At 41.2% G+C, this 121,896-nt stretch overlaps 7 protein-coding genes across 11 annotated transcripts in view; 3 read left to right on the top strand and 4 right to left on the bottom strand.

Moving 5' to 3' along the window:
* Positions 1–2,705: 2,705 nt before the first annotated feature.
* Positions 2,706–24,442, bottom strand: LOC139635188 (basic helix-loop-helix ARNT-like protein 2). 4 transcript variants are annotated; one of them, XM_071502263.1, is made up of 17 exons: positions 24,182–24,442; positions 16,177–16,291; positions 16,023–16,061; positions 15,896–15,937; positions 15,480–15,637; positions 15,322–15,401; positions 15,135–15,227; positions 13,349–13,466; positions 13,082–13,231; positions 10,126–10,360; positions 9,558–9,664; positions 9,186–9,336; positions 8,823–8,878; positions 8,614–8,725; positions 7,995–8,085; positions 7,233–7,323; positions 2,706–6,703 (listed from the first exon to the last, which is right to left on the bottom strand). In XM_071502263.1, exons 1-17 carry the CDS (start codon positions 24,222–24,224, stop codon positions 6,546–6,548), a joined length of 1,839 nt encoding a protein of 612 aa, XP_071358364.1. In that variant the 5' UTR covers positions 24,225–24,442; the 3' UTR covers positions 2,706–6,545. The 4 variants fall into 4 exon arrangements, with proteins under 4 accessions (XP_071358364.1, XP_071358363.1, XP_071358361.1 ...); XM_071502262.1 differs by having other exon boundaries at positions 8,823–8,881; positions 24,182–24,441; XM_071502260.1 differs by having other exon boundaries at positions 8,823–8,881; positions 15,322–15,404; positions 24,182–24,439.
* Positions 24,443–31,858: 7,416 nt separating this feature from the next.
* Positions 31,859–45,246, bottom strand: LOC139635467 (serine/threonine-protein kinase 38-like). Its single transcript, XM_071502834.1, has 14 exons — positions 44,894–45,246; positions 38,941–39,080; positions 38,254–38,305; positions 38,035–38,157; positions 37,679–37,762; positions 37,476–37,599; positions 36,824–36,978; positions 36,380–36,482; positions 35,558–35,619; positions 35,029–35,146; positions 34,648–34,771; positions 34,353–34,448; positions 34,153–34,244; positions 31,859–33,916 (listed from the first exon to the last, which is right to left on the bottom strand). The coding sequence occupies exons 2-14, from the start codon at positions 39,072–39,074 to the stop codon at positions 33,792–33,794; spliced, it is 1,392 nt and encodes a 463-aa protein (XP_071358935.1). The 5' UTR covers positions 39,075–39,080; positions 44,894–45,246; the 3' UTR covers positions 31,859–33,791.
* A 2,344-nt stretch (positions 45,247–47,590) lies between these two features.
* On the bottom strand, positions 47,591–52,536 carry med21 (mediator complex subunit 21). The gene is made up of 4 exons (XM_071502837.1): positions 52,381–52,536; positions 51,935–52,049; positions 51,387–51,487; positions 47,591–48,276 (listed from the first exon to the last, which is right to left on the bottom strand). Exons 1-4 carry the CDS (start codon positions 52,420–52,422, stop codon positions 48,097–48,099), a joined length of 438 nt encoding a protein of 145 aa, XP_071358938.1. The 5' UTR covers positions 52,423–52,536; the 3' UTR covers positions 47,591–48,096.
* On the top strand, positions 52,497–57,045 carry fgfr1op2 (FGFR1 oncogene partner 2). The gene is made up of 6 exons (XM_071502836.1): positions 52,497–52,770; positions 53,784–53,920; positions 54,252–54,369; positions 54,732–54,874; positions 55,076–55,189; positions 56,564–57,045. The coding sequence occupies exons 1-6, from the start codon at positions 52,746–52,748 to the stop codon at positions 56,699–56,701; spliced, it is 675 nt and encodes a 224-aa protein (XP_071358937.1). The 5' UTR covers positions 52,497–52,745; the 3' UTR covers positions 56,702–57,045.
* Positions 57,046–57,656: 611 nt separating this feature from the next.
* On the top strand, positions 57,657–74,356 carry tm7sf3 (transmembrane 7 superfamily member 3). Its single transcript, XM_071502835.1, has 12 exons — positions 57,657–57,997; positions 60,865–61,019; positions 65,949–66,099; positions 66,451–66,571; positions 69,763–69,934; positions 70,105–70,282; positions 70,657–70,743; positions 71,387–71,467; positions 71,604–71,756; positions 71,845–71,945; positions 72,760–72,922; positions 73,042–74,356. Exons 1-12 carry the CDS (start codon positions 57,910–57,912, stop codon positions 73,293–73,295), a joined length of 1,704 nt encoding a protein of 567 aa, XP_071358936.1. The 5' UTR covers positions 57,657–57,909; the 3' UTR covers positions 73,296–74,356.
* A 2,232-nt stretch (positions 74,357–76,588) lies between these two features.
* gas2l3 (growth arrest-specific 2 like 3) lies at positions 76,589–104,894 on the bottom strand. 2 transcript variants are annotated; one of them, XM_071502004.1, is made up of 9 exons: positions 104,760–104,894; positions 92,120–92,172; positions 85,496–85,682; positions 84,328–84,446; positions 83,337–83,478; positions 81,700–81,763; positions 81,469–81,610; positions 80,282–80,386; positions 76,589–79,566 (listed from the first exon to the last, which is right to left on the bottom strand). In XM_071502004.1, exons 2-9 carry the CDS (start codon positions 92,141–92,143, stop codon positions 78,205–78,207), a joined length of 2,145 nt encoding a protein of 714 aa, XP_071358105.1. In that variant the 5' UTR covers positions 92,144–92,172; positions 104,760–104,894; the 3' UTR covers positions 76,589–78,204. The 2 variants fall into 2 exon arrangements, with proteins under 2 accessions (XP_071358105.1, XP_071358106.1); XM_071502005.1 differs by lacking the exon at positions 104,760–104,894 and adding an exon at positions 94,273–94,412.
* Positions 104,895–113,981: 9,087 nt separating this feature from the next.
* arid2 (AT-rich interactive domain 2) overlaps positions 113,982–121,896 on the top strand; it is a 37,679-nt gene continuing 29,764 nt past the window's right edge. The window contains exons 1-4 of the mRNA XM_071502444.1: positions 113,982–114,420; positions 116,465–116,650; positions 116,774–116,867; positions 117,785–117,882. Coding sequence (XP_071358545.1) covers positions 116,559–116,650; positions 116,774–116,867; positions 117,785–117,882 — 284 coding nt within the window. The 5' untranslated portion in view covers positions 113,982–114,420; positions 116,465–116,558. The remainder of the gene's footprint in view (positions 114,421–116,464; positions 116,651–116,773; positions 116,868–117,784; positions 117,883–121,896) is intronic.

The raw sequence follows: 121,896 nt of genomic DNA, 5'->3' as shown, positions 1-121,896 counted from the left end.
ATCTGATCATTTCTGTGTATTTGTGGATTCGATGAAGATCTTAGAAAGTGAACTTATAAATCTGTGCCTTTGATCTACTGCAATCGCTCATGTCAGAGGTGACCTTCATACAGGAATTTTTCAATTTTATGAGCTGAATTTTGCAAAGTCCACTTAAATTCAACCCTGCTCTGCCAGAATATAAACCACAACAAAAGACAAGTGGTTTGCAGCGGGTTGTGAGACGGAGTGGTAAAATATGTCACTTTCAAGGAGCTATTTCGAAGTTTTGCGAGCTGATAGCTGTCCAGCTGTTTACTTACCAGTCTAGAAGAAATGTTGCGAGTTCAGCATCAACTTCATTCCTTTACCAACCAAGAGTGATCACCTTCCAGCTTTTTGCAGAATCACTTGCTTGTCTAATGGGCACCAACACATCGAGTAAGATGCCTGGCACATTTTTCTGGTCTTTCTTTGTTAATTCATGTTAGTTTATCCTTATTTTGGTTTAAGGTTTATAATATTTTCCAGGAGGCAACTATCAGCGCCTAAAATTTACATCTTACAATGTTCAAATTCCACTAAAACTAACCCTGTAATTGTTTATTTCCCAAACTTTTCATCCATGTCTCGAGGTCTCAACACAACACATCCAATCTACATGGTACAAGACATCTTCAGTATGTTCAACATGGTAGGCTGCCCCCTGCTGCTAACCAGCATGTGTATGGAGCGCTACCTGGCAGTGATGAGACCTGTGCTGTACCTGAGAGTGAGGAGGTGGGAGTACCGAACAGCTGTTTCTGCTGTGGTGTGGGCCATCACCTTGTCCTTCTGTGTGGCCGCAGGTAAGAGCTGTTCAGAACAGAAACTACGTAGCTAACATGGCATCGTCGTGGGAGCCAAGGTATAGCCTTTATGTATAAAATGGCCCACTCTTTCTGAGGATAAAACAGGATGCTGTACTTCTAACACACTGATTTCAGAATAAAAGCTCACAACAGAATGCTATATAATCAATAAATACAACCAAACAAAATACAAAAAAGTATTAAGGACATTTTCAAATTAACTTCTACGTGATTACAAATACTTACATGTAATAAAGCAACTTCTTTCCAAAGTTGAATTCAGTGTTTTGATATTACCTTTTCTTTGTTTTTACAGTTTTAGTGGATGACATAACTCTCCTTATGGTGGTTGTTTCCATCATCATCTCCTGCCTCTTCATCATAATGCTTGCCTGCCTTGGGGGTGTGGTCTGGTCACTGTGGCAGCAAAGCCCTGCCCACACCACACACAGAAACCAGCGACGCTCTGACTCACCACTAAAGAGACAGGCAATGTCTAATGTGTTGATTGTGGTGGTGCCTTCAGTGATATCTTACCTCCCAGTCCTGGTGTTGTTTCCTATGGTCTTATACATATACTATAGGCATAATTTTTTGACTACGGTTATGTGTAATATTTTTGAAACATCTCTTTTATTCCCGATGATGGGTGTGCTCATAGGTCCTCTGTTCTATTTCTCGAGGGCAAGACAAATGTGCTGCTTTAGTGGAACAGGAAAGACGTTTAATAAATAGAGACATAGTGCTAATATCAGAATTTCAGTTTCAGCGCCACTGTTAGTAAACAGTGAATAACTTTCTTTGTTTGTTTTATTCCCCTTTAAGCTGTTATATTGTAAAATAAGTTGAATTTTGAAATCAGTGTTACTGTGCTCCCCTGTCAATGCAGTTTTATGTTTTTACACTTAAGGATATATGTGGATAAAATAATGTAATGATATTAAAGGTCATAACAAATAAGGAAAACAGACAGAAACTGATTGCTGAAAGCTGTATTTTCTTTTCATGGCTATGTGAGTAGGTGGAATCCAAATTTTTGTGTGTAGTACTTTGCGTACATATGTAAGCTTTCTAAAACATTTATTCAAATTAAATATTGTTATTGATATTAGTGCATTCAACCTCAAGAAAAAGGATAGGACGTTTGGATTAATAATTTCATTTATTTATTTTTTTATAATATTTATCAGGCGTGGAGTCTTTTAATTCTGAGGAACATTGTACAGTATCATCAGCATAGTGTCAAATTTAACTCTCAAAACCTGTATCTTGATGCCTACCAGATTTCGATTAATCCTATTTGTTGTGGCCAAGTTTTCTATTGTTAAAGCAAATATTTGGCCTTTTGAGGAGACAGGTTTAGATACTGTTTTGTTTGCAATGAATTCAAAGTCAATGTGTGCTTGCGTTGAAGCTTTCACTTACATGTTCAGATCTAGTTTTGTTGCCTTCATGTTTTATAAGTTTGTATTAGAAGAGGTTTATGAATAAAGTTCATATTTATTCCAGGATGTAACCTTCATGTGATATCAGTATCGATGGACATATTTTCCCTAAAGATAAAGACACTTTGTTAGTACCCAACAGTTTGTAAGTGATAATGACAATCATTCTTATTTCCTGTATGTTTGGCCGCATTTTGTAAAGACCAGTAACTCTCTTAAACTTTCGATTGCTTACTTTGAACATTGCACAAATTAAGCTACGATTAGGTTGAACTTACAAATCCACCTATTTTTAAAATATGACACTGAAGTATATCATTGATTATTAAATTAGTAAGTTATGCATGAGAGTCCTGCCTCTTGAAAAAAATAACAAAATTTAAATAATTAAGATATTAAGATTATTATTACGAAAACAGAATTCAGACCATTTATGAAAAACTGTTTTACTGTCAAAGACTTCAACCTCCATTCCTTGTTACAGCAGATACATCGACAACAATTTGCACATACAGATATCAGACATTCTGTCTTATGATAGCATGGCATATTCATTATGCTTTAGTGTCCATTTTAAATGGCACTGTCAACAGCAAATATTGTCCAGTACCAACACTTTTGCTTTTAAAGCCAAAGAGAGAGCATAATAGCTGATTTACAATTGAACTTTGTGCTGAAACATGTGTTCAAGGCAACAAAATCACATTATGCTTTCAAGACTAGAGGAACCAGTGATAAAACCAGAGTTTACATGTGCTGTATGAAGGCCAGTCACTGGGTTTAAAAGTGAAATACACTCTCCCACCCTTACACTGTTAATATCTGTATACATTTCAGGTTCAGGCGTGGTTTTATGATAAAATATAATTTCCTTTTTTTGTGAACTCACTTTCCTCAGCCTGTCAGCCCCAGACAGACATATAATTAATCATGTTTGTGCCCATAGCCCTTGCTCAGGCCATCAACCTGCTCCATGGCTGCATTGTTGGTGTTAAAATTGGTCTCTCTGCTTCTCCACTCATGACCTCCAGAATAGCTGCTTTTTTTAAAAAACTAGTTGAGATGCTTCAAGGTGGAGTTTTCTTTTACAAGAGGCTGTTGTGGTAATGGGACATTCAAAAATATAGAAACTGCTACATTACTGTCTCCCCAGAAACACAAATACTGGGGCTAATTTCTGTGCAGTGGACGGCTGTTCAAATACAACTTTGGGGCAACAGGAGGGTTAACACAACAGTATTAAAATCTGTCTAAAAATATTGGCTTGTCCCTTGTTAACACTGGAAAACATTCTCCCATCCACGTTGGACCTTCTACATTTTACCAGTAGTTCAGTGTACAGTAGATTACCTTCACAGAACTGTCTGGAGTACAGTAAATATGTGATATGTGAACACACAGTATAGGCGTAGTAGGGCTCAGTCCTTTAGTGCACATTCAATATGAAAACAGACACTTCACAAACATTATGGAGAAATACTCCATTTCTCTATAGATCCTTAAATCCTGGACTTTTGACAGATGTGGTTTTCACCTAGCAGGCGCTTATCACATTCCTCTGCAAAAGGGGTTAGATTTCTAGTTTTTCTAAAAAAAAAAAAAAGTTGAATGAATGGGACCAAAAATGTAAACAGGAGTTAGTATTCAAGTATTTAAAACAGCCCCAACATAAAGCTTCCTACATGAAAGACGTTTCCTAAGTGGCTTTTGATAGTGTTAGTACTAGCTGGTGAAATCAAACAGTGTGCATTGGTGTTACCAGATGTTGGTCTCCTGTAATTAAGGTGTAAATACTTTTGGCCACAGTTGTTTTCTAATGGTTCAAAGTCTAATAATCCTTCAGTGAAGAGGTTTAACTGTGACTCACACACTCCCTGTGCCAGTCAAAGTGTATGAGAGTTGCTTGCCCAGCTCAGTAAAAGTGTGCTAATAAAAATCTGACATTTCTGAACATAAAAACATGTTTGGAATCAGCCTGACATGGTGAAATGTTGTTTGTGTGTAAACTAAAAACCTTCCAAGTGGAGTGTAACTGGACTAGTAGCAGTCGTAGGTGGGGAACAAGGAATTAAAGACGTATTCATATTTGCATATTCAATAGTCTGGAATTCTCAACTAGGGAGGAGTAGATGTTCCTTTTAGCCTTAATCAGTATTTACTGAACACATTAGCGGACAAAACATACCTCAGCAGAGTATTTTGTTACACGACGGAGAATGTGGTGGGATCTTTAAAAAACAGTAAAAAAGAAAGAAAAAAAAAAATTTTTTAAAAATCTAACAATCAGACCATCCTATGAAAAACATGTAAGTCATACTGGGTACCAATGCTTTCGCAAATGCCAGAGGTTTGAGGAGTTCCTCTAGCAAAGCTGCATATGGTAGGAGTCTGATTTGACACCAGACCTTGGTTACTTATTGGGGGCAGCAGAGATAGATGGTTCTGCTGTGGAAAGGCTGGGTTCAAGCCCCTTTGAGGATGCTGAAGTGTCACTGAAGAAGACACTAAATCACCACAGGCCTCAGGAACACACTTAACCTCACTTTTCTTCAGGCGAGAGCCAACAAGGTCATCACAGTTACAATATTTCCTCTTAAACTTTAATCCAGCTGTCTGACTTCCTCAAGTATGACGTATTGCAGCCTTTGGTACAAGTCCAGTGAGGGTGGCCAGGTTGCAGACACAAGATGGCGGCCCTTAACCAGGAGAGACACAGGACCTTCACGGCAGATGTATTCAGCGTTGATGGAAGAAGTACTTTGTGTTTTTCCATGCATGTGTCGAGCTCCTATTTTAACAGGTTTGTATTATTCTAGAGTTTAATTTTGTTATTTATTAATAAAAATATTTAGGATTTTGAGTTCATAAATTTACATTAGCGATGGTATTTTGCCAGTTCTTTCACATCTGATGCTATAAATGATGTTTTGTGTGGCATTACTTTTAGTATAATTACTATTATTTTTTTACAAATTTGTAATTTTACAATTTGAAATGGCAAATTACCCAATTTATTATCATATTTATATGATACTTTACTGTCAAGTTCCACATTTAGCTCACAAAAGCATTGTTTTTTTCGTTCAAACTGAACGGAATCTAACAAAATTATAAAACGGTGAACATGAAAAATCACATTCATTAAGAACATATTCAAGTAATAACAAAAAATACATTTGTAAAAAAATACGTACGTATAAAATGCCTCAATAAAATTATATTACTTATAAGATATAAAATCTCTGTCCTCCACAATTATTCCATAATAAATACTCTTAAATATGAAATTTTCCACATTGATTTCTTTAGACCACATTTTCTTAATAAATCTACAGCTTCAGTTCACATATTTCAATATTAGATTCACAGAAATGGCAGTTATTTCAATGTTAGTTAAATCTGAGTCTAAAGTATTCTTTGGATAGATATGGATCTATCACTGTCTATCATTAAGGTAGTTATTTTAAGATGAGAAATAAGATAAAATAAATACTTTATTTATCCCAATATGGAAATTCACAATTATCCAGTAGCTTATTCATGCATTTAGTTAAGTTAAGACTGAGTCTGTGTCATTATCCACTGCCTTAGAGTTGTTAAAAAGTCTAACGGTAGTGGGATGAAAGGATTTCCTAAACCGCTCAGTCCTGCAGATCTAAGTTATTTTGTTTACCAGGTTGAAGCTGAATATATAGTTATAGATCTTTACAAGCACCGGGATCCACTAACTTAGATGTTCAAACAAGGAGCAAGGACAGGTAACATACTAAGTGATGTCCCATCCTATCCATAAGATTACAACAGGCTACACTTGCTTTACTTACAAATACATTGCTAATGTACTAGTGAGCTACATTCTCACACAAGTCAAAAAATTTAAATAGAAAAAGACGGCGCTTTTCCTCAATTTTCTTTCAACACTTGATATATTACCTCTGCTAGTTTGTTGTTTGAACACCTAGGTCAGTGGATGTTTGTGCATCAAGTCTTTAGATTCTTCTTTTCCAACAACAGGCCTATGGTGCACTAATCTGCTCAGGTTGCTATTGTCTCATGAAAAAGAACAAACTCCGCACTGGAGTCACTTATTCCTCCACGTTTGAGGTCCGACATCTTGTGTCTGTAGCCAGCATCTCTTGGGTCCAGTGGGTTCAGTTGTGCAAGGCCATATCAGTCGGTCACACAATGCACAAGCGAACGCCCAAGTTCTCGACAAACAGCAAGAAAACGGCACAAGAGAGCGTAGAGGGGCTGAAAGTCTGTGCGCCCCCTAGAAAGGCCAGTGTAAGTCCTCAAAGTCCCCCGATTGCCCCATGTTCACATCTGTCTCCAGCAAGCTCATGATGACTGCCATGGCTGCCTCATCATTGCTAAAGCTGCTCAGGCCTGGCACCACCATGTTGTCCAGGTCGAGCTGGGACGGTTCACCTGGGCGAAACAGACCAAAGAGAACAAGATTTTAGGGTAAAAACAAACCCTTTAGAACAGGGCTTGGCAAGTAAGTTTGGCTTTGGGCCAATTTTTTTCTAACCCCTTACATGGCAGGTCAGAACATAATTGAAGGCTAATTTAAGAAATTAATTGAAAAAAAAAATGCAACTTAGATTTACTTTATTGCTGTTCACATGTGGCGCTGTGGCCCACAGTCACATATTATATGTCTGCCTGATGTGACTGTTTGTCATTCACTCCCAACATGGATAAAAGTATGATAAGCATCTTCAGGTGGGAGGAGAGTCTCTATTTCTACAATAGCTACAGCTTAATGTGAGACTGTCAGTTAAATATTTTAAGATATAAAAAAAAAAGAAAAAAAAAAAAAAGTGATCAAAATAATCTGGCGGGCCAGATAGTATTGCTGGCTTCTTCATCTTCTTTACAGAGATGTAAGTGAAACTGGATTGGATTTGTGATTATTTTTATTTTTATCGTATATGATTATTTATGTTGACAGCACCTGTACTTCCAGAAGCTGCACCGCCCGCTGTCGTCTTCGAGTCAGACTGGGACTGTGATGAACTGCCTGCTGTGTCCTCTCTGCTGGATGCCTGGAAAAAGCCATTTTACACTGAAACACTGCACAAGACCCCATGTTTCGCCTTCCTCCACTGAAGGGTGTAACTAAACTAAAGGGAATGGGTTGTAGAAGTAGACACTGTCTTAATTTCATTTACACATTTTCACCTACATTTGAATAAACCTTTCAGGCTTACACATGTGAGCACGAAGTGGTGGAAATATAACACAGATGGAATGATGGAACAATTCAATCCTTAATTTCATTCAGAATTAATAAAGTCTTATATGAATACTTCATATTATTGTAACATGAGGTTGTCAACTCAATGGTCAGACCATGAGCAAGCTGTTTCTAAATGACATGCCTACATCACTGGCACTCCCCTCGTCACCAATTTGTTTGTAGATGAACAATGTATGACAGATAGTTTTCATTTCCATGCAAATACCACACAGAACTCAAGTTTGCATAAAATTTCATGACATATGCATTTGAACTAAACCTCCTTATGTACAGTAAAATAAGAAAAGCAAGAAAACACATAGCCTTTTCAGTGTACTGATGTAAAAGTTCACAAAAAGGCAGAAAAACTAAATATCTGAGTAAAAGTATTCATTTAGTTTCTACCTTGATCTGAATGTCAGCAACCACAAATGCCAACCAAAAGAGTGTAAATGTGCTGTAATTTGAGTCACTCACACTCCTGCTGGTTTTTGGGGACACCAGTGGACATTTCTCCTGGGCCGTGCCAAACGGACTGGAAGATCCACTCGATGGAGACGAGTTCATCCTGCTCAAAAATACAGGAGAAAATAAAATATCTTATATATATTATATATAGTGAACAAATATTTAATATAATTATACTGAACATCTCAAGTACACATTTTAGAGTGAGTTTTTTATTGTGACCAGCCCAGGTCACACCTCTGCAACAATCATGCTGTGTAATCAGCATCTTGATGTACCACACCTGTCAGGGGGGTGGATGATCACTAACACAGATTTAAACACATCTATAAAGAAAATTTAAGAGTATGTCTCTTAAATTTTCATTTTCTTTTCCTCTGTGTTCAAAAATCATAGATAGTTTATTTTAACTCGTAAAAACTGGGAGTAAAAACAAAAGTGTTTTAATATAAACCCTGACTGTACTTGCTGTTTTTACCCCATGTCCACACCAACTTTTAACCAATTTCAACCCATCTAATACAAATAATGATGGAATACAACTATTTCTATTGAATTTACACACACACACACACACACACACACACACACACACACACACACACACACACACACACACACAGTGCACCTGTATGAGTCGATGAGCTCGTTTGCGATTTGGGTCCCTATACTGCCTGCGTAGATCATTGGGCCCAAACCACTGGAAAGGCCAGGGATTACAGGTATCTGCTTTATGTCTTCTGTGGAATAGGAAGACAGTAAAATCAACATTTACATTTAAAATAATCACACACAGGAGATAAATGCCTATAAGAACATACGCTCTTTATTTCTTACCCTGAAGGGCTTTTGAGCCGCCTGCCTCCTCCTCATCCTTTGTGTGACCAGGCCCCCTGCTGGTGTAAAGGAGTATATGCTGCTTTATGCATGAATAAACTGTATTTTATGGTAATATGACAAACAGTATGGGGATATTACAGGAAATCAACATTAAAAACAAATGTTTTGGACAATCGGTGTAAAGTAGACTTCATGAGTGTTATTCCAAAAAGCTAAAACATGTTTTTTATGTGATGTTAAATGTTTTATGTTAAGTATGTAACACTGCCTTCCTATAACATTGACACTGTATCTGAGGTGTTGTGAGATTTAAAAAAAGGTACAACTTAATTACATCCTCATAAATGAATCCATACTTACGAGATAACCCTGTTTAAAGACACGATAAACTCAACTTCTTTGGTCCATGGATTTGTGAAACTAAACCACTGACTTTGCAGTGAAACATAGGAGCCATATTTTGTTTTGAACTTGTAGCACTGTGTCTCAATCTTCTCTTTGTTTCGAAGAACTGCCAAGAGATTGGACACGGGTGTCATCACAAAGCACAGTGGAAAATTACAACGTTTGGCCAGTACTTTAAAATTACAGATGTGCTCATTAGAAAAGCTGACGTCCTTTAAACGTCTACATAAGGCGTTTTCAAACACAATGGACATCTTGTGTTGAGCTGCAGTTATCTGAGCTCAGTGGTAAATTTTGGGATTAAATTTGTCAGCTTTGCTCCATCACCTTGCCTGTGTTTCTCTGCGAGGTGCTGCAGGTCGTCCTGGTGGAAGTACTCATAACACGATGTGCCGAGAACTTCCTGTGGCAAAAAACCAATGACTGTCGTGGCTCTGGGAAAAAGGAGAGGATGAAAAGGTAGTTCAGTTATTCCTACACCTTCTGTCTCTCTCGCCGTCTCCCAGGTTTGTGCGGAAAAGAAACAGTGAACATGGGATGAAGAGTGGACAGAGTATAAATGAGCCTCTCCACATGTAAACACTCATCAGTCACACATATGGGAAATTCTGATAAAATGATTCACTATACTTGTGGTGTGAAATTACTTCCCAAAACTGAGAAGAGATTTTCATGTGATGCCATCAAGATGCACACCTCCTTCTGAGAAACAACGGCAAAGACAGAAAGGATTATCTCCACTGCCAAAACTCATGCTGTACACTCAGAGGCCTCCTCCTCACAACACGCCTCAGCCATTTCTTTCTCAGCAGAACTGTGTCTTTGGAACAACTCTCCGCATGGCGACAGAGAGGTACATGGTGCAGGTGCAGGTGGATAGAATCAGGGAACTCACTGTTGATCCACATAAATGAACTTTCCGTCGATCGCACAGCGGGTGACGAACTCTGTGGGCTTGACGTTGATGTCTTTGGAAGGGTGGTGGGAAACGTGAGGGTGGAGGCGGCACACCATCACCAGGCAGGTCAGGTTTGAGGGTTCTTTCTCGGCGTCGCCCTCTGAGTCCAGCTGGCTGCTCGGCCAGCTCCGCATGTATCCAGTGCAGTGGAGGGTACAGTATCTGTAAGTGTCTGCGGGGAGGAAAACAAGTGGGCTGCAAACATTTGTAAATAAAGTTATTATTAATTATTCTCTAAAAAACTGCACAGATTGCTGCGCGCAGGATCACAAAGGGCACACATATATGTGCCTATATCAAGAGTGATGTTGGCATATATGTCACTTATATTATGATCACATACATACCTCCTCTGGATATATGAGTAAATACATCCATAATGGCTATATGAAATATCCATAGTAAACTTTGTAAATGTACATATATTAAAAATAATGATGATGAATTTCATATGGTATAACATGTTGCAACCATGTATGTTAATTACATACATTTAATTCATATGTCAGTTTATGAAAACAACATACATATAAAAATTGAATATGTTTATATGTTTTTCTTATTTCTTAATACATTTATTAATTTCTCATTAATCTTAAACATGTCTATGTAAAGTGGTCTAAACATATTTGTCTATAGATGGAATTGTTAAATTTCATATATAATTTTTATATAATATTTTACATATTTGTTTTCATCTTATATGCACATATATTTCATATATGGACAAAAAATCAAGATTTTTCAAATTTTACAAAAATATAATAAGCTTATGAAATAAGCTTATGACAATGTATTGTTTAAGATTAAGTGAATTGTTTCCTGACTTTTATGCTTGTGGCCCCTAACAGACAAGCACAAATTGGCTGGGGCCCCTCCTCATGTTTCAAATGTCTATTCATTAGAACTAGAAAACTGTACCAATAATTAGATGAAAATAATTTCACCTCAACCAGCCACAGCAGTCAAACTCTACATGTGTAGTGATACACCTGCACCTCTAATAATGCAGTATATAATCAATGCTACACAGGGGACTTTTTTCTGCAGAGACAGTACTTTTACTTTTGATACTTATTCAAATTTTGCTGACAGCAGTATTTTTACTTTGTTTAATGTGTATATATTTTTGGTAGATTTGTTCTTTAATTTCTACCTATTAACAAAGAAAGATTGCTTTTCTGGGATCTGCAAAAAATCTAAATAAAAGGTTTTGTATTTTTTAATAATATTAGAGTCATTTTTATCCTTCTATAGTGTGTAATAGAAAATAACTGAACATTATGGGACGTAGCAGTTTAAAGGTCATTGCTGCCCTCCCTCCTGCGCTGCGGTGCAGTTGCTGAGTTTTGCCACTGAGTGGTCCCAAACCTCCTGTTTCTGCTAACACAGTTCAGTCTACAGTAAGTGGAGCTTGCACCATCTTCTTACTTTGTGGTTATACAATGCTGTAACACTGACCTACTTCCTGTGCCAAACAACATGTTTTAAATTGTGGCATCTCTTTAGAGTAAAAAAAAAAAGACAAAAAACTCTGAATTCTTCCTATGAAGACACCGCTCAGTAAAACTGACCCACATTGAGAAAAGTTAGGAAAAGACAAATAACACTGTTTTAATGTCATCACATATTTGTTTCTTTAGAACATTTAAACAACTTTCAATGTGAGTGTGAAATGTGGAGTGGGAAAACAAATCTCAGTCCTCACTGTAGTTAATACAGTGAGGCAACTACAGAGATAAGGACGTAGTTTTTGTTTGGTCTTTCCATGGAAATCGAGGTCAGATCTTGCCACAGGTATAGAGGTTTAGGCTCACCTACTTAGATTCAACCCCAGGAAACCATTGCCAACAGATGGAGCGAGGGGAAGAGGAGAAGAAGGGGAGAGGTGGTCACGACTCAACCACATCCTCATCCACCAGATCCTAATCAGATCGTTTCTTTATTTCCTCCTAGGCAATCTAAGCAGGGTAGAAATCTTCCACCCCATTTGTTTGTTTTCCACTAGCTGCCTGGTGAGTGACCTCATTGGCAAGAAACACGTTTACATATCTTTTTTTTTTAATTATTTTTTTGGGCTTTTTATGCCTTTATTATAGCTTAGTGGAGACTGACAGGAAAGGGGGGAGAGAGAGAGGAATGACATGCAGGAAAGAGTCGGACCGGTGACTGCCTGCTAAGAGCGTCTTGCGCTCACACATGGTACGTGCCCTAACCACGCGACTACCGGGCCGCCCACGTTTACATATCTTAATAATCTTTTCATACACACTCTCAGTCTTCCTTCTCCTTATCGGCGTTCCCTGCAGGTCCACGACTGAACGTGACCACATAAACAGAGCTGAATGCTTCCAGTGTTTTCACCAAAGAGCTCATTCAGGCTGTTTGTCTCAGCTGAAGCACCTCACGCACTCTCAAGAGAACAGAAATGAAATGATCCAAAATTAGCACAGTTTCCTGGCACTTATTGTCTTGGCCTCAGCAGCACATCCCACCCATCTGGTACTCCCTGTAGATCAGTAAAACTATTCATCATTTGGAAGTGTGTACTTGGAAATGGGGCACTGCAGGGTGTGCACTGTCTGTGTGTATTTATCTGGAATGGAGCTTCATTCTCTGATTAAGTGGCTTCATAAGTTTATTAGGAGTCCTACAACCTCTTCGAGTAGCATTGTGCTTGTATTAGCTCATAAGCATCAGCAGCTGTTTCATTCGCCCAGTCATATTCACGCAGGTGTGAGCGTGGCCATTATAACCTGATGCTCCTCAGCCTGCTCATGTGCTATATTTGTGGTATTGATTATTGGTTCTTGTATGTGATTGTTAAGGAGTTGAATGAGATAAAAACCAAAGTTTCCCCGGTGACACTGCTGCTGTTGTTGTGTGACCCCACCTTTCTTTTTGGAAGTACTGGGCAGCGAGCGTTTGTCCTCGTGCTTCCCTGTCACCCGGCTGTGCTTCATGCGGCAGAAGAAGGATCGCCGGGCCCCAGTTGACAAGTGGGACACCCTGACGGGGGTGTCAGCCGGGACCTGAGCTCCAGCTGTACGCAGACAGACAGACAGTATAATTCATTCTCACTTGATCTTCCACACCTGTTTACAGCGTCTATGTCTGTTCTGTTTTTTCTCAAAGAGGAAAGGCTGGTGAGGAGACTTACTTGCTGCATCAATGAGGCGTTGGCGTGGGAACAGCTCTGAGGACGACAGCTGTTCCTTCACCTTGTTGATGTCTTTGGGGTGGATGAAATCGAACAGGCTCTGCCCAGTCAGCTCCAACTGTGAATCCCAATGACACATCTATTTACTCACTGTCTGTTTCACTTGTCTTATATATAGATACTCTCAGATTTACTTTGCAAATACAACAAAAATATTACGCCACCATTTGCTTACATGATTTGTTGTTTACTCGGTTTAATATTTATTCTGATTGTATCAAAACCTAATGTGAAAGCTCTGGAGACACCTCACACATGAGCTCTGCACACAGTAAATGTATGTGGACTGTAACTGAGCGCTCTGCTGCAGCATGTATCCCATCGTTAGACAGTTACTGTAAGCCCCCAATAACACGTGCTGCCCTGCAGACATGGAGGTAGATTTCTTTGGGAGCTTTTCTCTTGTATCCCTCCTAATCTCTGCTCCTCCCTGCTTGACTACAGTGCATCTCAAAGCTGGAAAATGTGGTCGAGAATGTAGAGCAGGTGTGGTTATGATTCTGGCTGCCAATAACTTTGAACTGACTTTCTAAAAATGTATAAAAGCTTAGCAAATGCCAGCAATGCAGAAAAAAACAAAACAAAAAAACAAGATGTGACCTTGATTGTGAGGTTTTACTTATAGTGCTAACAGTCCTTCATCAGAGCTTCAGGAAAATATTTAACGTCTTTGTTTTCTCATTAAATCTACAGGCTCCACAACAGCAATTAATGTGAGGACTGAGTTGTAAAGATCTGGTTTTCCAGCCATAAAAGGATTATGTGGGAACAGCACAAACTAATGCACACACTGAGAGCAGATGAAGACTTTCATCTGGAGCCCCGAAAACTGGAGAAATGTAATAAGAAAAAAACATTAAACATGTATAACTATAACTATAAATATAACTGAATATAACAGATAATAGTGTCATAAAAAATAATAAGGCTTCATGTTTCCTTTAACCCCTGACTGTTTTTTTTTGTTTGTTTTTTTTTTTTTTTGTTTATGTTTTTTATGTCCCTTTTAGTTATTGAACTAATTTTGTTAACTAATTCTGTCTCATCTGATAACCTTTTGTTACATTTGGTCAGTTTGGGGCTACGTACTTTTATTGCTTTTGGTAACGTTCAAAGGAGAAAAACAAAAAAAGACCAATTACACTTTAAAAGTCCAATATTTTACACTTTTCCATTGTTTTATAAGAAGATATATTTGTGGTTTTAAGAACCAAAAACCACCTCATTGTAGTTTTACATCTCCTCTCTCAGGCTTCTCTCTGGAGCTCTAGTAATAACAGACCAGTGAGCCAATCAGAAGAGAGGATTTGAGCCTCTCTTCTGATTGGTTGACTGTTTTCTGAGTGATTGAATAAAAATATAGCAGATTTCAGGTTAACACTCAGAGAAACCAAATCCTGCAAGGTTGGATGGTGGGTCCAAGTGGGTAGGGCTTGGAGCTTGGCTGGGGTGGTGACTGCTTTGTTGTGACATCACAAAGTTCCAGAAGTCCTGACAGCTGGTTTTAAGGCTCAGTTTCTGAATACAGGCTGTGTGCATTTCTCTGTGGACTGAGGCTTTGATACTTTCACAGTATTAATATAGAACTTAGACCTGCTTTATAATCAGAAAAGTTATGGACATCTACCTTTATACAATATGGGACCTTTAAAGTAAATGTTCTGAAACTTAGTGATGACAACAGCAAAATGAGCGTGTGATGTAGCGTAGCATCAGTGCAACACACCCGGCTAAAGTTGAGGATCTTGGAGACGGATTCTGAGATGAATAGGATTTTCGCCCGGTCACAACTTACAACTAACAGGAAACTGTCCGCAGCCTAGGAGATAGATAGGAAGATAGATAAATATACATGTTAATAGAAAGATAGATAACTGTATAATGAATAATTGTGGTCGCACATAGGAACCCACCCTGAGCAGAAGGTGCCTGAGGTCATCATGAGGCAGGATGGAAGGCTTGTAGGTGGTGTCACTAAAGGCGCCGCTGGTCCCTGCTGAATTCAAAGCAGACATGAGCTTTTAGACTGACGCCACTGATATTTTAAATTACCAGGTGGGCTGAGAGCTACCTTTGAGGGCTTTCAGGTGTTGGACAGCCTTCCGCAGCACAGTGAGTTTGTCGAGTTTTCGAGCCATGGGCTGACAGGCAGGGATCATGGCAGACAGCTCGTCAATGAGGTTGTTCATTTTATCCCTCCGCCGCTTCTCAATCTGGCGGTGAGGCTCCCTGTAGATAATACCCAATAAATATAATAAATGGTTTACAGATGAGAGAGTCTGTAGTGTGTAACTTGAAATGGAGATATTCAAAAACTATCAAGGGGAAAAACAATAATCTGAAGTTCATAATGCAGTTATTTTAAAATTGTGGAGGTCACTGTGGTTTTAACACAGCTGTTCACTTCACCTAATAAACCAGAGCCACCAAGGTTTTTTAAGACACAGACAGCAGATTAATTTGATATAAAAACTACAGTATACTCACCTGAAGCATTTCATTTTGACTTGCTGATCCTCTGCTTCAGATCTGAAAATAAAAAGATGAAAATCTAATTCTTTGTCAGCATTCGCTCAGAACACAGGGTGTGAAGAAAGACAAGAAGGCAGTGTACCTGCTGAGCTCATCTTCCATTTGGAAGTCAATGCTTTGCCTGTAATGTAATGTGTAAGAAGAAGAATGATCAAACTGTATTTACTCGAAAGAAAATAAAGTAAAATGACACCATATTTGTTTTCCCTTCATAAACAACATAGCACTCCTCTTACTGTACATGGGTGTCTGACTTCTCCTCCACAACTCCCTTTCGTTTCCTTGGCAGCTCGACAGCTGGCAGCGAGGGGCCGGCTTGGCTCGCTTGGCCTTTCTCCTCTGCAGCAGGATCTGATACATGAAAACAGCCGTCACAGGGATGAGAGAGTGGAAAGAAATCCACGAGCCTTGTGGTTTCCATATAGCCAGCTTGTCAAATGATCTATTAATAATTCACCATGAAGGAATTAATAAGACTTGGTGCACCGCTCAGGTTTGACAGGTTTCTTGCACATATTGAGCAGCAAATTCAAGAAGCATGATGCTGACGAGACTGGTTCTTATTAAGAGCACATGCCTACCAAACCAAATATAGAAAACAGGTGAGTTTCCATCTAATCTTAATTGGTTTCATTGGTGGGCAACAAAATCATTGCATTTTTAGTTAGTTACAATATCTTGGGCAAATTGCAGGCAGTGACTGAAGCTGTGCCTCTGTGCAACCTGTAATTATCCTGTGATGTACAATGGGCATGGTTACAGATTACTGCAGCAGGCACAGCTGTGGCAATTGTTACACCCTGTTTGTTTTAAAATGGAATATTCATTCATATCATTAACATATTCATTAATATTTATAAGTTATCATCATAGCACTGTTGCATCTCATGAGTTTGACGAAATCATAGTAGCTTTGTCTGTGTTAACATACAGAACTCTAAAGTCTATGGAAGCAAAAAAAGGCCAAGAATTATTGTCAATATGATTACAAACTTAAAAAACTTACGTGGGTTGAATTATCCTCTCTGAAATTTATTTTCAAATTTTCATCTTATATATTAATATTGATGACAGAACTGTGTTTATACATAAAAATGACAAGTTCAATTTGAGAAGATTTTTGAGAAGATTGTTTTGTTCATATTGGACATTTGAATTTAGAAAATTGTGAATCATAAAAAAGTACTTAAAACTGCACAAATTGAGAATACCTACCTACCTACTGCAAATTTCAAAAAGCAGAACTCAATTCACATAAATTCAGATCAAATATATTTCCATGCATTAAATCCAAGTCATTATCCAGTCAGGTCACATTTCACAATGAAATATTTAATTGCTTATAAGACTAATATGACCTCTCCTTGCTTCCACAGACTATGGATCTCTTCCTGTTGGCCCCTTTATAAAATAGCCCAATAGGATTGTTTATTAATTTATTTTACTATTAACAATTAGCTCATTTAATGTTACTACTAATCATGATGGGCTTTTTTTGCTTTTAGATGTGCATAGAGCTTTATTTATCGATCATAAAATAGCCCATATTGTTTTTAGGTTACTGTTTTTTGAGGTTACTGTTTTTAGGTCATAGCTATGAAACCTTTTATTTTGAAACTATTTGGCACAGCTTTGTTACAACCGGAATAGAATCCATAATATTTGAAACCACTTTTGTCCTCAAAAGCCAGACTTTTTGTATGTGTGTGTGCAAACAGTCAGGGTGTCTCATACATGTGTTTGCAGGAGTGGGCGGCGATTATTTTGAAAAGCCTGATATCTCACACAGGAATGTTCATCATGGGCCGCTGTAAAAGCTAACCCCTGCCTGCCAAACACATTTCTGAGTGCAGGAGCGCCTGAATTCCTCTCTCTTGTCCTCTCATTTCTACCCCGTCTCTCGCCAAACCAACACCACCCCCTCCCTCGCACACACTTAAAATGCCTTGGCTCGGTCCTGCTCTCTAGTCATCTGTTTCTAGGCAAACTCTCAGTGCACTGTCTCAGGGTTGCCATTGAATGGCGCCAAACCTCCAGCTATGTTTGCCCTTTGTCGGTTTAAAAGGCACGTGAGAGTAAATGGGGTTTGGGCTATCATCTTACCTAATGCTTATATAATGCTGTAACATTGACCTACTTCTCTCTCAGGACTCCCATACTTTAAATTGTGTCATTCATTTGGGGGGAAAAGTGTTGATAGAAGTGAACGTGACTGGTGAACATGACTGACCCATTTTCTCCTACTTTTTTCACTAGGGTAGGAAAAGTAATTGTTATGAAAGACAAACTTTTAGTAATTAACCCATATTTTTTCTGCTTTTTTTCTGGTTTTATAATATCAGCTGAGACACTTAAAATACCACTGCATTTTTTTAAGCTTTAAATTTGATTTTAATGTTTATCCTTAACCTTTGCACAATATATAAATAAGAAATAACATTTTATTTTAAGATACCCAGAACAAGACTCTCTCCAGTGACTCTCTCCATAGGTGCTAAAGTCAAACTTCACAGACAAACACATTAAGCTTTTACAACCAGGTTAACTTTTACCACTCAGTCAGCAGTGGAGTGAACTTCAATGATATCGACACCATTTTCTTTAATCCCTCCAGAGGAGTTTAGTGGGTCATCACTGACGCAAAAGTGGAATGTGGGAGTGAGTGCTCGCCGGCTCTCCCTTCCACCCACCGCAGCTCTGCAGCGCTGATGCTGCACAGCACACCGCCTCCAAGGTCACACGGTTTTTTTCCCTTTTCCCTTTTTAGTCAGGGCCTTTGCGTCAGGTACCTGTGCCAGCTGACTGGCTGAAATGTGCCACTTCGGAAGCAACAGTGCCTGCTTTGTGTGGTCACTATTTCGGAGTCACAGCAAGGCTAAAAGCCTGTGGGGCAGCAGATGACATACCATAACCACTGAAACACAGAAACATAGACCACCACCCGTGGAGGAAAGACATGGGAGTGTGACAAACTCGGCACGCACGCTATGACCTACATGCACTTCTTTATAGCTGTACCTTTTATAAGCCTACATTTAATCCCCTTTGACTAACTTCATGGTATTTGTAATGGAACATGAAGTGCATATGGCCTGATCTGGAATATAGATGTGACAGGTAGCCAGGAAAAATCTATGAGTTCACCAGTAATCACAATGCAGTTAGCTCATTTCATTCCATTCAGACAGAGCCAAAAGATAGTCCCGAAGCAAATCACATGTTCAACAAATGGAGCCACAAATGTGCAAATGACAAACTTTACAGCAGAAAGCAACAAAGATTTTTCTAAGAGCTGAACAATAATCTGAGCAGCTTCTGACACACTGTTAAACTCAGTTCAAGCCTGCACTCAAGATGAACATGTCTGGCTTTAAAGTTCCACGAAAGCAGAGCAGGCGCAGCTATTCAGATGTCTCCTGATTCTATCTCCAACACACACACACACACACACACACACAATAAGAGGTCATGTGAGGTAAGCAGGGGACATTAAGCAGAGTGTCCAAACAGCATAAATTACACTGACAGTTTGGGTTAAACAACCACAGCAAAGATCTGGATACAAGATGGGATTAAAATTTCAGTGTGCAAAAATATCACAACTTTTACTTTAAAAACAAAACACAATTTAATAGTTACATCTGTATTTCATTTATTCTGCAACGAAACATCAGAGCAGAGATCTCGAATCATTTTTGTTCACTTTGAATTGTAAATTTTGTTATTACAGGGCTGCGGTCATAATACTGAAAATATTCCTGCAGCTCACCAACTGAAACATAGCAGACAGTCAAAAATAAGTCTACCAAAATTTACATTTATATTTAATGATGTTTTGTTAATATGGTGTCAAGCTTATGTGAATATACGCACTTACACTGACACTTTACAAAGTACAAACAAATGCAAACATTAATTACCATGTGGCTTCTAAAATAATTTATTCATCATTGTAAAAACAAAATGAGCAGTCGACCAAAACTGAGTCAGTATAAATATAATAATAATTATGGTACTTTTTAGACTGGCAGGTAACTTCTGCTTTACAGGCATAAATTCAACATAATGAATTTATTTTGTATAGTTTAGCAGGAGGTATGTCATTCTGGATATAAACTCCTACACAATATATACACACACACAGACATATATATATATATATATATATATATATATATATATATATATATACAAGGTCACATCTCAGCTAGTTTATACCAAGTGTTTACTGAGTATTTACTGTTAACCTAAAATGCCACAATATAGAGTTTTGGAAAACAGGTTTTGGTGGATGACTTTAATCACAGGGAGCAACCCTAAGCATTCACTGCAGCATTGTATAGGCTACCCTGGAGCGTTTAACTGGTGTCTTTATTTGTTTTCACTTGCGTATCATTCTACACTACACTGTAATTTTCTATGTTTAACATGCAGGAATTCAGCAGCTTCTAATGTGAAGCTGACGGCCATTTATCTACACAACACATAGATGAGCTGTATGTTGCATTTTACTCTGTGTCTCTTTTAGCTAGTTTGTTAGCAAGTGTTTGGATTGCTTCCACGCTTTTTGCATTGCAAGGGGAAAGTCATATTAAAAACAGTTAAAATGAATCCTGTGCAAATCTAAAATTGGCAACTTTTACAGTTTAAACTGAAGAGATTTTTAACAGTTAACTTAGCGAAATTGAAAATAATACTAAAACACAGTCCACCTACACATCTCTGAGTAAGGTCTGTTGTTACTTTCCCAAAGCTGGCCACATTGCAGATTATAAAGAAAGCTGTCCTCCATTTCTCCACCACTATGAGCAGAGAGGAGCTGTCTACAGCAGGATGCCATTCATTTGATTGAAAGTATAAAATGTGTAAAATGTGATCATCTTCACCCCCGAAACATCCTCACCTTTCAAATTACAACTATGAAGTGCTCATCACATCTGATTCAAACTGCCCTCACACAGATATTTTGTATAACACTCAGACTCAGGCATATGAGAGCACTTCCTTCTGTTCATATTGAACATGGACGTCGGTTTTAAGGCCACAGTTTGAACCTCCATCTACAGCACCGGTGTCCGTACCCTTAGCAATTTTTATGAATCCATTAGTGCTCCGTGGTCAGACCATTAATGTGCACCTATGACTGTAAACACTGACTTGCTTGCTCTGTAGTCACTGCACCTTCATTTGTAACTCTTCCTAAATGCAACGCCATTTTATTAGTAATAGTGTAGTTAGAGCTAACACTAACAGTTATCTTTATTTTTGATTCATTTGGTATTGTTGATTAAATGTGTTTGTTATTTTTTTGAATGCACATCACATTTAAAAAGCTGGGATCACAGACACAAAAAAACTACAAAGAGACCAAAAGAAGCTTAAAGAGACACGATATGGCCAAAAAGACACAAAATAACTAGAAGGAAACACAAAACAACCACAAAACGACACAAAATAACTGTGAAGAGACACAACATGGCTCCAAAAAAGAGACAAAAATACTAAAAAGAGACATAAATACACCACAAAGACATAAGTTCAGCATCAGGTTTTTCAGCCAACAGCAGCACCTCAGAGAGTTCAGCCTGGGCGTCTTGCTCCTATGTGTGAGGGGTGGGTGGGCTTTTACATGTCTGCGTTCAGGGTCCTGTTGTCCCATAATGTGTCCACAGCTGCAGGCTATTTGGAGCTACTAACAGCAGCTATTGGCTGATATTATTTGATATTAGCAGATTTAAAGTTATTTATTTGGCATTCACAATAAAAATAACTCACAGTCAGTGATACTGAATGATTTCATGATATGATAGGTGAGCAGACAGGAACAGGAACAGTGCTCTGGGGCTTTGGTGTAACTGGGCCACATTATCAAGCGAAATGTTGTTTTGTTCTCCCTCAGTTTTCAGTGTTTTTAGTGTTATCTGAGGACATGTGAGACATTCATATCGTCACTTTATGCCAGAGTCCAATGTCTATACTTGCTTCTTGGAACATAACCACAATGTTGTGGTTCTGCGTTGATGCAGAGAAGGCGGTCTCAAATCCTACAGTTCTAGTACAGTATGTTCTAGGTTATTTATGGTTGACTGACCTACAGTTCCTGCTGCTCCTCAAACCAGTATGTGCACGCAGGCAGGATGTTTTGCAATATGAGACAATTTTTTCACAAGAAGCATATTCTGTTACAAAGCACATGCATTTTTAAATGATTTCTTCAGGCAGGGACATGTATACACAGTACATGCAGCAATATTGGGATCTGTATGAAACATGAAAGTTACAGGCAATAATAGCAGAGTTTATGCCTCTTCTACAGTTAGCCAGGCGTTTTTGAAACATGATTACACAATACTAAAGCACTTCTGTATTTGTTGAGTCCCATTTAAATACTTAATTACCGACAACAGCAAGCGGCTTTAGGTTAAATGTTGTATTCAGAAGTCTGTTATCTCTTCTCATGGAGATGTGGGGCTAGACATAATGCCACTTAAATGTTTCCACTTAGTGAGAGCTCACTGGCAGCCACAGATTTGTAGCCTAAACTTGAAAAGCAGAATAAAAAACAAACAAACACTTGAAACTTGACTCTAATATCAGTAGCTTGGGAATTCAAGCCTAAGTCTGGACATAAAGAACTCATGCTGTTAGAAATGAACATAAAAACTGTCTGTTTTCCTACACAATATTCTGGGCGAACTATTACATGTTGAGGCATTTTAAACATATGGATAATCTGTTTTTAAATTATTTTTCACACACACACACACACACACACACATATATATAATAAAAAGAAAGGAGACAAGAGAATTGACTAATTGTAGACACTGTGTGTTCATAGTTAATTAACGGGATTTTACATGCAGACCATTCTTTAAGCTCATAAATCAACAAACAGCTATATCATTGATATATTACACATTTAAACATAAATAATTTAATAATTTCAAATGGGATTTTTTTTTTAAAGGACACACACACATATATATACACATAATTTATGCTTTAACTTATTAACTTAATTATACTGTATTGACAAGGTGCTAATTACGCTTGTGCGAACTGTAGAAAGCAACTGAACATGCTCCATTAGGAGTTTACAGTAAATAACCCAATGAAATCTTACTTTGTGTTTCTGTATGAAGCGGTGTGCTCCAGTGCTTCATGAAACATTTACGGTGGGTCCACTGCACTTGATCATCTATTTTAATAAGGTTTCTAAGGAAATTATTAGTGGCTATTAGTTTTAAAGTTTGTCGCTGGATCTGATGAAATATTTTAATAACACTGTAGTATCAAAATAACTGACTCCCTGGTCTTTTTACTGAATGTCCTCCAGTCTTTGACGGAGCTCGGCTCGGCTCTGCAGCTGCGGCGGCGCTGGCTTCCCGCGGTCGGACAGCCGCTCTGGTTTGGAGGCGGCGGGGAGCGACTGCCTCCCCCTGCTGCACAGCGACGGCAGCGCTGCTCCACTGATCTACTGACCCAGTTTCAGAAGAAGCCGAACGGGAACTAGAAAGAGTCCACGGACAAACCCCGCGGAAACACGTGACTAGCTAAGCCCCCGGGGAGCAGCGAAGGTCCGGGTGAGTGAAAACACTCTGCTCGGTTACAGAAACATGGCGGCAAGTTGACAGCCGAGGTTAGCGACGCAAAAGCAATAATTTGTTACAATTTGGAAAAGCCGTCGTCATGGTTACAGTCACGTGATTCCGCGAGATTTGAACAGAACAAAGCCCCCCCCCCCCCCCCCCCAGCTGGCGTCCCGCCGGAGACGAGCACGTCGGACAGAAGAATGAATGGACAGGTCTCCGCCGCTGCGGGTACGCGCACCGCACGCACGTTCACAGGTGGTTTCGCGGGCAGGTGCCCCGGCCGCCGCTCACCGGTGCCGTCAGCAGTAACGCGTTACTCTGCCCGGTAGGCTGGCGTCTTCCGCACGGCAATGTGGTGTCATTACAGCCTCTAATGTCACCATAAAGTTGAACAATGAGAAGAAACAGCAGTAACCTACCACCTGGGCCGCTGTCCACAGGTAAACTATGCTCTAACTAGTCGTATAAAGGGACCGCAGAAGTTCAGAAGGACTTTCTGGAAGTGTAACCCTTGGTTTCATCTCCAGCCAAATGATGACAAAGACGGAAAAAAAAAAAAACTGGACGCACCGGTCACTGATAATAAAAAGTAGCAAACTGATTTACACACAATAGTTACTGCCCGTCATCACTGCGGTCTACCTACCTGCTGTCCTGTCCGCCGTCCCCTCGGAGCCACCGGCCGACATGCCTGCAGACTGGAGCCGGTGTGCCCGGTGGAGGCTGCGCAGCGCCGCGGCGCCTGTGGAGCCACCAGCTGTAGTAGGAGCACAGGAGGAGAGGGAGAGGAGGGCGCTGCGGAGAGCCGGGCTGTTGTATAATTGACTTCATTTTTTTCCTCACCCTCCTCCCCCCGTATTTTTTTCTTCTTTCTTTTCTTTCGTACAAGAGAGGCGGAGTGGCCGGGGGGAGGGAGGGGCCGGGGGGGGGGGGGGGGGGGGGGTGTCCTTTAGGACACAAGGAAAAGAGGGAACAGTTCACACTTTCCTCCCCCATCGCCTTCATTCATGTCCGTGTTTACATTCACTCCCGCCCATGAATCAGCATCTCGTCCCAGAGTACAGGCGCGAAGCGTGGGGCTGGAGCACGCGGACAGGAAACTGCACAAAATGTCAAATTTAAAAATGATCATCAACCATTAAAATGCCTTTTTTTTATTTATTTTAATATTCCGCAGTCGGTGTATTTGTGCGAGTTCATTTGATGCAAAGCAAGATATGAGCATTTGCGTGTGTCTCATTTCGGCAGAGCTGAACAAAACGTCCCCCCCCCCCCCCCCCCCACTGCCTGTCAATCCTGACGGCGGCGTTAATTGTGTTTCAGAGGAGGGGATGACGGGAAACAGGCCATGAGGTTACGTCAGTGCTGATAAAAGCATTTCTGAATCATATCACGGAGCCGGTCCGGCCCTGACGGGACCCGGGAGAGCCGATTCCTCCGGTGGCACGCACGTTTTGGTGACCTGAAAAAGTGCAGCGTGCGCGTCACCGATCCGACTCCGTTACTCTGAAGGTTTCCTCCAAACAGAGCGGGAGCGGACGAAAGACGTCTCACTCTGCCCTCATTTCCTGGTACAGAACCACCGCACTCACACACTGGGGGATGAACCAGGGCAAAAAGGGACCACATGGAAAATTACCACTATGTGTGATTGTCAGTATTTAAAAGATCCGTAATATGGCACTATTATTATATTGTCTGAATAGCTACAATTTAAAGATCCCATACTGATATGTTTAAAGACGTGAATTTGCTCTGCTTTAAATGATATTTGGGGCCTAATATTTTTTTTTTTTTTTTTGGGGGGGGGGGGGGGGGGAGTTATTACTTAGTAGAAAAAAAATCCTCTCCATCTCCCCATATACTGTCTATCAGACCATGGCTTCCTACTCATGATGACACTAAATCATGTTCAGGCATCAACACCTTGAACTCAACATTAAGGTTGGCAAAGCACTGAGGAGCGTCCTCTTCAGCAGTTAAATGTGAAAACAGCCGGGTTGTGTCGAACTGCACGGGGAAGGCTAAGCATCACAGTGAGCCAACAGAAAGCAACATGTTTTGTAGAGAAGGGAGACTTTAAGCTACTGCACCGTATTCAAAACCAGTTCTTCAGACGCAGTCAGCAGTTTACTGCAGTTATTCAAAGAGGGAACATTATGACTTTTTCAGTTAAAGTTTGGCCAATAAGGGGATAGAAGTTTGTGTTTTACATAAAAACACTTTAAACATAGTGACGACAAATAACTTTGACTTTGTCGTTATGAGAACATCAGTGTAGGGCAAAAATGTGACATGTCACATGTCATGGCTGATGGTGGGAGCACGGGCAGGCTGCTGCAGTGAATGAACTTTAACAGAGTGAGGGATGAGGACCAGGCTTAAAGACAGATGGACAGGCAGACAAAGGGCAACTACACAGGGTTACAGGTAGCAGACATGTGAGTCCCCGGCACGAGCCGCACATTAGGAAACACACCAGCACGCTAGTTCAGTATCCAGACACCGACTGGGGGGGGGGGGGGGGGGGCTGGTATAAAAACTGGGGTGCAGATGAGGGAAATAAGGAATAAGTCAGTGAGTTCCAGGTCCAGTGACTGGAAACAGAAAACAGGTGAGCAGGTGGATTTGGCAACAGGTGGAAAGTCCAGGGACATCTGGCAACACGGACCTGGTTCTGTGAGAAAACACTAAATGTTCGGTTTTCATCTCTTCCCAAAAACGACGACAATCCCTGTGATAAATGTCAAAACAAAGGTACACCACATGTAGTCGGTGACAATCCTGTCTCCTTTCCTTCGTTAAAAAAAAAAAAATCAGAGTGACACATCAGCTTTAGCGTTGACGATCTTCGGCCCTCACCTACATAGTGTAATTCGAGACCTTTGCACGAGACTTTATGTAAGAGAGACGCCTGCACGTGCCTCTCTGGCACGTGTTGACCTATATATTATATAACCGGGCGGTCACGCGGCGGCGGCGGGCTCGTGAACCCGTTTAAACCCCGTCTGCGGAGAAAGTCCGCGTGCGCCTCGGCAACTCGGAAACGTTGGAAGTGACCAGGAAACACAGTGACACAGATGTGAGACAGATGTGAGACAGATGTGACACAGATGTGACACAGATGCGAGACACTTCAGGTTTTACCGGCGGTGACCGTGGATCCAGTCAGCTGGGGATCGAGTCTGTTACACTCAATACTAACACACTTGTTTTCAGACTGAATCTATTTACACATCACATCATTAGAGTTAAAGTCTGTGGAGTAAAATAAAAGCTTCTCTGCTTTTCCCACATTGGAAACAACAGAGGGATGAACAGGGTCGATTCTGCGCCGTGGTTCAGGTCTGACTTATCGGAGGCTCTGGATCTGGGCTGCTCGGCCTGTTCCCGACCCTCTGTCGGTGCGCTCCACCCCGGCTCTCCTGAGGGAACACCCCGGGGTTTTCTTAGTCCTCACAGGAGGATATCTTTCCCTTCAACACTCAGTGTTCCTGCTCGGAGCTGGTTCTGCATAGCCAGCAAATAGATGTCTTCATTCAAAGTCCTAAAAATGGAAATGAACCTTGTGTGCAATGTAGCCTACAACCAGTGAAAAATATATTCATTAAAAAAAATAAGAAAATCAAATAACCACTCAATGAAATATAGTAGGTTTGCTAATAATGGGGCCATGACACGGAAGAGGTGCGTTTACAAACACTTGAGTAACTCGGCTGTTGTGGCTTTCTGCACTAACCTGATTTCTTCATGGAAACCAGAAACCCGGTTTCCTTCATCGGGGTAAGGGATTAAGAGAAACCCGGTCAACACAACCAGATTTCTGCTGAAAATGAAACAAAAAACGTGAAACCTCGGCACGTGTGCACAGGTGAAAAGGTGGGGGGGGGGGGGGGGGCATCACACGAGACAAAATCACGCAGGAGCGGATCGTGTCTGTAATCATTTAAATGAGAGGCAGGTACTTTCATCTTTTTGTCCCCGGCTGCTCCTCAGAAACACGCCACGCTTCGGGAGACGACTCGAAACGAGCCGCGCCTATGAAACACACACCGGCGCTCAATCGTTCAATGAAACCACAGGCTTGTCATTGCACATGGCAAAGCGGGAAGTTGTGAACACGCAGCCCATTCACAAGAAGCTGAGCAGCTGAAACATGCACGGATGTGCACTGAGATCGCCCCCCAGCGGCAAACGACGGCAGCGAGCCGTGCAGCTCCCGCCTCGGTGAGACCCGCTGGAGGGTCTTTATGTCCAGTTCTGTCCGGTTTGAGCTCAGGTAAAGATGGAGCCTGTTCTCCTTCACTTCCTTTTTAATGACAGCCCCGTTATAGACATTTGGTCCAGTTTCTTCATGGCTCCTGCCACTTGGGTTCAGACCACTTGTATTAAAGTGGTAAACATCACTTACTGCCTTGGACTCGTTTGGTTAACCCTCTACTGCACATTATATTATATATATCATCCTAAGACAACTCAATGTCTTGACCATCACACTCTCCCATTTATGCTTATTTAGTTTTTGACATAATGAAATTACTAATGACACGTCTCACATGAATCAGATGAGGAACTGAAGCAGACTTAATGCTCACTTTTAAGAAGCAGAGCCAGTGTCAGAGGGTGAGAGAAATACGATTCAAAAACCTTTATTGATATGTGACAGCATTAACAGTGTTTTGCATAAGGTGCTTTAAGGTGGAATTTAAGGAAAAGGAGATAATAACACTTACCACACAGGCCACATGTAGAAAATACTGATAGAAAAAACTGTAGATAAGTTAGAAGACAAAACAGGTGGAGGAAAAAAAGTGTAGTTCATGTAACAGAGGCTTAACGAAAAGGAAAAATACCACTGTTGAAAACGATTAGATTAACAAATAAAAGGTAAATTCACTATTTTATAGGTGTATATTTGACTAAAGACTGACAGAAGTCACTGTGAAATCACTCCACCTGCTCCATTAGTGTGATTTTGAATAACACCATCACAACCAAGATAAAGAACCTCATTCAGCTCCTAGATGGTTCTGGTTAAATAAAACTGCTTTTAAATGCCCCCAACAGCTTCAGGGTATATTTCATATTCACAGTAAATTGCATTGCAAATTACATTGTTGTCCAAGTCTGGGACTAAATAGATATTGCTAATTATCAGTGCTAATAATAGTAATAATATACCGAGATTGTTGAATTAAAATTCTCAAAGACTTAACGTTCCCATATTTTACACCCTGTGTTTTATTTGAAGTGTTGATCTCCATCAGAAGATATATTTGTGGTTTTAAGAACCAAAAACCATCTCAGTGTAGTTTTACATCTCCTCTCTCAGGTCAGGTCAGTCAGCCAATCAGAAGAGAGGATCTGAATCTTTGGTCTTAATTTAGAGAATCACTCAGCCATGTCTAAGACCCTCCTGTCTCCCATCACCAATTTAAGAAAAAAAAAGAAACCTTAAAAGTTTAAGTGTTTAATTTTATTATTTTAAGCATTTTATCAACATAAAAACTCATCAGTGTGAATGAATATATTAATGAGCAGTTCCTCCTTCACTCCACAGACAGTTTCCTTCAAGTGTCTACAACAATATGTACACATCATTACACAAAACACCTCACAACATAGTCCTGGCCTGTGGAGGGGTTTTAAACCTTTAACAAGTTTATGGGAAGACTGAATTTGCGCTTTTACAAGGGGGGAAATTACATATTATTAGCTGAGTCACGAGGCTTTGAGGTTTCTGAGGCAGAAGTTGAATATTTACATCTAAAACTAGATACTAGATGTGAATACGCCTTTAATCTGCTTCCATCTTTTTTTTTGTGTCAGTGGCTTTTTCTCAAAATGATAAATATATTTTTCTTGTTCTCCAAGTTGGAGAAACGTGTTCTCTAAACATCTGGATTATGTGATGTTATTACGACTAACAACACACAGGGGGAGTCAGAAAGCTGGTTTGGTCCTTAAGAAATGAATTGTCTGGCTGAACTCAACGTGTAAGTGGCATTAACGTAGTCCTAGAGATCCTGAACTCTTCTCAACCTTGTGGAAAAGTGAAGTCACAATAATTTAGCTCTTCTTCAATAAAGTGACACAGTCATGGATTTCAAGTCATCTTGTATACACATATATAGAATTGTACGCATCCCAAATACAGTATTTACCCTCCTGTCACTCTCTGTGCATTTACTTTTGATGAAAATAAAAGTGTAATAATTCCTCTATTACAACACAGAACATGAGTTTGACATTGAACAAGGTGAAACATCACCTCACAAAAAAAGCACTGAGCGTCTACTCCATGAAAAGGTTATTTCTGTCATCACAGTCAGTCACACACACACACACACACACACACACACACACACACACACACACACACACACACACACACACACACACACACACACACACACACACACACACACACACACACACACACACACACACACTTCATGAACAATCTTAACTGTTTGGCTGTGAAACAAGATGCTCTGGATACAGCAGTTTGGCTTTTCCAGGTTATGTCAGTGTGTTCCAGTGATTTAGACACAACCAGGAATCTGCAGCGGTAGCCATCAGCAAAATCCCCCATCATGCATCTGTCCTGCTCCTGTATTCTCCTCCAATAAGGAGCCTGGTTATAGCTTTAATGTTAATCTGAGATCTCCAGGATTTTTAATATGGCAAAAAATACTGGCCAATCAGGGTTGTCTATCTGAAATGATGCAGATGGTTTGAATAATATTTTTCCAGACATTTTTTTTTAAAATGAGGGTAATTAAAGTGGCACTCCACCAATTTCTTTCACTTGATTTTTCTCCACTGCTCTGAAGGGAGTCTGAAAAGTAACCCTGCTGATGTCATAGTGATGTCATCAGGGTTATCTCAACTAGTGTTTAGAGATTGTACATTTCTAACAGAAAGCCTGTGGAGTTTAAAAGACATAGGCATTTACTAGACAATAAAGGTCAAATGCTAGTCAAAGCTAGGGTATACTGGCCTCTGCTGCACTAATTTTTTTAAATCTCTTTTTTGCACTTACAAAAGTGCAGTTGTCAATTGCTGGAGTACCCCTTTAAATCCTAGGGAAGCCAAATGATATGAAAATTATCCAATTCAAATACACCGAATATTAGCACATAATCTAATTTATCAACACCTTCAAAAAAACATGAAAAATAATAAATAATGCAAAAAAATATACATGTATCTGCCTTCAGAATCCCGTATCAGTCAACCATAATTTGTACGTTATTGGTTCTTAATAGTGCGTTCTTGGAGAACAGATTTTCAGCAGGACTCTCTGGATGAACTTAAACAGATAAAATGTAAAAAGACAGATCTTGGTGTAGGTGTATTAAAATATAACAATAATTTCTCAAACTGCCAGAGGATTTACATTCTCCATCAATTCCTCAGAAATAGCACCACAGACAGTTTAGTATTGGATTCCTGTGATGGCTACAGCTGAGCTTAGTTCAGTATGGTAAAGTCCTCAGTATGTTTCCTGTCCCTGTTTGTACGTTTATAGCTTTTCTTGCACTTTAACAATTAACAATAGTGCTAACTGGGAAGCGACTGTCTCGACACACTCACTTTCTGACAAGTGAAGAAACAGAAATGGCAAATTATTCCATAACCAAGCTTAGCTCTCTTGGAAAAGGTTTCTCTAAAGGTAGTTTGAAGTTAAGTGCAGTAAGCGACAGCTACATCTGAATCTGTGTCCAGATCACGACGTGTGACGATCACAGTTCTTTGGTAACTATTTTTAGCTCTGCGTCTGGTGACAACTCTGAGGGGGCGTGATGGTTAAATTACTTCTTTCACCGAGAAAGAGAGGCGCTGCATTTGATGTTTTTCTTTGTTTTTGTTTTGTTTGTTTTTTTTGAAAAAAAAAAAAAAAGTTTCATACTTATAATCCAATGAAAACTTAATTTTATGCAGAGAAATTTAGGAGGAAAAAACAAACATGTCTAAAATATCCATCACACTGATCTATTATTTAATTTCTCTTATCTATTTCAGTTCAATCTTTACTTGCCAAACAAAGACGCTTTGTTCACTGTGTTTGCTTTGAAGCTATAGATTTTTATGAGCCTCTTGTTTTACTATCTAAACTATAAAAAACTGCTTTTCTGTACTTCCTTGTTTCATCACCGTTTTATCAGTTTTATTACTTCACATATGTTTTATCACTCTGCAGACACAATAAATTTGACTGACACATTAGACCTTTATGTGTCCTTACAGAGTCAGTCAATGGTTTCTCACGAGTTATAGAGCCAAACTAGTCAGAATCATTTTTCCCTTTCTTGTTCAGTTTTTTTTTAACATTCTCCCTCAAAGAACTTTATTATTATTATTTCTAATTGTATTTTATAACCTTCTGATTAATCTCTGATAACATCTCTGGTTTAATATTTATCAGCTGTTTAAAGGCACTTTGCATGTTTTGTCCATCTAAGAAGGAAGTGATAGGCCTGTTGGACTGATCAGAATTAAAATCAGGGGAAATATCAACTACTGTAGCACTGATCTGAATAAAACGACTGGCTCAAAAGGGAAGTGACACACTGAGCAGCCTGTCGGGGAATGTAAATGGGCAACACTCCGCAGTAACGGATGTCGAGCACAGGGTAAACTGCATTCAGATGTTTCTTGGCAACAAGTTGTTCTTCTGTGTGAGAAACAGAGCTGAAGCAGGCGAGTTGACACAAAGTCGCTCTGTGTGTCACCACCATGAGGTTTAAAGGAAGATTCCAGCATGATTGGACTTTTTACTCATTTGTTTTACATTTTATATCCTTTCAATGGGAACTGTCTCTGTTTCTGATATTTTCTAACCACCTGTGTAAAAGCCTTTAGGTTCAGTCAGTTCAAAACACTTTAAAACCAACCTCATCCATCACTATGAATAAAACAATTAACGACTATCTGGATAAATATTTTCACATTTTGAAAATATTCTCAGTCCTTTTTTATATAAATGTACTATTACACCTTTACCAGAGCCTAGCAAGTCTACAGCCATGCTAGCAGCTCCGTGAGGCTGCACCTACACAGTGGTGCTTTGAGCTAAATGCTAACATGCTAATGTTTAGCAGGTATAATGTTTACCAAGTTCATCGCCTTAGTTTAGAATAATAGCATGATAACATTTGCTAATTAGTACATTAGCAAAGTAGCCAGATGAATGCTATTAGTTTTCAAGGTATTTGGTGCTAAATGAAAAGTCTAGGTATCAAATTTCATAATAATTCCTCCAGTAGCTGTTGAGATATTTCAGTCTGGACCGACACTGCCAACCACACTGCTAACATGTCTAAGAATGTGTCTACAAGCCTGTTCTTTAATACTAACACATACACCAACAGCTGTCACCCTACACACTCCTACCACTGTCTCAGACCTTTCTGATACCTGCTGAGTTATCACTAGGCTCCATTAGCATTTTGCTAACTAGCATTTTCCAAACAAAGGAAGAAGTTGCACTTGCAGCATCTCCAGAATTTGTCTCTTCTGACACAAAGAACAGCTGATGTTGATGTGATGCCAATCAAAACCCAATCAAACCAACAGATAAACCAAAACACAATGCTTCTGCCAGTTAAAAAGAAACTGAGATTTGAGATCAAATTTTTACACTTTACACTTTTGTGAATGGAGGTGGAGGAAAAAAATAAAACACTGGAAATCATGCTGGAACTTTCCTTTAAATCCACTACCAGAGTCTGGGTGAGAACAAGTGAGGGGCTCCTCTTCTGCCCAGTGATCCAGAGTTTGACTACAGTGTATAGAGAACATCTACAGTATCAAGAATTCTTTGCATCAGAGATAATTTAGCCACCAGTGCTGAAACTTACTGATGCAAAGGTGTCAAAGCAGTGATTTGTATTCAAGCCTCACTCCCACAGTCACCTTTAGGCCGTGAAAAAAAAAAAATCCTCTCCAGAAGCAATACGCCGCTGAACATGCAGATATGCTGATTTAGTGTCCTAGTTAGTGAGCTGGCCTGAGAGCTATGGCTAAAGACAGCACATGTATACAATATAAACAACCGAGGTAATGCGGTAATGCTCCTTAATTTCCGAGCTCTTGGCGTTCTTGCGGCGGCTGAGCAGACCTAAATAAATTGTGATGAGGGTTAAATTTAGACTGAGAGGCTGAAAGCTCAGCCTTCAGCACCAGCGGGGCTCCAGGGCCCGACCCTGTGTCCGTAAACGTCTGTTTTTATTCTTTTCTCCACAACGCTGTCAGGCCTTCCCCGCCTTCATGTATGTGGGGATGGTGCCTCGCTGAGTCAGACCCTCAAAGCGTTTGTATGTGTAGTTGAGGAACACCCAGTCCTTCGACTTGAAGTCTGGCTCTGTCGCGTTGGCTGTTCACAAACACAAAAACAAACACGCAATATAAATCAGAAGTCCCTGCAAGCCATGATAACATTAAGAAGCCGGGACAACAACAGCAGCGTTGTTTCTCACACATTACATTAATAAAAACATGTTGAAATTAGTTTGTCTGTGGCTCAGTGAGTTCACTTTTCTACCCCAGGCTTGTGTTCCCAATAAAGGATTTTCCTGCAGTGCAGCTGGGAGAGTATCCCATAACACAAACCTGGCTGAAGGATGTCGGATTCAGGGAAGTCATCAAAGTTGGAGGTGTCGTCAATACTCTTGATTTCAATGGAGATGGCTGCTGGCCGCTCCCTGTGGAGGAGACACAGAGGAAACCACGGAGGGAATGAGGAGGAAGGAGGAACACAGAGCTGTGATTTTCAAAAGAAGGTAAAAAAAAAACCAAACTGCTTCTTGTACCTGATGTGTTCCCAGTCCACTGACTCGAAGAACGCATGACTCTTGATCTCCTCCACGCTCACAGCTCCAATCCTGTTCTCAGCATCAGTGCAATACCTGAAACACACACACACACACACACACACACACACACACACACACACACACACACACACACACACACACACACACAGCAGACTGATGATACCACAGTAAACCCTCACATACACATTATTGTGACAAACTCAAATATTGAATAGACCAGATTTGTTATATGGCCTTCGTGTGAGTTCATCTTAAAACATTTTTTCCATACCTTAATATCAAGTCTTTGGCCCTCTCTGAGATGGGGACTTCAGGTGGGAAGACGAGGGTTTCCTTCCAGTTCATCACCTTCCTGTACGTCTCCTGCGGCGTCTCTGAGCAGAACGGTGGATAACCTGAACGGAGCAGACGAGGATTTTAGAAAAGGCTCCTGCTACTTTAAAACTAAGACTTTCTTATCTACGATAATTTGTATGTATCTTGTATTCCTGTTTACAGAAAACATTAAGTCCATAAGGTTTGAATGTCATTTTTGATTATTTGTAATTGCATTAACTTATTCAAACAATGATGCCAAATTTTTACAACTGAAAAATTCACACTGCACGCGGCTCTCGCTCTGAGTCTCACATACAGACAGATGAATACTTACCGATGAGCATTTCATACATGATGACGCCCAGAGACCACCAGTCACACAGCTTATTGTAGCCCGTCTGCATGAAGACTTCAGGGGCGATGTAGTCGGGCGTTCCCACAGTGGAATAAGCCTGAAAGTCACACAGACAACTGGAAGTTGAGGGCTCGGGCTCCAGGTAGGTAGTTAATTATAAATAGGCTAATAATGTACTAATTTTCATTTTGTAATGAAAATAATAAATAATTATAAGATAAAACTACATAGTATAATTGCATTATATATTATAAAAATCATAAAAATTAATAAACAATTGAAAAATAATGTACAACTCAGGTACAAATGTAACAGTAACCCAACCCTAAATGCTTTAAAAATCTTTACCATTACAGATGAGGTTTACTGGGATTACAGCAGTAACATGTTTATTAATGTCCACACAGTCATCATGGCTGTTCTTGAGCAAACACTGAACCTTTCTCTGTCTGCTAAGTTGGCCCAAGTTTCTCTGGAAAGCAGTACCAGTAAAATGTCAAAGTCTTACCAGCTGCCTCCGGTTCTTCTTCCAGGTTTCTGCTTTCCTCTTGGAGTTCATATTTTGAAAAGCTGCAGCATGAAGAAAAGGACAGACAGAAAAGCAAATGATCACTTCAGTAGTTACAGTACAGTTTTACAGAGATCAAATCAGCATCTCTCTGAAAACTTTTATTATAATGCACATGAACAGAGTGCTGTAGGGATGACATATATTTGGCCGATCCAGGTGTTAGCCTCATCCCGGCTCCCTCGACAAAAAATCTATGGGAGTTCAAGTTTATGACACTGACACGTTTTGTTCAGCAGGACAATCTTCATGAATAAACACCACTTTATGATTTTTGAAGCCTAAATACAATCACCAGAAGTAAAAAGCTAATGTTAGGCTATAAACAAACCACAGTCACATGCTTTCCACATCACCACCACTAAGTGCAAGTAGAAACACAACAAAGCTGTAAAGGTGGACTGGTGAGTAGATCAGTTTTCTTGTTTGACGTGATGACGTTTAACCTCCCCGACAACCTCTGTGTCTCATTTAGCAACCGCCTTTTTTAAGAGACGTAAAAATAAAGACTGGCGTATTTACTGACATATTTTATTTCACAGAATCAAACGTGAAAATGTCTTGAGCTTGTTTTAACCACAGACTTAATTTCAGTCATCTAATCAAAAACCCAGAGACTTCAGGAGGAGGGAACTGGAAGTGCTAACATGCTAACTAACATCTGGGTTTTAAGACTTGTTCCAGCAGCACTCATACATCTGCATTTAGATCTGGTTACATTTCTGCTTGACTTTTATTGTGGATATTAGGTATTTAACTCACAGAAATCACTGGGTGGGTTGTGTGTCAGGTTCCTGTAAAATTCTGTGCGATGAGCTTTCTTCAGTCCCGTACACAGGCCAAAATCTGACAGCTTCACATGTCCCTGTGAAAAAAGAGATGTTTGATAAATCATCTGCAGAAAGTTACCACACACTGTATGCTTCACCCAGAGTCTGGACACTTCTGAGTGTCTGTCCATCAGTGTATAATATTTTTGTGTTTTTTGAATAAAATCTTTACAAGAATGGTAGACAGTGAAGGTCACAGCTTCAAAGGGCTGTCTGAGGGTTAAAACCTGACTTCAGGTTAGATTTACGTTTAGGTTTGGGTTAGGGGCTAGCAAATGCATTATGTCAATAAGTGTCCTCAAAACTAACGTAAGACAAGTAAGCGTGTGTGTGTGTGTGTGTGTGTGTGTGTGTGTGTGTGTGTGTGTGGTCTGACCCTGGAGTCCAGCAGCAGGTTGTCAGGTTTGATGTCTCTGTGGATGAAGCCCAGCTGGTGGATGGAGTCGATGGCCAAAACTGTCTCTGCGATGTAGAACTGCGTGGCCTCTTCAGACAGAGTGTCCTTCTTCATCAGCAAGGTCATCATGTCGCCTGGCAACAAGCTCAGAGGTCAGAACTTTTGAAAATTGATAATCCACTACATTTTCATACCCATGCATGTCTTGCTCATGTTGGACAATGATTTATGACTCAGAACATGAATTCATCCTGTTTCCAGATCAGTACATCTTCTGTTCTAAACACTCTGATATCTGGTAGCTGATGTGAATAAAAAGAACAATCAACTACTCAATCCTACACTCATCATGGCTAAAACATTTTTCTTTGTTTTGTGTGTCTGTGATCGTTCTGCTCTTCTTTGTAATAATAATAATAATAATATAATAATAGCACCTGTACTACAAGAAATGCAGCACATAAATTACATGCAACAAGTGCATCACATGAAAAGTACATAAAAAGGAAGATGAACATGTTAAAAACAATGTAGAATGAAAAGCATTAATGTAAAATGAGATTGAATAAAGATAAAATAACTAAATAAATAATAAATAAAATTAATGAATGTACAAAGTATCAGTGCAAACCTCCAGGTAGGAACTCCATGATCAAGTAGAGGTTCCTCTTGTCCTGAAAGCTGTAGAACATCTTGACCACCCAGGCGCCGTCTGCCTCCACCAGAATATCCCTCTCTGCCCGGATATGAGCAACCTGCAGGGAGAGGGTGGACCACCTCAGACACTTTAACACAAACACCAGTGACATCCTTGAGAACTGACAAAAGCTTTACCTGTTCCTTTTCCAGCATGTCTGCTTTTCTCAAAATCTTCATGGCGTAAATGTGCCCCGTGTCTTTTTTCTGCACCAAACGCACCTGAGAGAGAAAACATCACAGTCAGTCATAAGGAAGGTGAAAACAAATGTCAGTGCTTTAGCTGGAGACTGCAATGTATGCAGATTTACACAGGAAATGAAATTAACACTGTGGTAACACTGTGGACAAAGTGGTGTTATGGTAGAGGTAAGAACTCAAACCCCACACACACACACACCACACACACACACACAACACACACACTCCTAATGACCTTCAATTGACTTGTCAACCCCTACTGCAACATTTCTATCAATCAAAACTTCAGTTACCTCTCCAAATGCGCCTCGTCCAATAACTTTAAGGGACTCAAAGTCATCCAAGCCCAGCCGTGTCCTCTTCAGTCGCAAAAACTCTGTCTCCTTACGGGCATGCTGGGAGCGTCGCATCACTTTCTGCAAAACACAGAGAGAAGCTCAGAGATTTGAAGAAGGAAGAGAAAGACTATTTTCTGTAACATGTAAAGAGTGAGAAAACAAAGCATACTGTACCTCCTCGTCTGGTAAACCCTCTTCTTCCATTGCCTTCTCCAACTTCTTCTGCCTACATAATGTACAAGGTATAAGAGTCAGAATAACGCTTGCAAAAACAGTTCATTTTCAATATATGAGAGGGACATTTTGATAAGGTGGCCTAAAGTGTGTCACATCTTTACAATGATTCCACTCTCAGTTTATACAAGGAAGTAAACAGTGAGTCAGCAGAAGCACCAAACTGTGCCACCTGGACTAGAGATCAATTCTCAGGTAATGTGAGAACACAACAGGTACAAAGGGCAGATTACAAGTTGTTCACTGTTGTGTTCACACCTGAGATGAAACGGCTCAACGTTGGTACCTTTTCCAGTGATGGATGGAGCGACATTTGATGTTTTAAACAGCTACATCTACATAGAGTACCTGAGGTAACTGACAGCACTATGGTAAAGGTCTTGAACAACATGTGCAGCATGAGGTAACAACTAAAAGGTGCAATGTCCAGGAGGCAAAAAGTAAAGTAAAATAAATGTATTTTTGTACACATACAACACAGCCTGAAATATCCCTCACAAAGAGCAATAGACGCACTGGGTTAAATTTGTGTTTCTATATATTGTGTGAGCAGAGCACTTGTGGTTTTAAATCAGCAGGGACGTCAGGCTGTGAAGAAACATTTCAGAACTGCTCGGGCAGTTCTACCTCATCTCGCGCTCCTCGTGCTGGGTGAGCAAAGTGCTGTAGAAGTTTTCAAGTGTCAGCTTGGCCACAGTCACCCTCTCTCGGGTGTGGTTGCTCATGGGAAGGGCAGCTGCAGTCCCTCCCGTCATGGCCATACTATCCTGTAAAAAAAACAAAAACAAAACAAAAACACATACACATTTAAAAAAAGTAAATTCGGTCAGTCAGTCCAGTCACTGCTTCTACTAGTGTGATGTGTATAGTGGATATGTATATTACTCTATCACTTCTAAAAGATTTAAGGATTTAGTCTTGTACAATATTCTTTTATGCAGGCAGTGAGGAGTTTTACTGGTTCAATTCATTACCAATAAAACACATCCTCACTCAATTCATTACACTCAGAGTTTTGTTGCTGCAGCCTCACTTGGTGTGAGAGGACCAGTAGCTTATGGTGGCTAGCGTTATCTAATGTTCACAAACTTTAGATATTAATATAACATTACTGAGCCAGTTAACTGACTTTCACTCTTCTCTGCCAGTGCTACTGTTGTGCTACATCTTAACATTTACCATTAAGGCTAGGTCACACCAGCATTTCAAACAGCAAATTGAATTAACTTAAAGCTCATAAAGTTTTTGTCCCTTCTCGCTCTTTTATTGAATGAAACGATGTACAACCTTGAGAAAAAATTGACGGGGCAGTAAACCTCAGCACAGAGAAAAGAAAGAGGCTCACAGAGATATAGTGACTGACTACCACTGGCCATTTCACAAGAATCTGCTGATAAACATCGCTATGCCACTTTCTGGTGTGACTGGTCCTTTATCCTGTAATCGTCACTTTTTGCTGAACAGCAGTTGCTTTACATAAATTTGCTTTAAATGCTTTTAAATGTGCCCTCTGGTCTGGCCTCTCAGCAGAGCAACGACAATGACAAGAACCCTTGCTGGCTTCCCACCCACCAACGCAGACAGCTGTGGGCCTAATGTGGTGGCTGATAAGTTTACCCCTGCCCCACCTGTTTGTCTGTGCGCTACAGTATCTACACTATTCTACTTGTTGATTACGGTGTTGGGTCAAAATTCAGAACTCTGATGATATCAGCAAGGTTATTTACCTTTAGAAAGTGCCCTCGAGACACATTATTATACAACTGTTTTTTCAGTTACTTAGGGCGGAGTGAACCTTTAAATATAATATCACTTAACAGATGTATTACTACTGTCTATTACTACAGCACTACAGCTTTAAAACACATTTAATGTTAAAATTATTACAACAGCGTGACTAAAACTCTTCTTTTTAGGACTGCTCTAGACAAACTAAAGTGTTGATATCCATAAGAAGATGTATTTGTGGCTTTAAGAACAAAAAAACATCTAAATGTCATAATGAACAACAGGTCAGTGAGCCAATCAGAAGAGAGGCCGTGACTGTTTTCTGAGTGATCTAATAAAAATATAGCAGATTTAACTTAAACATTCAGAGAGAACCAAATCCTGCAAAGTTGGATGGTGGGTCCAGGTGGGCAGGGCTTGGGGCGTGGCTGAGAGCAGTCACAGTTTTGTTGTGACATCACAAAGTTCCAGAAATCCTGACGGCTGGTTTTAAAGCTCAGTTTCTGAATACAGGCTGTGTGCATTTCTCTGTGGACTGAGGCTTTGATACTTTCACAGTATTAATAAAGAACCTAGACCTGCTTTATAATCAAAAAAACACATGGACATCTACTTTTATGTAATGTGGGACCTTTAAGATCAAAAATGACACTACTAGTCAAGATGCTGCAGACTGATAAATTCATGAAGCAATGCACTCAAATCAAAGACCAAAATACAATATGACTCCTAAACAGCAGTGAGCAGTGTTCCTTCCAGAGGAAGCAGGAGTCACCAACACTGATCAAATTGCCTTGAGTTGACCTGGATGAAGACATGTTGTGCTGGGAGGTGCACATCTTACTTCATGCTGGAGGTTTTCTGGGTAGTAATACTTAAAATAATACTTAAATTTGTGCTTCTGATGAGCTACGTTACCAAGTATAAATTAATGATGTGAATGTCTGCTTTTAAATTTCGATTCTGACTGAGGGGCCAAGTAGGGTAAAGGTCAATGATCAGGAGGTATCCATTTTTACATTTCAGCGAGTGCAGCTCTGGAACAGATCCCTTAACCACAGGCTAAGAGGAGGTGCCCAAGTCAGATCCTTGGTACAAAAATATTCTTGTGACCCCAGAACAGGGACAGGGAATCATGTGCTATGGATGGCTCATGGTCTGCAGGGTTTCATTACAGGAACTTATCAGTGAAGTCTCCACAGATCTTTGTCAGTATGCATTCCTGTGAATTTTTATAGTCTTGGATAAAATCAAACTTAAAGAACAATCATATAATTTGACAACACAAAGATGAAGGACAGAAAAAGGTGGCAATGGTGGGCAAACCAGAACCCATCCCTCATTTGTAAAAACAATGCATCACATCAGAGCAGCATGACAGTCCTTAGTAGACAGAGATGCATATGTAACAACTGTAAATTGATCTGTTTTTCTGTGCTCATACTTATGAAACGATTGCTCTCTCCCTGGAAAAACTATTTTCTCTGCAGGGACACAAACTGACATCTTGGATTTGATGTGTAGCGCTCATGTGGGTGGAAAGACCACCACAAGGCCACAAGCGGTAGTAGGCCGATTTGGAAAAAAAAATGAATGATGTAAAAGTGTGAAACGAAAAAACTAAGCACAGTGAAGAAAGCTTTAGTTTTCTTCTTACATTAATTGAAAAGTAACATGATTAGATTGTGAGCATATTATGTAATAGAGGGAAAGAGGAAGAGGGTGGATATGTACAGTATCAAAACAATTCGGCGTTAGAAAGGTATGAATGGGCTTGATTAGCCCACACAGAGATAAAACAGCCCTGCAGCCCAGAGATAGGACCCATGTTTCGTCTAGTCACCAGCCCTTCTTCCCGTCCCAGCCCCAACAATCTCACAACAACGAGTCACTTCCTGACTTCTGAGAAAATCCCTGAATCACTGCAGCAGACCGCTCGGTTATGGAGGTTTCTGTCGGGTGGAAAACAGGGACGCTTACAAACGAGGGTGTTGAGTTACTGAGATCTGTACAGATTTACCTGAACACAACACTCCAAGGAAGCTCAGCTTAAAGGGAAACACCACTGATGGTCACTGATTAAATGTGAGCTTGAACAAACACAAAGGCAAAAATCCTGATTATTTTGATTTGAAAAAAACATAATTAAAAACAGATTTAAAAACAAAAAGGGTTGTATCTGTGTAGTTTTATGCACGGTTATATGCGATATAAATTAAAGATATCTGAGCATGGGATAGCAGCCAAACAGGGCACGGTCTCTCCCAACTATATACAGAAAGTCTCCGGCAAACTGCTCAAGTTGACAAACTCCTACATACATTGCGTAACGTACGCCGAAATGTAAACCACAAGTGGATGAGTAGATGGTTTTTGTAGGGGGGATGAAATCTGTTGCATAAACAGAAACAGCATAATGATTGTTTTATCTCCATTATCTTGTTTTCATAATCGTTGAAAGCCAAAATTGTAATTGAAAATAAAATTAATTGCCCAGCCCTAATGGGGAGCCTCTGTGTGCTGTACCAACGAAGCCAACTCACACGGATCGGACAGGTAGGCAGGAAGACGTTCTTGTCTCTAACATATGTACAGTACATACTCCCACATAACAAATCCAGTTACAGCACTACATCCAATTATCCACTATATCCTGTATCAGCAATTAACAAGTGATGGTTCTGTTGTTGAGATCTGAGAGGTTGGAGGTTTAGAGACCAGTGATTTTGGAGGCAGTGTGTGTAATCCAGGACAACTTGTTCCAGCTGGAGACTAACAGGTGGAGCAGTAGTGTAACATGGACTGAATTATGCTTTTGTAGAGCAGTAACTGATGAGGCTGTATTATTATTCAGACTAAAAAAATGTTGTGAATATCAAGTTCTTATTCTTTTCTTCTAGTTTGCTGTGGGGAGCTGAGAGGTGAGGAATGGAAGAGTGCCAACATTCATTTTCAGGTGCTAGTAATAACATTAATGATGGCTCCAGTGCGGCAGCATGGACAGTTGACTTTCTCTGCAGCAGAGATTTTTACTTGACATAATGAGCACAGGTGAAACAAATTAAGCTAAAGATGGCTCAGTTCCATTCAGTTTCTCAGTAAGCCATGGCAGTGAGTCCACATGCTCAATACCAAGACCCAGGAACCTGCTCACCTAAATGGAAAGCAGGTGTTTTGAATATTACATATTACATCTGAGCGTTTCCTGCTGACAAGCAAACATGTTTGCTGTGGCAGTGGCCTGTACCAGAACACTGAATCTGAGGCAGCTAAGGGGAATTCATTAACAGGTGGAACATTAATTTCATTAGTTCCACCCGTGCTTTTCCTACGATGACAACATGTCTTCAGTGTAAAAGACCAATTGATGTACACACTTGTGACATCAGCCTGAACAAGTTTTGAGTATGTTTTTCCACCAAAGTGGAAAACGAAGCATCATTCAGTCAGAAACTGTTGCATCACAGCTGAGCCAGCCAGACTTTAGCTCAGACTGAAGGCCAGTTTGGCTTGAAGTTAACCAGATCCACCCCATAGCTAAACAAACAAGGGTACACCACTCAGGCACTTATAAGGAAGGCATTTTGAAAGCAAGCTTAATATTTGGAGACTAAAGCATGCAGCCATAAAAAAACAGGGGTCAAATCTAACAATCAAAACAATAATCTAAAAACGGTTACACGAATAAAACTTTTAATCTCTTTAATGCCATACATGTGTAGTGGATACTATTATCTATGAAGTCTGGATAAATACATTCAAAAATGAAATAAAATAAAGGCAGAAGACTCAGAGTGTAACTTTTTCCCCGCATGGTGGGTTTCTTGGTGTGGTGTAAAATTCCTCAGTTTGTATGTGTGAGTGGAAACACACAGACACCCTCCACCCTGTAAGTACTGTAAGTGACTGGACAGGAAAGTCATTCCGGCCTGAATGAAAGGACTCAGTCATGACACCAGAGAGCGGAATGGGACACGGACACACACACAAACACACACACACACACACGTTCTTACACACATATACAAACAGACAAAAACTGGCAGCATAAAAGCATAAAAATTACATTAAAAAAATAATATATATTGGCTAAACCCTGTTTATTTCAAGCTAAATGGCCTCTTTTGGATTGAGAAGTCACAGATGGGAACTGTATGGAAACAGTGTGCATCAATAATTCAATAACATTCCTATCATTATGCTGATTTTCCAATGGCAGTATATTCATAATATATCCTTATTTATTGTTATACAGATTTTTTTTCCAGTCGTAATATATCATTAAAAAAATATGCTTCAAAAATGGAAAGAAGTTACAAAAAAGACATTAAATTCATATATATTCTGTCAAGACCAATGCCACAGGAAATAAACATATTTCAAATTAAGTGGCCAAAAAAAATAAACGTAAAATGTAAAACATGTATAGCTTTTTTTTTATGTGTAACCTGGCTGTCATGCTTTTGAATTCCTCACCTGCTGAGATGGTGTGTGCCTCCATAGCTACAGTTTGTTCTCACCTTAATGTTGAGCCCTCAGACTGTATATAAGCTGCCCAGTGTTTCCCAGCTAAGCTACACTGACACTTCTCTGTCACCCTGTCAAACCTCTACCAGGTGCCACTCTCGGTCCGCTGCCTCGGGCGTGCTGACTGACGCTAGACTGTGCTCACTGTTGAGACACCTACATATTATATTTTGTATTTCACACAGATATTAGGTCAGTTTGGTGCTGTGTTGTGTTAGCTAGCTGTCTCTTTGCTAAATTGCCTTTGCGTCTGTCTGGCAGGTTCCATTACAGCAATAAATAAAAACCCGACGACAGCATTTTGAAAGAAATACTTTTCACCTACCTCCGTGTCCTGCTCCAGAGTCAATTATTGGCTTGCCGCCAGCCACGACCCAGGTGAAGAAATAAAATGTTATTTCGTATTTTTCTGCCCAATATTTAGGCAGCTGAAGTCCACACGCTCCAGTTACTGGTCACCCTTAGAGAAACCTATCAGGCAGTAAACATCGCCGATATCAGCGCCAAATCATAACAAAAGTCCTCTGACGTTCACAACAAGATAACCTCTAAAAAAATGAAAAATATTTTAGCGTCTTCATTTGTAACACCTGACCTCAAAACACAACGCCTCCTCCGCCTTTATCGCCATAAAATATGAAATAAGCAGCGCTGCTTCCTGGGACCGTTGGGCTCATCAGACGTTCTGGCAACGCAACGTCGTAGAAGTTGAACGACGTTAGCGCCGACCAATCATCGATCAAGAAAGGGACTCGTGGTTTCCGCTGGCCAATTGTATGTGGAAAATAAATATGATTGACAGGTGTATCAGCCAATGACAAGCTGTAAATCTCAAGGGGTTGTGTTTCAGGGCGCAGGTTCATTTGGTTAGCAAGCACATGCAGCTATGAAAGAATACAGTGGCCACAGTAGTTTTTAAGTCTTGTTACATAATTTTATTGATTATGCTTGGTGCAAACCCCTACTAAAAGATTCAATATTATTGTGATGCTTTTTAGAATTATATTAGATAAACATTACTGTAAAATAATCAGTTCCTTCAGCCATAAATAGAAAATGCCACATGAAGCACAAGAGGGTATCAAAGGTCAATAAAAGGTCACATTGTGATGAAAATTCAGTAGGATGTTAATTGATATAGCTGATCAAGAAACATTTACCAAAATAAAATAAAACTACATGAGTTATTTTGTATATCATCATTATACTGTATAAATGTGAAAGTAAAGCTGTAATCTATACCCCATGGACGTGTTATTGGATTACTTCAGCCCGGTGGAGATAAAAGCACCATAAAATGTGATAAAGACAACAATAAAATCTTCACAGAGTGCGACAGACAGACCACAACTATGCTCTAAGGATATCCTAAGAGACATTTCTATTAAAGCAAGATCTGAAACCTTTTTGGTGTAACAGTTCAAGATGGCTGTGGCTTTGGTCAAAAATACAGAAAGTAAAACTAGACACTGCAGATCATGTTTTCACATTTTAACACTATTTTGATGTAAAGATTCCTAAGGATAATGACTTCTGTCCTTCAATCATCCCAGCAAGGGTTCTTAGAAATGTACTTGCCTTATCTTAAGGCTTTTCCTTATAGACTTGTCTACGTGAAAATAATGCAGTAACACATTACCTTGATTACTACTACTGCTGCTGCTGCACAGGTTGGTGGGTGAACTTTCTCAGCCATAAATCTCCTTATTTGGACAGGCTGAGTGCTTTTATTGTTAGAGCCATGATGTCAACATGAGGGTGGGTGTACCCTGCTAACACATCTGGGTGTGGTGTCTAGTAGACAAGGTTGTTTTTATATTTCTCACATTTCTCACATCAATGGGCCCTACTGAGCTGTGACACAGCACCTATTTTTAGTTTTGGGCTATAAACTCTCTGGCCTGCAGCCTGCGCTTCGCAAAGTTCAGTCTGAAACACTTAGACCCCCGAGCCACATGAGTGATGTTGATTTTGAGATGTTAACAGTTAAAATTATGATTTTTTTTCTTCAGCTTTTTTTTTTTTTAAATTTTGTTATGGCTTTTTTCTTTTTTTTTTTTTTACAAGATTCAAATAAGTAAATACATAAATAAACAAACAATGAATTAGTCAAGTGTTTAGTGTTTTTTTAATTCAACACATGAATCATCTTATGTCGTTTTGCTTTAAAAAATGTGCACATACAAAAATTATTTCTCTTATCTTCATCTTTCTCTTCAAAGAAACACTTTTGATGTCATAAAAATACATTTTTGGTAGATTATGCAATTTTAGTGCAGTGTTTTTTTTTTTTAATCCAGGACATCTTGAAAAAAAAAAGAAACAGAACAAAGAACAAAGTTGTCTTTTTGCATTCTGGGAATTTTCTGATTTCTTATACTGACACTTGAATTTCTTTAAGTTCCCATGAAGTTCATCTTTAAGTCGTCAGCAGCTCTCTTCCCCATTTCAACCCCCCTTCCTCTACACTATTTTTATCGTGGTTATAAAATCCTCTCAAATGTGATGAAATATTCTATAACCAGAGTTTTGTTCCTTAAAACAGTGGTTCTCAAAGTCAGGTCCCCAGCAAAAAGGGCAATGAATTATTTTCACTATAATTACATCCATAAGTAACACAATGACAGAATATTTGACTATTTTGGTCATGAGTTACTCTAATAAAACAACAAATAGCAAAAACCTTTTTAATTTGTTTAATTTCTATCAGTTTAGGGCTCCTGGATGTGAAAACGTTTTCAGAACCACTGCTTTAAGTGGTTCTGAAGATAAAACATTTCCATCGGGCACCTGTGGTGTTTACATGTTAATTGTAGGGGTCATACTTTTGTTTTATCTACATGTTATATTTCAGTTGTTTAACAGATGGTCATGCGTACAGTGACCGTCCTTCCCTGAAAAGCAGAAGTGTGGTCATGGTGAAAAAGTGAGGTCATTTCAACAACTATTTAGAGAAAAGCTGACATGAAGATAACAACCACACTGGTGTACTTTGTGTTTCAACAAACGAAATGGCCAAAGATTTTGTTGAAGCTTTATTTCAAAAAAAAAAAAAAAAAAAAGGAAAAATGACTGTTACATTTACCGAAAACTGATCGAACTTTTAAAAGCAACCAAAATGAGAATTATGATCATTTCATTCATAAATATCTACAAAAACAGATTGAGATACAAACCAATATACAACATATACTGTACAGAGAACATACAAAACCTGACAGACTCTTTTAGACCTCAGGGCAGAATTTTTGCAAACTTTTTGTGTCAAGACAGAAGCAAAAAAACTGTGTATGTGAGGATTCCTTCTTTTTTTTTTTTTATTCCTCTCCAGCTGGGTTTCAGGCCAGTACTTTTTCTGTAAATATCCAGACTTGTAAAAGATTCCTGTCAACACAAATCTGGTCAGCGTGTATTTCTCCACATACATGTAAGGACACACATTCAGACACATTCAGCCTGTGTCTGAGTGTAATAAAGAGTCAAAACATGAATGGAATTGTCCAAAATTGTATGATGTGCACTGTGGGGTCAGGATTCGGCTGGTGAAGGCTGGCTTGGTGCTCCGTTGCGGGTGCGGAGCTGAGACTGGGCTATGTCAGCCAGAGCGCTCTGGATCTTCTCCAGCAGCATATCGCCGCGGTAAACCACCTCCTCCAGACGAGCTGCTGCCTCGTGGTTCTCCTCTTCCAGCTGCCGCAGACTGGCCGCCTGACGAGAAGGCACAGGAGGTCAGATTTGTTGTATCTGTATTACTTCAGTTTTCTGGGCATTTATTCAGATCAAGTTGTGGTGCAAACAGCCCTTGCACTAACCCACCACGGCTGCACGCTGTGTCCTGAGGCCTCATTATTAATGTCAGGAGGTTACTAACCTCTAACTTGCCTGATGACGATGTGACAATAACTGCATCCCACAGCAATGACAACATACACTATGAACACCCTAACAATGTAGTCGTTCAATCACAAAATACCTAATTTAATGGGAAAAACACATAAACCAAAAGTAAGTGAGAAAAACACAAACTCTTTGAGACACTCCCCTCTGGCAGGAGGCTGCGGTCCTTCAGGACCAAAACCTCTCGCCACAAAAATAGCTTCTTCCCATCTGCTATTAGCCTCATCAACAAGGCTAGAGAGCCCCACTGTTGCTGATCAATTGCACCAATCACCAGAAAAATTCCTTGTATGTGAAAACATACTTGGCAATAAAACTGATTCTGATTCTGATTCTGAAATGTTATGTATTATTATCATTACATTATTTCATGAACCTCAATTTTTATTTCTATAGGACCAAATCACAACAGAATTTATTTCAAGGCACTTTTCAAATAGAGCAGGTCTAGACCGTACTATTTACCCAACAATTCCCACCATGAAAGAGAGAAAAAACATTAAACATTAACTTGTGTCACGTGCAAAAGTTTTGGCACTGTGCTAAGTCACCACTTGGTAACAAAGAGCTCAGTTTTAACTTCATCTGTCCTCACAGCACTCGTTTCCAGAGCAACACCTGGCTTATCCAGATGTTGCTTTGCAGACTTCAGTTGTGACTTTTGTAGTGAAGTTTCCTTCTGATGGATCCTCCATGTAGACCCGGTTTGTGCAGCAGTCAAACAGAGCACCACGACTCCTGTGCCAGCTGCACCTTCCTGCAGCTTCTCAGTAGACAGGCAGAGGTTTGTTTTGCCTCCCTGTCCAGCAGACCTGCACTTTCATCTCAACGTTTTCTCAGTCTGCCAGATCTTGTCTTGACTTCCACAGTCCCCTTAACTCTTAGTGACATTTCAGACAGTGGAAATCTGAAGCTGGAAGCACTTTAAAGCATCAATTAGCTTCATTAGCTTCATCCTTCACAGAGGAGCTTATGTTGTCGAGCGTCACCACAAGGTTTGAAGAGTCAGAGAGTTTATCATCAGCTGACGGTTGCTAACACAATTCATGACCTGCCTCACAAGTCCTAATGAGTCAGTTAAGGCCTAATGAGTTAATGACGTTAGGACTTTAAAAGGAGAAGGCTGAGCAAACTTTTTGCACATGACAGAATTACTGTTTTATTTTATCATGAAATAAAAAGTAACAGCATTTACATTTGAAGAAAGACTCATTTTAATGCCTGCTTGCTGCAGAGGGTGTATTAACTTCTTTTCACTTTAAAAACCAACAAAATCTGTTGTTTGCCCCGTGGTTCCCAAACATTTAGATACTGTAAATAAGAGAAAGTTTGTGATTCCTCATGGTAACATTTTCTGTTGCTGTATGTTTATGTCTGGATTTTATGCTGCTTTTTACTGATCAGCAGCTGCATATCAGGCTGTGAAGAAATTCACAGAGCTGCTGGTCGGTTATAGTTAAGGTTTGAGATGACAGACATCCCTTTGTTATGATTTTACAGAGAAAAAAAAAATTAACAGATGTAAAGGAAGTGATTCACAGGTGTGCACAGAGTCCGGTGAGGTGTGACCGTGCAGCCGACACTTTCACTTATTAAATGCTTCACAAGTTGAAATGTCTGCGGTGAGACAGATCTATTGAGCTAAATTAGTTGTGCTGACATCATTCATTTACTGAACGCCATATGAAGACCCATCTGTTGTCAAGAAGTTCACACACCAAGTGCTTCTTTGGTAAAGTGAGGATATCCATGGGCAGTATCCTCATGTGAACTTGTAATTTCAAGAGAGGAACTAGAATAACAGCAACAGTGTTGATCTTTCCTCTCATATTCTGCAAATCATCAATTAACAGAAATAATGTCTTTTAAAGTCACTTTTATCTAAACTAATACAGGTGGTGATATGAGCACAGCAAAGATTAAAGAAGCCTTCTTTTTGAGTGAAATTTCAAAGCTCAAAATCTAACATAGAAAGCTGCAGTTTTAGTGCTGGAAACGGCCTTTTGCAGCATTGCAAGTTGTACTTTTTGCTGTTCTGGGAAACTTTCAATTCCTAACATTCGGGTGACGCAAACTACAACTTAGCTTATGAGGAAACATAAGAATCAGTATCATCCTCATCACTGTGTACTGATATTTAAAGTTACATGTTTTGGAGTGTGTAGATTTGCATTGATGATGACTTGTTGATGTGTATGTGAACCCAGTGACAAAAAGGCAGTAAAGAAAAACATGGGAAGCCAAACTCAGCTGTTAAATCAGCTATACTAATAGTTATTCCAGATATACATCAGTCCCTCACTCATATCATTTGCCTTTTTTGTCACCCAGTTACTGCATCTGGATCATTTGAGTTTGACCTAATTTCAGGAGAGGAATCACTTACTGACCCTGACAAATTTAGCAACAGCAGAGTCTTTATCAGACCATTAAATACAGTACAAACAATTATTTTGTTAGAGGATAAGTAGGATTTAGGAAAGGTAATATAAATATACAGAAGAAATTAAACACATTAATATGTATGTTGCAGTGAAAAAAAACAGTGTGAAAGTAGACTACAGTCATTTGGTTGTTTATTTTATATCCATGATCAGACATCTCTCTCTCTGTTTTCAGAGTCAGCAGCTGTTAGTGTTGATGACAGCTGCCCATTCTTTCACCTGGCTCCCTCTACTGGCTGAAAGCTAGAAGTACTAACTGGGCTTTGGTGTGTTCATCTGTTTAAACGCTTCTGGGCATTTAAACCTGGCTCTCCAAGAGAGAAACGTTTCCTAGAGACTTTAGCTCAAACATAACAGGACAATCCTGAGTCATAATTGTAGGATTAATAGATCCCACTGAGTCAGACTGCTGTTGATTTTTCAGGAAAAACTGAGAAGAGAAATAAAAGTCAGAGAAGTGCTTGTGTGTGTGCTGACCTGCAGAGCTGCTGTTGACTCCTCACTGGGCAGAGAGTCAATTAGTACATCCACGTCTTTGGCTGTTCTGGCTATCAGGGCTGCAAACAGCTGGGCATATTCTGGACAGAGAGAAAAAAAGAGTTGAACCAAAATACAAGGTAAACTTGTACCATGCCATAATTTTCTGGATTTTTCTCCAAGGCACAGTCAATACAGTCTATACAAACTTCTGACCCACTGAAATTGTGGATTGAAAGTGAAACAATCTGTCTGTAGACAAATGTTGGAAAAAGTACTTGTGTCATCTACAAACGGATGCCCTACTGGACTCGCCAAAACTATAGTTTGATAGCATGATATCTGTGGAGTGGTTAGAAAAATACTTTCAATTACTTCAATGTAAACTTCTGACTTCAACTGTATAACTTTTTTAATGCATTGTGGACTGATTATTTCTGTCAACTGCCCATCAGTTAAGTGAGATGGAGAGGCAAGATACATTAAACGAGAAGACAGAAAGTAAATAAAAAATGAAAACGGCTATAAAAGAGGTAAAAATAAAGCACCTTCGGTTGGGTTTGCGGGCTGATCCTTGTTGATAGCCGTCTGGATGTTACTGAAGGAGGCAGGAGGCGCACATTGTTGCAGGACGCCGATGGCATTACAAAACTGATCTGCAAGCTGGACACAAAACAATACCATAAATGGATTACAGTTTAACTCAGGGAAGCTAATTGTTGACTCAGAGTCAGCCACCCGTTTGTTGTTTTGTAATTTTGCCTGACAAATGTTTGAGTGTCCAATACAACCTGAAGCTGAAGTTGTTTCGTGATGCAGGCCCCTAGTCGTTAGCTACCTTGCTACATGTAGCAATGTTATCAGGTTGCTGACATATTAGGGACACTGCTTCAGAGTATCTGCTATTTTCATATGATATAACTAGTCAAGTTTGTTATGTATGTAGCTGACTATTATCTACGCTATCATTGTCAAAACTCTAAATTTGCCTTACCGAATTGACAGCGTCTTGTAGCTGTGTTAGCCTATCCGCCATGTTTTCTGTAATTGAACGAAATTCCACTCATTCTCGCGAGAATGTCATGATATCTTAAAATCTCGCAGAATTTGACGGTATTTGGAAGCCTTGGTTGGCTTATGGTCGTTTTGATTAGCTGTATACAGTTCAGACTCTCTACAGAGGGAGTGTTCGACTCAATTAGTCCTTATCTGCTATTATCTCATTGTGTTTTAAAAGAGAATAGAGCTGCGTCAGAGCTTTTACTTCAACTTGTTGCTCCTTGATGGGGACTAATGTTAGCCTGTAGCTAATGTTAGCTACCAAACATCAACAGGAAGCAACGGACTTGCTAAATTCCAATGTCTTGCACTTTGAGCTCTCCAGGTACAGCAGTTTATTCTTTAATTAATTAACTAACGTCAATTATATGTATTTTGAATGGCAGTCGATCATTCCGACCAACATGCTTGTAATATAGGCCTTAAGTGGATTTGCACAACAGCTTTATTGTGGTTAGTAAGTCAGCTAATAAGTTAGCAAAGACTGAGGTTTGTGCGGCTGGTAACATAATGTTACTCCTAGTCGGTTAACTGAACTAGAAATACTAGAGTCTGTAATTGTCTTAAATTTGCTACAGTTAATACAAATACGGCGCACCAGAAACTAAATATATCAATGTAATGTTAGCTTGTGCGAATTAGCTGACACCAGCAGCTGTCATCCAAGGTGTGACAAGGTTAGCAACGAGCTAAGTAGCATACACTGTATTTTTGGTTGGCACTCTGTTAAATCATTTTTCATCATCATCTTTTTACTTCATTTTTGCGATTGTTGTTGCAATTTAAGTTAGTTTCATTGACTTTACTGACTAACTGGACACGACCTAGAGATGTACTCATGGGGAGCTTCAGTTTCTTTAAGTGGTGGAAGGAGTAGATTGACGAGGCACACTCTGCGTTATCAAGACGAGTTTATTACGAGATATCGAGAGATAAAAGCCGGATTAAAATGCAAAGTACAGGGTTATAAATAGTGAGGGCAGGGCAGGCCAGCTGGGACTAAATATCACTGTGTTTGATCATATTCAGGCTGCTATTACTTTCACAAGATACTGTGTATGTAATATGTAAGGAACCAGTCATTAGAGGTGTTCAGTGAAACAGAAGAAAACCCCAGCCTTTATGACACAATTTAATATTTTATTGATGATTTATATTGCAGTGAATTGATTGGTCTATGGGTGAACTTGGTATTTGTTACACTGACATACCTCCCATCTCTAAATGGCAACATTATCCAGTTACACAGTGAGGAACCTGCTCCTCTCTATTACAACTAGAAAGCTGTTGTCATTAAACTTTCATAGTTCCTTGTAATAATGACTTGTATTTTCTCAGGCATGAACTGTACCTTAGAGAAGGTCTTGGCAGATGCCAAGTCATTAGTGGAAAGACTTCGTAACCATGACAACGCTGCCGAGATGTTAATCGAACAGACAACATCCCTCAACAAGCGAGTGGAGGCCATGAAACAGGTAGGGTGCCACATGAGGACACACGGTGCTGATTAGATATGAATGTTCATTATATAGATGCTTTAATACAAAATTATAAGAAACTGACAATAAATAGATGAAAATAAGTATAAGGCAGTGAGGTTAATCACCTGTTAAGAGGCCTTTTTTCATCTGTTAAATATATTTTTTATTTGAAACTCCAATGACAAAACTATTCAAAACTAATTTTAACAATGAGTCTGGTTCAGCACTGTTTTTCAATTATGATGTATTATGATGTCTTAATATTTTTATACTTAAACCTTTCAGTTGTTAATTGAGAGCTGGTTTGGTTATTTCTTGTTTGCAGTACCAGGAGGAGATTGATGCACTGAACCAGGTTGCACGACATCGGCCTCGCTCCAGTCTGGTCCTCGGGATTCAGCAGGAAAACCGTCAGATCAGAGAGCTCCAGCAGGAAAACAAAGGTCGGTGTATTGAATTTTGTGTTCATGTGGCTGAATACTATCTATTTAGATTCAAAACTTTGATGTTCAATGTTTAGTCTGTCATAAAGCCACATGTTGTTCACTTGAATGACACAGTTAATTTGTTATGTTTTTGTTGGATGATTGGCCCGTATAGTGGTCCAGTTCTAATGGAAACACTCACATTTGTTTAATCGATCGAGCAGGCTTTGGAGCTGAGTCACACTGGTCACTACTGTTCACAATACACGCTGTATTTTTAGCAAAATAAAAGAGGTGTGGTTGCTAATCACAAGGGAACAAGAAGCTTTTTGCAGTGTGGTCTCCTACACAAACCATATTTCTGTTTCTTCTTCCTGCAGAACTCCGGACATCGCTGGAGGAACACCAGTCTGCGTTAGAGCTCATCATGACCAAATACAGGGAGCAGGTGTTCAGGCTCCTCATGGCCAGCAAGAGGGACGACCCTGCCATCGTGACCCAGCTGAAGGAGCAGCACACCTCGGTTAGTAATGACCACCTGTTGCTTTAGTGACTGGTAATTTTGGATACCTGGGTTATCCCATAAGATGTTCTCTCAGTTTTCTCTAACAGATTGTGAACTGAACAAAATCTTTTCAGCTACATGTACTCTCAATTCAGAAACACCCCTGGTCTCTCATTAAGGTTTTCATTTTTATCTTTCTTTTTTTTTTTTTTTTTACAGGAAATGCAGGCGCACATAGACAAGATCAATGAGATGGCCACAGTAATGAGGAAGGCAATAGAGGTGGACGAGGGGAGGATATGTGAGGATGAGGAGAGGATTAAACAGCTAGAGGTAAAAGCAAATGTTCTCCTCTGTTGCACAGTTACATCCAACAATTCCAAATACACAAGACCCTAGTCAACTACATAAAACTGGTGTGGGGTGCAGACCTTTGTCTGTGCACAGAGGTGTCCAATCGAAACTTATGAACAGATCCAACTTCATGTCAGTCCCGTGCTATTGCGTAAGTGAATAATCAAAAATCAAGTTCTTTGGATAACGAAAATGTGTTTCCATCTGGTCCATTGTTTTCTGCAACTGTATCAAAGCCAAGGAAATTGTTGTATTTTCAACATGCTCAATACTTGGACACATAATGTGCACGCTTGTCATAGCCTGACTTGTACTACTGTAGCTTACACTTCAAATAACACCTGGAGTATTCAATCATTTGTTGAAAGAATGGATGACCGATATTTTCTGATGCTGTTAAAGGTTTGTTGCATCTGTAATGTGTAAACAGACCAATATTAAGCTTTTTCACTAATTTGAGATGCATTCAAAGTGCAAAAATGCTGATTCTTAGGCTGTTAGTTAAATTGTTAAATTAGTAATTATTTTTGGCTGCTCTGGGGAAGTGGAACAAGCTGTCAAAAGATATACATTTATCAGCTGGACAGAGCTTCGGAGAGTTGAACCATTGCGTATGCAGTTTGTCATCCAATCAGTCTATGATGTTCTCCCAAACCTGATCGAGCTGCATAGCTGGGGCATGGCAAACACTCCAGTGTGCCAGCTGTTCCAGAAGAGGGCCACCTTGGAGCAGTTCCTCAGTTGTTGCCAGAAGGCATTAGGGGAAGGGAGATACCTCCGCCACCGTGACCAAGTCCGTGGCTAGGAGCACACAGTAGGTTTATCAGAGAAACCTCAAAACCACTACTGTGAGCTGAAAGATGCTAAAAAGCTCCATAGAGTTGAGTGATAATTCTCTGTGGGTCGATCATGATGAGCCAAACATTTTCAATTTCACTGTTGTTTGCTCCATTGTTAATATTAAATATTAATCAGTGCAGCTTTAAATGAAGTATATGCACATCATTACATCATATCAGAAAATGTGCATTCAGTCATTACATATATCATCTGCTGTTGGTAGATGCTGCAATTTGGAAATAGTTGAGAGAAAGGTGATTAGAGAGACAACAAAACACACAAGTCCAAAATAGTCCCAGTTTGAAAAGCCAATAATAAATGCAGATGCTGACAGACATTTAATGTGAAAGCAGCTCCAAACATTTTCCCATACAGACGAGTCTCGTTGTGCAAAGCTGGTGGTGTATTTGGTAATGCGACTTATTTGGATGCACAATTGTGCAGCATGAGCTGTAATAGATTTTGCAGTAGTGGTGGTAGTGTTTCATCTAAAGTTCTGTGTGTGTCTTTCAGCTGGAGAACAGTGGACTTCGAGAGCTGCTGGGAATCAGTCGCGAGGCCTTCCTCGTTCTAAAGAGAGAAGACGCATCAGAGAGCACGTCACTGTCGCCGTTGCTGACCAGTGCTGACGTCAGCTTACGAAAAAGTTAGAGCCCAGGTCTCTGCCCAACCCCCCCCTCCCCCAACTGCTGCCACTACTGTGTACAGTATGTACAGTCTGTTGCCACATACCACTTCACCTTTCACCCTAAAGACTCTTCCAGTGAACTTCCCCCTTGTCCAGGTGCATTTACAGCATGATGCTACAGAGTTGCATCCTCGTCCGGTGATTCAGACACAAGCAGTGTGTACTCATCTTTTTATGTTTTTTTTTTGTGGTACTTCTGTTATCTTGTGTATTTGCCAGCATGCATGAACCTGTGGTGCCTGCAAGGTTTTAAAGTGTGAATGAGTAAAAGAAGGGCTTGAGTTTAAATAAATCTGTAAACATGAAATTGTCTCTGCTGAGTTCATATGGATGTAATTTAGCTCTCTCAGACAACATAGACTTCCATGTTTCTGGTTCTGTTTGGGTGGCTTGTGCAAGTAACCAACTTCTCACTTTCATCACTCTTGTTGTTGTTACACATTGTCAGCCGCAGCTTAAAAGAAGGAATAGAAACAGTATCCAACACACAGGATGTGCTGTAACACCCAACTATCCCTTCTGCTGCAGAGCTGCAGCAAGCCAGAAGAGTTGTAAAAACATATTTCCACATTATGGTGTTTATTTTAATATCTCAAGAAGAACATTTCTGTAAATGCAACAGATTGAGTCCAGCAGCCTTTTCAAGGCTTTAAAATAATTATGTCTTGATAAAATAAATGGCTTTGAGGTTATGATTGGTTATGGTTTGAGAGCTCCCACTTTGCCACTATTTCCAACATCCACAAATATCATTTTGAATCCTGTGTCGAGTTTATAATGGAGTTTTTTATATGTGGCATGTAATCACAAAAGACGACCCTCCAGTTATAAATACTAAATCAAAGATCTGAACAAAGCAAGAGTTTGAAAACGTCTAACTTGTTCAAACATATTCAGGTAAGGGAGTCATCTTCAACACGAACGATCTTGGAATGTGTTCGGAGAGGGCAGGGGGAGCTATCGCGGGACCAAGCGGCGAGATTCTCGCCGAAACATCGTACTCCCGTCTGAGCGGCAGCGAGAGCGAAGGCAGTCCCGCTGGTCCTCCCAGCTCAGTCCAGCATGTCGCCGCGGTGTTTGCAGGGACCTCTGCCCAAACACAGGAGATGATGGTTCCACCGAGCTGCAGACTGAAGGGTTTTGTCGTCAAATAAACGAAGCAGAGGGGAAAATGTCTCGTAGGATTTGCTCTCCGCTGCTGCCGCCGCTTCTGCTGCTTCTTCTGCCCTCGATGCGTGAAGTTCAAGCTCAAGTGGAAAGTGAGTCGCTCGAGCTAGCTATTTTATATGCTGTCACTTTTCAGGGTTGTAACTTAATTTGTCCTTTTCAGGCTTTAAATCACATAAGTGGGGTTTTATACGAGGTAATTGTTTAGGAAACGGAGGTTGAAGGTCGCGTTTGGATTCATACATACTGCATGTAAATCACAGAGGAGTCACTCGCCTTATTATTGTGTAGCCGCAGTTAGCTTCATATGTTGATTCCTTACATTTAGACTGTGCTGTTTATATAACTTTACACATGTCAAAGCCTCGTACCTCAGCTACAGTGAAGTGGGGTTATCATTCACACACATTTTAACAGGATATATGGTAGTGAAAGGCGGCGGCGGTCATCACAGCTTCTACCCCCTTTAATATTCACAAAGGCGTATTAATGTCATAGTGTTGAGTTCATATCAAGTCACTGTTCATATTTGTTACAGTATCAAGAGAGAAGCAGTTCATTAAAATCAAATGTGACCAATCTGGTAAAAGTCAAATAGAAAAATCAACGCTCTTCCAAGTGAGTCATGCGGAGGAAACAAGTGGGGGGTGTTTTAAGTAAGTGTGATTGTGAAAGAAAGCACAGATGTCTCTGACAGGACAAATGAAAATCAATAGAGATCGATACAGACCAGATAAGTGAACACCAACAATAGCCAGGGTAGAGATGATGAAACAGGCGGGCTTGCTGCTCCACCATGTCTGCTGCAGTTTCACAGCTTTCAGGCACAAGTAACCAATGATTTCTGACAGTGTAAAATTATGTAGAATCTGATCACAAGAATTCAGTGTTTCCGCCTCTGTTTTTCTTCCTGTCAGGCTGGAAAAGCCTCTGAAATAGCATCATGAGACACTGACCTCTCAAACTGGAGCTGAAGAAATTCTGCTAGAGTTAGAAACGACCATTGAAGAGGGAAATTCACCCTGACATGTTGGATTACTGTACAGTTCAACAAATGAGTGAAATTTGTCTGCTTTCCTGTAGTCGTGGTCACAGAGGAGAACCCCTTCTCACCATCTTACTTGGTTGATATTTATTTAATATTCTGCCCTCTGTTTTTTCCACTTGTTCACGTGTCAGGGAAATGAAGGCAGCGGGTCACTCCTGAGCTGGAGTCTGACCAGCAAACACAGTGTCTGGATAAGGCAGCACGAGGAACCGGCAGTAAATCTAGTGCATTAGCGCATTAGCTGTAATTCTTGACATTCTTGCTCTTTGTGAGGGAGACAAATGTGTGTCTGAAATACAATAAGACCAAGCAGTACAGCACTTATTATAACATTACTGAATAATATGTAGGTTTGTTCAATGGTCTTCAAACAAATACTAAAAAAACAGTGCAAGTGATGTGATAAAACTATAGAAGTCAGTCAGAGAGATAACAGACTTTATTGATCCTAAATTGGGAAATTCTTGTGTTATTGCAGCGGGGAAGACAATAGAAATACCAGCAATGGATAACAAAACAAAATAAAATAGCTCAATAACCATTATACAAGGATAAACACAATAAATAACAAAATAAACAAGTTGGTATAATGGCTTCCAGGTATTTCAAAAAGGTTCTAGGTCATGTTTTGCAAGGTCTGTGCTGCACGCTTCACTACTGAGGACAACAAACAGTGAAATAAACCACTGATCAGAGAGAGATAAACAGCGAGGAAAGTTCAGTCTCACAGTGATAAAACCTGAACTGAAGAATAGGACACAGATAGACTGGGACAAGGACCAAATGATATGTGCTGCATTATAGTGTGGAAAAACAACTCCCAGTTTACTGTTTAAGTCTCAGCAATTTGTGAACCATTTGCCTCCATGAAATGCAAAGTATTAGCTCATAATTTAATTATCATTGTAAAACTACTTTTCCACAGAGCTGCACATTCTCCTCAGATCTAAGTGCTGGATCACTGCTGCTGCTGCGTAATAATGGCGTTACACATCAGATTGTTCCACTGAGACAGACAAGAGCCAGTTCATCAATAGTTAAATGATTATATCTGTTTTAATTGTAATAGACAAGAAGATAAGAAAAAGAAATCAGCTCTGATGTAAGCAGATGATCAGATTAAGATGTGCTTTACTATTCTACAGGTCCACAGGTCGTCAGGTAAAAGGTGAAGATGGTGTTGAAAAATTATTTTACTGAATATAACATGAACTTTAAAACTATGCACAGGTTTCAAAGCGCTTTAGACTTTTTAACAAACATCTTAAATGAGCATCTGGCATGTTGCAAAAAGGCCAGAAATGATTCTTATTACTTGCCTGAGATCCGTCTGTGACGAGCTGCCGACCTGGTTGGAGGTCGCCCACTTGGCTCAACACCAACTGTGAAAGCTGCTGAATTTACCGCACATGTCGCTTTGTGTCTGTCAGCTGTGACTCACTAAAACACCAAAACAAACCTGATGGCTTTAATTTAATATCATGAGCATCCACAGGCTGAGTGACGGGTGGACAGTGCTCAGTATATTCATTATATTTGTCTTGATCCTTTACGTTCCTGCTCTGCAACTTTCAGAGAGCAGCTCTTCCCAGACTCATCTGAACTTATTTCGTATGTTTGTATAAACTACTGATGAACTGATCTCGCCGTAAAGAGCTTATGTTGCACAATTTGTTGCAGCGTTGTAGTGTGCTGTCATGTCTAAAGGTTACAGAGGCTTCTCCATTGTTGAGACGGGTCTGCAGGAATGTTTGCGTAGCAACAATCATTAAATGACAAACATTATACAGCATAAACAGCCCAGGTTATATGGGGACAGTGTTGGGGCGTAGTTTGTACACCACACTTTATCAATCTACTGCAGTAATGTGATTTATACAAATAAATCTGACTTTTCCCTCTCTGTCACAGACCGGGTGATTTTCTTGCCGGGTACTTTCCAGAACGTGAACGTGTCTCAGAATGAGACGGTGCAGGCCGTGGTGTCCAGGATCGCCCCGGAGGTCGCCTTCATCACTCTGCAGTTTCACACGCAGCACCGCAATGCCACCCTCTCCTACACCAGGGTGAGAAAGTGTTATCTCACTAGTTTCACAGCTTTGAACTCAGAGTAACAGTCAGTAACAGGCCTGATGTGGTCAGCCTGAGCAGATGTGTTAGGAAGTATTATCTGGAGAGTCTCTGGACAGGAGGCACAGACAGGCAGTCACAATGATATTATACTGAGCTAAGAGAGATATATAAACTCAGTATTGAGCAGCTGCTATAGATAGATAGATGAAATACTTTATTAATCTCTTGGTAAAATTCAAAGAACGTATAGATAGAAATGAAAAAGTTGGATAAAGTGAATCTAACCAGCTGCTGGTTGTTTGCCTCATATCTGATGTACAGACATCAGAGTGGTATCAATGTAACTCTGGACAAAAAAACACATTTGTGAAAATGCAGAATTATTCCTTTAAGTTCACTTTAAAATCTAAACCCTACCTGACATGAATATTACAGCAGTATAATACAGGGATAAGACGATAAAATCAGGAAACAGATGCTGTTTTTTAAAAAAAAATATGTCGTACTTGTTGATGCTGCTCATGTTTTGCTTAAAAAATATCACATTTGCAGCTGCTGTGGGAGGGAAGTCTTCACTTGGGCCTGATGGGTTCAGATCCTCCACCACACAATTTGTAGTCTGAGTTAAAACAATAGCAGTCGTCTGAGTTCAAAGTGATGCAGGATTTAATGCAAAAAAAAAAATCAAAATACAGCAACAAGACCTGGTCTGGCCCTGGAAGCGACCTGAACTGTCTCCCCTCGCCCTCCTGTCACTATGCCGGTCTGCCTGACCTTCGTACCATGACACTATTGTTTCTTAATTTTTGGTACTTTCCATCTTCAGTCGAACATAATGGTGACTGATGCTCCCAGATACAAAAACAGGTTCCAGTCCCACTCTGTTCTATATTTTTTTGAGCGCACTTAAGGTTTCAAAAAATTAAATTGTATCAAACTTTATTCTGCTTTTGATGTAATAAAATAAATGATAAAATTTTTATAAAATTAATTATAGACACTAATCGTGATTATTTGCTAAAACATAACCATTCATGAGTAATTAATGGTCCCAATATTTTACACTTTTCCTATATTTTATTTGAACTCAATCATCTCAGTGTAGTTTTACATCTCCTCGCTCAGGCTCTGAGCCTCTCTTCTGATTGGCTGACTGTTGATATATGAGTGATGATATAAAAATATAGCAGATTTCAGGTAAACACTCAGAGAAACCAAATCCTGCAAGATTGGATGGTGGGTCCAGGTGGGCGGAGCTTGGGGCGTGGCTGAGAGCAGTGACTGCTTTGTTGTGACATCACAAAGTCCTGACGGCTGGTTTTAAGGCTCAGTTTCTGAATACAGGCTGTGTGCATTTCTCTGTGGACTGAGGCTTTGATACTTTCACAGTATTAATAAAGAACCTAGACCTGCTTTATAATCAAAAAACACATGAACGTCTATCTTTATACAATATGGGACCTTTAAACCTGATGAGCAAAAAATATTTCGCACATTTGCTTCATGAATATATTTGATATAAGCATTGAAAATGATTATTTTTGTTGCATTAAATAGGCCACTTGATGAAATAAGATACTGTTGCCATTTCTTAAGATGAAGGACCAAATGTTTTTCTCCAGATGTCTGTGAGTTGCTGTGGGTAAATATTTGTTTGTCGGGGGGGTGGGGGGGATGTTGCCATGGTGAACTGAAAGGCTACAGATAAACTTCTGTTAAAGTGGGATGAGACTGATGATATCAGGAGATGTCTACATTTCTTCATGTTTGTTTAGCTGCTGACATGCTTGTCGTGGTTTAAGGAAGGCACTGAGCGTGACATTACAGCATAAATGACTGGAACATGTAGAGATGAGGAGATGAAGAAGAAAGGTCAGGGATGGTAAGAGTTTAAGACGTTTCATTTTCTAAAAGTTGAATTTTCTAATCACTTTCTTGAGTGTTTCCGGACTTAAATGGAGTAACTCTATTTGTGGCTGCATGAAACAGTAAAAATGTGAGCTCAACTGTGAAATTGAAAGTACGCTTCAGAGTTTATGACCGGGGAGTTAGTTCTACCTCTGATTAATGAATGAGGCTTTGTGTGCAAGGTCGTCTGACCCACGGAGAGAAGGGGCAGTCAGCTGATGTACAGTCCCCTGGTCATGAGCAGCAGACAGGGCGGCCCTGAGGGAAAACCTCCTGGCCTCGGTCCCAGAAGTCTCGGGGGACAGCTCGGCGTGGGTCAGAGCAGCACAGACGGGCACGGAGCCTAATTTAGTTTAGCTCTGTTTTTCCTTGTGATGGAATCAGCAGAAAACAAGAGAAAGGAAAACACATCCATCTGATTGAAGACTTCCTCGCTGTCTCTCCCTGAAAAAGAAGAGGCTGTGACGCAAACGAGCATCAGATTGGGACATGGAGCAGATCAGTGTCAGCAAATCACCCAAATCTAAAAAGGAAATCCACTGTGAAAAAGAGGAAATGTTTCTAGGTTAATAAAAAGTTAAGATGCACACTGCAGACTTTAGTTTCCTTTATCTTGTTATCTTTCTTTAACTAATTTCCTTTTGCTTTTATTTTGATCACACGCGCTCATTCAAAGTAGCTGACCACTAGATCCTTTTTTATGTTTGTTATTTATTTTACCAGACATCATGTTATTGCTGCGGATTCTCTGGTTATTTCATCAAACTCTTCTATAGGATGTTTAAAGAAAAATCTGTCAGATAAACTACAGCGTGTAGTCTGCTGAATCACTCCTTCCTGTCGTACTAAGCTGTAAACCCTTCACACACTTGTGATTATAATATTTTGAAGCGGCTCTACCTCCGTGACATATTAGATAAATTCAGCGGAAACCACATCGAACAGCATGTCACTACCCACTTCAGCACTCGGAACAAGATTAGTGTCGTACAATGAAGTTATTGTATGAGCAGAGGGGCTGAGAGTCACTGGGCGAAGGGTTTCGACGCTGCCAGGCTCGTCGCAACAGCAAGTCAGCGTTTTGTTCACCGACATTATGCAGCAGCGTAGAATGGACCCTGAGGACGACATCTTGCCGTCTGTTGTCTGTCAGGACGTCGCCGTTCTGACTTTGATACCATGTCTAAGTTCAGTGTAGCAGCTGTTGCATGGTACACATATTTTAGCAGTGTCTCTCTTTGGTTTGAAGTCTTACCCAGGAAATAGCCCTGTAACATGATATCATGAAAACCTATAAAACCTTGTGTGGTCAACCAACTTTTTATCTCTTGCACACAGCTTTTGATGTTTTAGGTTACATCTTCATGTCAGTTAAATATTTCCCATGTTCTGTTCCTTTTGATGTTACATTTGGCACAACAGTGCAACTTGTAATGCAGCTTTTTATTTGACATTTTTGTGTTGTAGAAAATCCAGTAAAGAAATTTGGGAAAGTAAAATATTTCCATGAAAAACAAAATGCACAACAAATTATTGAAATCCAACAAGGTAACAAACACATGAGATATAATTTTAAAAAAAAACAAAAAAAAAAAACATATGAAAATATGCTTGTGTAATGTGAGCCCTTGGTCTTCATCAGGGTTTTTTGACTTTGCCTTGACACACGTTTGCCAGATTTTAGCAGAAAAACTTTTATTTTGGAATTCTCCATGGCCAGTTTGATATCCTCATGTAACAGTTAACATAAAAGAAAAGGCAGGAATTTTTCTTATTGTTAACAAATCCTATGAAAAGACCAAAACCAACAATGCGTTCGTCTGTCTCTCAATACTTTACAACCCCAATAATCAGTCAACACCATGACTGAGTGTTTCCACCTTGAACTGCAGTGAACCAATGACTCTCATAAAAACAGATTCAGACAGTCAGGGATTCATATGTCACAAAGCAAAGGAACCAATCCTGTCGATTTGTGGGGATGGGGGGGCTAAATAAACCCGAAACCTTGTCAGTACAGAGAGCCAGAGTTTGCATGAGCACAACCACTAACACTGTGTCAGCCACTGCCAGTTACAAGCTAACAAACAACATAAACAAACAAAAGATGCTAACTACAACTGTTCTGATCCGTCTGCTAGTCTCTGATTCTGGTCTCCACAGACTCCTCATCTGAGTCTGGGTCTGACTGAGGCTCAAACATGTGGCTGAGTCTCTCTGATGTTTCCTCCTCGAACCATCCTGATGCTCTCTGCTCTTTCACCTGGTGACCTGGAGAAACAGGTGGTGGGTGGGGCACAAGGCCTTTGTCAGCTGATGAATGCCACAATGATTTTACATAATGTTAAAAGAATCCATGTCCCCTATTACCTGTATGCAAGAGCTCATGGGTTTTCTTTGTATCTGACCTAACCTCCAGTACTGTGGGGAAAACAATAATAAAATTCAATCCAAAAAAAAAAAAAATAGCAGAGTATTTTTACAGAGTTTAAAATACATCTGGAGAGGAGCCTAAAAATAAAATACAAATATAAAGTTTCTTTTTTTTTTAAATGCTCAATAATTTCCTAAAAGAGCTGGGTATTGTAGTTTTCAGCAAATGTTACTGAAACAGGAGTAAAAAGTGCATATTTTAAGGGCATGGAATAATTCACACATGGTCACTACTGAGCGTTTGAGGCAGCAGGTTAGTGTGTGTGGGACTGGGTCAAAATAAACTACGGTGTGTGTGTGTGTGTGTGTGTATAGCTCTGGAGCACTGAAGAATAAGATGATCAGGCTTTGACTTTGCAGCAGGATCAGTTAATTGTTGGTTTTGTTGGCAGTATGAATATGACCAGACTTATCCTTTAAAATTGAGCTGTATGTGAACTTATCAGTGCTGCACTGTGCAGTTCAGCCTCACAGAGACACTTTCCTGCCTGTAGACTCTTGTTTTCTTACTGTTTAAGTAATTTTATTGCACTTTGTTATCTGTGCATCTGCTGACGCACTGACACATCTGTGTGCTTCAGTTTCCAGGCCTGGGTCTCTCTCTGACAGCAGTGGACTCAGGCCTCCTGTCAGCTCTCCAGCCCGGCCAGACCTCCCTCTCACTGTTCCTGTCTTCTCCTGATGGTGAAACCGTGGCAGGCACCGGCGTCATCCTCTCCTTCTCCAGCACTGGTAAGTCTTAAACACTCCTCTGGATGTATAATGTCAGGCCATTGAAAACCATCAGTGAGCATCCTGTTCCTCTTTGATCGAATCTTTCGTGAGAAGTCAGAAATGAGGAAGTTGCACGCTGTTCATGAAAACTGCGTCTGCAAGAGGTGATGTTTTTGACACTGAACTCTGAATTCAGTTGTGATTTTGACTTGAGGGAACTCATGCAGACAGTGACTGAGCACAAGCACTGATTTTTGCATGGTTGCTCACATGCCTTCCTAGCATGTTGAAACCTCCTCACTGGCAGGGTGTCACATCTTGACCTAACAAAATTTCTTATGATAAATGTGTCCGTTTTCCCTGTTTCAGACCCGGTCCCTGGAGCCTGTAACATGGAGTTCAACCTGGACATTGACCCAAATGTCTACATTCACTACAACCTTTATGAGACCGCAATCCGATTTGCACCAGCAAACTTAGGTTATGAGAGGTAAGGCACGACACTGATGGCATTATCTACTCCACTTCCTGTTCACCCTGTTCAGCCCGTTCAGCTACAAGCAGCAGCAACTCCGCTCTCATCTCTCATCTCTCTCAGGAGCTGCTGTCAAACCGCCACTCTGTTTATTTGCTTTGAAATGATGTCATGCTCTGTCACACAAACACAGCCTCCCCTCCTCCGCCTCCACTGCGGCTGATCGTACTCGCTTCATCTTCTCAAGAGTGTCTGTGTCACAAAGCTTCAGAGCACAGATGATCAGGGACCTAAATCTTTCTGTTGGGTCAAAAGCTGCACAGACTCTTGTCAGGTTTTGTTTATTTGCATTTGCTTTTGAGGAAGAGAAGCTTTCAGCATGGCTGCTTGTAGCTTTCAGTTCTTCAATGTGGCTGTTGTTGTTGTTGTTGTTGTTGTTGTGGTTGTGATTTCAGTGCAGAAAATATCTTGACAGATTTTTTGTAGCCAGGTGGAGTCAGAGCCCACCGCCCATGAATACCACTGGGCGAGTTATCAGCAGTCAGACAGCGCAGCACTTCAACTCCAAACAGTGTGTGACAGTGTCTCTGAAGATTCTCAGTCATCATGGTTAACTAAGAAGAGCTGAATGAAGGGGAACTGGACTTGGCTGTAGCTCCTTGTAGACTGTCCACCTCTCATCCCCTTCAGCTCTGACTCTCTTGTGGAGTCCCGGGTATTTGAACTACCTCTTGGATGAGAGATCTGTCCAATTAAGATTTTTGGATCACAGTGTGGCAGATTTAGTTTTCAGCTTATTAGCAACAGTTATTTGGACAAATAGTAGTGCCTTTGTCTGCTGCTCAGCCGCTGTGTGTAGGAGTCTACTTGTCCGACATGTCTGACTGGTTGAATTGATTAACATCAGGTGAGGAGTCCACTTGACGACCACACCTGCCCTGCTTTCAAATATCCACCCTGTGTTACTTTACAGACAAGTTATACCTGAGATTATGCACAGTTGTGTTTACAGTGAAGAAAACACATGCGCAGTGCACTCTAAATTCAATTTTTGATGATTGCTGTACCTGATTCCACAAGACACTCTAATACTAATAGTACAAGAAACTACTAGGTTTTGCAGCTAATACACAAGAAATCAATGTATTTCTCTTCTTGTACAAACAAGAAAAAACAAAATACATATTATAAGCTCATATATAAGAACTGCAGAAGGGCCTCTTTCACTTGAATGGAAGTTGCTCATCCAGAACACAAGACAAAACAAGTTTTCTAGCTCATTAGTGTTTCTACCCATGCATTCACTCCATAGACTTTACATTGTTTGTCTCTACAAAGGAGATGCGCTGCACTGCATGAGAGACATGGTGGTCACACCAGATACCCCCAAAAAATGATACCAAGCCCCAGTCACACAGTTCAGTGCCTGATAAATGTCTGTTTTCAAAATAAAACTGTACATTTTAAAGTGGCCTTTAATTGTGACCAGCCCAGGTCACACCTGTGCAATAATCATGCTGTGTAAGCAGCATCTTGATGTGTCTCACCTGTCAGGGGGGTGGATGATCTTGGCAGAGGAGAAGTGCTCACTAACACTGATTTAAACACATTCGAAGAAATTTTGAGAGAAATACAACTTTTGTGTGGTTAGAAAAAGTTTTAAATCTCAAGAAAAATGGAATCAAAGACAAGTGCTTTTATATTTCTGTTCAGTGTGCCTAATAAACTGGTGTGCTACATTATGCAGATACTGCAGCGTAAACAGGCAGACAAACTGTGTCAACACAGCCACAGGATCATGAACTGAGACTCTGCACCTGTTTACATTTTTCTCTCTACGCATAACAACATGATCAGCTGTCCCAGATTCCCTCCCTGAAACCCTAGACACATTAACGTTAGCGACATTCATTAAACAGCCTTAAACACACAGTAACAGTGTGAACTGTCTAACCTTAAAACTGAGATTTATTCCTGCAGCTAACAGCTAATTCTGCTCCGAGCTAAAAGCTAATACTGCTGTAGGCTAACAGCTAATTCAGCTCTGAGCTAACAGCAAAGTCTGCACTGAGAAACCAGTTAATTCTGCTCTTAGCTAACAACTAATTTTGCTCTGAGCTAACAGCTAATTCTGCTCTGAGCTAACAGCAAAGTCTGCACTGAGAAACCAGTTAATTCTGCTCTGAGCTAACAACTAATTTTGCTCTGAGCTAACAGCTAATTCTGCTCTGAGCTAACAACTAATTTTGCTCTGAGCTAACAGCTAATTCTGCTCTGAGCTAACAGGCAGATTTCCTTCTACACATAATGAACATACATACAGAGCTACATAAACACTCAAAACCTGGTTAGAATTAGTTTGTTATACATAATTAGGACACAGATTTTGTCCCACAATGCAATGCACAAGGAAAAAGGACACACTGTGGATGTGGGTGTTGCAGGAAAATCTCTGAAAACCAATAATAAGGCATTAACTCTGTGGTGAAACAGTTTGTTTTCTCCTCTCATGCTTCCACAGTTTCCCTCTAGCTGACCTGTGTCAGTCTGACATCTGTCGGGAAGTGTGTTGCATCATTTCCTGTTAGAACAAAACAGTCAGATGAATGAATATTTTGTCCACTAACTACTCACAGAAGTGAACAGTGCAGATTTGTACAGTGTGAAGGCTCAGTCAGTGATGAAAAATGAACACTCAGGACTGAGTCTGCCGCCACGTTCAAGGTCCTCGACATCAGTGTTGTGCAGTGAGACAGAAGTAAACTGTGTCACAAAGCAGGTTTAACTTCTACAGCTGCAGTAGGTGCCTACGTGAAGCTGGTGCACTATACACCTCATTCATGTACTGGAAGAACGAAATCTGTAGGTGTCAAGATAGGAGTTCCCACGATGCACTGGTAAACCACTGAGTTACAAAGAATGACATTATATAAGAACCAAATGATATTAGGTTTCAGTTTTAGTGTCCTCACGCTCGTTCCCTCATACTCACCCCCCCCCTCGCTCTTTCTCTTTCTGCCTCTTTTCGATGTGTCAGTTACATGACCTTCAAACATATATTTCAGATGAAGTTTTTACCAAAACCACACAGCCTCTGGCCTCCGATCAGCTCAGTTAAAAATTATTTTCTGTTTGAGACTCTAACATCAACTTCACTGACTTGAGTGAAACTTCAGTTTGATTAAACTGTCTCTGCTCTCTGTCAGGGGTGCGTCTCCTCCAGCCTGCGACGAATCGACAGGGACCAACACCCGCTGGCGACTGCAGTACGACGTCTACCAGTACTTCCTGCCCGAGAATGACCTGTCAGAGCAGAGCCTGTTCAGTGGCATCCAGGCCGTGGCTGACATCCAGGGCATGATGGAGAACGGCAAACGAGTAGGCACAATGATCATTTTTTTAGTTGCATGTTTAACTGTTTAACATCACAGCTCTGCTTTAATAATAATAATAATAATAATGATAAGGACAAATAACACAAGTACAAACATGTGACGAGGCAGCTGACTCTCAGCTGGCTGACGTTTCATCACCCCGTCTCCCTGCAGGTCATGACACTGTTATCATCAGACATGAGCATGGCAGTATTCAACTCCATCCCCGGCCAGGGCGTGGTCTACTCGGTCATCGTCAGAGACCCGCTGTTGAACACCTCGGCCTCCTACGTCCCCATCCACACCTACGCCTGCAGCTTTGCCTCCACTCTGGACAGCTGTCAAACACTGGGTGAGCTCCTACATCCTCCTGGATCTTATCTTACAAAACAGATTTGTGAAAACTGTTGTGTGAAAAACCTGTAATTAAATCGTTTTATTTTGGTTCCTCAGCGGCGACAGTCAGGGGTGAGAGACATTATGTTGTTGTCTGCCCCTGAACTGATTAGATTTTGGTAGTCAAAGGTAAAAGGTCAACTTCACTGTGACGTCATAATGTTCTGCAAAAACACCATTATGTTGATATTACATCTCTTAAATAGTCAAAAGTAAATCTTTAACAAATAGCAGGAAGCTTGTTTGAGAGGAAAAGTGACAGCAGGTTTGAACTTGAGCTAAATGTTTTGAATCCAGTAAATGATTGATATGTATTTGTTTAATTTCCAGGAAAAGTATCGACAAAGGTTTTTTTCACCATCACTGGCTTGGCCGGTCTGTTCGTCTGTTTCTTTGGGCATCGATTCTTTAAATGTGGTGAGTAGTTTGACATTTCTTCATGTTACTTTATTATTGTGTTATCATAACATATATGTTAATATTATTAATACACCATTGCATAGCATTTATATTCCAGGAGACCTCTACAAAACACAGGAGAAGTGTAAAATATGGGACCTTTAAGTTTCTCTTAAACTTGGCTTTTTCAGTCACAGGTCACTGTAGGTTCAGCAGAGTAGATCAGTGGGGTCAGAGGTCATGCTTGTAAATCTTAATTTCCACATAGAAACTTTAAAAAAAAAAAAAAAGATTCAAACAGAAGTAAAGCTCTGACACAGTACAACAAACCAGTTTGGCTGCCTTTTTTTTTTTTTTTTAATCAGAACCTCTTATCGGGCTCCAGCAGAGGCTCTCCTCCTCTCACATGGTCTCCCTCGCATGTGATGCAGAAATGTATTTGTTCCAAACTCAAACCCATGACTATGATGTTGGGATAAATCTGAAAGTGCCAGAGTTGGAGGAGGCGATGCAGAAGAAAAGCTTTCATCCAGTTCCAGCAGCCGAGCTCTCAGGAGCATTAGTGATGTGTGTGGAGTGAGGTGGCCGACACGTCTGCTGTAATGAACGACTGTAATGTCCTCTCTGAACCGGTGTGTCCCGTCTCCTCTCTCTGTCACAGAGTTGTTTTGCATGGGGTTTAGCTTCGCAGCGTTTTTCTTCTTCGTGCTGATCACACGGACGACAGAGCTCAACTATGACAGTGAGTCTTCTCCACTTTCTGTCTGATCACATGATTAAAGCCACGATGTGGAGACTGAAACATCTCTAACTGCAGTAGCAGTAATGCAATGCTGTGTTTCAAAATAAAAGTCCTCTGGACTGTCATCCCTCTGCAGTTCGCCTGACCTTGTCAGCAGTGATCGGTGTGGTGGGCGGGGTCATCCTGGTGATGAGCTGGTGGCGTTTCGGGTCAGTCATGGCCTGTGTCGTCGTGGTTGGCCTGATGCTCGGCTTCCTCATCGCCTCTACCGTCCTCTTCACTCCTCTTGGTATGAAAAAGCTCCAGACATCAGTGCTGGTTTATTGTTGTTTTTTGACGCTGTTAAAAAAGGCTGTTGGGTTGTGGTCTTCCTCCAGGTGACATTGATGTGTTCAGACGTTCAGATGTGGTTTTCTGGGTGACGTTCTGCTGCATCATGATCATCGTTCCCCTCTTCTTCGTGCGTTGGCCCAGAGAGGTAACAGCACTGAAACCTCTCACCACAGCTCTGTAGGATTGACCTTCTTCTATTTGGCGTCATCTAGTGACAGAATCAAGAATAACACTGTGATACATTAGTTTGACAGATGGTGTTAACACACTAAAGTTTTACTGCACAACAAATATAATAACTGTAACTAATTTGGCTCAAAAGTCACACACAGGTGTGTTTAAAGGATAAGTTCAACTTTTTGGAAAAACAGATACACGGCACATGTCTTATTAATGTTTTAGTTTTTAAATCATTACCACTCTCATGTCTGATTGTAAGGTAATGAACTAGAGATGATTGGCTTAGCTTAGTTAGCATAAAGACTGGAAACAGGGGGAAATAGCTACCAACTCTGTATAAAAGTCTAAAAGTCTTTTCTTATAAAATATACATATACTAGCATATTTCTCAAAATGTTGAATGTTCGTTTAACAAGATTCTTCTGACACTTGATGTGACAGGGTTGAATTATGTTTGTGTGTTGTGGGTAGTGTGTGCGTTATGTATGGTGGGACATTCAAATGAGAGTCCATAATAATAACAATAATAATAATGATAATGATAATAATGATATTAATAACAATATATTAATAATAACAAGATACAATTCACAGCAGCGCTCCCTTACTTGTCCTCACTGTTCATATGACTAGTTTTATTAGGGATTTATTGTGAAAAAAAAAATTGCAGAAATGATTACAAAACAAATTCAAGATATTGTCTTATTTTGAAATATTTTTGTTGTGTTTCAGCAGTGATGTTTGACAATCAGCTAAAGTCCAGATGTTTTCTGTTTCAGGGCAACATCATCACATGTGGCGTGGTCGGTGCTTACGCTGTGGTTCTGGCCGTCAACGCCTACATTTACACCAGCCTCTCCTTCATCACACTGAACATCCTCAAACGCTTCCTCAACAACAACTTCAGCGCAGTGTTCACTGACGTGCCGTTCCAAACCCTCGGTGAGTTCACGCCTGAAGTCACAGCTGAGATATTAAACTCTGTGACGCCAACAAACAGATTTCATCTCTCTCTCTCTCTCTCTCTCTCTCTCTCTCTCTCTCTCTCCCTCTTCAACCAGACTACATCATGATCACGGTGTGGGTGGTGCTCGGCGTCTGTGGCATCGTCCTGCAGCTGTACCGTGAGCGCTCGCGGCCGTTCTTCCCGCCCAGCCCGTACCTCATGTGGCTGCAGGAACGGGAGCGCCGCAAGACCAACGTCCTGGACCCAAGCCACCACTTCCCGCCGCTGCCCAACCGGCTCCTGGCCCGAGCGCGGCAGCTCACTAAGCGCATGGAGCCAGCAGGAGAGCACACGCCTCTGCTCCTGTGAACCTCCAGCGTCCTGGTTGCCTCTGTCTAAAGGCAGCGGACACACAGTCGCCGTCTGTGGTGCATGTTTGACTCGGGGAGGCTCAGACGCCCGAGGCAAGAGGAGGAATGTTGTTCCTGACTGATGCGGGGATTTGACCCCATCTTATTAAACACTGATGATCTTTTATCTGGTGGAGAAGAACTAAAGAAATGTTCAATGTTGTCGTAGCTGTTGATGCTTCTGTCGGTTCTGCTCATTTTACCATTTGCACTAAAGTCACAACCAACTAAAGATTCACACAGCGAGGCATCGGGTCTCTGCAGAGCTGGATTAATGCAACCAACCTTGTTTTTTAAGGGTCCAGACAAAACATTTGGTGCTTACAGGTCACCACATCCAGTCATGTTTTTGTAGTTTGGTTTTAAAGTACACCCTTGGGCCAGACCTTTAATAAATATACTGTGTACCTTGAGCTAAAACTAAAATTTAAAGGATAAAGCTTCTTGTTTACAGATTAAACTCTGAACGTGCCATTTATCCCTTAATGTATGAGGATCAGTCAGCAGTTACAAATGAGGTCATGCAGGTCACAAACAAACAAAAACTGACAAAGTAAATAAATACAGTAATGCACTTCTTTCCTTTTTAGTCCTCACACAAAATAAGAAGAAAACTATTTTTTCAGTCTCTGTCAGAGCAGACCTTTTAACTCCTGCTTACGCGTGTTCTTGATCAGACCGTACTCTGTAGTCCGGTCAGTCTTCTTGTACTTTGCACACTGGATTTTAATATATTTAATGTGTTTTTTTTTTTTTTGTGTAGGAGTACTGATTGATTATCTGTTGATCTGTGAATCTCTCACCTGTGTGCCACGACGTTTCTCAGGGTTTTACACTCAGCTTTTAGACCACGATGCACTGAGACAACGTCAGTATTTTGTTCAGCTACGCAGCTGAACCTTCTGGTCTCATGTCTTTTTAGAAAAAAACAAAAAAAAATCCAAAACAATATGCATTGAATTCAGTTATCATTTGTAATTCAACATGTTTTGATATTTAATAAATGCCTACAGGTAAAAACTTTTCGTCTGTTTTTGCTTTATTCTTCAACTTTTCACATCTTAACCAGTGTGTGTGTGTGTGTGTGTGTGTGTGATTGACCCCTTCTGTAGGCACTTGTCAACTTTTAATATAAAAGTAGTGACTTAGCAGCTTTAAAGTTATTTCTGTTCCCCAAAAAAATCTCCTTCATTTTTAAACATATTGACCTCTAATGCTCATTAATCCCTGATTTTTGCTGTGGACGTGGGAACCCAGTGTCTGAGTCCAGTATCTCCTGTACGACTAATTAAATTAAATTACATTGGCCCTGGGCCTCAGTAAACTAATCAGAGTTAATAACAGCTGCCTCCAGTCAGACTGAGGAGCCCCATCTGACCGACACTGATATACTGTATTAAATACAGTGATTACATAAAGTTTTAGATTCATAAATCATAGATAGGGAGTGGTGCAGTATACAATCTTTTTTTTAAGTCTTCTTTTATTTATTTGACTTGGAAAAAGGTTTTATTTCTTAAGAGGATGTGAAGACAATGGGGCTGCTGTAGTTAGAGTTACTAATATTTTTTTTCTAATATCTCTATTTAAAATCCAATACAGTAAATCTCAACATACAACTAATTCAACTATACTGCAGTACAAACAGTGCATACAGTACATACATGCTGACATTAGAACCACTAGAGGGCAGCACAGTCCAACATCCAGCTGTAAGTGGCTTTGGGTTTGAGAGAAGTTTCTGACTTTCATGCTGGAAATTATATGAACTGGACTCAAGTGTACTGATACATATGACTAAAAAGAAATGAATTCAGCTGTTCTAGTGAGTTATTATTGTCTATTTCCTGCCTCTAACAACTAAAGACTTTTACTACTATTGTAATGATGCCATTCCCTGATGTGTGACGTTGTTACTTTAACACTGAATTGTCTCTTCTCATAGGTTTTTGTCTTTGAATGAAATCACAGGAGTGTTTTTCTTCCATATATAATCCACTGATGAAGGTCTGTGTCAAATAACAAATGGGGTAAACGGCTTACATGATAATTTTGAAAAGAAAGAAATAACGTTGATATAAGTTGCTGTTTCTATGTCTTTATACTCCAGTTCTATTCAGTTTGATTAATTTATGGTCAAAACATACATCATTTCATTGTTTTATCAGTATTTACATTCTAAAGTGAAATATAAGAAGAATCTTTTATTTATTTATTTTTTAAATCAAATGTAAACTTATTAACATTCTACTAACACCAAAATTGTACTAAATACTATTGGTGGTCGAAGCCCCTAATTGGCCATTGGCTCCAACAGTGAGTCAGTGCCAATAGACTCTCATGTTAAAATGTCCAACTTTACAGCAGAAACAAACATGTTTACTGCTTTGTACAAAAAATAGTTTGTCTTTACAGCTAATTTCATCCTTCATGACAAATGTGCGGGGCTGAATTTTTATATAACTCACCTGTTTAAATTTTAGTAAGGCTTAAAGTTATGCATAATTGAGGGTGTGGCCACTTTGAGTGACAGGTGGGTTACGTCACAGTTGGCTAGCTGCTGGCTGTCACCTCAACTAATTGTTACTGAACGTGACCTGTTGGCCATGTTTCTGGTGTTGAAGGAGTTTTCATGTTAATTGACGAACAGAACCTGAGGAAGTCTGTGCTCCTTGTTTTCGTGGTGGGTAAAATTTTATTATTATTTTATTGTTAGCACTAGTTAGACACTATTGGTGTCTGAGCTCACTTTACATGGCTTGTTAGCTTAGCTTGTTGTCTAGCTAATTAGCCAGCATAGGAATTAGCCTTGGGTTAGCCTTTGAATAAGACGACCAAATGTGCTAATGATGCTAATGCTTGTCAGAAGTATTAAACCGGCATATACTGAAGCCTCTGCTCCACACACATCCCAACTCTTGGTCCAGTTTTGGATCAGCCAGGTGTTAGGCTGAGTCAGGCGCTGCCAAGATGGCAACAGAGCAGCAGCCCACTCTGAACTTCAAAACTCCTCTTCAGGAACCTATGGGTGCGGTCATGGAGGCTACATCCATCTTTATCAACAGTTTATGGTTTACAGTTGAGCTCTAATCAGCCAAATTAAAGAGTCACCTGTGTGGGTTAACATGGGCGGTGCAGGATCTGTAAATAATTTGTAAAGTTTTAAAGCTTTAGAGGAAACTAATCCTCAAATATATTTGGAGCTGAGTGCAAAGTTCACCATAACAACATGGTTAATAAGACACAGGCAGATTATTTTTAAAACACTTGTCCATTTATTAATCAAAATGACAAACAGGTAGCTGGAACAAGAGACACAATCAACAGAATCAACATTCAAACTGTGACAAACACAGAGGTTTCTGTAAAGTGCCAAACAAGAAAAAAGCCTCACTGGTAACATATTGTATATATACACACACACACACACACACACATACACATACACACACACATATACACAAACACCACATAGAAAACTAGATTTATAACACAAAAAAATTAGAAACCATATAAAAACAAGTCTATACCAAGTAGATTCTGCTCTAAAATGATTCTGGCCGCTGAAAGGCCTCGTGAGTGTTTCCTGTTTAAAAGAAAAGAGGCGTTTGATCAGTAGTTCATCTGTAGTTCATCTCTGGCTTTTCTCTGAGAAACCAAAGTAACGAGTGCTCGTACACACTGTGCAATTTTCATGAGTAAAAACCATTAAACCCCCCCTCCACCCACCCACCACAACCACCCCCATCATCTAATACATTCTACTGCCGCTCAGAAACGAGAGGTTTCTGATGAAGGCACACGACAGGAAGGACCATTCCTGATGGCGCTTTGTACGGCGCCACCTAGATATCATTTATACAAGAGTCCACAGTATTACTATCTGAACGTCCACCAGTGGAAAGTCTGTTCTCACCGGGGAGAAAAATCAGAAACCATGATTTGTGTTCCAGTTGTGTAAGTTTGATAACACACGTGAATAAAAACGGATGTTGTTCCTTAAAGATGTTCGACTAAGTGCATTTTACTACGTCACGGCTCTGTCCTGTGACCTCGCGTTGAGCTAGAAAAGCTCAGAGGTTGACATCTAAACATGATTTGTCAGTTCAGACAAATCATTTCTAACGGCTGTACTTGTTAAAGGAGCTACATGTACGTTTGCTATTGCTACATAGCCAATGTTAGCATTAACAGCATTAGCATTTCAGCCATCATTGCAGAGGTTATAAGGTTATAACACGTCCTTTGGGTAGACTGGACACTACAGTGACTCGGTATCAGAAAGTGATGATACGGTCCAGCGGCAACAGGGCTAGGTGGTTAGCATGCTAACTTCAGTAAAAGGAAAGAAGACAGAAATGGAAGTAAAAAAAAGAGTTGGCAACGTTGGTGTTGCTTTCCACCTCTGGAGACAGCGCTTGGTAAGAAATTAATAAAGTCTAATAACTAAACTGGTAATTAAACAGCTGTTAATGCTAACCTTGGGTATGTAGCATTAGCAGAACTTACAAATAGCTCCATAAAATGAAGGTGAAAATGTAAACATTGTGCAAGCTTTAGTGTTAATTGAGTAAATGGAGCTGAACTCAAAAAAACCCCCCAAAAAATTCATCACAAAGACAAAACAAAGAAAGCATGACATCTTGACCCTTTTGGATTAAAAATAAAAAATAAATGACTATTAAATAACACACAAAAATCAACAAACAAAAATAAATTTGCAGAACAATTTACGGTCAAAAGTGAGAAGCTTTTTCATGAGGATTAATTAGTGACGACATTTGTTCGTTTGGAGAGTCTGAGCTCCAACAAGTGCTGGTTTGTGATAAGAAGCTACGTCACCAGTCTGCTGCTCCCAGTCCGCCCAGTTACGTCTTCTGCCTCCTCTTATTGTTCATTTCGAAATAAGCATCCTCATTTTTGCCCTTGCACTGCGGGGTCTTCTTGCTGACAGTGGGCTGGGTTTTAACAGCTTTGACATTGGGGCTGGTTTTCTGAGGGGCCAGGGCTTGTCCTGGAGCTGGTTTGGGTTTTAGAGTCGACTTTCCGTTGCCGGGGTTGGTTGTGGCTGCTTGTTTACGCCCCGCCGTCTGGACTGTGGCTGGTGTTTTCTGATTGGCTTTGCTGGCAGGAGAGGGGCCCGTGTTGCCCCCTGGGACCCGCCCAGGGGCAGCAGCGGTACCTCGTGGAGGGGCAGCGGCCTTGGTCGGGGCCGGGCCCTTGGCTTTGGCTGTGGCCTCTTTGCCTTTTGGCAGGGAGCTGGCAGGTTTTGGCAGCACTGGGGAGGCTGTCCGGGAGCTGGGGGTGGGGGTTCGGGACTGTGGCGTTGGCGTCACTGCAGCTCGTGTGGCTGTCCGCGCTCGCCTGGCTGCCTCTAGACGGAGGCGTGAGGCTGGGGAGCCGGGGCGGCGCTGTGCAAGGCGAGAGCGCTGGCTGGCGCCCGTTGGGGGCCGGGCATCTTTAGGGGTGGGTGCCCGTACTGGTGCAGTGACAGGGCGAGGCACAGTGGCAGTGGGAGAAGTGCAGGGGCTGGAGGGTTTGGGGCATTTGGAGGACGGCTCGGGGCAGACGGGGCTCCTGGGCTGAGAGGCGGCTCCACGTGGTGATGGTCTGAGCTTCAGTTTGGTGGCGGGGTTTGGATCTGCGGTGACAGGTGATGGAGCTGCTGACGGAGTCAGAGCTCTGCGATGGAGCTGTGCAGCCTGACACCCCGGACTCGGGGACCGTTTGCAGGAGCTTCCCACAGGAGTGGAGGGCAGAGAGGAGGAACCTTTGGTTGTGACGGGCAGGGGCAGCTGGGTGGGCTTCCTGGGGGAGGAGGGTGTCATCTGGAGGTTCTTCTTGGGTGCTGCGGCAGCACCTTTCCTGGGCAGCGTTGGCGTGCAGGCTGGAGAGGCGGTGTAGGAGCGAACCATCTGACCTGCAGCGCTCACAGACGTCTGCTTACAGGCGGAGCCAGAGAGGGAGGAAGATGATGACGTGGAGGAGGATGAAGAGGACGAGGAGGAGACGAGGTTGTTGACAGCAGCAAGGGGGTCCATGTCAGGAGGAGGTGGAGCTGCATTGCCATGGTGACCACCCAGGCTGGGGGGCCCTTTCTGAAAGGCCAGAATCTTCTGCTCCAGAGTGGTGAACTGCAGAACTCGCAGAGGGTCGTATTTCATCAGGAAACCACGCAGTGTGTCCCAGCCGCCGCCCACACGCACCATCACATGTTTACCATGCAGCATCTGAGGAGGGAAAACCAAGCATTAGCTACGAAGGAACAGACACAAATTCCCAAAACATTCTCCTCAGAGCTAAAAATGAGTCCTGAGGATTGGACAGTGGACGGTGCTGTAATTAAGATGTAAGCGCCTCACACAATCCTCTGCTGTTGAGTAACAAGCTTACATGTGACCTATCACAGCCTCGGGTGAAGCCGTGAAGACTTCACTGCCAGCGCACGCGCACACACACACACACACACACACACACACACACACACACACACACACACACACACACACACACACACAGGCAGCAGTCTGTGTTGTCAGTGTGGATTCTACTGCACTTTTTATGTCACAGATTTTGTCCGTTAAGTTTGAAAATACAGTTCAGTATTGTTTATCTTGCAGTTACTGAACAGTGGGATTCGTGTTTCTTCACCGACACCCACAGGGAAATTCTTCTTCTGCTGGGCAGTGAGGTCAAAGGTCAGACTAAATCACAGAATAGCTGACTTTGTTCCACTGCTGCTTAAGGCCGTTTCATCAATTTATTCATTCACAACCATCAACCACTTTTTACCATCTTTATTTACAGATTGTCTGCTGCTCTGGTTTCTACACTCTGACAACACGTTTGTAGAAACTCAAAGTGAAATACAGATTATTCAAAAGCTGGAACAACTTGAATTAGAGGAAGTGTGTGTGTTTTTGTGTGTGTGTTCAGAGCTCTCACCCGAATAAAGATGGTCTTGTCTCCCAGCCTGTAGCGTCCCTCAGACAGGTACTCAATGGAGACTCTGTTGGAGCAGTTGCAGGGCGGGTCGTCCAGGCCGTGCTCCTACAGAGGACAATAGAGAACCATGAGTCCACCATGTTGGTCGTCCTCAACTCTCTGGCAGCCATAATGACTGTGTTTATAAACATGTGACATCTAATTATTTTATAGCCTTCATATCTGTCGGTCTGGGTTTAGCACGCAAGCATTTTACAGTCAGGACATAAATCAGTCTCATTATTTTATTGTGATACGAGTTATGGTTTCAGTTATGGTCTTTTTCACATTTCATTTTCCCTGAAAAAAAAAATTGTATGATTGGATAGTATGTAGTATGATAGTATGATTTGTAGTCCTTCATTTATGGTCTGTTGTGATTTTACCTTTATTTAAAAAATAAATTAATTAATTTAAAAAATGCAGCTCCCAAAAATGAGACACAACTGATACTAACAGGATTTTGCCAGAAGCTGCTTTTGTGTTGCTCCTTCAGTGTATGAGGGAAAATATATTTGTGTTTCAATATGAGTTGGTGGATGCTTTTATCCAAACTGCCTTCCACTTGAATGAGTGCAGTTATTTATAGGCCTGCTGTCTCCTCTGGGAATAAAACTCCCGACAGAGAGAGAGGCTCGTTTTACCCACTGAACTGGACATGGGAATAACAATCACTTACACTGATGTACAAACACAAAGTTCACCGCGCTCCGTACTTATGGCTGTGTGACGACGCGTATCTGCATCCTGGAGGTCACATGTGACAGTGAGTCACAGGACGCAGGCAGAGCGTCACGTGGTCAGCTGTGATGTGTCATGCACCCTGTGGGGCGTCAGTGAAGCGGCAAGAACCACTGCCTGCCGCCATCTTGGCTCGGCCTCAACTGGGTCACACATGTACCACCTATGTGATGCAAACGTGTTCGGCTGCAGCCTTTACGTCACACAGAGGAACACGAGACTGCACATGAGTTTATCGACCGTCTGTGTGTGGCCGGCAGCGAGACAGCTCATCGATACCAAGAGTGTCTGGGGGGGTAGTAACTTGAGCAGCTAAGTCCTGCGCTTCCTGCAGCATAAGAGTTTAAGTGGAAGGGGGGGGGGGCTCATTTCCTGTTTGTAAGTTCATGCTGTCAGTCAGAACTCACTCCAGGCTGGTAGAGGCCGCCGTGCTGGCAGCACACGCTGAAGGTCTTGACGGCCGGAGGCGGCTCCTCCGTCATCAGCAGCGTCTCCTCCAGCTCGATCTCCTTCTCCAGCTTCACCAGCACAGGAGGCTCCACGCCGTACCTGAGGAACACACGTTTACATGAGCACATTAACACCATCACCTCAGTTCAAAACCCACTGGAGCGTCCTCCTCCTGGTCGACGACTTACTTGGAGACGATGCGGCCGATCTCCAGCAGACACAGACAAACCTGCCGAGGCTCCTTGTGCAGCACTGAGGCAGAAAGCAGATCAACTATTAGATAATTCAATCTGAGGACGCAGCTGCCACTTCAGCTCTGTACGCTGGTACAGAACAAACCCATGTGTTAAACGTGACATTATGAGCACATGAGATAAAGTTAATTATTCCCTGTGGGGATGTTGGCCGACTCCTGCAGAACAGAACAGAGATTAAAGACACTAGTAAAACAAATATATATATATATATATATATATATATATATATATATATTCAAGAGCAGGAGAGTGTGTGTGTGTGTGTGTGTGTGTGTGTGTGTACACTTGTACTTGCTACATAGTAAGGACCAAAAGTATTTTACTAACAGAGTGAGGAAATTTTGGGAAAGTGAGGACATTTTGGCCGGTCCTCACTTTTTGAGACACCTTCAAATCACATGTTGAGGGTTAAGACTTGGTTTTAGAGTTATGGTTAGAATTAGGTTTAGGTTAAGGTAAGGGGCTAGGGAATGCATTATGTCATAATAATGTCCTCACAAAGATAGAAGTACAAGTGTGTGTGTGTGTGTGTGTGTGTGTGTGTGTGTGTGTGTGTGTGTGTGTGCGCTGTATGCTGCTCTGTTTCCTGGTTTTCTTCCCATATCATCCCCAGTCCGGTTTTCTGGAGAGCCATTAGTTGTAATGAAGTGATCCCCCATGCAGAGTACTCAGGGTGATTGCTCTCCACAACAGATCCTATTAACCCATTAAGATGTGAGGCTTACACCACAGATTCAGCCGTTATTAGGAGCTCACAGCCGAGGTGGGGTCGGCGTCAGCCTCTTATCATCCTCGAGATGAAGCTCGACATTGTGGAGCTAAAGTTTATGGATAAGGGTGTAAATGTTGTGGAGTTTTGTGCAGACCTGCAGATGCATGACCTCCTGTCAAACTTGAAAGCATTCCTTCAGTGTCAGCTTGGTCTGGACTGCAGAGGAATCTGATGTCCTGATTTATTTTTCTTCTTTTTGGCCCCAATTTAAATATTTTGGACGTTTGGATGCTGAGTAAAGTCATAGAAGCTGAAGAGGATTGTTTCCAGTAGCTGCACATCTGAGGATTCATTTGTGTGATAGTGGCCAAGCACCTGCAGAAAAACTCATCATGATACCATTTCCATGCTTTTCCTTGTATCAAATATTCCCCAGACCACTGAGGTGAGGTTCTCTGATAACGTTTCTCCTCACCTGGATAAACAGACCTCGAGCTTTGAGTCCTCAAATGTGTAGCAGCTACTGCCTCCATTATAGGGGGATTTTTATTTTGTTATTAAAGAGGTAGGGTGACAAACTATCTGCATCTTTGTCAGAGAAGAAGCAGCTTTTTAATAAGTTACTGTGGATTCTTGCATAGAGATTCATGACTATATAACCAGGACCAGGTTGCCAGGTCTTGTTGGCCAGAAGCAAACCATGTTGTTGTTTCCAAAAACTCAAAGGTCAGATTTAATCTGACACATGTTTACACCTCAGACGGCTGCAGTTTAACCTGCAATGCATGAACAGTGTGGAGTAACAGCAGAAGAAAGGCTGATGTGTAAATGTAGATAATCGTGCTGCCGTGCTCACCGAGGCCCTCGGACTCAAACAGGTACGTCTCCTCCACGCCGATGAGCCGACACCAGGACAGGAAGTTGGCTGTGTTGTCACGGGCAAAGAAGGAACCCGGGGAGGCGTCCCGCTTACACGCAACCTTCTTTGTGGGGAACAGCTGTCGGGAGAAAGACACTCACCATGAACCTCAGTAACAGTTTAGACACAGTTTAAAGTAAGAGAATTAATTATTCTTAACAGCAGCCGGAGTATCATTTATGCTCCAGGTTATCACTGCTGCTAGCTGCCATTTCTCACTGGAATCCCATACATCATAGCTTGCTAGTTAGCTGACAGATGCAAATCTAGATGTGTGCAGTAAAAACACATTAATCTCTAAACAGTTAATTTTACTGGTTTCAAACAGGTTGTTTTGTCTCTAAACTCTACAAATATCTGAATATAAGAGCTGACGACTGAGCAGCGTTTCCTCTGTGGCGCCCTGGCACTCGCCAGGTAGACCGAGTCACATTTAGGCTCAGTCCTCATCCATCAGCCTGGGTTCCAGTCCCTTTGCTGCATGTCATCCTCTCTCTCCTAAACTTTCCTGTCTCTCTCTCCCTCACTGTGACTTTAACAAAGGCAGAAGGCCTGAAAAAATAACATGAACATTTCCATCATCCCTCTTCCTCACAGGCTTCCTCAATTACAGACGTGAAGCCTGTTATTTAATCCTGGCAGAAGAAAAGTAGATGCACAGGGTGTGATAATACTTGACTACAACACCCAGAAACCCTGGCGGTTATGCCAGTGGACTGAACACAGCCTGGTCATGGTCAGCACGCAGCCCAGTCTGTCATGTGTTATAACGAAATGCATCAAAGATGTGGCAGAAAATATCTTTTACACAACACATTTGTCCGTGATGTGACGTGCAGAGCTCTCCCCAAACACCCCCCGCATGTCAGGGCGAACCCCGCCCTTTGTCCAGTGTCCGAGCTATTTTCATCTGTGCCGTCTGACTCACCTTGCTGAGTGCGGAGGGGCAGGTCTGGGCGATCTTGGTCTGCAGCACGCCGATAAGCTGGCAGAGCTTCACGCCGTTGTTCAGCTCCTCCATGAAAAACTCTGCTCTCACTTCCTCTCCTGGAAAAATAGAAGTGAAAAGACAGAGAATAAAAAGTTTTATTATCCAACTCCATCATCTGCAAACGCAATTTACAAGAGCTGGCATTTAAACCACTTGATTTGACTTTTTCTAGATGAAACCACGTCTCAAAATACAAAATTAATTTGAAGCATAGATTTCAAACTAAATTCACTTTATAAGCTGTTTGTATTATTCCACTGCGTCTTTTGTCAAGGGATTTAACAAAAAGTCTCCCCCACAAACTCCTCCAGGACTCCCACGACCCCTTATTGTAAATCACCGCCCGAGGAAACTCAACAAAAGGCCACTGAGTCTGACTTAATTCACACTGGGAACAAATTCCACAACGGCCATAACACTAAGTGACTGAGATTACTCCACAAAAGTTTATTCTCCACACGACAAAGGCCGAACCCAGAGGCCTGAAACTTTATCCACTGCACGCCACCTGTTTCAGGAGCGACAACTACATCGCTCAAACTGTTAAAAAGTCTAAAAATGAGGGATGCAGGTTATCGCGGATCACCGTGCCAATAACTCACGGGGGGTGTTCAGTACCTGCCCACATTCCTCATGAGGAAAACTGAACGAAAAAACGGTTTCACAAGTCGACAATAGAGTCAGTTTCCAGTCAGCTTCAGTTTCCTCACTGCTCCATTGTGTCGTAGGGACAATAGCTGTCAGTATACTGGCAGAGACGGACGAAATGAGGGGTTTTGTTCCACTCCTGTTTATGCGCTTCGCTAAGGCCCAGTTTGAAACAGCAGCATCCAAATCCAATTACATGGGAGACCCGTGTCAATTGTGCTTTGGTATTTTCCTCGCTTGAGGGGGAAACTGTTAGCATGCCACTGTCCGGGGTTGATTTATTTACATGTGCACAGGTTTGGACACATTTAACTCTGTAGTTAGTGTTGCAGCCACACAAGAGTAAAGCAGAGTGCACTTGAAAGCATCACTAAAATTAACCCATGTTTTACCCAAAAGATGTCAAAAGGGGGCAGAAAACCCAAAATAAGACTAATCAATCTCAGCTGACGTTTACCCAGCATGCCGGTGAGCCAGATGGCCAGATCCTCCTGCATGGGCACCAGGGTGGCCTCGTGTCGCACGGCCAGCCACTGGTCATACTGGAAGACGTCTGCGAGGCCGGGGCCGTGCCGCTGTGCTAACGGGCTGCGAGGGCTCCTGGGGCTCAGCAAGGGCGCGTCAAACTTCTCGCCAAACCACACCTGGAGAGCAGAGGAGGAAGATTAAAGAGACGAACTCTGGTGGATAAACACATTCATTCATAAACAAACTGAATTGAGGACCAGATCCAGAGAGAAGGAACTCTGAGGATAATACAGTTAATACAGTCAGCACCATCTCTGTGTATGACTCAGGATCAGAAACACAAACAGAGCCCAGCAGACTGCCGTAACAGATTAATGTGGCTGCCCACTTATTGAGACATCTGCCTAGTGGTTGTAACACGTCCATCTTTACAGGAATAACTCATCATTAGCTGTCAGAGATGAAGATGACTGATACCACACTCATGTCTGTATGAGCTAGCCAGGATAGGAAGTCACTGCCCGGCCTTATCGTCAACCCTCCATGAAAACATTTGTGTCCAGACAAACAGGGTTAATAAGTGAGCTGCAGAGGTGTTTGCAGATGAATTCTGTTTTTTATTTCTGTTGGACAGAACCAGAACAGCTGTTTTCAGTCTTTCTGTGAAGCTAAGCTAACCAGCTGTTGGCTGTGTTCATACAGAGGGTAATAAAGGTGCTGGGCCACGCGTCTCTGACAAACACATTCCCTCATGTGGTGCTTTGATGACGGTGGTGGAGAGCGCCGTCTAACACGTCGCTTTAAAATCTCCCAAAGGTGTTCAACTGGGTAGAGATCTGGTGACTGAAGGCCACAGCATATGATTCATTTTCACACTCAAGCTATTCAGTTCATCATCCTGTTTCTCCACTTATTTTTAAAGTTTTTCCTTTGATATGTCTGTGTATTGAACAGAGAGATAAGAGGTCGGTATCATCTAGGGACAAACAATTATTCAAAATAATATCTAATATTATTATTATTTAACTTAAGGCCAAATGTCACAATATACCATAAATGAAGCAGTGATTTTACAGAGACATATGGGAACATGGTTGTTTGGTACAAGACCCAACAAAAATTAATACTGCAATTGCAATACCTTCCGAAATAATCACACACACACACATATATATATGTGCGCGTGTGAATATATATATGATATATATCATATATATCATATATATATGATAGATAGATAGATAGATAGATAGATAGACACACACATATATATACACATATGCACGCACACAGCTCCGGGCTGTTCCCCTACTCTCTGTCCCATTTCCTGTCTCTCTCCACTGTCCTATAAGTAAAGGCTGACAAATGCCCCAAAAAATAACTTAAATAAAAAATACTGACACCTGCTTCCATTGTCTGACTATAGGTTTTAGCCACATTTCCAGTCCTATTTATTACAGTATCGTTTGATTATGGGACTCCATCATTCAGAGTGACACAGTGTTTTCATTACTCATATTCTTTCAGGTTATTTTATTTCCTTCTTTCCAGACCTGCTTCAGGGTTCGGGTTTACTGCTGTTATTCCGACAAGTAAAAAAACAATGTTATCACTTCAGTGAGGCGTTGTGAGATAAGCCTGAGCATGTCCACAGCACATCTGTGAAAACACCACATGACAGCAGTCGACAAGCCCACATAATATTTCTTGAAAGCACCAAACTACGGACTGCTTTTACCCCTGGATGTAGGTTAGCAAGTTCTCCACAGCCTGCTCTCTACAGACCAACACCACAGCATTATCATACTCTATTTACCATTCAGCCTGGCACAAGAGAGGAGGCTGTGTGACCCGTCCATGCAGAGAGGAAGCGTCGGGGATGCCGTCATACCACACTTCACTTCTATGCTCTGCTGCAGCTCACAGCGTGCACTGCACACCCCGACGCTGCCACTGCAGCTCTGCCAGGCATCGACTGTGGTTTACCGCGTTTTAAAACCACACACAAACATCGTTTATTTACCACACGCAGCCACTGCTGCGTTTTCTTTTGCTTCAGATGCAAAGAAAACAGAGTCAGTCGGACGGTGTTGCACATGACTGATTAAATGGGTGTTACAGTCCGCGGCTCAGAGCCTGGAAGAGGGAGCCGCTGATCCTGATGTCCCATCACATCCATCTCCACTGTCACACTCTCCTCCATTCCCTTCTCTCTCATACTTTAGTCCTTACACTCATTTAAGTCTGATTTAGCCTACATACCTTTAGGAAAAACTGGCACAGAAAAATGGACCAATCTACTTATATCAGGCGTTTTAATCTGAAATTAAAGGAACCTGAGCTGTTGGTGAAACAGATTTAGAATGATAAAGCTTCTATTCCTCAAAACAAAAAAGTGCATATCAATCACAAAATGGCTGTTTTATTTTTAACTTTTGAATTGTTCAGACACAGCAGGAGGGGTGATCTAGAAACCAGCAGCAGATGTGCTCTATGACAACTTGTCCAGACATTACATAACTCACTCCTGCATGACCCCCCCTCCCCCATCTAGTTTGTTAACATCCGGCTAAGATACAGCCTTTAATCTTTGTGTCTCTCACATGTCATCGAGCAATAACAGGACACTGTGGTGAGGAGGTTGTGTAGGTAAAACAAGGGCGATTCTTGTTGAGGCCTCGAGTTCATCGTGTTAGTTCTGCATACAAACTGGAAAACTCCTGACGGGTCAAGAGACAGGCCGTTACATGAATGCATCTCTGCCGGGGCTGTGAACTGACCCAGTAACAGTGGTTACAATGCTTTGACTGTGTGTGTGAAGTTGTGTGATATAATGTTAAAGGTCCAATGTTTTATTTAAAGTGTTGATCTCCATCAGAAGATTTATTTGTGGTTATAAGAAGCAAAAACCATCTCAGTGTAGTTTAACATCTCCTCTCTCAGGCTTCTCTCTGGAGCTCTAGTAACAACAGGTCAGTGAGCCAATCAGAAGAGAGACTCTGAGACACTCTCCTGATTGGCTGACTGTTTTCTGATTGACTGAATAAAAATATAGCAGATTTCAGGTAAACACTCAGAGAGAGCCAAATTCTGCAAGTTTGGATGGTGGGTCCAGGTGGGCGGGGCTTGGGGCATGGCTGAGAACGGTGACTGCTTTGTTGTGACATCACAAAGTTCCAGAAGTCCTGACGGCTGGTTTTAAGGCTCAGTTTCTGAATACAGGCTGTGTGCATTTCTCTGTGGACTGAGGCTTTGATACTTTCACAGTATTAATATAGAACCTAGACCTGCTTTATAATCAAAAAACACATGGACATCTACTTTTATACAATGTGGGACCTTTAAAGAAGCAAAAAGTATGTGGAACATTGTCGTACTGTGTGGTCAAAAACTTGAGTTTAAAAAAAAAAAAAAAAAATTATATAATTTTTTAAATTGCACAATTCTAAGTAGAAGAGTTCATGATTGCCAAAGACTAAATTAATGCCATCACTTTATAATATGGCCTTAACCCCTAATTCTTAAAGCTAAAACCCGTCAGTCTAAAGAGAGGATTTCATTTTTAAAAAAGAATGATGTGTTCATATGTCACCTTTTCAATTGTATGCAGTACCAACACTTCCATAAAAATTATTTGACTCATTTAACAGATTTTAAAATGGTCAAAACAAAGCAGCACAGGCTGGATAATCCTGTAATATGAGTCAAGATCCAAAAGTACTCATCCCACATTTCCCATAACACAATGCAACAGCATCTTTCATTAGATGACATCATCAGGGTTTGTTGTCTAACTTTGGAAAGCTCCCTCCACGACCACAGAAGATAATACTCAGCAGTTTTCTCAGGATGAGAACTTAACTAGTCCCTTTGATGAGTAAACTACATGTCATGTGTGAGATAGATGGAATGGCCCTTTAAAGTTCAGAGTCAGGATTAGAGACAAACGTTTAGAAGAGACGTCATCACTTCGGGAAAGTTGTTTTAGGCGCATACTTGACCCCATCAGATGTGAGACTGGTCAAAACACACACACACACACACACACACACACACACACACACACACACACACACACACACACACACACACACCTGATGTTCTAAACTGAAAAGGTTGCCTCACATCAAAAGAGATGAACCAAACACACACACAGACACAGGGTATGTGTTACATAACACGGTTCAGAGGGGCAGGCAGCCTGCAGCACTCTGAACCCTCACAACAACATATGTGCGTGTTCTTCGGCATCGCGCTAATTAGAAAATACAGCAGCATAGTTTTCAGGTTACGTAAAGTAAACTGTAGTGATTAGACAGAGGGGATAATCCCACCTCACACTGCGTCACCTGACTGAATACAGGCTCACTGTAAGCATTCAGGTCTTAAATCAGACTAATGTTGTAAACTAAAATCTACATTGGATCGAGTACAGGGGCCTTCTCAGTTAATCTGTCTTTTCTTACACCCCCTCTGTCTTTATTGGCTGCAGGAATGTGGACTGCTAATCCAGAGAAATGAAACCTACTGAGATGTTAATGCAGTTGGAGCCTGTACAGAACTGTTTACGCTTTAGGAGTTTATCTGATGCTCTTAACCCGAGCCACTTACACTCCCTGCAACAATGGTCAATGGCAGAAGGTCAAAGGGAAAAGTATGACTCGTTCGCTGTTCCTAGAATTTCTCTCATTATATAAACTGTTCTCTTGACTGTCATTTGTTCATGTTACAAAACCTTTTTTAAACAACATGTCAATGATTCATGAACATGAAGCCTGTAAACAACAACAACAACAACAACAACAACAACAACAACAACAGGCCTGACAAATCCAGCTTTGTTGAGTGTTCAGCTACAACTCAAACTATAAGTCATGTTTCCCATCTTCGAAATTTGTTTAGCCATTTTAAACATCCCATGGTCTGGCTGCTGACCTTTGACCCTTTAGGATTGTAACTAAACACAGAGCTGTTTAGTTTGGCCAGGCAGAACTAACAAGGTCACACTGCTCTTTTCAAATACTGGAGAAAAAAAAAAAACACTTACTTGGGCTTTTTAATGGGTCATTTTCCTCTTAGATATTTTTACTGAGAAAAAAAACAGAACAGTCTTGGTATTAATGAGGAATGTACTAATGTAAATCCATCTTTGTGTGAGGTTTTGTAGGATGTCTCTTTAGCCATGGTGGCTCATGCTAGCTAACCAGTTCTTCTTCTCTTCAGTATGAATAAAAACCCGACCATACCTTCATAGAACAGCACATATGCTACTTATACTTCCATGAGTGCATACATTTTCAACATGGCTGAACAGAGCAGTCAGAGTATGAGGAGTTATCGAATGTGACTGTGCTCCACGTGGGCAGTGAAGCTCTGAGCTGAGCTTTGGACGGAGCTGCAGTGTCACAGTCTGATGTGGATCAATACCCTCACGGGGGGGGGGGACTTTTGATAACACGCAACACGAAACTCATGTTGGTTTTTTGTTCTAAAAACAAATATGAATTTACAAAATATTAAATATAGACTATTTTATTGCATTTTATGCACAGGCATGTTTACAGAGATGCTAATTATAAAATCAGCACCTTTGGAAATAAACATGGAGATGTAATTTAAGCACAAAGCATAAATAAATAAGCATAAAAATAACCAGAAATTGTTCATGAGGTGTTATTCAAGACAAAGGTTCCTTAACTGTGGGGAAATGTGAGGCAGCCTAAAAAGAAACTGCATCATATAAACTATATATAAACACAGCCAAACTGTCTCATTAACACAATCCTTTGAGTTAATCTGATGCGTCTGGAGCAACAGCATCCAACCACGGTCCATCAACAGCTCCGGGGAGGCTCTTCACAGCCTCGTCAACACATCGGCATCAATCTGACAGGTTTCCTGCCACATGTTATGTGCACACCATCGAGATACATATTTTGCATATCCGCGGTCCAAGAGAGAGCGAGCCAGGACTTTCCAGAGCAGATGACAGAGAAAAGCCCCTCTCACTGAGGCGCTGCCATGTGACAAATCTGTAACACGATACATTTGTTGTTTTGGATTTCGGGATGGCCGACACTTCGTTGCTGGGAGGGGACGGGAAAAAGTGCTGCACATTCCACCCACTCCCCCTAAAAAATGTGCGGAGGAACTCCTCAGGGTCCGAGCGGTGGAACGCCAGACACGCAGAACAACAACAAGACGGCATGCTGTAACACAGGTGGGCTCGTCACAGCTGCTGAGTGGGAGACAGAGGCCTCTAGTTTATTTTACAAGAGCTCAGTTTGACACACGTCGTACAGTCGTGGTGATTTACTGCCTGGAGAGTGGCGCTGACTGGCCTAAAGGGGGCGTTATAACGGGTCAGGCTCAGACCTACTTTGTTAAGACATCTGGCTGCACATACCTGAAAAAAAAAAAAGGTGATAAAGGAAGACACCAATTTCAACCAAAGTCATCAATGGAGTCTGGATCGGAAACACCATTCAACAATCTCCAAACCACACAGTCATACAGCAGTTTCTCCAACCTGCCAGTGACGGACTGAAGGAGAAAATATGCCCTCCGACCAATCAAAGTCGGCCTCATGCTGTCTAGATGGCGAGGAGCTTACCTGGATGCCGGTCTGGACAGCCATGTCTGCGGTGACAGACTCACTTCTTCATTCTGAGGAAAGACGAGACAGAGAGACGGTTGAAAACGGGATGAGAGCAAAACGTCAGTCGTGCTTGTGTCATGTTGCAGTTCAGACAGAGAATGAATCAGAAAGTCCAATTAGTGGCCTCCGTGTTTCTGAAAACCACTTATCAATGTACACGGTATCTGATTATGCAAAAGGCTGCTCAGGCAGGTTTTAAATAGTTCGACATTGTGGGAGAATCAATCCCCTCCCTGAGTCTTTTTAAAGGCGTTTAGCTTAGCTTAGCATAAAGCCTTGAAGTAGAGGGGAAACAGGGAAGTTACAGGCTGTAACCATTTCTTAGCAAACAACAGCTGGGACTTGGAGTCTCGTCATCACCTTGGAGATGGCAGACAACATATCATGTATAAAGCACATTTCATTAAAAATTAACCTCAGTGTCCAAACACAAACACTGCCTGTATCACAGTAAACACAAAAACTAATATAACAATCACTTTCTAAGAGCTGTTTTCTTCCCCCATTGTGGTCGGGTCTACGTTTTAAGTATTAGTCTGCATCCCTTGTGAGGTGAACTGATATATACAGCGCTGTCCAACCAATCTTAAATGCAAGAGGAGAGACCAGGCTGGCACCTCCCCCTCCCCGGAAAAAAAAAAAAGGCCATTACAGTATAATTCAGACAATTTATTGATTGAAAACTCAGTTGCAATAAGAGTAAATTCAGGTTAGTAACAGATTCATGATAATTGTCATTGGAGCCAAAATGCTTCATTAATTAATGGATGTCAAATGAAAAAAAAAAAAAAAAAAAATTATATATATATATAAAAAATTATACATTTTTAAAAGCAATGTGCTAACAAAGTCAAATGTTCCTATTTTCTGCTTTCCCTTGTGCTGTTTGTTACTTACACAAAACAAGGCGTTAACACATGATAGCTTGAGCCCTACACAACTGATTTTTTGTCATTTTACCGATTATTTCCATAAAATAATTGGCAGATTAACCAATAATTAAAATAATCAAGTTGCAGCCTAAAATATATCAAATTCACTCACTATCATCCTGACTCCTGAGAAAACTCTGTGAATGACCTGGAAGCTTAAATGGCTCCACACGGTGACATTAAAGCTTCATTCAGTACACACCCTGATTATCTCATCAACTCCATTCAGTCTTCTAAACTAACTTCAGATATGTGTCTCTTCTATTTAAAATCTATCTACATGTCCTCCATTACTGTCACATTGCTTCCACTAAGAAAAGCCTCCGAAAAGTCAGACGCTCTGGTTCTTCGTAGAATTCACTGTGTCATGAGTGTGTCATCAAGTTTACATAGACATTAACCCACATTTTGACGGGTGCTGTGCTGAATGAGCTGGTAAAGATGAACAACATGTAGCTGTGAGAGTGATAAAGCAGTAACGGAGGAACATTATAGTGACTGTTTAACAGGATATAAGCTGCACACAGGCCCTCAGGATGCAGTGAAAGAAAAAACAGCCAGGCTGTTGTTTTTACTGGATGCACAGTGAGTCTTAGTAGATCAGACTTTCTCACAAGGAAGTGATGGGGTTGGTCTGAGTGCTCCTCTGCCCTTTCCCACACAGGATGTGAAGGATTACCCTGACGCTCAACTGTCCCTGAGGGTGTGCGTTTGACAAAGAGAGGCAGTGGGTGGGGGGGAGAAAGCAATCACAGGCACGTAGGTCCTAATAACACTGATAATTTGGTCAACACAGCTGAGGCAATAGTCCCCACCACAACCACCCCCACCTCATCCTCCTTGGACACACAAATACCGCCTCATATAAACCTGAAATTCTGTAAAAATGGGTTTGTGAAACTTCCACACCGCAGAATTGATATGTTCTGGTGTTTTCCACTGATGTCATCATGCACAGAGTGATGAAACTCATTGATGAAATTGCATCCTAATCCAGAACTGCCTCCATAACCACAGACACTAAAAGACCACATCCTCAGCTGCACATCTAAGGCCCACCAGAGAGTGCTCTGTCCTGTCATCCGACACCAAATCTGCAGCTCAGCAGAGAGAAGGTGCAAGTCAGCGGCCAAGGATGGGACGGGACAGGAAGGATGACAACACAGGACGACTTACCTCAGAACAAAACCAGTACGGTACAGAGCGAGGGAACTGCACCGAACAACTCCGGTCAGCCTCAAAAGCACATTCTCGTCAGTGGTAAACTCCACGCTACGCTCAGCGCTGTGCAGCCGGAGCGGCTCCTGCCTCTGTGGTTTCACGAGTGAGTGGGGAGGGAAAGGCAGTGAGAGAATGACAGGGAAGGAGGGAGGGAGGATGGATGGGAGGAGGAGGAGGTGCAAGAGGAGAGCCCTGACTAATGAAGTGGCTACGCTTCACTAAGCTCCAACCGCCCCCCTGCTTCCCCCCCAAACAATCCTGTCACGGCGGGACCCTCTCACAAAGCCTCCATTGTTTTGTTGGCTTGCCACCCTCCCAACCACACACACACACACACACACACACACACACACACACACACTCCCTCTCATCTCCAAACCAGAAACCAAACCAGGAACTCCCCAAGCAGGATGCAATGAAATGGAATGAGATGGGATAGAGGGAATGATGTGGGAGGGGGGTGTGTGTGTGTGTGTGTGTGTGTGTGTGTGTGTGTGTGTGTGTGTGTGTTGGGGGGGTACCTCCACTTCCCTTTCATCCCCCACCTCCCTGCTACTCCCCACCAGAACACTCCCTGAAGCTCCCAGAGGAAAACTCAGCAGAAAGTTTGTGATAGGAAAACAATGAGTGTTGGTCTTTTTTTGACGGTCAAGGACTTGACCCTTGTGCCCCTGTCGAGAGTGGTCCAACGAAATTACTTTGACAGAGCAAAGTCCAAGTAACAACTACACAAAACACATGACGTCATACTGTTGAATCAGATGCCCAGATGTTGGTTTTCTACAGCTGTTTCAACTAAAACCCACAGTGTTGCTTGACTGAGATACATGAAACAAACAAAGCAAGTAGACCTCCAGTATCTTTGGTACATCCCCCCTTCCCATTAGATCAAACCACTGAAATCAAGAAATGAAACCACAACAAGCTTCAAGTGAATCCTTGTGCTGTTGAAAATTCATTTTAGAGTTAATCAGATATGAAATGATGAGAATGACAGAATTCGTCTTTATTTCAAAGGGCTAGATGATGAAATAAGACTGACTGAGAAATGTCGAAGAAAAGCCCTTCTAAGTTTGATTTGTGGCATCTGGACCAAGCCTCAGCCTTTAAAGTATTGTTTGGAAATGTCCTCGAGGCTCCAAAGCTGAAGGACCAGAAACACAAACAGAATGACCACATTTAGGATTTCAGAAGAGACGAACAAACCCGAAGGGCTCCGCTTCTTTTCAGCACGCAGGCATTCGTGAGGGGGTCACTCGCAACAACACAGGACAAAGGGCAAATCTTTGGCTCTGGACTCCAGTTGTGTGCATCTGGGGCCCCGGCCGAGCCTGAGAGTACGACTCCCTACAGAGACCAAAGGCACCCACACACAGTCAAATGTCAGGCGAGAGAATCGAAGCCAAAAGCAGGGAGGCAAAGACAAAACGTGTTTTATAGTGATGGTGGACGCTGGAAAGAGCATGGCTCGACACCGTGACACTGAGCGCTACCACGCAAATTCCCAATGGGTCGCCCGAAGAAAAAAAACAAAAGGTCCAACAATGCTGGTACTCTTCTGCCTTCCATCTGCAACACGCCTTTTCCTCCATCACTTCATCACCTCCTTGCTCAGTAAATCAGGATTTCCATCCAGTTTTTGAGATCATAGCTCTCAGTCTTTGTGGCCAAATATGCAGCTGAGCCTCTTTGTGGATTAACTTACACTGTTGATTGTCGAGCTCATGGCGAACAGACTGTACTTGATACCAACAATGTTATTTTTGGCATTTCTGCGAACTCCCCGTTCACAGAGCAGTGTGGGAATTTATAACTTCCAGATACTCTGTTGAGATTAGTCAAACATGGGCTTTTGTTCAGGTGCACATCTGAGCCGGTCCTTTACTTCTAAAGCCACATCAGGATTAACCGAGTAAATGAGGCACAGAAACCTGGGACATAAAAGACCCTGGTCATGTTTGGGCTGACTAACCTGTATTTCTTGTTATGAATGACATACAAGCTTTGTTTAGGGTTTAATCCCCCTCTGGAGACTGAATGGACTCGACCACTGTTCAAGCATTAACCTCAGATGGCTTTTCCTATGTTATATTTAAAAGGAGCATTGCAATGTTACACATAGGCACAGTTTCCACCAGTGCACATTTCAAGTGACAAATTTCCAACGTCGGAATAAAATCATGAGAGTTTTGCTAATCGCGTCATCTTGATCGTTTAGTGTAAGGTAAACATCCGAGCTGTCTTAAGTCAGTCTTTTTCTCGTCTTGATGTTACAATAAAATCACATTAATTTGTATCATAAGCTTTTAGTCTCGGCTCATGCAAATGGCGACGCAAACCGAGCTGATAGTGAGCATGGCGGCGACTCCGAAGAGATGCAAGGACACGACCGATTGGGGTGAGGGCGGCATTAAATACGAGGGAAGCAAGGAAAACATAATATAAATAAACAAAATATTCAGATTTTATACTGATTGTGACTGTGTTTGCACATCAATCATTTTAAAGCCAGTGTGGTATTTGAGCTGTAGGGGCATGGAACCATGTGCAGGCAGAAAAGTCATGACATGATCACTGTCGATTTGTCTCAGTGCGCCCACAAAGATACATTCTCTGAAACACAAACTCTTACAAACTGACTTACTTTAAAGGGATGTATCGATATAAACAAACTGTGACAACTAACTTAGCTCATTAAGACGCCTTTTATAGTGCTCAACACACAGTCCACTTCCTGCCAGGAAGAGGTGCTGAATAAATTAATGGAATTGCCTTTGTGTGGGTACAAATGAGCTCTATAATAGACTTCAGCTCTATTAAAGGAAAGGGATCTAGTCCGAACTTCCCCCTAGCATGGACTAAACATAGATGCTGTGTGTTTGTGTGTGCGTGTGTGTGTGTGTGTGTGTGTTTTGTTGAGGGAGGGGCTGAGACATCTGTCCGCATGTTTCCCCATGCAGGTCGCCTCTCTCTAGTGGCAGCCCGAGTAATCATTTAAGAGGATCAGCGCTATTCCAGACAGCAGAGCACATCCACCTCCACAACACGCCGTCATCACAACATACTGCACGTGGTGCACGCATGCAGCCCGCGGCGCTTCGGCTGTGCATGCAAGCACCCGTGCATAAGTGCAAACAAGAAATGAGAACGCATTATGTAATGAGTTAAAAGTAGATGGTTCGGGCGGCGATGTCCCTTTGATTTTCCACTATATGGCATTGTGTTTGATGGGGGAATGAAAACAGTATACATGAGTAAATAAAAAAGTCAACCTCGATGGATCTGGGTTTTTCTTTTTTTTTTGTGGGGGTCCAAAGAAAAATTCATGTTTATTTCATGATTTTATTCCCTGAAAATGAAGCACGACTGTCGTAATCCACAGTTTTCAAAATCTCAATAAAGACGTTTTCGATGTGAAAAAGAGCGAGGCTCTATTTTTAGGCATTTAATTCAATAACTTGGGCAGACAGAGCCGGATGAGTAATATCTTTGTGTGTCCCCAGTACCCGCCATGTGAAGAGGGCCAGTGAACCTCCTGCGCCCTTCCCGTTCCCTGCAGTCCAAAGGGGTTCTGCTGGACCCAGCCTCCCCCCTGGGAATACTAACTCCTCTATTAAACTTCTTCCTGCTGAGCCCTTTGTGTCTGGACTTAATTACCCTGTCGGAGGAGCGTTTCATTTAGAGCCCGGCCTCCCCCTTTTCATTACAGATGGGGCCCGGCTGCACTGTGCCGAGAGGGAAAATCATTCAGTGGCAGAGAATTAAAAAGTAAATATACTTCAACAGACTGTGAAGCCCACATTTACAACACAACTTTACTTTTAAAACAATTTGTTCCCATGATGAGTAAGCTTTGTACAAGCTTACTCATCATGGTCTTCTGTGGTAAACACTGCCCCCCTTTCAAGGAGGATTAAAACATTTCTTGGCCTCCATCCTCTCGTCCTTGTTGGAGCGGTCTTTCCTTAGAGGTGAGGCAGTGTGACTAAAGCCCATCTTAAAGGCTTGAATGAGTGGGAGCCACCTGCCAATCCCATTTTGATTTGTTGATGCTAATCCACCGCCCACTACACGCCACCAGGTCAGCTCTGGGATCTTAAAGCCCCTTGGTGCTGACTCAGGATCAGGCTTCCTGCCTAGCTTTCCACAACCTTGACGAGCAGAGGAACCGATGCGAGCTGATTCCAGGTCGGTAAAAAAAGGGAGAAGCAGTGAGTGAGCGCATCGCCTCGTGAGATCGTCCTTGGAGTCAAGTCTTCCCACAAACAGAAGATACAATCAGCCACGTTTTTACCCAAAACACGTTGGATCCACTGACTTTCCTTCATAAAAACTTGTTTTTCAAAGGACATCCAACTGTATCTCTGATGTTTGCAACCACATTGTCTTTGTATTGAAATTAAGATCAATCACTTGTGATGTGATGATGTTTATTTCAGTAACTCATACAGAAAACACAGCCAGCTGTCATAAGGCCACATCCACACTACAACGATGTCCGTTCAGATGTGTGTTTTAGCTCTGTATCAGTCAGTGGTGATTCTAGACTCTGTCGGGGCCCTATAGGCCAAATGTGGCAGGGGCCCCTCCAATCAGCATTCATCGCAATTATGTAATAACTAATCTGACCTCAATGAAAAATGGACAAAATCTCTTTTTACAATTTTATTAATTCTAAATGTCCATGTTAGTAGAATTTTCAAAATAAAACATAAAGAAAAATAATAACCTAATTAAATTACCAAAATAACTTAAACACTGTCACATTGTAAATAATTAATCTAAATAATACACTATCTTAATCTAATTATCTGTAGAATTTAAAAATTTAACTGCACAACTAGCACACAAAGACAACAGGGTCATAACACTTGTATTACATTATCCATGTTGCTTTCACCGCTGGTAGTCATGACCGATAAGACCCAATCAGGGAGAGAACATGGGTGTCTATGTCATCATTTCTGAGGGTCCCATCCAGACAACACAACCCCTGAGTTCTCAAACTAAAAGTGGTCCAGCAGAGTTTACAAAAGTCTCCATTTAGGGGCTCGAAAACTCTGGATTAGTGTGGACACCAGGTGTAAACGTAGCAAAAGACATGAGTTTTAAAACTAAACTGTAGTGTGGTGAGCCTCTGCAGAAGACGCTGTTAAAACCTCAGGGTTCATCTCAGCTGACTTATCAAAGCAATTCCTCACCACATTTAAAGGCTTGGAACAGTGAGAGAGGACACCCCCCCCCTCCCAATCCTGTGGCCTATTCTCACCACACCTCCAGGTTTGGCTGGTTAGATGAATGGGCTGTGTGATGTGGTCATGTGACTTGACACATGAACTGTTTTGTTTGAAACAAGCAGGTCTTGTCTTCAGAGTTCACAGTCCCAGTCACCTACATTTAGAAATCTGTCTTCCTCTGACTCTCGTCTTTGACTGACAGCGTCACAATGTGGAGCTGCAGCCAAACTGCAATAAGCCCCTTCTTTGACGGCGTAGCCTTATATTTGCCTTCGTCACAGCCGTCTTCCTCCCGTTTAAATTCCCTCTCTGCATGATGTCAGCACTCAGCTGGCTGAGTCGGTCCGCACTGACCGACACAGGCATCCTCTAAGCTGCAGCAGGCCTGGCAGGGTGCCCACTCTGAGCTGTTTCTGCTGACCTCACACACACACACACACACACACACACACACACACACACACACACACACACACACACACACACACACACACACACACACACACACACACACACACACACACACACACACGAAGGCCAACCGACTGCAGTGACATCACTGCTTCAGTCGCACCACAGGCTGGCCGTTTTAAATACCTGAATTTGACCGTTGCTCTTTCCTCAGCTGTTATTTGAACAGACTTGTAACTGCTGGTCATCCCATAATGAACAGAGCAGTTTCACATCATGTATTCATTAAATTAATGAAGTGAGACATGAAAACTGTTTGGGACACAAACCAAGAGGAAAACAACGGCTGCAGAAGCCTTTTGATTTCAAACATAACATCTCTCTAGCCGGGGCGTCGTGATGACAACCCGTCCTCCGGCCTGACCAACCACCCCAATGGTTTCTACACACCCAGTGTATCAAGAGCAGTGTACCTACCTTCATCGCCATGGTTACGATAATAACGGCCATGGCTTGGTTAGGTTTAAGAAAGATGATGATTTGGGTTAAAATAAGTACTTCCTGAACATTACACAATCTTTGTTGTCATGGTTACAATAATAACAATGTGGTTAACTTTATTGAACGGTCATGGATAATAGAAACAACTTCAACTGCTACTTCCACATGGACTTTGTCGCTCTATGAACTACTTCTTTGTTCCTGTCAGCATCACTACGACCACTAGATGTCGCCTAGCAACAAAACCTAACTATGGGTCATAATAACCTGCTGACAGATGACCTGTGGGGACCAGTCTCCATAATGAATGTGTCCGACTGTAAAATCACCTGTGTAAATACAGTTTATGGAGCATGACGTGTGTCAGCGTACGAGTTAATAATATGAATCCTCTGTCCTTTACTCGTGAGTCAGGGATTTCTTCCCCCCACCAACTGAAGCAGACAACATCCAACATGCAGCCCTCATGTTGCCATGTAACCGGCTTTATCAGGGTCAGATAAGCTTATGTAGCCAAACAGCCACTTTGCCCCTTCCCCGCTCTTCACACAGGGTGAGGCCAAGGGGAAAGGTCGGGGGGTCGTCCAGCTCAGCCTAATTAGTCACATCTCCTTGTCACATAATAACCCTGGTTAGTGTGTGTGTGTGTGTGTGTGTGTGTGTGTGTGTGTGTGTGTGAGAGATGGGGAGAGGGGATTTAAAAACTGGGGCACCTTTCACCTTAATCAGCCTCATCAGAGCTAAGACATGGTGGGAGAAACGTGGGCTCCTTTAGATCCTCAGAGAGCAGAAACTAACTCACACCCCCAGAGAAAAAGAGAGATTCCAGGATGTGTTTGAACAAAGTGACAGTAAAAGGGAAACAAAGGAAAACAGAAGTGTGCTGAGAGGATGTGACAGTCAATAAAAATCAGACCTATAATAGACACTCTCACCAGCCTCGATGAGGATTTCAGCTCCACAAGGTTTGAATAATGACTTGTGCATTCACAGAAAACACAGATCATTCAGTTAACTCTCACATCTGGGCTCGTTTTGAAAAAGAAACCTCTAGTTTGTAGTGTGAGAAAACTAAGACTGACACGTTCTTATTTCTAAAGGCTCGCAGTTGTTCTGTTCATCACGGGGAGCTGTACTGAATCCTCAGAGTACAGTCGACCTCTATTCATGAGAAGCTGTGACATGCACTGGTCTGTAGACACTGATCGTCCACATGACTGTGAGATAAGTTGAGTTCAGCTGGTTCAGAGAGTGAAAAACATTCAGGAAACGATTTCTGTAAAATGACTGATGGATAAAAAAAGAAGCAAATCAGTATCTTTACTTTAATGACAAAACTGGTGACATCTTTATTTTTCAGTCTATTCTATATTAAAGACAATAATAATTTAACTGCTGCTTATGATTCGTTTCCCCCAATACTGTACATAAACAACTGTACTCAGAATTTAAAAAAATATGTATTGCCACTAATCCAAACCACCATGTATGAATAACACATGACATCAGCTCTACAGTGACCATTTACAGGACCTACATGCAGCTCCCCTTGCACACACACACACTCTTACCCCCCCCCCCCCCGTAAGCTGTACCCTAAATAAATGAGGGGTAATCCAAGATTTCATTATCATCTCCATTGTGTCCACACACGCAGCGCTGCAGCCCATATGTCCCCACGTGCATTTTTAACTCATTAAGCCCTCTTTGTCTCATCTGGTGTGTGTGTGTGTGTGTGTGTGTGTGTGTGGCCTGATGCCAAACATCAAGCAGATGGTGATTATGAAGGTAGCTGAAATTGCGGGTGTGTCTCTCGTGTGCGCTTCATGAAGAGCGGAGCAGTGATGCGTCGTCTGAAACACACTGCTGTACTGTGATCACAGGGATTTGGTGGCAGATCGCGGTGAAGTCTAAACCTCAACAACACTGCGATGACACCTTCAGTTTGTTTTCTTTGGTCTGAACCATGGTGGAAAAGTTTGGAAACAAACAGTCACTTGTTGATTCACCATCTGCCTCTTGACTCTTCCTGTTGAGAAGCGGTTCTCCATTTGGATGCTGCAGTTTTGGCCATGGATGGGATTTTTTAGCGCGCAATCAGACTGAGAGACAAAACAAGTGCGTGATGTCCGGCACTGACAAAATAGAAGTTGTGAAAGGAGTTTTTAAACATTTTTTAAGATAATTTCATTTTTAAAACATTTAAAACAATTATTTATATATGTTACAATAATTATTTTTTTTCTCAAGAACGGTTCTGTTCTGCAAATGATTTATCGGCCCACTTGCAAAACCTTTGTGGCCCTCAGGGTGGGAACCACTGGTTCAGAGGGTTTGATCACCAACTTGTAGTGATATTTTTGGCCACTGGGGGGCAGCACACCACGCTGCACCCACGACACTGTTACTTTATGAGGTTAAGATGGCAAACGTCACCTATGATGATGATGATTCTTTGTAGAATTATCACTTCATGTCACATGGAGTCATTTTTGCGATTGTTTATAGAAAAATATCGATTAGTGCTTTAAATTCTGATATTTACTAATGTGTTCATTCTGAGATGCGTCATACCAGTAAACTGATAAACTAGAAAGGATAAAATCTTGTTGTTGTGCTTGTTAGAAAACAGATTGCATTGATTTTTAAGTCCTGACTTGTGATGTTGTGAGATTAGATAAAGTCCAGACGGACAACTAGATTTAATTTGGGATATAATAAATAAGAAGAGCAACAGCGGGAACAGAGTTGTTCTTTGTTGCAGAACCACTGAATGATTAAGACTTAAAAAAAAACAAAACCTATAAAACAGGTTTAACTTGAAATTTTAACGAGGTGCAAGAAGCACATTAACCTGATCACTTATTTTAACCCTAATGCAACTTGATCCAAGTCAGTGTCTGAACCTGAGCAGGATCAGTCTACCCATCAGCCAACTGGTGGGTGTTAAATGACTGGACGTGAGGTTAATTAGACACATAAGTGTGGGAGAATAGTGTTATTTTTGTTCAGCTGCAGCGGAGCAATGATAGTTTAACATGAACAACATGTGAGGATGACTAATAATGACACGCCTGCTCTCATTCATACTTCTCCTCTTTCTTATTATAGGCATGAGTTATAGTTACATCATGTTCTGTGTAATCTGATGGAGGAAAGGCAACATCCAAGAAAATTTATTCAAGCCGTAATCACAAGATCCAGACCTCTGAATCACCATTTACCCAGGATGGATGAAGTTCTACCTGATCATCAAGCTAAAATCACAAGGTCGAGATCTTGTTGCGAGAACAGAAATAAACATCATCGTAAACTCATCAGCAGCGTCTGAAGTGTATTGTGCGAATGGTCTTTCCCTCTGTGCAGGAAGCACCTGCTGAGCCTTTACTTCATCTCTTTTCCTCCAACAGGAAACCACCAATGTCCCATGTTCAAGACTTCATGTTAATGTCTCCCTCCTGACTGTCCTGGCACAGTGGGTGCAGCAGCAGGAAACATGGCAGGCAGTCAGTCAGTCAGTGTGTGTGTGTGTGTGTGTGTGTGCTTTGATCCAAAAACAACAACAGAGAGGGAGTTGCGCCCCCATCCTAACCCACTCTTCCAAATGAACTCATCACAAACACAACATTCACTTCATCCCATCCTCAGCTGCTCCACCATCCCACTGACACCGTCCCCCGTCCCCCCCCCGGGGTCACACATGCACCAGTAAACTACTGATCCTCTTTACCTGTTTATTCTCACCTGGCAGTCAGGGGTAGCTGTGTGGATGCTCCACACCAGGAGCTGTTTCACACTCAGTACAAGCAGGCACAGACCTGTCAGAGTCAATTAACCTGCCCTTGTGTCACAGTGAGATCTGTCAGGGATGTAAACTGGTTTCAACTGCACCATTTCAACTCAGTGTGGCTCCTGTCGAAGGGAGAGTGTTCTTCCTATGGTAATAAAACAACTGCAGCTGTTGGGTGAGAGTGAATGGCGCTGGAGCAAGGCTTCAGGCACAGTTAAGAAAAAAAAACCTTAAAAAATAATCACACCTAATTCAGCATTTACACTGTAGCTTTCTTTCTAAGCTCCTGGCAGCTTGCCTGGAGATTCCTGTGTATTTGATGTGACTCTCTCTTCACAGCCACACGACACGTCGGTGGGTAGAAGTGTTTTCTTGGGAATCGGCTCCCACGCTGCTCCGGAGGAAAACCTCTGCACGGCCCGAAACTCTCGCACAAACTTCCCCCGTGAAATCCGCCCCGGGATCAACGCTGAGAACTAGTGGGATGAAAGTTTCAGACTTACCAGAAACTCTGGAGGGGGCGAGAGTCTTCCAGCAGAAACTGTGAGCAGGTCGTGTCAGTTGGGAGGGTTTTTTCCTCCTTGTGGAAATCCTGAAGTGGCTCTTCTGTTGGGACAGGAGTTACTCATGTTCTCCGCTGCTGTGTGTTTGTGGGCAGCGCTGTTCGAACCGGCCAATCAGAGCGCTCCGTCCGCTGGGGGCGGAGTCACAGGCGCACCTGAGTGTCATTTTACTGGCTGATGAAAATCCATTCACAGAGATAAAACACGCATGCCCGAATAAAGCTATAAACCATTCCGGTGAGGTTGTTAAAGTAACAGCCCTTAGATAAGCATTTGTTTTATGTTTTCCTTTCTTTGTTTACTTTGTATTTACACAGTCTGCTTCCTTGTATTGTACTGATGCTAGTTTTTCCTAGTGTCCACTTCACATAGCAATGCATTTTCTTCCATTATATTTATGATGTCATGCATTGAAAATGCTACTACACAAGTAAAAGTACTCAATGCAGAAGAATGGCCCACGTGAGTGTTATTCTACACAGTAGATATCGATTATTAAATCATTATTTCTGATGCATTATTACTACACATCCCACTTACAAGATGGAGGTGGAAATTTCAAAGTAATTTCATTGAGTAGTGTAAAAGTAGCCATCAAATGTAGCGAGGTAATTTCTTTCCTTTGGGAATGTAGTGGAGTAGAAGTATAACGTGGCATGAAGTAGAAAAAGTAAAAGTAAAGTATCTCAGAGTTGTATTTAAGTATTTCAGTTTTTTAGTTCTATGAGTTGGCACCTATACATCACAACTGTAACCCTGACATTCTGTTTGGGCTCCTGCAGATCCTCTTCAACAGTTTTTATGATTTATGATTTTCTTTTTTTTTTTTTATTAAACTTGCATATAAACCTGAATGTGAACCCATTGCATGTTCCAGAAATGCACTACAGAAAATGACACATTATTTCAGCTCGGGGCCTCAGAGATCTTAGCTGTAAAACATGGTTAAATATGATGGATTTTCATCTGCTCGATATTTCTGCTGCAAGAAGGAGCTCTGGTCTGATTGACCCCGAAAATAAACAACAGTAACATATTGTCTATTTCTTTGTCTGTGAAAAACAAAATGAACATATATTTGCCTATATAACATTGAGTGTTAAATATCTTGTCAGTGTCACCTTCATCAAATGTGTGAGGAAGAGTTACAAATGCAATACCATTATAAAAACAAAAGAAAGACTAAATTAGATGAAAACAGGATAGTTATTGTTTATTAATGATATAATTATTATTGCACATGCAGCAGAGTTCAGTGGTTACACTGTATTAACAGGACCACTGTGGAGGGAGTGGAAAGGTGGCAGCATTTATTGTGTCAAATAGTTTTTCGTTTCAGGTGTGTAGTTATTGGCAGATGACAGTTCACCATAGTTATGCAGTGGGAAAAAAACTGTCATTAGGGCCCCTTGTTCCCTGGGGACCCCTGAAAATAGCCAGTGACACCCCAGAAAGGCAGTGATGCTGACCACCACACAAACATCACACACATCACAGATAAAGAGCTCTGGCCTATTTTATGATCAACAACCAGGAGGAGTCCCGTTCCACCCAGCTCTCTCTTCAGGGGCTTTTCGGGGCTGGCTTGCCTCATGAGGGGGAGGGAGGACAGGTTTGTGTTGAGTTTCAGCCGCACCCTCACCATTGTGGAGTGAAACCATGGCAGCCACTACTGTGACCTTTTTTTTCTTATAAATACTCCAGGAAACAGCCAGTCCTCCAGCTGCCGAGCCGTCCTCCCTGCCAGCTGATCCTGAAACTGGATATTGTTCTGTTGTTGACTAGAAAACACACACAACTACAGGAGATGACAACTGACAGAAACCTCACAATTTTGTTTTTTGTTGTGTTATTTTGTAATTTTCCTGCACAGTGTTGGATTACTGTGTTGATGTGTGCAAATTAAACACTGGCTTCGTGGGCCTGAGTTCAGTGAACTGCAGGTTTTCCTGTACAAACACAGGGTTCAACCACCGTGACCTTTACTGACCTGATAAGCTGCTAATCAGTAACAGTGAGGCAGATAAATGCTACTTTCTTAACAACAGATTTTGGATAAATCGTTGGTACACACCAAACCAAAATCTGACAACGTATGAAAACAGTTTGAGTGTTATTTCAGTCAATGCACTGCTGGAGATAAATTTAACCAGCATTTGAATAAAATGAAACTCACTGTGTCTTTGTTCCTCTGTTGAGGCCATACTATTGTGTACAAAAGTTTGATCATTCTTGGGCTAATTACAGATTTTGTTGGTTTTTAAAGTGAAAAGAAGTAAATACAACCTCTGCAGCAAACAGGCATTAAAAGGAGCCTTTCTTCAAATGTTATTGCTCTGTCACTTTTTATTTCATGATAAAATAAAACAGTAATTGTATCATGTGCAAAAAGTTTGGGCAGCCTTCTAATTTTAAAGTCTCAGAACTTCATTAACTCATTAGGCCTTAACTGTGTGAGGCAGGTGGAGCAGTCAGCTGATGATAAACAACAACAAGAGCTCCTGACTGACTGAGGATCTGAAAATGAAGCTAACTGAGGCTACAAAGCGGGTTAGGCTATAAAAAGATATCAAAGTGCTTCCAGCTTCGAATTTCCACTGTCTGAAATGTCATTAAGAGAAAGCAGAAACAAAACCCCGTCTGACTGCTGAGGAGCTGCAGGAAGGTCCAGCTGACAGAGGAGCAGCGAGGCACAAGCTGGGTCTACATGGAAGAGTCATCGGAAGGAAACTGTACTTAGGTCTGCAAAGCAACATCTGGATAAGCCAGATGCTGCAGAGGTGATACTGGGGCTGCTCAAACTTTTGCATCCAGGTGTAAATAACCAATAAGGCTAAAGCTGCCAGAGACTCACATGAGGCACATTCACTCCAAACTAAAAGACAGCAGGTGGCGTTTGAGTTCATTTTTTATCTAGTTGCACTTGTGTGTACATTTCAGAAGATATTTAGCATTTCTTTTCTTTTTTCGTGGGTGTTCTCACTGCCTTGTGGACTGTTGTTTCTAAGGCTTGTGCTACATACGGGTCATGTCAGAATTATCGTAGTTATGAGTTTCGGCCTTGCTTATAGCATTCACATCAACATCCAAGTCATGATTATGACAAGGAAACTGACAATTCTGACACCTCTGATATATCACACTTGGTGTTTCACAGTACAGAAAAACAAAACAAGGACAACTCACGTCAGCCAAAGTCCAAAAATAGAAACAGTGTTGTATTGTACATTTTAACACAACCAGCTGTGTCATCAAACAACTATCTTGAGTTGTCTGACGATAATAACACTCACAAGTCTTTAACATGGCAATCTGTCCCTTCTCTACCATCCATCCCGTCTCTTATGAACACAGCTTACTAACTACAGCTCTTTCATACAGCAGGCTCTCTGCACAGCAGAAGGAAAAGCACAGGTGTTACTATAAATTAACAATGGCTTAGTCACTAATAACATTAACAGTGGCTCAGTAAACCATGACACTGAGCCAGCAGGAACTGCACCAGGATCCTGAAGCTGAAGCAGCTAAATGGAGTTTAGCCATCATTCATTTTATTATTTACACCTGTGCTTTTCCTTCTGTGACATGACACAGTGGGTTTTGTGGAAAAAAACCCATCAGCTTTTCACTCATGTGTCTTCCTTCACATTGTTACTGTACAGACTCTTCCAGCTCACACTTGTGGCAGGTTCGTGACTTGAAGTGCTGCTGAAAAAACCCTGTTTCTGTTCTCTGATGCTTTTTATTCTGTCTGCGCACACGTTTATCAAATTGTTGTGATGATACCGTGGCTTCTTTGATCTATTCTATTAACGAGGTGTTTGTTTCCGTAGGTTGCACTCTTTTCTTAGTCTGTACAGATATGGTGGTTATGGCTGTCTTTGTTCAATCACCTGTTCTTCTGTTTTCACCAACAAACCTGAAGACACAAAGAATATCAAGCTCTTCATGGCAGTGATGTGAACATTTCATAGGACTCATTACTGGCACTAACGAAGGCTGTGTTTTGTTTATATGTGTGCCAGGTTCGGGCCCCTGCTGAATGAACGGCGCCATTGTTAATGTCTTTAGTGACACTTGTGAGTCCTGTTGGATAGAAACATTAGAGCACCGATGAATCAAAAGCAGCTGAGAGATTTCATGGCAGTACACACTCATATCAACAAGAAATACACTATAAAAAGACCTGAGGAGTGAAGAATAAACTAAACAAACTGATGCAGCCTTGATCACAGAGGGGACAGAGCATGGAAACACAGCAGCTAATGACATTAACAATGGGTAAGTTATAAATGTTATTAGCTACAGCTGTGTTTACCCTGTTACACACTCTGTCCCACATCCATATCATTTATACACCAGTGCTGTGCTTTGCACTGGAACGATTACAAACTGTAGTGCCCCTAAATGAAGGTGAAATCATTTCATTTTTGAGTGCAGTGGACTGAAACTACCGAAGCTGCAGTTTAACTGACATCCTTTGGTGCACGTCTTGTCCCAAGCAGTAATATGAAACTTCTGGCCCAACATAAGCCTGGGTCCTTGGCCTGAGTCTGGCCCATATACTTCCACATCTGGGCAGATTCTGGCTGTTAATCTCCAGTAGCTATTTTCTGAAAGCTGCACGTTTTTCTGTGTGTGCCAGAATTGGTCCAAATGTGGAAGTAGCACCTGACAATCGTGCTGTATATGGGCCAGATTCGGGCGGTGGAACTGGGCGTATACTGGGCCACAAGAAAACAAGCATGTGGCCCAAGTATGGGCCGCATTTGTTTTGTTCCTGGGGTTAAATTTCCTCCTTAAAAGTATCATTTCATTTTTATGAAACTGCACAACAACAAAGAAAAGTGACATAACCTCTATTCAGTGAACGTAGTGTGTTTTTTTCATCAGGCATTCTGGGACTTTTCTGGGAAGCTAAAGTGCAGTGAAAGATTCACTAGACCAGTGGCATTGACCAAAACCTTGGACAACTACAGCAAACAAGAACACTTTGATCACTACATGAAAAATATATAAAGATAGTGCGACAGTCACAATCAATATAATAACACTGAGAGCTTTATAAAGAGTGAACAGGGAATTCACACAGTCTGCTCTGAACTAACCCCCATCCTTTACACACAAGTGCCACCCAGTGACAGAGTAGAGGAGCTGAAAAACTGTCCTCCTTTTAATAGCACTGGATACTGATCCAGAGTTAATTCCAAAAGACATCAACTGCCCTGGCATGAAAGAGTTTAAGACATTTTGAAAACTAGGGCTGGAATATTAATATAATGACCTGGGTTCTCACAGGACTCGAACCTGAACATATATATTTTTCTATAGGGTGGAGGAGCTGGGGTTTATATGCCTCTACTTGAGAAACTGTTATTGTAAAAAGCTTTTGCAATAAGATAATTCAACCGGGCAGAAGCATTTGCTTTGAAATTGAGATGTAGACCTTCAAAGACAAAGGTGTTTCAGAACCAGAGGACGATGCTGCTGATGGTCCAGATTGTGAATTGTCCTCTGAGTAGGACACAGGGAAAGATTTGTTCCACAACCTCCTTTAGAGTTAATAGAAAGGCAGCACAGAAACGGGGGGGGGGGGGGGGGGGGGTATGGAAATGTGGAGATGTCAGATAAAGGTCACCATCGCCACAGCACAGCCACGACAGGCTGCTGTAATCATAATGATTCTATGATTTCCTGCCACTCAAATTCATGATTTAATATATCACATCAAGTCAATTTTTATTCATATAGAGCCAAATCACAACAGAAGTTATCTCAGGGTACATATTCTACTTTGTGATTATCTGAGCTGATAACTCCTAATCAGTTTACAAGTCAATGATGTGATTATAGATACCAAATGAGAGACCAATAAAATGGCATCATTTTCAAATTATATATAATTTGGTATGTTTTGACACTTTTATAGAGTACTCATTTATAAAAACAAGATTTAGCTGCACAAAATGACTTTGCTCTATGATGTATTCTGTCGACACGTAGGAACTGTAGAGCTGTGAGACACAGAACAGCTTGTGGTCAGTCATCTTTTTCCAGAAATGTGTGTAATTATAATAATAATAATAACTTTATTTGTACAGTATCTTTTAATAGCAATGTTTAGAAAGTGCTTTGACAGACAATTAAACGGCAACGTCAGAAGGAACAGAGGGAAGACAAATGATATATTACAATAGAAAGAAGGAGGGAGTAAAAATCCACATCCACACACAACACACACACATGCATGTAAACCCAGTAAGAACTGTACAGGACACAACAGAGATAATCAGGACACAAGTTGAAAAGTAATAAAAAAGAAAAAGAAAATAATTAATAAGAATAAAGTAAAAAGTAAGAAGAGTAAGAAGATGACATCACATAAAAGCAAGTCAGTAGAAATGAGTTTTTGGAAGAGATTAAAAAGAGGTTACTGATTCAGCCTCGGACAGGTCATTCCAAAGTTGAAGGGCCCTGATGGCGAAAGTAGAGAAGTAAGGTACCTGAATTAAAAACTACAAAGTTTTCAGTCTAGGTGAATGAATTTGAATGTATTCACTTACCAAATGCTACACATGAACCCATACACATACCTACATGTCAACACAGCTTTGAACAATAAAAACACATACACATAAATATACATGTGGACACAGTTTTTCCCCTCAGTTCTTTAAATTAAAGCCTAATTTCAGACGGGGGCTGCAGATCAGGTTCGGTTTGACAGATAGGAGCCTCTGAATCAGCATGGATACACTGGACTGGTGATGTTAGCTGGATGTACAGTTAAAAAGCAGCCATGGATCTGACTAGACCAACAAAGTTTTAAATCGCTATATGATTCACCTCAGTGACCCTAATGACAAACCCAGTAAACATCTCACAGGTTATTAATGGCTCTGAATCGGCCTGTTGAGTTAATACATTATCCTTTAGGTTAATCTAACCTGGAACATAACAGAGCTTTTATCTGACCAAAACACAGAGTAAAATGTGCTGTCATGTGTAATTTTGTTAAGTTATCTATAGGGAACAAGAACATAATTGAAACTATTATATTGTAGCCTGCATTATTTTAGAGTACTTCTAAAAAATTCAAGTTATTTATCATTTTAGTATGAACTCAGTGGTTACGTTTATGTCTCCTTAGCTTATTAAGCAACCTCGCAACAATAGCAAACTATAAAAAACCATCACAACTGAGAGAAGTAAACAATGTTATACAGCATTAGTGACAAGTCTGGACATTCAAAACCTCTGTTGGTTGTTTGGCAGGAATAATGCAAACTCACTTCAGCCCACTCAGCTCCTGGTGTCATGTTGGTGAAGCGGTAACACAACTTTTCTCTCTTTATTACTTATTTTTGTATAAGGGATCAGTCTTATAATGATTAATGATCTGACACTAGTCACTGCATTTCAAGGCAGCTTTATTGAATCATTGTGTATGTGTGTGTGTGTGTGGGTGTGTGTGTGTGTATGTTGTTTGCATGCATTTTCTTACTGACTTGTGTATATGTTTAAAATGCAAAATCGCTTCGGCTGTAACTGCTGTGGCATCTGGCACTGGTCCATTGGCTGATGGTCTGTACTTGTCCCTATAAAATAAACATTAAATGGATCTAATATGTAGCTAAATGCATTTGATTTATTTTATGTATTAATATTTAATACACAAGCATCTTAGAGACAATTAATACAATACTGACTGAAAAGAACAAAGCCAGTTTAAATACACAAAAACCTTTTGGAATTACAGCACCAAGTGTAGCTGTACTGCATCACCTCCGGCTGTATTAGGATCACTCACCACCACCCACTGCTCCCTCCCCTAATCTCTAGCATGCATCTTAGTCCAACTGTGACTGAATCCAGTTTAAAATCTCTCAACTGATCCTCCAAGTACAATATGTTCCCCACGAAATGAGCTGAGACCATCCCATCATTTAGACCTGACGCCTAACTGCCAGAAGATGGAGCCATTTTCCACCAAATAACTCATCCCCCCGACCGCCTCAGAGACGACAACCTCAGGCGTGGAAGCTGCAGGGAGGTATAAGGACGGTACATGCAGTTAATGTCCCACTGGGATCTTTTGTCTGGGTGCTTGGAGGCAGCTTGGGCCCACTGGCCTCATTTACGCCATATGCCACAAGAGGCCTTGCTGTCACATCAGATGAGGACCTCTGTGTGATGGCATAACTGACCGTGTTCGCATTCAAGTGCACGTTCACAGTCACTGCACACCATTCACCACTTTTTAAATGCAGGTGAAATGAGTGGTCACAAAAATGTTAAGGATAGAAAAGTTCAATCTGCCTTTTATTTATAGATTTTAAGGTCACGTGCACCTTTATGGCATTAATTCAAAATATAATGGATAATTGTAATTGTAATTACAATTGTCAAATTAATGTGATACACATAATCTGCTGAAGGTCAGTTGATGCACCTTTTCATTTGCAATTCCATCTATACTATAGGTATTGATTTTAGGGGACTCTAAGCATTTTCCACAGATAAACTCCAGCTTAATGATCGGTCATGAATGATCAGATTGTTGGGAATTAAGGCATGAGTGAAAAACTTGGAATCTCAAAATCCTTAGAATATGTCAAAATGCATAAAGTTACTGGCTAGAATAAGTCAATTTCATTTTGGTTGGAAGACAATGCAAGTGTAATTATCTACAAAGAGTATCCCTGCAGACCTTTTGACTTCATATCTACTGTTCATGTGACTAATTACTTCTATGTGTATAATTACATCAAATGCTTTAGATGGATATAATTTTATAACCTCAAGACGTACACAACTACATTGTTGACACAAACCTGAATAACAGCATTAAAATAATTTAATAATCCCCAAATGCTTGTTATGGCTGCTATTGGAAATGCCCATACGCACAGAATAAGTAGGCCATTTTCCAGCGAAGCATTCACGATACAGTATTTTATATAGTGCTTCAATTAATATTCAACTTTAATTTCATCAATTCATTGTGTATTCAATCTAAAATTCAAATATAACTGCTGTAATTACTACCGATGTAACTGTAATTCTCACTTATAATCATTTTAGGTAGAGGTAGGACTAAGATTTGTTCTTTGAATATTAGAGTTGTAAATAAGAAGCTACAACTTTCACTTAATAATAAAGACAAACTGTTAAATGAAATGTTGCTTTTACGCTTTCTGTGTTTAACTCACAGACGCTGGAGACTGTGGTCCGCAGAACAGCGCATCACTATTTAACCAACACAAGCACTAAACATGCAGTGACCACCAGCGACCCACCGCACCAAGTCATTCACTGGTTTAATTAACGAGCTACGAGTCGCATTGTGATTAATAACCTGGACTGTTAACGATGGAAAACTAACTAATAGCTAAAGATGCTAAGCGAAGGCACGCGCTAATGGCAGCTAACTAGCCCGTTAGCTGCAGCGCCGGCTCGTCCTGCACCGGCAGAGTCGCCTTCATTAGTTTGGCCCCTTGCCGTTAAAACTGAGTGGCTGGTGTCATATACAGCTAAACGATGACAACAGGAACGTTTTGTTTGCTCTGGGAGCTTCTCGGTGAGCTGCTGGCATCCAGAGGTAACCTGGTTAGCAATACTAGCAGTGTTAATGAGGGACTGAAATCTGACGCTGATGAAAGCCGCCGGTAGAGCTAGCGCTCAAACCCTGCACCAGAACAGTGATTTCTTTAATACTCGGTGGTTAATATTGCTTGGTAGCGACACAAAACAGTAGGTAAAGTGTCCGTTAACGTGAAATGTCATCGGGTAATTGGATTAGCACAAACTGCTCGGAACAGGTCCGTGGTAAATTAAGATAAGAAAGCTAACGTTTGCTAAGCTACTAAGCTAGCTAGCGCACGACCGACTCGTTAGCCCGAATTCGGTTGACGGGTGGGGAGTCCAAACAGGCGTGGGGGTGAACTCCGGTGTGCCGCAATTTGTTTGCAGAAAGAGCACTATTTTGAAAACCACAAGCGAGGACACACACTTTTCCGCTGTCTAGTGTCAATTCCTCAAAATGGGGTCTGCTAACGTACGTCTCCGCCATTTTGTGACAGGTTTTTCATTGAGCAAAGGGGTACGTGTAATGGTTGAATGTAACCCCATCAAGAAGATATCCGCTTGGCAGTTAGAGGGAGAAGGGATCAGGAGTAATTTTCAACCATCCCGTGAGATAAAAGTCGTTTTGAAGTGGTCAGCAAGGGATAGGGGCAGCGTTTACGTCCACAAGTTTCCTACAACAACTTGCTCTATGAAAAAAAAAAATGTCACCAAACACAGTAATGACCATATATGAGCAACCAAAAACTTTGACAACTGACAATATAAACAGACTATCAGAGTTATAACAGCGTAAAAGTGTGCATTTTGAAATGACATCATAATGTTGCATATTTGTTCATATTCATATATAAATTTCACTAAAATCAACAGAACTGCAGTATAAGTGGCACCATATATAGACTAAAACAAATTAAGCACAGCCTCGAATGCTCAACATATAAACTCATTTATTTGCGTTTTTATAGTTGCACTGGAATGGGAGTATTATTGGCAACTCTAACTCTAATATATAATATTTTTCAGTTTAATAGGAGACGCAGAGGTATCAGAATAATTGTAAGTCACAATATTAAATGCATGAATAAACATTTATACGGCACATGACAACCAATGCAAGAAAACAATTTTCAGAAAAGTGCAAGAATGTCAAAATATCTATAATTGGTACATTAGTCTTAAGACACAAATCACCAGTTAACAATGATTTCTCCTACTCCTAGAAGTACTGATCTTGTATGATAGTGCAATTTAAATTTCTTGTTATGTCAGTAGAATAAGTGATTTTCTGCAGCATTGGTTTGAAGCGGCTGCATGATATTTTAAAATATTCCTGTGGTGTTTGTGTCATTATGAAATCATAACAGGTTGACTGTAGTTTTTCTTTACTGATGGAAAGAGAGGTCGTTTAACTGATATGAGTGAGGTACAATACTCATTTTGAAGGCAGTTACAAATATACTGAGGCTTGATGTCAGCCGGGAAAAATAGTATTTTATCAATAAAGTGTAGGGTTGGCCCCCCAACGCCTTTTTGGGTTAACAAGAGCTATGTTAATTAGTGTTATCCCCTCCCCCCACGGGACATTTCCAAGTACCTCCTGACCCGTTTTCCAAACAGAGAGACGAGTTGTCAGACGGTCCCTAAAAAAGAAAACAGTCTCTATTGTTCCAACACCCGCTCTGCTCTGGACGGTGCAGTGCCGCCTGTGGCCACAGAGGGCGCTGCACGCATGGCAGGCCGGGCTCCGCGGCCTCCACATCTTTTTGTCTGAGAACTGGATCCCTCTGCCGCTCTACAGTGTGTGCGATAGCCTCGGAGCTGCGTCCGTAACACACTGTCAAACCACTCCAAACGAATACAACCGCGACCAAAAGCATTAATTCAACACCTTCTGCCATGGCGTTTCTAATCTGTCGGTAAATCGGTCGTATTTGTGACTGTTCGTTGGAACTTAGTCCGGGGTTGAATCGGGCTGGCTTTCTGTGTGCATCAGTCTTTATTAGCGAGCTGCCGCTCTTCTTGCTATCAGCTATTTCTTTAACTTTTTAAACACTCAGCTTCGCGAATGACTGAGCGCCGGCGGAGTATGGGATCCTTGGTGTCTTAAGAAGCGACTGAAGTGGGGTTTAACCGTTTTTGCATGCAAAAACAATGGCAAATTCGACGGGGAAAAATCTACTAGATCAGCGAAGGAAAGGACAGGCTTTCCTGGACGAGCTGCGGCAATTCCACCAAAGCAGAGGGTGAGATTGGGGCGTCTTTATTCCCAAGAAATATAACTTTAAATCTTAATTGCATGTGACTGGGAGTTAACCAAAACTGTTATTTAAACATATGTGCTTTTATTTCTTGTGTTATCCCTTCAGATCGGCGTTCAAGAAGATTCCTATCGTGGGTGGGAAAGAGCTGGATCTGAATGCTCTCTATATCAGAGTCGTCTCTTTAGGTGGATTTGCAAAGGTGAGTGGGAACTAAAAGTGGATTTTCTCCACACTCTGCTGTCTGTGGACTCCTCGGTGGACCACTCCACAACTCCGTGTGGGTAACCCGGGACAAGTGTAACCCTTTAGAAAAACGTTAGTGGGTCGGTGTTGGCCTTGTGCTAGTTTGCCATGTATCTCTATGCAATGTGGTGGCTTGTGTTGTTGTGTGGTTTGAATTGAGAGTCCAACCGCTCGGAGTCAGAGTGCAGTTGGAGCGACTCAAAATTAGCGGGCACGTTTAACATCGATTATCGGCACGGAGCCCGGCCTCGGAAAACACCGCTTAGGACATAGCGCTTCGCCCGGGTTTTTACCGGTAGTTTTCACCCAGGGGAAGCTTGATTTTTCTTTCTCGCCATAGCCATCTTTCTTCGGCTTCATGGCTGATCTCAAAATGTAGGCCTCACAGGCCCATGTAGTGAATACAGTAAACGGTACCAAAACCTACTCCAAAATCAAACGCGTCGCCGCAAGCTAAAGCATTTGTTTTATGCTAGGGACAGTTTGTTGCAGTTTGGCCTCGTTGGGTTTTAACGCCAAAATGGAAAAGTCAAGTTAGCTTGTTAGCTTTTGAGCTAACTAGCCTCAACAGTAACGATAGTATCTTAAAGGGAGTCTGGCAGTTGTACTTAACTGGTGTCAAATGTAAATATGCTCGGTTAATAAACATGCTAATGGCTAATTAAACGCTATTGGACCAAACGATTTGCCAGATAATTTCACGCTGTGCAGTATTTTTAGATGTTTTTAACAGTTTGAGAAAGTTATTGATTAGTGATTCTGATATTGCCTCATTGGGGGGAACCTGTAGCAGAACAGATGGTTGCAGTTTAACCGCTCTTTTTGTTGTTGACGGTGCTTTATCTCCTAACGAACTCATCTTCCCCCTTTCAGGTTTCTGACAAAAACCAATGGATTGAACTCGGAGAAGAGTTTAACTTTCCCAGGAGTTGTTCCAACGCTGCATTTGCTTTAAAACAGTACTACCTTCGGTAAGTAGCCCGGCCATGCAGCTCTCATCCTCTCAGGTAGCATGTGGGAAGTGTTTACAAATGTTAAGATGCAGTCAGCAGGATCTAGCCTCTCGCTCTCCTGTGCTAGGAAGCTGCACCAGTGCAATATTGTGACAGGCAAAGCGAGGTCCATATTGTGGACATTTGCCATAGCATGGCAGATATGTACTCACTTATCTCTTCCACTTTAGAAAAGAGCAGTCTGAACTGTCTTTTATAAAAGGTACTTGTCCTCTGTATTTTGATAAGTCTGGAACATAGTTTTTGAGAGCACACTGAAGGAGTATTTTGTCTGTAATGGCCCTACACTAAAAACTAATGATGGTTATTCCTCTCTGAAAATGGTGTAGCCACGGGGCATTTGGTTTTGATACTGTTCTAATGATTGAGTAGATGTGGGTGCTGTAACGTGTATTGCATGCAGCTTCCAAATCTAAATGCAGTCAGCTGCCAGTGATGGGAGTCTGGTGTAAATGCAGCTCTCCCCAACAGCTGGCATTTGTGGTTTTGGTGTTGCTTCTTTCTCTGCGCTCCTTTTCCTCCCACTCGACCTCATACAACGATTGTTCCCATCAGTAGCACCTGCCTGCGGGGGATTACACCTCTGTAGCAGAGAAATGCTTGTAGCCCATCATGGATATTTTGGGGTTAACTGCAGGTCACTAGTTAATAACGAAAGCAGAGACTGATTATGTGTGCATTTTGTATCAAGTTTGCCTTTGAAAGAAGTGGTTGCAAGTTGTCAGGATGGCATTCAATTTGATACTAACTGTACAGTGCTGATGAGACCTGTAGCTTCTCAAAAGTTCATAGACAACCATCAGTGTTGGCTGCAGGGCAGAAACACCTCGGGCACATGTGGGCTTTGCACTGCAGTGCTAATGACCTTAGTTGAGGTCTGAGTACCATAATGACCACAAACCACTATCATCCTGTTGTATATTTAGTGAAAATGACAGAATATTTTAGATAGCATTTTTTTCTAAAGCAGGAGGTCATGTGCCCTGGTGTCACGACCCCTGTGGAAGCTCAGACGGCTGACAAGACAGTGGTTTGTTCCGCTGGTGGAAGTACCTGTAGTGCAAAGGTCTTGGGTTTTTGTGACCTGATTCACAATGAAACACAACATTCAGAAATGTGCGTTTCTTTTTGTTTAACAGGCTTAATTTTTGAGTGTGCCTGAAGTACTTGTCACAGAAAGTCAGTGGCTGATCTGATTTGTTGAGCCTCAAGAAGATTTTTTTTTAGGAGGGACACAATTAGGCCAACTAATGTGTGTGTGATCTTATGTCAGAAAAGTGGTTTATAAATACCAGTATGTTCTTCAGATGGAGATGTTAACATCATGGCTGTTTTTTAAGAACTTTTTTTAAAATTATTGATGGAAATATTCACCTGTGTTACTCAGAACAACTACGCCACTGTAATTTTTACCTTTATTATATTTTGGGAAGGTGGATGAGCAGAGGAGGCCTGACAGCCGAGTCCACCAACATGCTGAATATCGCACTCGTGTCGTGGCAGCCTTTGGAGCTACTTTGTAAAGTTTATCTAAGACAGCTCAGTGTAGTGGATGTCGGAGGCAGCAGGCAGCTAGACTGGTCTTGCCTCAGACAGGCTGATAATAGACTGTTCTCTCCTCTCTCATGCTGATATTTTTGCTGACATGAGTGAGTGTGATAGAGAATTTATTTTTTGTCCCTCAACCTTCTGACTGGTTTTGCCATGCAAAAGTGGGTGAGCAATGTAATCAGTGTGACAGATTTTAATTTTGCCCTCATCCAGGAAGTTCAGAGGTCACAGCGGAGTTGCACAGTAGATATGTGGTTCACTGGAGCTGGTTCAGAATCAGTGTCTCGCTCAAGGACGTTTAAGCTGGATGGATGTTTGCTAATATGAGGTGTTAATCTTGCTCATCCAGTTAAATGACCATCGTGATCATGAACCCCAGCATTTTAAAGCTGTGTTTGCATTTTTAAAACTTTCTTGTTAATGTTCTAACAATTTAGATAATTCTAGATGTGTTTTTTGTATCTAATAATAATTATCTTGAACCCAGTGTCAAGTAACATATAATAATATTGTAATTAGGCTCAGGTTTTTTTGGTACCTGTGGCCTTTAACAAGCCCAACTTCAAGTTCAATTCCTGATGCTTTTTTTTTTTCCTCCTTGAGTGAAATAAAATGAGTCGGCAGGAAGAAATGAAGGACTCACCATCGCTGCAGGGATCAAACGTCTAACTTCTCTATCACAGGATGGTCTGACCGTTGACCAAGTTTCCCCAGTCTGAATGAATAGGCCGATCATGATGTGGCTCTCTCCGGTCAGCACTTCCCACTCAGCGGAGTAATAAGCAGCGCTGAGGTTCAGTGCCAGCTCCTGCTGCCGTCTATTTGATATCTGAATGTCACTCGGTAATAAGTGAGCGATGCTTGCCAGAAACATTTTTCAAGCTCCTTTTCAACTTGTTGAAGCACAGATTTGACATCAGTCCTACCAGTGGTGCTGATTTGATTTCAACGATAGGGTGGAAGGATTCACACTCTGGATCAAAGCGTAGGCATCGAATCGCACTGACACACTAGAAATGAAGCTCTGCTTTCAGTTTGCTCCATTAGATTGAAACAAAAGATAGACATTTGAGTGAGAGTCGTTCAGGTATGAGCAACAAGATGTCCAGTGAGATGTTGTGCAGCAGAACTGTGAACATAAAGGCTAAGTGTTCAATAATGGCGAAGGCATGAAAAAGTCTGACGTTTTAAGAACATTTTAAAGAAAAATTATTGAACAGCCTTGATTGAATTTGACATATTACCGCAGAGCAACTAAACCCTTTAATGGTTTATATGTATTGTGTGTCTGAAGCAGGATCTATTCCTGTGGCTGTAGAGAACCTTTTACACACTTTGTTAATTTGACATACATTTATGTTCTACATCTGTGTACTCTGCACTCTGTTTCACTGGATTGAGTTAGTTACCAAAGGCTGCCTCCAGTTTTCCTGTGGCTGCACTGATTTGGATGATTCTCAGTCAATACTATTTCACATCTCCACGCTTTTCCTTCTCCATTAGTAGTTTCATATGATTTGGAAGCGGTTTGCGCTAAACTCTCAACCCTCGTGGGGCAACAGAATCCTGATTTCTCTCTTTTTTTTTTTTTTTTTTCTCAGTAAAAACCTTCCAGTTCTTCCAGGCACTCACTGTAACTCAAGAGTCAATGATAGGTGTTCTTGAAATAAGGCCTCTGATGTTGCGACAGTCTTTGACTTCTGCAGCATGTTTTACACAGAAGCCAAGTCAGGTGACAGATACCCTGCTTCAACCTTTGTTTGCCCTCCTCACTGTATCCCCTTTGGGAGGAAATCAGGCCCTGGAGGCACTGACATCTAGGAACCGCTCACTTAAGCTTCTGTGTTATTTTAAATGTTAAAGTCATCTACTGTTTTTATCTTGATGAGGTTTTTACACATGGTTGGAAATGTGTAAAGGAAGAAATTAGTAGTTATTCCGCCTTGTCTAACACATTAAATAGGGAGGATGTTGTTCTGAGATACCCTGTCATGTTGGCATTTGTTCTGAGGGATATTATCATTGAGACATTTCGCATGTTTAAACCAAACCTTGATTTGATGAGTACGCTCGGCTGTGATCGATTCAAGAGTCTTAAGATATTTCACATTTCACCCCTTGACGCATGATCTTAGAGCAAGTTGGACTTTTAGCTCTGCTGCCAAGGACTTTTACTGTCTCCAGTGCTGATACAAAAAGAAACCAGCTCTTGACTATACCTGGTTCTGCTGAATCAACCACTGCCAAGTAATCTCTGTTTTTCAGAGTTGAACATGCTGCTTCCTTTTAACAGCTAAATGATGATACCACACTCTCAGCTCTGCCTCCTTGAACTGTTTGCAGTGTAGAGAAGCAGGTGCAATCATATAGACAGGTTTACTCATTTCAGTCCATATTTGAATGTTTCACATTTTAATATTA

The sequence above is a fragment of the Trachinotus anak genome, unplaced genomic scaffold (genome assembly GCF_046630095.1).
Source record: "Trachinotus anak isolate AG129_WGS33_773 ecotype Australia unplaced genomic scaffold, CSIRO_AGI_Tana_v1 ptg000018l, whole genome shotgun sequence".
Taxonomy (NCBI): Eukaryota; Metazoa; Chordata; class Actinopteri; order Carangiformes; family Carangidae; genus Trachinotus; species Trachinotus anak.
This window is presented reverse-complemented; position numbering and strand designations above follow the sequence as displayed.

Excerpts from the sequence above, each read along its gene's own strand:
- LOC139635467 (XM_071502834.1), bottom strand. The coding sequence starts at position 39,074 with ATGGCCATGACGGGAGGGACTGCAGCTGCCCTTCCCATGAGCAACCAC. Across the intron at positions 38,306-38,940 it reads CACGAGGAGCGCGAGATGAG|GCAGAAGAAGTTGGAGAAGG; the intron begins GTAGAACTGCCC and ends TACATTATGTAG. Across the intron at positions 34,449-34,647 it reads GCCAAAGACTTGATATTAAG|GTATTGCACTGATGCTGAGA; the intron begins GTATGGAAAAAA and ends TGTGTGTTTCAG.
- tm7sf3 (XM_071502835.1), top strand. The coding sequence starts at position 57,910 with ATGTCTCGTAGGATTTGCTCTCCGCTGCTGCCGCCGCTTCTGCTGCTT. Across the intron at positions 66,572-69,762 it reads GCAAACTTAGGTTATGAGAG|GGGTGCGTCTCCTCCAGCCT; the intron begins GTAAGGCACGAC and ends GCTCTCTGTCAG. Across the intron at positions 71,757-71,844 it reads CGTCCTCTTCACTCCTCTTG|GTGACATTGATGTGTTCAGA; the intron begins GTATGAAAAAGC and ends GTCTTCCTCCAG.
- gas2l3 (XM_071502004.1), bottom strand. The coding sequence starts at position 92,143 with ATGGCTGTCCAGACCGGCATCCAG. Across the intron at positions 84,447-85,495 it reads CTGGCTCACCGGCATGCTGG|GAGAGGAAGTGAGAGCAGAG; the intron begins GTAAACGTCAGC and ends CTATTTTTCCAG. Across the intron at positions 80,387-81,468 it reads GCGGCCTCTACCAGCCTGGA|GAGCACGGCCTGGACGACCC; the intron begins GTGAGTTCTGAC and ends TGTCCTCTGTAG.
- med21 (XM_071502837.1), bottom strand. The coding sequence starts at position 52,422 with ATGGCGGATAGGCTAACACAGCTACAAGACGCTGTCAATTCG. Across the intron at positions 52,050-52,380 it reads TACAAGACGCTGTCAATTCG|CTTGCAGATCAGTTTTGTAA; the intron begins GTAAGGCAAATT and ends TTTTGTGTCCAG. Across the intron at positions 48,277-51,386 it reads AGTCAACAGCAGCTCTGCAG|GCGGCCAGTCTGCGGCAGCT; the intron begins GTCAGCACACAC and ends CCTTCTCGTCAG.
- fgfr1op2 (XM_071502836.1), top strand. The coding sequence starts at position 52,746 with ATGTCTTGCACTTTGAGCTCTCCAG. Across the intron at positions 54,875-55,075 it reads TGAAGGAGCAGCACACCTCG|GAAATGCAGGCGCACATAGA; the intron begins GTTAGTAATGAC and ends TTTTTTTTACAG. Across the intron at positions 55,190-56,563 it reads AGAGGATTAAACAGCTAGAG|CTGGAGAACAGTGGACTTCG; the intron begins GTAAAAGCAAAT and ends TGTGTCTTTCAG.
- LOC139635188 (XM_071502260.1), bottom strand. The coding sequence starts at position 24,224 with ATGTCGGCCGGTGGCTCCGAGGGGACGGCGGACAGGACAGCAG. Across the intron at positions 10,361-13,081 it reads CAGTACTTCCAAAAAGAAAG|ACACTTACAGATACTGTACC; the intron begins GTGGGGTCACAC and ends TCCTCCCCGCAG. Across the intron at positions 9,337-9,557 it reads CGCAGAGAAACACAGGCAAG|TTCTTCGAAACAAAGAGAAG; the intron begins GTGATGGAGCAA and ends ATCTCTTGGCAG.